This window comes from Falco rusticolus, chromosome 3 (assembly GCF_015220075.1).
Source record: "Falco rusticolus isolate bFalRus1 chromosome 3, bFalRus1.pri, whole genome shotgun sequence".
Taxonomy (NCBI): domain Eukaryota; kingdom Metazoa; phylum Chordata; class Aves; order Falconiformes; family Falconidae; genus Falco; species Falco rusticolus.
In genome coordinates this window covers 63,396,891-63,541,069 of record NC_051189.1, presented here as the reverse complement: position 1 = coordinate 63,541,069, position 144,179 = coordinate 63,396,891, and the positions used below count along the sequence as shown (strand labels likewise).

Genomic DNA, 144,179 nt, shown 5'->3' with positions numbered 1-144,179 from the left:
GCAGAGTAAATCAACATTTTTTTCTGGACAGCAATGAAAGCCTGGATCACTCAGTCAATCCAGAGCAGCTAAAGGCAGCAGACAGATAACAAAGAATGGGAGACATTACAGAACCCCTGGGACACTGCAATATGTGTCGGACACAGCACAGAAAGGCAAAAATACAAGCTCTCATTAAATGCCAATATTTAAACTGAATCACTGCTTGAGAAAACTCACCTCCACTGACAACCTCTAGAATTTGTCCGGGAATCCTGCTGTTGAATAGCTACAGAAGATGAGACTTGAAAGTATTCATTGTTTTACTGGGGACTGCATTAGGTAATATCAGTTCTTTCAAATAATTATTTTCTTCAGGAGGATTGCCCAAACATAAGGTGGTACATACAAGTCAGATGATTAAAAAACCTTCACAGTCCAAACAGAATAAGGAAAGTAAAATAAAGTGTACCTTCAAGAGTCATACTGAATTTAAAAAATTAACCACATTTAAATTCATTCCATAATATTGTTAATGTGAAATATCTTAACTAAACTTTTTGTTACCTATCAAATGTGTCAGTGAAATTATATGTTATATATATGAAATAGTAATAACATGTCAGGGCAAATATTTTGATATATCATTTTTCTTTTGAAGTATAAGAAAAGCGATGGTAAACAAGTTAAATACTTCTGAAATGTTGGAGCAAAGTGAAGAATAAACTGTGGATGCTAAACAAAGGGAAACATGATCTATAGTTTTTGTAAAGAATACATCGGTAGAGGTAGAGATTATGGGAGGCATTGGACTCTAGGTGTCATTGCTTTTGGGATGATATACTAATTGAAATTGTTCTGTAAAAAACTGCAGCACCAAGAGAAGAATCCAGAAGCAGATATACCAAAAATTAAGCCTATCCACAAATACCAAAACCAAAAACAAAACCCACAACAAATTCTGTTGTATATCTACAGATATAGGGACCCTTTACGAAGAAAGACTTTTACACCTCTTGTGTTGATGGCTGTGTTCTATCTCCAGTGTGAAATTATCAAGATTTCTTAGAATTACAAGAAATGTTCTTGGTAGTAGATAGAAAAATCCAAATCAGGAAAGGAGGTGAAACTGTATGGTTTGTCCCTTTTTGGTCTCAAATTATAGTTAGCACTGTGGTTAATGTGCAGGTAGCTCCAGATGGTTTAACTTTTTCCAGTGATTACAAAGTGGTTAAAAAAAAAAGAAAAATTATGTATAAAGGAAGGTCTGTAGAAAAAAATCTGTGAAAACATAAAAAGGTTCTTCCTGACTCATAAAGGTCATTTAGATTCAAGTGCTTTAAATAAATGGATTAGCATAAATGGATTAGTTAGCCAAGTTTTGCACACTACTTTGAAGATATGTAGGCATCATACTTGTTCCTAAATGGCCTGCATAAGTCATGCAGAAAATATTTTTCTCTGGGTCAGTTAACTAGTGAGATATTATTCCATTCTTGGGTACTAAATAATTTTAACTTAGCTGTTATATGAATTGTGTGTCCATATGTGTAAAAATGCATGTTTGCTTGTATGTGATGTTTATATATTTGTACAAATATAACGATTAATTTATTCTTAACATTTTTAGGTTTTGTTATCTTAGTCTGCTAATGCTTTCTAACAGATAATACTGCATAAATATTTAAATTAAGAAGCACATCTTTAGTAATTGTAAGATTCATTTTTATGATGCTTTCAATTAGCATGAATCAACTACTTTGTTGGAAATGTCCAACTGCTTGCACATAGTGGAATCTTTTTATATTAGTCAAAGATAATGTAAGAATGTAATAGTGTAATAAAAAAGGATGAGATGCTTCAACAAAGTTATTGATATGCCCACAGAATTAATTTCTGAGTACCTCAATGCCTTCTGCAGAAAAGGAGCAGAGTTCTTAAGTTCCTAAGACTGTGACCAAATGAGGGGTATTTACTACCTCATGTCTTGTGATTTCTGTTCGGTAAGCACACCAAATGTAAATTCAGTTCTTAAATTTCTTAGAAGATGCTCTTACAAACTTTTTTCAGCATATTTGATCCTTCTCTGTAGCAAAGCTTTCCAATAACAAAAGCATATTGAGTAGACAATCTTTAAGCAACGCATTCTCTGTGTATCCAATTTTCATTTCATGTTTTGTATGCCATTGACTTTGACCTTGTAACTAGTGATAATAAACGCTACAGTCCTCTTTGACTACATCATATTTCAGGACATACTCTCTGAGAGCCTCTCTCAGAAGGACATTACCAGTGCATTATGGGCCATAATCTTATGCCTCTATTAGCCATAGCAGAGAAGGGAGTGAAATTGGACCCTGGAGAATAGTTCAGTCCTTGTCTTAAGGAAGTACAAGGCAGAGAAACTGTATTAGTGAGCAGACACCTTGCATGTCTGTAGGGCTTTAGGGTTCGCGCTAAAGGGACAGGGCATCTAGGAGACAATAATGTGACACTCTTCAAGAATGCAAAAGCTCTTACGTCAGTGACAATGGCTTGAAGGTTTACAAGTTATACATTCTTTCTGGTGCCTGAATTGAATCCACTCCTGCATAATACCCCTGTAGGTTGTTTTTTTAAAATCATAGATTATTAGTCTGCCTCAATCTGATGATATGTTACAGTTATAAATCATCAGTGTGCTGCTACTCTGATGAGCTGTTGCTTCAGCATGCCATTGAATCTGTCATGCAAATGATGTATTAATAAGGCATACTGATGGTGTGTTCTGCAAAAGATGGCATTGCCCAGAAAAGGAAGTGTTTAAGAATATATTCAATACAACTGCAAGATAAAAAGTCAGTGAGCACACAGTATAGTAAAAGCTGGTTTGCCAGATACAGTATAGAATCTTATTTTTCCAAACTATTTCTGGCATTAATTTTTTTGCAGGCCTAATTTTCAGGGAAGAGGCTGTGGAAAATATTTTTGAAAAGTACTATTTCAGTTTAGATAAGATGACTAGTATAAAAACAGCTGCTTCCTTTTTATCAAGCAAGAGGTTTAAATTTTAATTCCTTTACACATAGAACAGCACAGAAGAGAAAGTACACAAGCACATTAATTTTGTTCTGTGATGCAGCTAAATGGAGTACAAAGCTGCTTTGAAAGATACGAAACCTACATACGTATTTTACTTTGTCCATGAGTAATAATCACAAGATCAGATCTTAAAATTATGTCAATTATATAAGTATAATCACACAAAACATTATAAAAAATGATCACATCTCCACTCCACTCCTTTATTTTAATGCATATTGAATAAAAATAAATAAATCTGTTATTTTGTTCAAAAAAATATTGAGTATTTTATAGGCGTTTGGTCTCCCAAAAAGCTACCAATTAGTAACACTGATTTTCTGAAAGCATCCAAATCCTGACATTTAGAAGAAACAGTGTTTTCTTCTAAAGATCTCTGTGCCATTTTACCTTTTCTCATGTTTAATAAAATATAAAATATTTTGCCGACAGTATAGCACAGCAACGGCACAAAGAAACTAGAATATACATGACAATTTCTTCCCAAAGTAAATATTTACTCTTTCCTTCAAATCTAATACAGTAATCCAACACAAATCAGAATTATCAGAGACACTAGAATACCAGGACTGAGAATAGTTTAAAACTTAAAATATATAGAGGATCTGAAACCATTTTTATATAGAAATGGTCTTTTACAACTTTAAATGTAAATTTCCTACTTGAAGAATATAAAAGTAGAATGCTTTGAGAATTTTAAGTTTCCTCTCAATTTTTTTACAGAGTTTGTAATCAAGACATTAGTTTTCTGGGAATATTTTCAGTTTTGACAATTCAGTTATTGTTAGAAACATTTCACTGAAAAATTTCTAATCAATCTCTTCATAAACTCTCTTCTAAATGCTAGCATCTCATTTCCCCATAATATGGAGTGCATAAAATATGTAAAGTGTCTGGTTTCTCTATTTAGCTAAAAAGCAATAATTTTTTGTAACAAAAGTTTGAAATTTAGATGAAGAATCTCTGAAAGAAGATGTTTTGCTCATTTTTCACAGCTTACAGACTCTATCCAAGATCTGGCTTGTTCATAGAAACATAGAATGGTTTGGTTTGGAATGGACCTTAAAGACCATCTAGACCAACCTCCCTGCCATGGGCAGGGACACCTTCCGCTAGACCCACTTTGCTCAAAGCCCCATCCAGCCTGGCCTTGAACACACTTGTTCCTGTCCTCGTGATCCCTATCCAGGAAATTTCTGGATAAAATAGCTGCTGTCCATGCTTTTGCCTCTTTACATAATTTCTGTCTGGATGCCTGCTTGATCTTCTTTCTACTTTCTGCTGGTGTATGTGGTAGTTTGGACACTTTCAGTATGTAGATAGAGTGAAACATCCCACCTGTTACCTTACACAGAGCATGTACATGTCAGGGAACAGTGAGGGCAAGTGGCTCCATGAGAGAGGTGAGCTAGCAGCCATGCGTTACAGTACGGCTGGTAGGGCAGGGATCTTTATGGAGGTGGGATACATTCTCACAGTTCCTAAGCAAGGGAGACAGAACAGGGTTGATGCCAGAAACCAGGGGCAGAAGCAGTTCCAGGATGGCTGAGCAGTCCTGCAGGGACCATGGCAGTGGGCAGGTATCCCTGCAGTACACTTTGGATGAGAGCCAGAGCTGAGGGCCTGAGCTCCAGCACAGTCCCCACGGGAGGAGGAGAGGTCCTACGGAGACTGAGCCCAGACTTTCCTCATGGTAGCCTTGTCCCAGGTCACTGCCACACTGCTGCAGAGATGGCCCTCATCATTTTCAGACAGGTATTTTTTTATTCATACAGTTCCATGGATAATTTTCTTAGTTATTATTGTTATGCCAAAGTCTGTCTTTCAATTATTTTTTTTTTTCTAGAGAAAGCATAAAAGCAGTTCAGCTGAGGATGACTGGCGGTCAGACGGGGTTTTGTAAGTTATAGCATGCTGTCTTCCTAGTCCCTGAGACAGACTTCCCAAAACTCCCTCTTCAGAGAAAACTCATGCCAATCTTCCATCTCTCCTTGCTATACTAAAAAGGAGGAAACATGCAAAACCTGCAAGTTTAAAACATTTTTTGTGCTGTAATTATTTCAGTTACAGCTAAACTTTTTCTACAACTGAATTCAGTGTGAATATTTCTTTTCCTATAAGCTGATGAAATGGGTACTTGATGAATCATAGCTGGTGTATAGCCTTGCTCTAACTGTAACAGGAAGTAAAAAAAGTTTTGGGAGAGTTTTACCTTCTCATCACCAAAAATACTCCACACACTCATGGAGGTATTAAATGCTTCCCCTGCTTTCCTACTCATTCTTGAAGGCATTATAAGTAACTGTTAAGATTTTTTTCAGGAGCATGCACTAAAGAAAAAGCACAACTGTCCAGGAAAGAAAAAAAAAATAGTCATCAATAACATTTTAGGAAGTAATTGAAATATTGGGAAATGATCAGACTGATATATAAAGAAAGCAGAGCAAGAATCACAAAATCACAAATCTGAATTCTTTTCTTATGACATTCCAAACTTTATGGAGAAAAATGCCTATTTTCTAAGAGCCAGTTTGAAAAATACTTCTAAAGACATTGGAAAGTAATGTCTAAAAAAAATGTGGGCACAAAATTCTTTATATAGTTAAATCTCTGAGACTCTTGACATTTATTTTACACACACACACACACACACACACATTGATGTGTTGGGACACACAGGGTATCTGGCCAATATTCTATAGCAAATGGCTTAGAAAATCAAGTCTCTCCAGGTTTTTAGATACCACGCTGCAGAGTCAGAAACATAAATTCTGAAAACCTCACTTCAAGCTATTATCTATCAGGGTCTCAGAGAGTCCACCTGTGTTATGAGTGCCTTACCATTAGACAGTTTAGAAATCAGGGCTGTTTCCCTGTCACTGGCAATGAAAGCCGCAGCTACCTAAATCAAAGCAGAAACTGGTTGGATATTACCAAAGTCGGTTTGTGGCTAATTTCAAAAAGTCAATAAATCAAGCCAACCCATGAAAACTTTCAGTTATGATTACCTGATATTTCCTAGCAGAGGTATAGTAATTTGAAAAATTATGAAGATACTCATATTTTACCATTGACTTTATACCTAAGTTCCATGTTCTATCATACAGTAGAATGTATTTGGAGAAAACAAACAAAAAGTGGGAAGATAATGCCAAAAGACTTTGGTGCAGTGAATCATTAGCAAGCATAAATCGTACATGAAGGTCCTGAACAAAAGTCCCAGAAATTTGTGACAGGACACTTCCAATCTTCTTTTTGCAAAACTCAAGCCAACACTCACAGACAGAAAACATGCCATCTCTTCATTATAAGTACCAGTTAATATCATACTGCATAGAACAGTTTGCTCCTCATGTTACCCTGAAAATGCCAAAAGTATCTGTTTAAGCACAATGAATATAATACATTTCCTATACACTGAGGAAAGATATAATAATGTTTAAGAAACTTCAGCTCTGAGGTTCTTTATTTGAAGGACTTGACCTACTCATCATTTCTTGAGAAGCCACCTTATGTGATATGATTTGTACTGCATACTTAAGAGAGTTTCTCAGAAGGTAATTGTTTCATTTGATAGAAGTTATATACAGCAGATGTTGTAGTTTCAAATGCAATGGAACCCGATGTCCGTATGTGAGGTACAATGACATTTGGCTTATACAAAAGATGCAAACAGTGAGGACACAAGCTGAAAGCTAAATTCAAACATTTGGTTTCTGCAAGTATGTTTAAGGATGTTGTGTGCAGATTGGCTGGTCTTTTATATTAGGCTTGAGTGGTTACCATACAGTACTAATTCTCAGCAGATATATTAGTCAATGATTATGTGGGAAACTGATTTTTAAGTAGACATTTCTTTTAGTGCAGATGAGAGCTAAACATCCGACAAGAAACATTTCTCCTTTTGGGAGGGAAACAAACAGCCTTTCTCTGCCTGTTGTTTTGATGGTATTTCTTACATAAGATAATTTTTTATAGGTTTTGATGAACATAATAGTGCCAAAACTGAAGAAAGTTTTTAGAATGTTGTTTAGTCAGAAAAATCTTCAGAAAGCCAATCCTTGGTCCAGCAGACAAAGCCAGGTACTGAGAAAGATTTATTCTTTACCTGAGATTTTATAAAAGTTGAAAAAAATGTTATATTTATGAAACTAAACAATATTATATGAGTATCCATCATGATACGATTTTCTCAAGAAATCCTCTTATTTTTTTCATGTTTTGCAGACAACAACAAATAAGGAAATAATGTGGATTAATACTGTTTCTCTGTAATTGTCAAAGCAGGGTAAAAACAGACATTTCTTAAGAGCAACAATAACTATTAAAATTATATTTTTGAGGACAATACAAATCAGCCTCCAGTGAGCAATGTTCATATTTGTTGAATAAGAGCCAGTTACAATATTTACTGAAACTAATCCTTTTTGCATCTTTGAAGATGTAGCTTATGCATTCATAAGAATTTTTAGGCGCTGCTTTCTTCCTCCTTCGCTCTGTCTCTCTCCCTCTCCCCACTCTATTTCTCATCATTTGATTGAAAATGTTTGGCAATATAATTCTAACTAGCTGGCAATAAACCACTATGAGAGATCTCCATGATGTGCTCTGTTGTTCACATTTTATAGATAAATTTCATACAAATATTCCCTGCAGTACAAACACGTGCTTTATGTAGTGTACAATAAAATGTTAATTTAAAAAAAAAAAAAACCAAAACAAAACAACTAACCAAACAAAAAAACAAAAAAAAACAGAAACAAAGTTTTCTTTAACATGCTGGTACCTGTCAATGGAAAATGCATTATTTTTTTTTTTGACTGATCACCACTGCAAGGCTGGAATTCAGGTTTCATTCTCTCTGTGCTGATCTCCCTCCTCTAATATTCAGCTGAAGTTAAAATTATTAGCATGGTGCTGACAGAGATGCTGACATGAGGTGTTGGAAACAAAAGTTTTTGAATTATTAATGAAACTACAAGGACAAAATCAGATGATTCAATGAAAGTTGGGATCTTAAAAAGACCAATAATGGGTACTAAATTTTAATGAAGTTTCAAAGTAACAACTGAAATGCACCATTTCATTTGCCGTTAACCTTTTTGATATGCTGCTCTTTGTACTTTTTAACTTCCTTAATACATGATGCCTCTTAATGACAAGGACAGGTGACTATTCCATTTAAGTGAACATGCTTAACTGGAACATAGCAGGGGAGTTAAAATAAGGGGCTAAATTTGAACGGATATAGCAGGTTTAGAAGATATCACCAAAGACAGAAGTGGGGGAGGGGGGGGGGCGGGGCGGGGCGTGGAGGAGGAGAAGCTGTGTAGAAATAGATAACACTGGGTCTGGGGGGATGTGGGGTGGCTCAGAAATCACCCCTAAACAGAACAAATGTATCTTGATAGGTAATAATAAGGTCTAAATGTTTTCCCTGAAGAGGTGCTGAGGAGGCTTAGTTCTTAAAGCTCTTCATGTGCAAATACATTTAGCCCTGATAAGCAAGAGACAACACACTCTAATATCACCTGAAGGCTTAAAACTGGGTACTAATCCCATGCTATGTCTCAGGACCTGACATCTGAATTCAAATTCTTGCCTTTCTGTGTATCTTTAAGCAATTAATAAGAATTACTTGTATGTTTAGAAAGCACTGTATACCTAGTAAGCAATAGAGTTAAAAAAGAGAAGGTGGTGTGGTATAATATTGGTGGAATGCTATCCTACCTAATGAGTCCAACCTGATAAGTTTTTAAAGAAAAATTGTAGGGATTTTTATGAATGTATATAAGTGACATTACAAACCATATTTCAACAATTGGCATAAAAATGAAGACTCCTCAGTGCCTGAAGTTTTCCTGAGCAAAAACCTAAAGCTTTCAGTGCTCTCAAAGCTGTTTCATAGTCCTTTGATTTCTACTGGGAGATTTGTTGAGCCTGTGATTTTGGAACCTTTTGGGCATGATAGTTTAATTCATGGGAAAGGCATGAAAAACTGATGACAGACTAGTAAGAAAAGTCTTACCTGAGACTAACCTCCAGCCTTTAGAAAAATACCCATTACAGGATAGTTGCTGCTGTTCATCAAACTGTAGGCATATATACATAGCTGCAATCAGCAGCTCTAGAAGCAGCTTACTTTCACTTCTTAATCACTGTCATCATGTTAGTATCTCCAGTCCTTCACAGATGAACATTTTGCATTCATTTATTTTATATTTGGGTCACCAGCTCCCAAACCTTTTCATCTGGGGTCTTTGGTGAAAACTTGTAATGCTTTCACCTTATATTTTTTTTTTTAACTCACTCTAACTGTGTTCTGACAAATGTTATTATCATTCCCTTCTTTATTCTCAATTTTTTCTCTTGGTTCCTTTGTGTGTTTTCCCTTTTTCACTTTTGTTCCTTTTTTTTCTGTTGTTGTTGTTTACAAAACGCTTTAATGATATAGGAGAAAATTATATTGGAAAACTCTTTCACTAAACACCTAAATATTTTTTTTTTCTTACTCTCTCTATGTAATTCAATAATTCTAGCTTTTCTGCCTTTGGACAATCATAAACTCTAGACCCATGGTGTTCATAAATGTCATGGTCTTGCTTGATGGTCTTGAAAAACCTAGTTATTCAAAAAAGACAAATAAAATTAATTTTTTAACAGCAGATGTGATTAAGAAGAATCTGAGTTTTCACATGGATATAATTTCTTACTCAATATGAATAAGCAGAAACAGGCCTAACTAAGAAGAGAGTCTGTGCTGGAGCTGCGTAGTGGTTGAAAGATGAATGATTATGAATTGCATTTGGAAATAGAAAGGAGTGATCAAAGTGTCTATCACTTAAGGTCTCCTCTCTATGATTCCTTTTTAATAGTTATAGATCTCATCAGGCACCTGGAGATGAGAAGCTGCCTGTTTTGTATTAGTGTATGTAGAGGAATGAAGGCCGTGGCTTGATTGACAGCTGTGGCCTTTCCTCAGAGGCAGTGGGTTGGTTGACATGGATGATGTGCAGCTGTAGCTCATTCCTGCTAAGTGGTTAAATAGCTCTGAGGAGTGTGGGAGAAGGGTTGGATGGAGGAGGATAGTGTGGTCTGATCTCTGGAGGAGGGTGGTACAGCACAGACAGTAGAATCTGACCAATGTAAAAGCTTTGTTGCAGCCTGCTAGTTTGTTTGTGCTGCATCTATTGGTGTCCTGTGTGAGGCTGAGTCAGACTCCGATTACAACAATTAGTGTCCAATGTGGGGCTTGAACTCAGGATCATCAGATTATGACACTGAGTGTAATGAGCAGCGACAGTGGTGATGGCTGTGCTGGGGGACGTTTGAAGTTTTGAGAAATGATGGCAGTGCCCAATGTAGCGGGGACAGGCAGGGATAGCCTGCAATCCAGATCACATTGAGATAGATGGGAAGAGCCTGGGGATCTGGATCAGGCACCAGTAAAGGTGAGCCATCGGGATCAAAGAGAAGGAAGCCTGACTGCTGTGGAGTTAAGAGACTGAGGGTAACAGGTGATAGCAGCAGAATACATGGCCAGATGTGGCAGCAGCCTGCAGTGGGTCTGGAGTGGGTATGGCCAGACAACGGTGATGGCTGTGCCAGGGGAAGGTGCAGGAGCAGCATGGTGCCACAGGTGGCTCCCACTGTTGCTACTGCTTGGCCTGGTAGTATTCTTGCTGGTGTTTATGTGCTCGTTGAAGGTGTCTCCACTTGTAGAAGAAATGGGCGACCACAAGGATGTTACAAATTTTTTCAGGACACAGAATAATGTATTAGTACTGTATTCTAGATCTACTGCTGTTAAAACCTCATTCAGGTTACTGCCTGGTGTGACCCAGGAGATAAAAGGATAACATACTATAAGCCCATTAGAACTTCCCTCTGAAGAAAACAAAATTCCAAATTTCAAGAAAGCAGATGAGATGAAAGGTGATCAGCCCCCAGAAGCTGAAAAGCCCAAGATAAAATTGAAGAAGGGATGTGTGTATAAGTTCAGGGAAAAATTGTCTGGACTGTATGAGAAGTTTATTTGTGAAAAAGTTGTGATGAATGTTAAACACAATGCATAGAATGTTAAGAAGAAAAAAAAAAAAGAAAAAAGGAGGAATTGTAGAGGACTGTATGAAAAGTTTATTTGTAAAAAGTTTGTGGTGATTGGTAAAAACATGAGGTATGACATGTTAAAAAGGGAAAAAAAGAGTTCAGGGACAAGTTGTCCGGACTGTATGAAAAGTTTATTTGTAAAAAGGTTATGATGAGTGTTAAATATCTAAGGTATGAAATGTTAAAAAGGAAAAGAAAAAAGAGGGGAATTGTAAAGGAAAGAAGGCAGGTTAATTAACATTGATAATATATAGCTGTGGGCTGGCTTCAGGGGTGGTGGGATGGCTGATGTGGATAAAGTGCAGCTGTGGCTGGTTCCTGTGAAGTAGTTAAATAGCTCATAGGGGTATGGAAGAGGAGCAGCCAATGAAGAGACCCCTGGAAGAAGCAAAGGGAGGTGAGAGAGCGCCCTGGATGAAGAGGGACAAGGAGAAGGCAGCAGAGGGACTGGCCAGAAGAGTATGAAGAAATGGCAAGAACAGTAGGTGGACCACTGAGACCTTGTGGGGGATTGGTGGCTCTGCTGGGGCAAGGTGTACTAACTACTTATTGAGGTTGGCTTGGAATGAGATGGTAAAAGACCTTGTTGCAGCTGGGTAGTTTTGAGAGTGCTGTGACAAGTGTATGCATGGATTAGTTTAAACATTCATATCAAGTCGATTAAATATTTAACAATGAAAGGACTTTAAAAGTTTTTTATCTTTCTAGGAACACTGAATCAGAGCACTTACAATTTCTGACAAGAAACTGATGTAAGTGATATAAGAAAAGAACATGCTAAATGAGTAGAGGTTATGAGTCCAGAGGTCAAGTAGAGGAGGGATTCAATCACAAATACAGACTAGTCTTGGCTTATAATTATTACTCATGCAGTTCAAAATCTCTCTTGAAAATAATTTCAAAAAAATAATCTGAACAGTTGTTAAATAGGGTAGATGTGATGCAAATCTGTAGAAATTTCTGCTGCAAACCTACCACTGTTAATACTTATTGTAGGTGGTTTTAATCAATGGATACTTACATAAATATCCCTTGCCAGAGTTTACTACAGCACCTAGACACAGGAAACTTTATTACTGTATTAAAAGCTGCTGCTTCCTAAAAAGAACATTTATCTACCTCACATCACTTTTACAGGACATGAACATAGTGTTCCTTTTATTGCATAGTCATGTGAGCCTTATTCAGAAACCCTTCAGTTCTGGTTCAGTGACTACAAGCATGAGAACTGCAAGGTGCTGTTAAGAAAATGGGTAGCATTCACAGCTTCTATACATTTGGAAGGGAACTGTTTTGTAAGATTAGAAATCTAAGAAAATATAACAAGACCCTCTCTAAATCATGTCTGTAGTCAAATACAAGCCCCTTTATTTTATAAACATATATTTAATGCCTTGTAAACATATGAAATAATGATTTTCTAATGCTGCTAACAGGTCAGAAGTAACAGTAAATAAGGTGGGATTATGCCTGTTAAAAAATCCTAGAGGTGGTACATTCTCTGGTCTCCACAGGTACATGCTGCATCTTGCAACTGGAAAGTGCAAATTATTAAAAACCAGGATTTGTTACACTTACATGCAGCTTTCTCACATTGCCGTCTTTTTATTGCTTGCAGCTAGAACAAACAATAGCCTTTCTTGCGAGCCTTAAGTTATTTTAAATATTTGCTTATTTTTTGCACCTAAAAAAGTGTAATTGCCAACACAATTACTGCATGTGATCGTGTAGGAGGATGGTTATTTGTCAAAAGGACAGACATCTGCAAAACTGTTGAAGAAGGTACTGCACAAATAAAAGGATTTGCAGTCTTGAGTTCCTGCCTATATTTACTGTCCCAAAGAAGTAGCCTGCCTTCCAAAATCTTTGTATCCCAATGATTTTACTAGGAAGTACAAGAAACCTAATCATCTTGATATTCACTGAAGGTTAACATTACTCTTATACGTTTACTTAAAACTTAACATAGGATAGATTTCTACTAATTCCATGTTCAATGAGGGTTTCTTCATACCTAGATATCTATAAGACCTTCAATATTTATCTCTAACAAAGGAAATGTCTCTCTTGCATATCTTTCGGAATGCAATAAAACATTTGATAGTTACCTGCTTTGAGTGACAGGATATGAAAATGCATAAAATGAGATTACTTAATATTCTTGTTTTAGGAAATAAATTAATGAGCTCTTTATAGCTTTATTTCCTCCTAACCTAATTCTGCAGCGTACTTGCTCCAATTTTAAGAACATTTAGATAGTAACCCTAAAATGTGATTCATAGGTGTCCCAAAAGGAGGAAATGTTCCTTTGGTATCTCTAGGGCTTTTAAAACCTTATACATTCAAGGGAGACTTGATTGCTTGGCAAAGACTGTGTAAAAGGAGTTGGAAAACTCTACAGAAACATTAAAAAAAAAGTGAGGAAAGGGGAAATCTGGTGTGAAAAACATGTGCTGCATTGCTTTCCTAGTTACAGTATCCTCAAAAGTATGAAGCTTCTATGTCTGATGTGGAGAGAAAAGCACAAGAAGATCAATAGCTTAAGAAAATTGTTGGAATGTCAGTTAGTTTCCCGAAGGACAATTCCTTATGAAAGATTTTGTGAATGACAGCTGTTCCTGTTACCAGTAACTGATGAAATGGAGGTGACTGCTCACAGAATAGTAACAGCAGTATTAGGGTCAAAGGGAGAAACACTGCAAAATGAATAAGTAATATAATTATGGGAAGTCAGAAGAAAAGTGGTAAATATATTATTGCTGTCTCAACTCTATTCTTCAGCTAATTTTTAAGCAAAAGGAAACAATGTGTTAGATGAAATACTAGATGTAAAATACAGTAGAATTTCAGTGAGTTATTTAAAACTTGAGATAAAATAAATCAAAAATAGCAAAGTCACAGGGTTTTGAGAATAAGTGTTAAATTCACTACTGAACAGAGGCCTGTCCTGATCAAGTTCATTATAATTCATAGAAGCATAAATAAGTTTAGGTTCAAAGGAAATTCTGAAGCTCACCTAGCCCAGCCTTCTGCTGAAAGCAGTGTTAAGTTCAGGCCGAGATAAAGTTGTTCAGAATCTTGTCCAGCTGAGTTCTGAAAAACTGTCAATAATGATAACAGTAATAGCAGACAGACTGGGAAATACTAAAACTATTAACATGAATTTCAACAGCTTGAGCCAAAAAGCCAGTCTTTTAACAAGTCTTATGTACTTATACATATATTCATATTTTTTGTGAATTGAGGAAGGTTGGGTACTTAGCCCACATTCACCATTCCACTATACCTGTAATTCATCTTTAAAAGGGATTAGGTTAGCTCCAGCTTGTACTGTGTAATAAAAAATCCTGTGCCGTACAACTAGGTCTCGTAATGCTGAGAGTTATGCTGACGAGAGCAACTTTAAATATGTTGGTACTTGACGTTATATGCAAAAGAAATAGAAGCCCAGCAGCACACCAGGTGACTGGAGGAAATGCTCTGATTCAGAATGAAATCTGGGAAATAAATTAGAGGAATCAAAGGACAGGAGAAAATAGTTTACATTTTAAAAGTGAGGAAGACCTGATGAGACAGCATTTTCCAGTAGAGAAAATTCATTGGTCAAAAATCTCAAAAAACAAGACTGAGAGGATAAGCTATTGCTAAGAAATACTGCAGATTCTGTTGCCAGCACAGGCATAACACTAACAACAGCAGCTAGGGAATGATATTGGCTATAGTTGAAAACCAAGATATCTAAAAAGCAATAATTAATATCTTGTGAAGTGCTAATCCAGATCCACATTTGGTAATCTTTTTTCACTTTTTTATCCACTTTCAGTGAAACCTTTTTCCCATCAAAACCTTCCCCCCAGACCTCCAAAAACTGATACTTAAAATCAAAAGCTCAGCAGGGCTATTCTTTTTGCACTGTATGCATTTTACTGCATCCTCTCTCCAGTGCAGTTGTTAACGCTTCTCAGGTGATGATTACCTCTCCCTGTTCTGCAAACTGAAACACCTTTCTTACTTCTCACATGCTAAACATTTTTTTTTCTTTTTCAATACAAATCAAGTTTGAAAGTATGTAAAAACAATAAACATAAGTTAAACTCAAGGTGTGATCTGATAGAGTGCTTTCCACATTTGCAAGTTCCCAAAGCTTGCAATTATTCTGGATCATGTCACTCATCTGGTTTATACTGGTGGGCTACAAGAGTTTACTGTCACAGCTGAGACACCCACAAGTTTTATAAGGGACCCCAGGAAGGGAACGCCAGGGGTATGAGAAGCTGGGGAAGGGCATGTGAACGTTAACAGCCACTACCAGCCTGTCCTTAGTCTGAGGTTTGCTCCACTTTTAGCTATAAAGAAGCTGTGCTATTTTTTCTCATTAAGAATACTAGTTGTCACTACAGCCTTGTCTCACTTTCTCCCACTAAGTGTTTTTGCTTAGGAAGTGTTGTATTCTCCCCCATTTTAGTTTCAGAACAAATATTTTGATTTCCAGTTGCTAAAATCCTAGTTGGAAAACAGAAAAATTGAACAGTGTTCAGTTGTGCAAGGACAGTTTTCTTTTATGGTCATGATTATGTCTTGGTTGTGCTTAGATTCTCATAATTAATATTATAAAAACATGTTTGCTATCAAAGCTTCCTGAAATGTCATTTCCCAGAAATCTTCTACTTTTCTGTGTGCAGGTTTTTATGGAGGTGGGGTTCCCTGGGCTGAGGCGATGACCACAGCCTGCACTTTCTTTGTTCTGCTGAGGCCCCTGGGACCCTCACGCAGAGCAGCTACCACATGCTGTCAGAGACCAGCCTTCTCTCAGAAGTCCAGACCCTCTGTTCTGGAAGAGAGGAGAGAAAAGGGAACCCCATGTCACACCTGCCTGAAACAGGGATGGAGGGCAGCCTGTCTGGACCATAAGTAAAAGACCTTTGTACAAGACTTCCTTGAAATGGTCACAGCAGTGTTGCACAGCAGGGCCCAGAACAAAGGACTCTGCTGGAGACTGATGTCAGCTGAGAGCTGGCATAGTCGAGGGCATCCTGTCCCTCTGGAGCCCAGGGGAGAGGCCTCAGTGCCCTGTGGGGACACCCTGGACTGGCCTCAGCCCATCCATGTCCCACAGCCCTGCCTTGGGCTCCACCAAGCTGGGTGCCCATCCTCCAGGCCATGTTCCAGCCCTGCCCTGCCTGTCCCAGTCCCCAGCGCACTGTCCGGGGCTGGGGCTGCCTGGGTGCCCTCATTGCCCTGCTGCTGGCTGGGGTGGGACAGGCCATGGCTGCTGGGCCCTGCCTGACACACTCCTACAAAGAACCTGGAATGAAACTGCAGACCACTTTCAACTTGTTTTCAGCCTGTCCATAAACTTACTATAGTACTAATATCAAAATTAAATAAACACTGAAGAGGAACAAGAGGATGGGATTTACTTAATTATTCTCAATTAATTTTAATTGCTGACACTTTGAGCAGCAGTTTAGTTCCCTGAGCTCTCCCCTTCCCCCTCTCTGGATGACATTGGGACTCCTGCCAGTTTTTTTATTGCTTTTGGTTTCCTCAGTGCTGTTTGAAAAAGAAGAGCTTTAGCAGGTGAAAGTTTAAAAGCCATTTTAGTCAAGTGACTACATGGAGGCAGGACAACATTTGAAAGCTTAGCAGTTTATTTCAGAGAGGGAAGAGCGATAAAAGGAGCAAGCTCAGCAGCAGCAGACTGAAATCCACCTTGCCGGTTTTGTGTACTTGTGTTATACATAGCCACTGCAGCCACACACACATTGTGCATTATACAAAAACAGCCTTTGGAACCATTTGGACCAATAAAAAGAAGGAGGTTTGTCTGGCATAAAAAGAGGGTTTGTTGTTTTTCTTCTCTTCAGCTGCTGCTGCTGTTGTTAAAATAGGACAAATGTTTTAAGGTAAATCTTCTTAGACAAGATGGAAGAAGACCAGCAGCCAGAACTGACAATAAAAGGCATGTGGGATTTTAGATACCATAATCCATTTATAGGTATAGTCATTTTCAGATGAATATTTCTTAAGAAGCCTCTTGCAAACATTTGCAAAACTCCCTGCAGTTGTCAGCTAGATTGGTCCCATGTACTTTCCTACCCTTCACTGCATAAATGCTGATGCCCTGATTTTCTCTTAAATCCACAAGCCATTAATTGCTGACAATTGCCTTCTGCCTCTGAGGTACCTTGGTGACTATAAGATCTATTCCAAGCTCAAAGTTAACCATCTTGTGTTATGTCAGGATTTTGCTGCTGCTGTGGTTGTTTGCAGATAAATAATTGAAATGTTCCCCCTATCTCATCTGAATCAATGTCTCTATTTTATCCTACCTGTACAGCTCCACACCGCCGATAGATTCCTTGGTGCCAGGGTTTCCAGCATTATAGCCAGTACAGTCATTGACTATGCATATTAGCCATCATGATCGAAAATGTTAATCTGCCTGTTTCCTGTCAAGACATATCGCTAAATAAAACCAGCACATATATAACCCTCATGGTCAAAAATCACTACATTATCAGTGGTGTGTACACTGAAAATGGCAATGAGTCATATTGATTTTTCTGAAAGACAGCACTTTTCTGTATCAAAAATAAATAAATAATTTGCTTAATATTTCTATAACTTAATTTTGCATTTTAACTGTTACAAAATGTTTCTACCAAATGTCTATATTTATAAAAAACGGCCCCATATCGTACTTGGAAAAAAAAACACAGCTGGATATTTATGAGGCACAGGTTTTCTATAAATACAGAAATTCAGTAATTTTCACTGTTGTGCTGTAGTAATAAGCACAGCTGGAGAACACTGCTGCTGTTGTTTCGTTGGCTACAAAGCTAAATTTCAGACTTGCAGGTTCTCTCTTGTCTTCATCTGCTTTTTTATTCTACATGGGAAAAAAAACCTTCAGTATATCAGAATTCAGTCTGTGCCTGGTCCATACATCTGGTTGTCAATGACATGTTCCAAGGCAAGTGGAGTCAGTATGGCTACTCTGTGCCTTTGGATCAAGGCAAAGATATCATTCAGTACTGAATCACTGAAATATCTAAGCAAAAAGCTGCAACTGAAACCAACAGTTCTTCTCCCTGCCTCTCCACCCAGTATGGAAGTTTCCTAGCTATTACACTAATAATCTGAAATTTCCTCATAGCTTTTCAGTCTTGCATGCCTGCTTCCTACCTTTATGATTTTCCTTCTTTCCTTTCCTCCTTCCCTCCCTTTCATTGAGAAAATAGCAGTGGTGTTGAAACTAATGGGCAGTATAGTATGGAAGAACACTGTCCTGCTTTCAGCTGGGATAAATTTTCTTCTTACTATCTTGTGCAGTGCTGTGGTTTGGCTTTGGTGTGAGAACAACATTGATGGCACACTGATGTTTTTAGTTGTTGCTGGGTGATGTTTATATTAATTCAAGGACTTTTTAGTTTTTCAGGCCTTGCCACTGAGAAGGCTAGAGGGGCACAAGAAATTGCAAGGGGACACAGCCAGGACAGCTGAAATGAACTAGCCAAAGAGATATTCCATACCATGAGACATCACACTCAGTATATAAATTGGAGAGGGGGGTTGGCCAGGGCCTGCCAGTCACTGATCAGGGACTGGCTGGGCATCTATCAGTGGGTGGTGAGCAGTTGTATTGTCCATCACTTGTTTTCTTTTCTCCCTTCCCTTTGGATTTCATTCCTCTTCTCCCTCCCTCCTTTTCATTATAACTGTTATTGTTGTTATTATTATTCGTCTTTCATTTTATGCTATTTCAAATATTAAATTGCTCTTATCTAGACCCTCGAATGTTATATTCCTTTCTGATTCTCCTCCCCATCCCTCTGGGTGAGTTGGGAGTGAGTGAGTGGCTGCATGGCACTTAATTACGGATGGGGTTTAAACCACAACAAACACTAACTATACAGTGATAAACAGCTAACCTGAACTAATATTCAGGAGGCCCTAATTACTTTGAAATTATCTGGACACATAAGCAGCTGGTGGCTAACATTCCAAATTGTCACCTACTAATTAAGTGTGAGACATTAATGTACAGACTTCATTTATAGCTTGCAAAGCCTAGAAATACCTGACTTGATAGAAATTGCTGTATAGTAAAAAAAAAAAAAAAAAAAAAAAAAAGGCAAAAAAAAAAAAGCATTTAATTAAGGTATTTCTTTCTATTTCTTCTCACTTTGGACTTCCAGAACTAACACAGAGATAGTATATTTTGTCTAGTCTCTCCAGCACTCTGTGATACTTAAAATTGTCAGATAGACATTTTTTGCAGTACAACCTTCATGATCTGATACAATTACCCTTAAGATCAGAATTTACTTTATCTATGCACCTCCCTTTAGAAACAAGATGTCCCTTGAAGTTGATTAGAAGAGTGGCCTTTGCTGGCCCTTTGCAATGGTTTTCCAAGCTGGCTGGCTATGCAAAGGACAGCTGCACTTCACACTGCGAAAGCCATTGTAGATTTATTTCTTTCAACTTCTTTTTTCACTTTAATAAACAAGAAATACATTTTCCTTCTTGAATCTATACCTTTGATACGTTTTAAATTTTCTGTGACCTATGTAGATGGACAAGTCATGTAACCACCAAGTCAGACTAACCACTCAACCTTTACTGGTTTCCACACAATGATTTCCAGGAGTCCTACAAGATTTATGAAGTACCAAAAGCCAGACTGAATTGGATCCTTCTGATGGAACACAACTTGTTTAATGGCTGTTAAGGGAGGCATTTTTGGAACTTCTGTACTTCCATTTTTCTCATTCTTTCTTCTAAACCTCCGTGGCTGGAAAGTGCTATCTGTGAAATAAATGTTTAGGGACCACATCTTGATTGGTTATTTGAGGTGTTTGGTTTTTTGTTTGCTTTGTTTTGTTTTGTTTTCAGCTTCTGCAGAAGGAAGATCTATGATAAAACAGAAAATAAGATTAAAAGACAAATATAATAGGTAGGAAGTGATGTCATAACTTAGTAGCAAAAATATAGCAAAACTTAGCGCAGGCCTTCTAGGAGGGAAACATGATTTTCTTAAAAAACAAACCAAACCAAGCAAAAAAACCCCAACTAATTTAACTCATTAACACTTACGGTCATGCTCACATACTTATAGGCACCGGGAACTTTGTGTTTTAGCAGCCTCTCCAGCATGCAGTGACCAAAGCTGTTGGGATACAGGTTTCAAGGAATACCAGCTACTCATCATCTCCTCAGTTCTTTTTAGGTTGGTGACTATGTGCTGGTTTTGCATGTCTGTTGGACTCTCTAGCGATTAATCTCTCCATCCTGTCCAACATGTACAAGTCTTCAGAATTTGGTCAGTTACTTGTCTATTGGTATGGATGTTTTGAGAATCAACATGTAGGTAAGCATGTAGGTCTTGATGATGACCTGATAATCTATGTGCTATCAGCACATGCTGTTCTTCTAGGCCTCACTTTCTCCTGCTTTTCCTTTCGTTGTTTCTGTAGCAGAAAAATCCTGTTGATTCTCTGTTTACACCATTCTTAATGATTTTAGTGTAGTTCCCTACAAATGAAAGTTGCGAAATAATTTCTTTGGATTTCTGTTTGTTTCTTTTGTGTCAAAAGAGATTTAAACCATTTCTCAAAATGCAATCGTATGGTGTTTATAGCTTTTAAGCAAACCATGCAAATTGGTAAGCATTACCATTTGGTCAGATGTGACAGCTGAGGAATATGAGTGAACTCGTAATGGTCCATGGTTCTCTGACTAGTAAACTGATCATTACTAAAGAATACAAAGTTTTTGAAGTGTGGTATGTTTATACAATGACAGACAGACTGTTTTGAGGAAAACAGTCTGACTGGGATAAAAGGCAAGAAGAGCATGTGAAAGCACTTTCCATTCCCAACTTTCAGTTGGGTAGTACAGACAAGGACATATCAGCTGTATTGAGTTCTAGAACTGCAATTCTCACCTTAAGCCTGGGAAAGTCTTTTGTGAAAGTTTCCGCAAGTCCTCTTCTTGCTAGGTTTCTTCTGTACTAATTTCCCATTTTGATTACAAGGTCTTTAGTCTGAATTATGGCCATTCTTATGTTCTTGTGGTTATTAACTTCATAATTTCATCTGTATCCTGACATATCTCTCCAAATTTTCAAGGTTTCTTTGACATAATCTTATTCTTACCTAAAATGCTGATGTAATATTAAAAAATATTCACATAAATATATTGCCATTTCTCAAAAGTACAACAGAACACAGATATTTTATATTCTCTGCAGTTTCATCTAGGGTATAATTATTGCCACATAAAAGCAAGGGTGTGTGAGGGGGGAGAAGAATATGAATGACAGGTTATTACTCTCCATTATAATGCTGAAAGGCAGCCAGTCATATCTCCCTTGACTGTAGGCCTCTACTTTCAATTTGCGAATGAAAAATCTAAGTATGACTGAGAAAAAAAATATTAATCACATCTTGTAAAAGCTTTTGTGGGATTTCATGCAATAACAACCCCACAAAAGCAGTTCACATTGCAAATCTACAATCCTTTACTGTAAACCACCCTTTTAGTATGTGACAAATTGACTAAGGTGCAGCAAGGTATACTCAGAGATTATAAAAAATTAACAAGTAGATGTTCCATATTCATTCCATGTGTTGCTAGAGGTTTTAGTTCACTAGCACTCTGAGAAAAGTACTAATAGGTACATGATAGTAGCCAAGTGTAATATTAGTAGGAATCTAGTTTTCTAAACATGTGCATACGTTTAAAAAATATCTTCTGCAGAGAAGATTAAATAACAGGTTTTATAGTTATGGTACAAAAATGTAATTTTAAAGAGTTTGACTGCATTAGTAATCCATTGGAAAATTTTATAGAGTTTGAATATTTTAACACCTGCCTGAATTCATAATTAAAATGTGATTAATGTTATTGCAAACACTGAAAAAAAAAGGTGAAGGCTCATGAAAATGCATGTGTTTGTTATTATTCTGTATTTTCTTGCTTAAATATCGATCATATGGAAAGAGTTCTCTTCCCTGTTTTTCTTGGTCTGATTCCATACTGCCTTAGGTAATCATCATTCTGTGTGCAAAGAACTGAGTATGATCAGAATGGTGGTATTTTACATGCACTCTGAAAAGCTATAAGAAATTACACAGGCTTCAGGCAGTAAAGAATTGGATTCCCTGCCTATGGAGCATCATACACTACTGGTTAGTGTCCAGTTTTGTAAAGGTATAATATGCACAAATGTTTTATATACAACTGTTCTGTCAGGCAGTGAAGCCTTAATCAAATACTCTTTTTTTTTTTCTCCTCTGGACTCTCTTATCAACCTATTTTTGTTCTTGTTCATACCAACATACAGAAGCACAGATCACTCTACAGGAAGCAGTGATAGAGACTGCCCGAGAACTGCACTTATTTTCCTGGCAAACTTTTGCTAGTGATTATACAAAAGCCTGTGACAAGGAAAAATTCACCTAAAATAACTAACTGCTGGTGTTAGAAATGTTAGGGTTTGAATGTCTTACCGCACTGACGCATCCCTTGAAATTTACACCTGCTTTGTTTGGGGAATTACTGTTCGGAAAGGCACATTGTGTTACCTCGGAAACAACTGTGATTGCATGTGTATGTTTGGATTGAAGGTATTTCACTTCTTTCATATCTCTGTCTGAAATGCCATTTACTTTTTATTTAAGGTTTTAATGCAGTCAGTCCCTTGCTATCACATCTGCTCTCTTTTACTCTTAAGTTTACCCAGCTGCAAAAGATGGGACTGTCAGGATGCACCTCTGGCAATACTGCCACATTTCTGTTCTATCCAACATTTCTATAGGAGAAAGTGTAGAAGAATATTATTAATGTATTTAGGACCAGCAAGATAAATTCTATGCACCATCCTTAGAGGATTCAATATTTCATCAAGACAGGTCAGCTTATAAAATCACACAAGGTGACTTCATTTCCTTTCATTTCACTTCACCATTGAGAACAAGGGTATTTGTCTGTAAGACAGGTGCTTGGCAGGAATGAGGTCTAGCTAGGAAAAAAGGAGACTTATAGAATCTTTTTTTTTGTTACTGGAATTGAATTGTTGTATGGCCTTGGCTAAGTCACTTAAATTGTCTATGCCCTGATTCTTAGCTTCTTCTGTGTAAATAGACTTCTAATACTTGGCTAAATGCTATTAAGCTTGAAAAATACTTTGAATTCTTCACACACAACACATAATATAAATGTAAAGTTTTATCACTATGATGATTATTCTCATTCTACATTGATCTTTCCCTAATTAGGGGAGACAATTGCATTACAGATTTAAAGGTAGCATGACTCAGCTGTCAGTGAACCTAATAAGGCACTCTGCTTTCTGTAGATGAATGACATTTATTTCAAAAATATGCACTCTGTAAAGCTATTAGTTAAAATTACTAAACACTGCTTTAAAACAGACAGCAAAAGAAATGAGAAAATATAATTTACAATTTTCTACTGTTTTCTTATCATGATAGAGCAGAGAAAGCAGTGGGGAAGACAAAAATTAAGAAATAAAAAAAATATTGTCATACAAGCCTGTTTCCCCACTGGTCTACATTTGTTTATTTTTACTATAAAAATGCTACTTGATTATAAAATACTGCTGATTGAAATGAAAATCTTATGTTTCCTCCTTGGTATTAAAATTATGCATTTCCCTTTGCTTAATTACAATTTATCTTCCCACCTCCCCCTAACAAAAAATCTTTACTTTTCCCTCCATTTCTGTTCTGGAGCACAGTTCAGAATAATACTGGAGACGTCTTCTGAATTTCTTGCTCTTTTCTATACAATAATATCTAAAGCAGCAACAGTTCTGATAACTGAGTGATAAAGACTCCTGCATGCAAATATCATGAGGCTAGAGCCTGTCAGGGTAAGCTGTCTTTTTCTCAATTAACTACAGGGAAATTGGTCTTGAGTGACATATAATAGGGCAATCATAACAGGTATTTTTTAAATGTTCAGCCAGAAATGACAGAAACTGGGAAAGGTGAGATAAATAGCAGTAAAGGGGAAAAAAGATAAGTCAAACTTCCTTAACTAAACCCGGTGATTTTGTAGGTAGATACATATGCAGTGTTTAAGACACTATAACAGCTAGAATTTTGTTCTTTAGAATGTCGATCCTAAATTTTAAAATATTGCATGATTTATATCTAATCCCAGATCAGATTTATGCCCATTCAGTAACATGGACCCAGAATGTTGGCCCAAGTCCCCAAGGAACAAGAACTACACACAATGTGGTATTATTTCTGTTAACAGGTTGGAAAGCAGTCAATGATACAACTGAAACTGATAAATAAATATGGCAATAAAGCTAGGGAGCAAGGGGAGGGGAGGGGGAAGTGGGAAAAGAGCCCAGTGCCCACCATTTATAGATTAAAGAACATTTACTTGGAAAGGCACCAAAAATCCTTAGCCAAACATCTCACAAGTCATAAAGCTTGTTCTTTCAACAAACGAAAAACTTCAGTATTTCAACATCAGGTCAAAGGCTACAGAAATATATGAAAATAGAGCTGAGAATGTCAAGGACACTGACACTGGTCTAGATTCCTGGAAGAATGCGAGCATTTGTTAGATGAAACATTCTAGGTAAGGACACCGCACAGCAAATCAAAACAACTTTCCAATGTTTTCTGCCAGTCAATCTGGGATGACTTCCTGACTACTAATTTAATGTTTATGTGATGATCACTTGAGTATTTAAGCAAGAAATACCATGCAGACACTTGAAAAATTGTCGTGTTGCTAGTTACTTTTCAACCTGTACAGTAGCTTGTGATCATTCTCCAAGTGCTTTTCAGGATGGAGTGTAAAAAACAGAACACCCAAAAAAAAAGCCAATTTATTCATCTAAAAGGCAATCTCAGCAACATGTAACTTCTGTGTAGTACCAAATAGTGTCCATATTTTTGATCAATGAAATATTTAAATTTATTTCAACAGCCTTTGAATGCTGAAATGAGTTGAATACACAGTCCTTCATCGTGATAGTCAATATTGATGTATTTTTTTTCATATGAGATCCCTTCTTTAATCTTTTCAACTTTTGCGTTAAAGACAAAAACACTAGAAAGATTGTCCCAGGAACTTCCTTAGAAAGACCTTACTAATTGTGATTACAGAATTATTCATGACCATTTTATATCCTTATTCTCATACATAACATTGCTTTCTAAAGCAGATCATTCTTGTCCTTCTTATATTTGCATGCTTACAAAGTAGTCCAAAAATTTACAAAAAAACCAAAACCCATTTGTTTTAGTGTTTCTTCTAACATGATCTCATAGGGATTTTTCCATTCTCATAGTCATTCTTATAGTCTTTTTCTGCACCTATTTTGGGTTAATTTCATCATTATCAGATGAGTATATATACTCATTTGGGATATATCTGTATAGGAGATTTTGAGTAAGATCCTACCAAAATGTTACAAATGTTTTCCTACTTGTACGGAGAACACCTTGCTTGATACATCACAAGATATCATTAGCATTTGTCACGCTGTCATCCTATTACTCACCAATCTATTCAGATTTATCCTTTTCTTTGACACATACAATTGATGTAGTTTACACATATGGGCTCAGATTCTCATTAATCCCGAAGTATATATCTTTGTGCTTTGTATTATTAAATTAAATCTAATTTCCATTGGATTAGTCCACAAGTTCATCCAATTCTTCCACTTATTGATGAGGTCTTTCCAACTTGGTAATACTTCCCGCTTTGTATCACCTGCATGTCTCAGAGCACCCATTTATTTCCTGCATGAAGATCTCTAATGAAAATATTAAACACACCTACACCAAGAATAATGACTGAGGAAAATCACTGTCTAATGTTTAAATAAAAAGAAAGAAAGAAAGGCATTTTATTAAGGTATTTAATTTTATTTCTTCTCACTGTGAGAGACCATATCTCAAACTGGTTGTCTCAAAGCTTGTTAGCTGAGGTCCGGCAAGACTGAACTCCACAACTGTGAGGAGATAAGGAGACAACAGCTGCCTGACACCAGCTTTCTGCCAGGGGCAAGGGGAGGCCTTGCCCTTGTGAGGAAGGTGCCTAGACAGGGAAGATCACCGCTTTCCATGCAGTGATCACAGGAGGAATGCAATACATGTCATTGTCTGGGAAAAAAAACCCTTGAACACCCGGTAAAAGACTGTGCCACCAAAAAATTAAGCAATGATCCGGAGACCCTCACCACCAACGTGAATGGAGACTGTGGACCAACGGGATGCTGCTGGATCCATGGTGGTGACTATCTCCTGCAACTCTGTCCCAACTGCTTGCTAGGTTTCCTTCTTTCCTATCTTTCCCTCTCTTTCCTATAGCTATTTTCTTACCACAACACATGAATGTTTTGTTTATATAAATGCACAATACATTTCCTTGGTTAGCAGCATTTTACCTTGCTTGTGTTTTAGTCTCACTCCGGGTATAACAAAGAATCTCCCCGGCTCAGGTCTCCCCGGACTGGAACATTAAATTGGTGTCACAGGGGTGAGGTCTCCCCTTGCCCCTGGCTGAAAGCTGGTGTCAGGCAGATGTTGGCTCCTCATCTCTTCACAATTCTCAAGTTCAGTCTTGCAGAAGCTCAGCTAACAAACTTTGAGACAACCAGTTTGAGGTATGGTCTTTCACACCGACTTTTCCAATTAGAAAATTTCATTGTTTCTTAATCACATTACTTGTTACTTTGAGAATTTTACTGAGATTATAATATAGTAAATATCTGCAATTTCATGCAGGTTAAAGAAAAGAAGATGTAAGAAAGGAAGACATTGGAACTTTGTCAAAACCTGAATTTAAATTCTAACTAAATACATACCTGGTTTAATGATTACTTTTGACCTGAATTGAACATAACTGCTAGAAGTTTTGAAAGTTGAGCATGGCATCTGATTAAATATCAGAAAGGCTTTATGCCTGACCTTAACCGGAATTATCTTTGCTTAGTCAACTAGTTTCTTTTTTTTCTAATGCTATTACAAAAATGCTGAATTAACAGCTGAAGCCTTCTTGATCTTGCTCTGTGATGGCCAGTACAGGTTCTCTTTACCACTGTGATTATTTAAAAAAAAAAAAAAATACCTAAAGGGAACATTTTTAAATCAGATGGAAAGAGAGAGGAAGTTTCAGTGTGTTGGTTAATTCTGTACTTTTTGTCTTTATTGAGACTGCCAACAAAGATGTTAAATTAAAGGTGAGCAGTTATGTGAAGATTTATTCTCTATAACCTAGTTTCAAAACACAATTCATTTGACATAGGCTCCCTTATAGCAAGCTGAGAGTAATATAATGTCTTTCAAATATTATTGGCTAGCATCTCCTTCCCACTCACAACTCAGTTTACACCGGTAGGGGTTCTTCTTAATTTGTTATTAAGTTCCTGAGACCTGAAGTCCCTTTTCCTACTCTGTCCTTTCCTCTACACAGTGCTACGGTTTCTTGAAAAGTTTTTCTTTGAGAATTCATAGCAGACTGTTGTGGTTTAACCCCCGCCAGTAATTAAATGCCACGCAGCCACTCACTCACTCCCCCCAACACCCATGGGAGTGGAAAGGAGAATCAGAAAGCAATGTAAAACTAGAGGGTTGAGATAAGAACAGTTTAACAACTGAGGTAAAATAAAACCAAAAGAACAATAATAATAATAACAGCAGTTATAATGAAAAGAAAAAAAAGGAGAGGAATGAAATTCAAGGAGAAGAGAGAAAATAAAAGTAATAACGAACAATACAACACCTCACCCCCACTGACCCCTGACCAATGTCCAGCCAGTCCCTGAGCAGTGATCGGCAGCCCTGGTCAACCCCCCAGGTTTATACTGAGCATGATGTCCCATGGTATGGAATACCTCTTTGGTTAGTCCATGTCAGCCAGCCTGGCTGTGTTCCCTCCCAGTTTCTTGTGCCCCTCCATCCCTCATACTAGCAAGGCCTGAGAAACCAAAAAGTCCCCAACCAAACTGCCCCCACACCAAATTCAAACCACAGCACTGCACTAGCCACCAAGAATAAAATTAACTCTGTTCCAGCCAAAACCAGGACAAATACACAGGCAGAAGGAGAAGACATCAAGCAGTGTGTTTATTTTATGGGTTTTGCCTATCTTTTATATGAAATAGGCAAAATCCTGACCACATGTAAACACTGGTAGAGAGTTTTGTTTTAGGTGGATCTAGAAGCACTACCAGAAGCATTGATTATGAAACCCATTGCTGCAATCTAATTTTGCAACCCAAACAGTGAGAGTACCCAGTACATCTTAACCTTTTAGAAATTAAGAGGTTGTATAATCAAATAGATTTATCAAAGGAGGAAAGAAGTGAAGGGGAATGAAGAGAGAAATAACAGAAAAAGGTGAAGGAGTATGGGCATAACAGAAGTCTATAAAATCATGTGACAAGTCATTTATTTTTCAGGCTACCAACATGGCTAACCTACATATTACTGATGGACTACCACTGCTAACTGACCTTTAAATTGTATGCTAATATTACACTTTATATCTATTTTAGAGCTAGGAGAGAGTTAAATCTATTTGCTTGAAGACTATATTTTATATTTTTAGTCTCCTGTGTTCAATTACATTTGCTGAAGTGCACTGAGTTTAATAATTCATACTTAACAGCTCTCTGATGAACACACTCCATTATAAAGAAGATGTCCTGTTTCCAAGCTGGTTAAAGTTGCATCTTTTTACTCTAACATCACATAATCTTGCACATAGGCACTCTTCTGCCTGTTGCCAGTAAGTAGCACATGTCTCTAGGTCCTTGGACAATATGTATAAAACCCACCAAATTTGTTCTCTGTCTTGTAATGTAAAGGTCGGTAGGATATTACTTGCAGAAAAATCATAAAAAAAACATGAATAGGATATTTCAGGAGCCATTAGAGTTTTGTCCTAAGCGCAGCTAGATTGTTGTTCTTCTAAACACAAGTTATTCTAATTTTACACTTCAACTCACTTTGAGTGTCAAAAGTTTAGATTCTTTTAAAAAAATACAGTAAAAAGAGAAGCTTTATTACTGATTTACTGTATGGTTCTTCACACAGCAGGTGGAGAAAGAAGGCATAGCAACTGAAAAACTAATTATACGTGCTAAAACACTTCATTGTGAACTACCAAGGATTCCCAAGAAAAATCACGGAGACTTTCTCAAGAACTTAGCTTATGCAGTTTTAATGGGAATTGTGCAGACAAAGTTCCATGCAATGCTTCAGTTATTTGTAGATAAAAGACTGGTACAATCTCTTTCACTATAATAACAAAATATAAAAATATGAAAGTTATATATAACCTTTTTTTTTTCTCTTATAACTAGATTTCCTAAGGTAGAAAGTCTTGTCACATTTCAATGTCTAAAAAGTGTTGTGCTCAGATCTCTGGTCTCCATGGAATTTAGAAGATGAGGGAACAGTTCTGATCCTGGCCCTTGGAGGTGTTTAACAGCCACACTGACATTGATCACATTTCTAAATACCTTTGAAGATCTGAACCTGGCCTCATTCACTGAAAGACACATTGTTCTCTGGGTCAATTCACTGCTGCTCTAGTACAAAATTATTGCCACTCTGTTGCACAAATTCTGAGCTACTGGGTGACAAATAAAATATCTGCTGTAGTTACAAAAAGTCTCCTTTGAGCTGTTTGAACTCTTACGTCTTCTGTTTCCCTGACTTTTTTTTTCATTTAAATATGTTCAAAGCAAACAGTGGAACACATTCTGTGAGATGCCATTTACTTTAGAAACAATATTGGTATCAGAGTATTGGCATCCTTTTTAATTCACTCAGCAAAAATTTGAGCAGTCCAGCTTTGTTGACCTGAATCTTGATAACTTATTCACAGAGAATACTTTTGGACAGTATGCTCACCTTTAAAATTAATAATGTATCAGTTGCTTTATACCATTTCCATCCACCATCGGACTGCAGAGGTAAAACGAAAGAGCAAAATCTGTTTAGTTTTTGAAGTTGATGATAGCTTACCTGAGCTGCCTCCACTTTGGTTTCCTAACAAACAGAGCAGTGATTCCTGATGCACGCGGCAGTAAACTTTAGAGACACTATTCAATGAGGTAGTCTGTTCAAGACCATTAGCTTTTCCAACACATTGTTTTGCCAATACATCTTACTAGTGAGGGGGCCTTTAATTTCTTATTTCCAAAGGGAGGACATTTTTTTAAATTTACAAAACCATTGAGGCTTTTTATGATTGAATGGCAAGAAGGATGAATTAATTTTCCTTCCTCAGATGGAGCTTCTATATCAATAAAGATTATATTTATTAATCTCATATTAGTTAAACCATAAGGTTTACAAAGATATATATTTTACTTTAAGAAGGGATTTTAATAAGCTTCAGCTGTCAAAGTAAATTCACTGAGGAGAATATACATTCTCAAAACCTTTCCTGCTTACTTGCAATATGGCTTGCTCTGTATTAAAACATTAAGTACTTGTCTTTACCTACTTGTATGCTCAACAGAATGATATGAAGCTTTCTTTTACCTCAGAACAAAGTATATTAGCCCTCCAATATGTTTATAGGCCACTGTTTCATTGTAGATTTGAGAGAACACTTACTTCAAAGATAGAATAAATAAGCAAATTAATTCAATCTCTTTCTTTGTCTGAAACTGTATGGAACACAAGATATATGAAATGAAAATATTGGCAACCTTTTCCTTTTTTCTACAATACTGGTTGTAGAAAACCTCTGGTATGATATCATATTGCATTCATATGCCTTCCTGATGCCAAATTATTTTCAGGAGTGCTCATTGTCTCTTGATGCTCCCTTGCCGTCCCATATACAACACTGAAATTGCATTGTTGCTGTCATTGGGTCAGGAATGGTTTACTCCAGACTTATGCCAGGACTGAATTCTACCTACGAGTATACGTCATTTCATTTTAGAAAAGAAAACAAACAAACAAACACTTATTACGTAGATGTTACCATACTTTTTTCATCCTCCAAAACTGAAAACAGTCTGTTCCTCTGCAGGCCTTTATATAAAAAGATGACAAAGACAGATGAATCAGTCACAAAGCAGATCAGTGACAAATATGGGTAGATAACTTGATATTCTGATTCCAAGGCCAACAGTGTCTCTTTTCAGCAGCATCATTAGCAGTAGTAGTAAGAGTAACAGTAGTATTGCTATTTTGTTTAGAAGGCCTAATCATCATCTGTGACCAATTGTATGAAGCACCATAGAGAGCATTCAAAACTACAAAACTTTCCTCTAGGAAATAGCAACTATAGATAAAGATGAGCAGTGGATGTATACAGGAAAGGATGAAGAATGAGACAGCAAGACATTATCATTCAGCATGGTGTCTGCTTATCATGTCTTAACTATACTGTGAGAACAGACTCCAGACTGCCAGTCAGCCACAGCTTTGGTATGCATTTGCTTTACCTCTTCATGAATGCAAATTTACCAGAAGACAACAGAAATCTTTTCAGTTCCTGACTTAGTGTTTTTTGTAGTACACAAAGGCCAAACTAAAGTAAGACAACTCTTAACAGAAATGACAATAATTGTCTAAATGAAACTGAGTAGAATGCATGCTATTGAAAGATGTTCTTGTCTTGCTTTCCATTGTAGTAAGCTTGATTTACATACATATTCACCACAGGGTTTAAATTCTAAAAGCTTCCCCTTCCTGTCTTCTTTGTTATATCTACCTGTTTCCAGAAGGACAAGAAGTCTGGATTGTTGGTTACCTCTGTTTGTTTCCGAGGAATGTGGGTTTTGAATGTTGAAATAACCATGCATTCCACAGTAGCTATTTGAATTAAAATCTCTTCATGAAAGTGCTTTGTGCATAAGCCAAGATGGTCTGCATTAATCTTTGAGTCCAAATGAAATATATTGACCTGTGTTAAGTCTAGTAAAAACCTATGTCATATATAATATATTAATCTATTTCTCATGATAAACTGTTACTAAGTATCAGGTTTTCATATTATTTTGTTATCATATAATAACTTACTCTGAAAGACATATAATTCTACCTCAAAGCTAGTTTGTCAAGGTCATGTAAAAAGAGTAGGAAACTATTAGATCTTTTTCCTAATTCTCAAGCTTTGACTTTGACACTGTCTTGGTCTCCATTCACTTTCTACATATTACTATAAAAGATCCTAAATGTGTACCCCAAAAAGCAAAATTACAGAGGAGGAAAAGCTTTAGTGTCCCATACTATCTTTGAGGGGACAGAGGATGGAGAGAAGAGAAAGGGGGAGACAAAATGTTCATCTTTTCACTAACCTGTTTTAAAGAAATTATTTTTTACAGTGCTTGAATCTTCACGTTGTCCTTGGAAGCAAATATACTGCACTTTTTCATTGCTGTGGTTGTTTTCTATGTGTTACAGTCAAACTTTACTAGAAACTGAAGGGGAAAAGAAATACATCCATCCAGAAACAGTAACTGTATCAACAGGTTGTATGTCTTATGAGAGCTCCATTCATGTGTTCCTCACACATACACTAGGAAAACAATATTTTGAGGAATATCAAATTTCTTATCAAGCTTATCACTTAGATATTTAATGTCTCTCCTTAATGGTTCTTTATTTATATTTGAATAAGGAGATGAGACCAGGGCAAGTACTGTAGGCTGCTGGAAGATATTGTTCCACAGGATTGAAATATTATTAGCTCAGAGAAAATTGTATTCCAGTAGCATCTCTTAAAATGTTATTTTTCACATCATTAGGTCATGTATGTAGCAATAAAAACACCAGGAAAAGCTTGGTACTTTTAATATCTATGTCTTTTTTTTTTTTACTTGAGCCCTTTTCTATGTTAATAAAATATCAAGGAACAGTGAGAGAACTGATTCCAAAACAAGACTATGATTCATTTGGATTGCATCTACAGTCATGGAAGTCAGTAAAGCTACAGACGGTCACTCACTCCGAGGAAAAGTATAATAATTTGATTTTTATAGATCAGAAATTCTGTATGTTTTTAATTTTAGGGAGAAAGGGGTTTGGTTTGGTTTGTTTTTTTCTCCAGCCAGTATTTCACTATCAGTACTTCATGGTGTAAACTTTTTCTAACACTGTCTGTATTTAGCATGTGCACACAAAAGATCTTTGTGAGCAAGGGTACTGTTTGTAGAAGAGGTTGTGTAAAAAGAAAGCATATCCAGCTCAAAGCAACAACTTCTTGTCTTGATGTTCTAAGTGGTCATTTATTGGTTTCCCTAACAATGTAGAAATCTTGACATGTCTTGAAAGCCATAGGGACATCTGCCAAGTACTTCAACATGATCAGGATTTCACCCAGCATTTTTTAAGTGCATCAGTAAATACTTTTTCCTACATGTAATTTCAACAGTGTGATAATAATAAAAGATGTTTTGATCATTAAGGAAATATAAGGACATTAAAATTCAGACTGACCATTCTTATCAGACTTGAATGGTATAATGTGGCTTGAATGTCTGGCTGGATATCACACTTACCCTAACTTATGAGTAGTTAGTCTCAATGAGAGGAAAAGCTATCAATGTATTAGGGAGTACTAAGGCAAAGCAATTTAAATTAAATAAATAAACAAATAAAAAAAATAAAACACTGCGTTAAAAGTTAGTGCACATATGGGCATTCTGTTCTTGTAATGTTTTACTTTTGTAACGTATCCTTCTTTTTCTGTGCATCAAGACCGTGATATAAATTACAAAGATGAAACTGATCTACAGGTAACAAATCTTGACAGTTCTAAAATTTTATTTTGGTAAATGTGTAGCAATTGCTAATTGTAGCACCAAAAAATGACAGTGTATTTTGAAGCCATGAGATTAGACCCATGTAATGATTTGAATGGTTAATGGCAGCCTAACCAAAGTGTTTGTGAGCTTGTGTTTAGAGAAAGTGACAGATTAGTTTCACTGCAGTCTGTTGATGCTATGTTTTGCTTTTTCTCCATAGCTTCTTGATATCAAAGAGAAGGAACATCTCAGGACTTTCTTTTGTGCTATTAACAGAAAAGAAAAAGGTGAGTTTGAAGTCAAAACTGAGGAAAAGTCAGGACATACCTGGCTGATATGATTTTGACCAAAGAAAAAGAAAACTTAAACATCCAAAGAAAAAAGTCAACTCATTCAAATGTAAACTTTTCACCAAGAACACCAGTTTTAACAAAAACAACAACAACAAAACCAACCAAAAAACAAACAAAAAACGAAACACACACACACACACACACAAAAAAAAAAAAAACCAACAAAAAACAAAACCAACAACCAAAAAACCCACCCAACAACTTCACAGGTTCCAGGTAACATGACCTAGGAGTCAAGACATCATCAGACAGGAATGATTGAATCAAATGACCTAGTAAATAGCCTTTTAGCCTTTGTGAGGAGGAGACAAAGATCTAATTCCCTACTGTGTCTAACTTGACTCAACAGGATTTTGCTTTGATGTACAATGAAAAGAAATTCTGACCTTAGCAGAGATGCTGGGAGTAGAAGAAAAAAATACAATCCTTGACTTTTTTCTAGTTCAGCTTGCTGCTATGATGAATAACAGGTTTATGACCTTAGTTAATCAACCAAATGTTAAACTCCATTAAACTTTATGCCATTTCTAGGAATATGAATTCCAATACGGTACTATTTTATTATAAAAAAGCCTAAAGCTTTAAAACATTGTAGAAATAGTAGTTTGTGCAACAGTTTTAACAGCTTCTAAAGCATTTTGGGTCAAATATGAAAATTATTTGATCTTATTGTGGAGGCAGTTTTAAAAGTTTTGTCTAAGTTTAAACTATCTTTTTCCACTTCAGATATTAATAGGGATAGGTAAAGTTTTTGAAAGTAGGGTTAAGTTTTTCTGATACTTTCTGGTTAAATAAAGTGTTTTAAAATAAATGGTGTGTGGGTGGAATGTTTAAATATACATATAATTTTAGGAAATGTTCACATATGAGATAAGAGAATAAGCATGTATATGATATATACCACTGTGACTTCAAATCAGATTTTCTTCTGACTTCCAAGAAATTCCTAGGCTGTTTTCTGCTTTCATTATGTTTGATTATACGTAATGATTCCATGACAATCTTGGGTCATGTAACGCTTAGGTAAATCAAGGGTTTTTTTCAACCAATATATTTCTGTCTGCCATTGTATGGTATGTTTTCACAGATATTACGTATCACATTGAAAGACATTTTTTTCTCTTTTGTGAGAAATAATAAATGATAATCACAAAGCAAGTATAGAATTAATATGTGGAATTTTTTTTTTTTCATTCTCTTTGTCTAGGAAATAAATTATTCCTGTTGTGTGCTGTGATTCTCCTAGTTCAAAGAACCTAAGTATAGGTACATATCCCTAAAAAACTTTTCAGTAAACAATATAACACATTTTTAACTACATTGATACTGAGCAGAGAAAGAATTCTTGGTGTGGGAGAAACAGTGCTGGGGTTTGAATATATGTTAGGATATATCTGGAAAAGTAGATATATATCTAGGAAACATAGTGATGCCATAGTTAAGACTGCAACTTGTAGACCTCTGATTATCTTGTAGACATTCCTTTTTCTGTCAAATAAATAAAAAGAAATTTCTATCTTTTGCAACTCACTCTTAGTGTCACAGACCAATAAAAATATACTTGACCCCATCTAAATATCACTAATGAGTTAAATACAATGTTGTCTCAGATAAGTATTGGTATACATAGATTCTAAAGTAGAGAAAATTTCTACATATAGAAAAATACAAGCAGCCACATGACAGGCTGCAACCAAGAATTTAATAATAGATTTGGTATAAGTAATTGTGTTAGCCTTTCAACTATTTAATGATCTTAAAAGTCAATGTAATTTTAAGCTTTATGGTATATTTATTTCATTTTCAGAAGGACAAACTATTACTTTTCTTTATATCATACAAGAGTACTTGTCCATAAAAATAAGATGCTGCCATTTTATATTTCATAACATGCTTTCATCCAAAATCTCTAAAAAGAAAATAAGACAGGAAATATTTTGCTGTTGATGCATTCCAGCACCTGAAGAGTAAGTAGGGTAAAGGAAAATCCCTATGAATCTGCCTCCCTTTTCAAAACAGCAATGAAAACAACAAATAAAAAGGAAGCACACACACCCTTAATTCTTATGGAACAGGAGAGGTTTTGGTTGGTATCCTCAAATGTAATGAGTTCTGCAGTGATTGAATTAACCCAGCCATCAGAACTAGTAGGCTTAGGCAGGCCTGTGCTACCTCTTAGTGAGTATATCATTTAGTAGAGTAAGTACATTAAGTCTATTCCTTTGAATAAAAAATATAAGTCAGCATGTCCACAGTTTAACTCTGCTGAGTTCAGTAGACTTTGCACTGGTCAAGGCAGAGTAAGGAATCTTGCCATAAATCTTCTTCAAATGGGTAAACTTTATATTTATTTTTTAGCAACATTCTTAAAAACATACATTTTTCAATATATATGTATTTTATACATATATAAATATATATATTCAAAATATATAGATTACTAAAGGGGCTAAAACTCTGAAGCCTCATCTTGTTTGATCCTATATTGCCTTACAGTGCAGGGGGAAGGCGGGGGGATCTCAATTTAAAATAAGCCTGTTCAGTTGCCATATCATGGAAGGAAAGAGGTGTTGATATTTCATTATAAGATGGGAGTAGTTGCAATGTTTGACATACTATTTAAAGAGTAATTGTGATCTTTAGTTAGATACTTGAGCTCTTCAGACAGTTAAATAAAAAAATAAAATGGGAAGTCTTTTTAAAAGGCCTTTCTAATTCATTTGCTCAAATAATTTCACAAACTTTCCAGGACAGAGAGTATATCTCTTATATTTTACACTGTTTTTAGTCAGTAGAATATACTTTATGACATCAGATAATGCAATATAATTAACTAAGATATAAATAACTCAAAGAAAGACTATGAATCAGATTACAAGTTGTGAAAGCCTACAATCATGGTGACTTATGGAAAGCATTATATACTATGTATATTATGCTAGTACATATCTTATGAATACCATATGTATATACTATAGTAACATGTCATCAAACACAAGGGATTTCCACCTTTCATTCTTACTGCAATAATATAATCAGTAGGTAAGCATATATAATGTAACAACAAATTTAATCTATTATTTTAGAACTGGGCAACACAAAACATATATATGCAAGATTTTTTTATGGCATTAGAGTAAAACATATTTATTTCCATAGAAAACACACCAAAAAACCCCCCAAACCCTAACATAGTTTCATAACAGGGGAACTTTTTGGTTTTTTACAGATATAGAAGGTGAAAAAACAAGGGAATTGTGTTGTTTACTCTAAACCACATTTAAATCTCCTTTAAATGTTATGTGCTAAAATCAGTATTTTTGACATCTTAATCCAGATGCATAAATTATCTTCCCGCAAACAAGAGATTAATAAAAAGCTGTTCTCTCAGCACCTTGCTGATTTAATACCTGCTTAACTCCTACAGCATATCTCAATCTCATGAAACTGCATACACATGGTTCATTTTCTTTTTTTTTTTTTTTTTAATTTTTTTATTGAAAATCTTACATGTATGACTAAAAGTCATGGGCAATATCTTCCAGTTCTATTACAAAAATCTGTCAGATAGATATATATATATACCTATATATATATATATTTAATACAACTAGAAGCAAATCTACTGAATGAAACAATGATTGTCTACTAAATTGTAACTCAAATCTGTTGCAGATGAATAATATTATTTTGTTTTCTCTGATGGAGCTGAAGGCCACTTTCACATAATTAATTCATAATGCTGGGCTGCAAAGGTTACAAAGCCTTAAAGATAATTTCCCACCTCCCAGCCTGGTGTCACCCATACATTAGGATTTTAGTACAAGGATCCTTCTTTCAGAAAGAAGCACTTTTAGAGTGAGCATCATCCTTTATGGCGTACCTTCTATTCACAAACACAGTCCTGCAAACAAGTCTGTATGCTGCTCAATAATTGCAGGCAAGTCAAGTCATTTCAAATTAGGTACAAGGAAAAAAAAGCTTGTAGGAGCAGAATCTAACTTAGGAACTCATCTACAGATTATCTGAAACAAAACAAACTGAAATAATACTTAAAACACTATTTAACTTGAATATATGTTGTATTATTTAGTAATAAATCATGAAAGATGAAGTATAAATATTGTCAGAATCATAAAAAAGTTGTCTTATTCTAAGAAATCCTACTTCAAAATCACACAGTATTTTAACCAACAGCAGTTGTCCTTCTGTTTTGGCACTCCTGAACCAGTATAGAAATTATGTGTAGTGAGTTAACACCTTTGGGGAAAAATATTTATGTGCAGCAGTATCTAAAGATGATTTCTGGAGTTAACAGCATTACATTGCTTAACATAAGAAAGAAATTGAAAAAGAGTCTTTTACTGTGATTCACCAGCAGCAAAAGACAAGGGGAAGGAGGAAAAATAAGGTGTTTACAGTCTTTGAAGCATATAGCATGTTTAACCTTGAAAATTAAATCTTGCATTAAAGACACTCCCAGCTACCTCTGTAGTCTTCTTTCCAAAAATTCAATGTACAAATATTTTCTTTAAATGTCTCAGACTCTGTAATGGCTCAGAAGAGCAACTGCATGTCCTTGGAGCTGCTCTCCTTTTTGAGATGAATGGCAGGTGAGATTGCTTTACTGTAATTTCTCCATTTCCATGCTTCATTTCCTACGTTTATCTGAGACTGGAGAAAAATCAGCATGTTCTGACAAGACTAATACCATGAGGCAGTAAAATGGATCTGAATTTAGTGGAGATTGGAGCTCCAAAATAAATATAACACTTTATGTCAAATAATAAAAAAGGATAAATTCTCCTGTACAAATCAGAAGAGATAATAAAAAATAGCAAATAGATAGCAACATCTTTTCTATACCTACATGGGCATCACAAAACTTTTCAACCACAAGAGTACCCCTCCATATTTCTTATTTCATGTGGTTTGCAAACTACTTTGTTAAGTTGATGACAAACATTGTGGAAGTTTTTAGTACAAACAGCAATTTCTTTCATAAACCTACCCAGAAAATTACAGAGGCTTCTAATTAAAAAGCTCTGAGAACAAACAGGGAGAAGCAAAAAAATGATCTGCTGGGCTTCTGTCTGTTTTCATATCTGCCCTGCTTTTGGCTTAGCAAGCTGCATGCAACACAGTAAAGAAAATTTGTTAAAAGGCTCTTTCATCTGTAAATACTATATATTGTAATGTTGTATTGAATGCTATATTTTATTTGTAAATTTGTTTCTTCTTACACTTCTCTCATACCAGAGACTCTGTTCTAGGTATAGCAATACTGCAAAGGCATCTACAGAGTATCATTGGCTCATTGAGGTCACAGTGCATAACATACTCTTGAAAGTTGAGTTGCCTCTGCAGGTATTTGAGAGTTGCTATCTATTTGAATCTGGCTGAGCATTTTCTTTTATCAAAAATGCCACCTAATGCTCATATTCTGTGTGGTCAGTGCAGTCCCTAGGACATGTCTAATGACGATATGCTCCACCAAGGCAAAAAAACCTAAAAGGTTAAAAATGGAGAAATATTTACAACTTTCTTCAGTCTGTAAGGTTGAGTTTTCTGTTTTAGTATTCTTCAGTGCATTTTCGAGAAAGGTTCCAAGGCTATGAGTATAAGCAGTCTGGTCCAGTCCCATACATATCCGCAAGCCTTTTAAAACGAGGACCCCAATCACTGAGGTAATCGTAGTTCTGATCAGAGTTTGAGCTGATCGAATCTAAAGAACTGAGTGACTCTGCCACCGAGCCATTCCCCTCAAATGCATATGTCTGCAGGGAGTCATAGGGTGGTGCGCAGGGGTCCACATCAGCTTCTTTTAGTCTTTCCCAGATAAATTCCCTAAAAATGACATTATCTGGGATGCTTTTAAAAGTTGGTCTGCTCAAGAACTGAATCTCAGGTGTTACATCCCTTCTGGTCTTGGTGTCTCGGATGATGTTGAGGTTTCTCAAGGCAGCCATGTCAAAAGCCTCAGTGTCTTCTTCTCCACCCCCCTCATCATCATACCTGACAATGTTCTCTCTGATATCTCTCTCTTCATCAAAAATGAGGGGCTCTTTTTTCCTTCGCCTCATGGTGACAATCAGCAAGACAAGAACTAGAACACAGAAAGACTGGAGTTTTAGCAATGCTAAAGTTTCCTCATATTTTTCCTAGTGGTGGAAATACTCATTAATTTATATGGCAAAGACCCAAGGAAACAGCAGGCAATTTAAACACTTAGATTTGAAACCTAGCAGGTTCTGAAACAGCTTTTAAATCATATGCTTGTTAGACATTAAAGAATCTATTTCCAAAACCATTCTGGATTAACATCTTCATCTCTAGTTCTATATCCTATGCTGTCCACTAAACATAAATTTTAGGATTGGTTCAGTGTGACTATGACAATCTCATAGCCATGAAATAAAGAAAAAGACCTTTTCCTGAACTCTTAATTGCCCAAGTGATAAAAGCACATTCATAAAGTAACTGAATAGAATTTAACAACCATGGTTTGGGAAGTGACTGAATTAAAGTATATGGCCAATCTCTGCTGAAAAAGAAAAAAAATTTAAAACATCATAGATTGTAGAACACTGAATTGTTAAGCAATGTGTAAAATAAGCCTGTCTTAGTTCATGGATTAAAAGTACCTCTCTATAAGACCTCACTTTCCTATAAAGTGTAAAGTACTGTATTTAAAGTTTATGAATTATATCTAATGAGAACTGCTAGGGCTAGAGTTTATTGGATCACCCAGTGCTAGAAATGTAATTATTTTTAAAATTTTGATCTTTAAAGTTTCTTTCAGCTTGAAAGCTAATACTAAACTGCAGTGACAGGCAAAGGAACTGGGAGAAACTAACTTAAGCCTTCTCTTGTTCAAATACACTTTTGGTAGAGAAACATCATTGCTGACAAACAAAATATGGAACCAGTAATATGAACATTGCATCCATCTGTGGGACATGATGGAGCGTGAATCATCCTCCTAGAAAATGATTAATACTATATTGTAGCATCTGGATAACATTTGCTGAGTTAATGATACTCCTAGAAAATAGCAGGCATTGCTATGACTAAAAATAACAGTAGGTTGAAAAGTGTCATTCCACCTTAATCTCTTCTGATTTTATGTTTATTTTTAATCATAAGAATATGTGATTATGTGAATGAATATGTCTAAGGTTTACAATCTTTACTTACAGTACTTTGATATGCCAACTAAATATAGAAACATCTGGAAAAGCAAAAGCTGATACAGATAAAATTAAGCTTGAGCTTCCTTACATCATCTCAGAAGTGGCCTCCATAAATTGTATGAGGCAGAACTACCATTCTTGAAAACCCTTCTTTTCATGGAGGAATTTTTAAAAGCAGTATCAATCTAGTCATCATGATGCATGATTTAATATTGGGATCTCTTGTTCAGAACAATCCAGTCATTCAGAGACTGTACATGCAGAAAACTGTATCATTCATCTACAGACATTATGGTACTATTTGAAATTGGCTAAAGCAGAAAATTACTTTAAAGGTGGACTTTCTGCCATTTTTTCTTTGGAGCCATGCATGTCTAAAAATAAAACTGGAACAACTTCAAAAATTTTTTAAACATTTTGACAAATATATCAGTCAATATTTTTTCCACTTTTTTTCAGTAGCAACCAGGCACACATCTAATGATCCATCTACTAACAGATGCCTTGTGACTCTATATTACTGCAGCATCAGCATCACTCTCTCACTTTTTTGTCCCTGGTGTCTCCCTGATACATGCTTTATGTATTGAATTCAGAAGCCACTAGTATGGGGCATTTTACTGTGAACAACATTTACACAAGCAGTTTGACAATACAAGATTTTGACCTTTAAAGTGGCTTCTGAGAAATTTCAAAACATTCTGATATTTTTATAATACAAATTGAGCAGTAAATTGTACACCAGAGAACATAAAATTGTCATCATAGAGACAATTGCACTCAATGTTTTCACTTATAAAAGATATTTTCAAGTGAAAGACAAATTATCTTGCTGACAGTACAAATATACATTGAAGCCAAGATTGCTATTGACATAACTTTTCAATTATTTTTTTTTTAAATTTACTGCCACAATTTTTAGTGTACTGTAAGCTAGCCACTAATAATTTCCTTTACTCAAGTGCAAATGCATTTTCATATCACTGTCCCTCTTAACATACGTAATTTTGAAAATTAAGTACCTGGTAATAAGTGAAAAATATGAATCTTAGTAGGCAGGTCCGCCTAAAGGTACAATAAAAACCAAGATAGAATGAATGTTTTATACAGTGTTCCTTGTACATCTCACACTTGCTTGAAGCCAAGAAAAATATGGAGTCTTTCTAAAGGTTAAATATTTTAGCATTTAGCTGGCTTTATGAGATTATTAATTTCTAGCTTTTCCAACAGCCATGAACAAAAAAAAAATAACCTCTAAATAACAAACCTTTAGCTGCATTGCAGGAACTGCAGAGATGAATACAAGCCCCAAAACAATTTCACTCATACCTAAATCAAGATTTTAAAGCTTTTCCACCTCTCATTCACTGATGGCAGGTTTTTTCCCTACATTTATCACAAAATCAAACATTATGTCAGAAATCAGTGACTGGTTGAACATCTAGAAAACCTAATTTTATGCTTTTTAGAGAAGAAGTAATACAATGGAAAAGCTTTAGAGACATATATATTGCACATCGAGGACACTAGTTTGGCTCCATAGTGGTACACTGAATTCATGCTAAAGAGATTAAATGGACTGAATTCATGCTAAAGAGATTAAATGGCAATAATAATTTCATATGTGATTTAACAAATAAATAAACCAATTTATATTGGAAGTAACTAATTATAAAGACTAAATAACCAGAACTAATAAAAATAGATCTAAACTAACCTTTTTGTTGTAATTTACCTGAATTGTTAGAAATGTTGGCTTTGTTTAACAGGTACACTAGCCAAGAGAAGATGTCGTTTGTATTTATATTAGCTGTGGTAATACATAGTTTTATCCTTGTGTCAGTATAGATGTAATGGTAATATCAATAGTTTCAGCTCACCTAAAACAGTCTTTAAAAAAACACCTTTGAATACAAGAGCAGATTTTTGCTTTGCCATTTAGCAGTGTGCTTTATGGAATTATTATGATATTTCTATTTTGGTATGGTCTGGTAAAAAGTCAGGCTCAGTTCACCTGAGCATATTTCTCTCTTGTAGTATTAATCTTTCATTTTGTACTCAAGGCAACTGCAACACAATTGTAAGGAAGCTATAAAAGCCCTGAGACAACCTGAAGGAGCCTACATGCAGAGCTAGACAGTAAGGGACAGAGCTAAATCACAAGCATTATCGTGCCATGTATATGCTACACCCTTAAGCCTGGCATTTACTATAGCAACAAGCCACATCAGCTGCAAGCAAATTCACACATTGGTTTATACCTTAGGTGTGTCATAATTCATAAAGCTGAAGACTGGAGATCCTCAGCCATCTAAGCAGCACACTAATAACCTATTACACCTTGTTACCAAGTTATACCTTGTAGTTGCCAGTACAGTCAGATGAGATTTGGGGATTACCGAGTCCAAGCCTCAGGCAACCTGCATTTAGTTCCCAGTTAAAAAGCCTTATATATAACTGTTGTTTAATCAGTTTGGACTGATATTTGCAAAGTGACTGCAACCTTTAAATGCCCATACTGCGTGACCCTAATAGGCTCTGTAGCTTTCAGAAAACAGCTTCTGCATTGCATACTCAACCACCTTTTAAAAGACTTTATTTAGATACCCCCACATTAAAACAGTTATAAATTTATCACTTGACCAAAACGAACATATGTATACTGCATAATCACATTCTGTATATATTTTACCTATTTAGAGAACAAAATCCTTATGAATAGGACTCTTTCTTCTTGTTTAAAAATCATACAATTATGTGTGCTGTTTTAATTGGGTTCTCATAGGTATTGTGGTATCTGATAACAAATTCCTCATCTTTCAACTGAAAAAATAATAATTTAAATCTGAATTTTGAAGTTTATTCAATGTATAATTAACTTGTAAACTCTAGTACCACACTAATAGGAGGCTTTCTTTAGTGTTTCTAAGAAAGTGAGTGGTATTAATAGTTTATATTCAGAAGTATGGAAGATAAAATAATGAAAAAGCACTTTGTCAACCTAGCTTTCTGTTGTTTCAATACAAAGATCCTTAAACCCTCAAATACAATTGGGTTATCTACAGGTGAACATTCTTTTTGTGTGTGATTTTATGTACACATTTTGTGCTAAAGACTTGTTACAAAAGCAATTATTGTGTCTGGAAGATGCTAACTGGAAAACCAATTACCTTGAACAAAATTACCATGTAATTTTCAGAAGAGTTTAAAAATTTCTATTTCCTTCTCTAAAATTACGTACAGTCTAAAATGAATATAAAGTAGTTTTTCATATGTTTTTTAGGGAATAAATTGCAGCACTATTTTGAGGTCTGTGGGTTTGTTTGGTTTTTTTTATAATTATAAAATTGTTTTGAGTAATTAAGAAAGTACTGGAATTTTCTTGTGGAATAAAATTTAGAATTTAATCTCCATCAGTCAATATGAGAAGGGAAAAAGATTTTGGTAAAATGTTTTAAATTTAAGGATTATTTTAGTGTGAAAGAATAGTCTACCCCATGTTATAGCCAATTATAAAGAATTAGTACCATGTACTAACATTCTCAGTATCAGTGAAAACTTATCTAAAACTGACTGGTTGCTTAAGTAAAAATCACTAAGAAATCCCAGTGATACAATCTGATCTTGGTCAAGACAAATGGCTATTTATTAGATCAAGAGATGTATGGGGCAAGAACAAATATCAAAGTACTAAACTGAAGAATGTAAGAGCTTGTTGACAAGTCAATATACTAGTGCCAGAACACGTGTATCCATGACATTTATTCAAATCGTATGCCTCTTCTGCTTTACAACTGCCACTCACATTGAAATGGCATTGATGAATGTGACCAGATTTACACTATGTGTTAACCTTGAGTCAGAAAAAAAAAAGAAAAATTGATCCAGTAGCCTGTGTCCTCTTTTCATTGATAAACTCTCACACAAACAGGTGCATCCCTTGGTCCCAGCCCTGGAACCACTCACCATCAGCTGAAGCTTATTTTTTATGCTGTACTCATGGATCTTCAGGATTTTTTCTCAGGAACAAATGTGAAAAGAAAAAGGGGGAAAGGAGAAAGTAAATTCCTGGCAGGACTACCATTCAGCTGATCCCAGAAGATGTTTTCTAGGAACAAATAAGAGAAGAAAGCCTTTGGGACCAAATAAGCAACAACACTTGAGTGGTGTTTTACAGGGCAGCAGTGGTGTTTAGGCACCTCTTCCTTGTGAAGACTGGCACCTGACTGGGAACAAAAGAGCAGCAAGATACAGTACCAAAATGCAGGACTCAAAGCCAGGATTAACATATAAACACAGCCTAAACTGTGCCTGCAGCTTTGAACTGTACCCAAAAGGAACAGTTTTGATTTGAAATGATGACAGCACATACAAATGTCTATTTAGAAAAACAATGGTGATGCATTCAGATGGCTTAGTTTGGAAGTCCAATTCTTTGACAAATAAAATCAATTATAAGGTGGTTATACACAAGATTCCTCTTCAGTGCATAGCTCATCATTCAAAAAATATATTCAGAGATTTTATCTTTAATTCTTTGCCAAATACATGCTCTGTACCTTCTAAAAATGATCGGAATAAAGGAGAGTTCTTGAATGAGAGATTACCACCTTTGAATGAAGGGGCAGGCACCTGAGGAGGACTATAAGGATGTTGTTAGGTTATGCAGGGAGAAGATTAGAAAGGTGAATGCCCAGCTATTACTCAGGCTGGCCAGCAGAACAAGGGAAGTGATTGTCCCCCCGTACTTGGCACTGGTGAGGCTGCACCTCAAATACAGTTTGGGCACCTCACTACAAGAAAAACATTGAGGTGCTGGAGCATGTCCAGAGAAGGGCAAAGAAGCTGGTGAATTGTCTGGAGCACAAGTCTTATGAGAAGCAGGTGAGGGAAATGGGGTTGTTTAGTCTGGAGAAGAGGAGACTCAAGGGGGACCTTATTGCTCTCTACAGCTACCTGAAATGAGGTTGTAGGCAGGTGGGGGCAGGTTTCTTTCCCCAAGTAACTAGTGACAGGACAAGAGGAAACAGTCTCCAGTTGTGCCAGGGCAGGTTTAGATTGGATATTAGGAAAAAATTCTTCACTGAAAGGGTGGTCAAACATTAGAACAGGCTGCCCAGGGACATGGTAGAATCACCATCCCTGGAAGCATTCAAAAAATATGTAGATGTGGTGCTTAGGGACACGGTTTAATGGTAGACTTGGCAGTGCTTGGTTAAGGGTTGGACTTGATCTTAAAGGTCTTTTCCAACCTAAATGATTCTATGATTCTACGAATCTATGATTTATTGGTTGTATTTGAACCCTAGTGTAGTGATTAGATTAAGAATGTTATTGCCTTGTAATATGCTGTGTCTCCAACCAATGCTCTCTTTTAAAACATATGCAACCTATTTAAGAAAAGCTCATTCCCAGTCCAGGCTGTGTTCTGTCTATGGTAGCTCCTTATGTAACCTCCAGAAACTTTCTTTTTATATATAACAGTAATCATGACATTTCAATTTGGGATGAAGTGAATTGCTACAGTTACAGAACTTTTCTTGTCTAAGTACATTGGACCAAAGTTTTAAATAGGTGTTTTTCCATTGATGCCAATGCCAGTTCATATGCGAGAATCTTTTGCATATCCTTTTGAGCTCTGTCATTAGGATTATGTCCCACTAAAGTTCATTTGTTTGTATAAATGGCCTAGAAATGCTACTAGATAAATGATATTTAGAAAATGTTAATTAAAACTTTTGGCAATGATTCGCATCTATTTCTCCTTAAACTTTGGCCTAACCATGTGTTGAGTGAGTTTAAACAATATTATGGTGTTAGGGGGTTTTGTCACAAAGATGGAAAACTCTGGAAATGGCACCTCCCATACATAGCTACTGAGTAAATCAGCTAGGTTCATTGCAGAGGTAGTGATTTTTCTTACTCCGTAACAATAATGTAAGGGCATTTCCTTTTTTGAGTCCTTTGGAAATGTTTTTAGCAGAAGGGACATTTCCTTCTAATGGTTTACGGCAAGGTGAATCAAAGTCAATAAGAAGAGATATATATACATTGTTGAAATACAGCCATGAATAGAAGTGTGGACAAAAGTCTCTTGATTAGACCTATTCAAATTACTTAGATATCTAACAGTGACATATAAATTATTACTGGGATTATACCAACCTGAGGAGACTACAGTCTTCTCCTTTCCCTTAGACTGATACATACAGGCAGGGAATCAAAAAATCTCTCCATTGATAACAATACCCAAGAAAATTCTTCTGTGCTGAATCTGTACCCTTGTTAATGTGAGCTTTCTGACAATAAGCAAAACTGCACTTTTGCTCACCTGCATCCTTTATCTTTACTCCTCGATTTAGGCCTTCACTACTCCCATGTAGTCATTTTGTTCAAGGACTAGGCATGAGATGAGAAATGCTAACCAAACTAACATGTTGACACTATTCCACTGTTTTCCACTGTCTTTTATCTAGTTGCAGTTTCACTGCACAACATAAAATCCAGCTGCACTACCAGTTGCAGAAGTAACAAAAGATCATTCTATAGATTTCAATTAAATATGTTTACTATCAATAAGCTAAATCTGTTGCATTTTTTTAATGTCTTTTTTATGCAAATCAATAAATATTCAGAAATAGTTATATCTCTGAAAAAAAATCACACGCTGATACTGGTTATATGGTGAGTATGCTAAACCAAATACTTCCACAAAGCACACTATCACACACACCGCCCCCCTGCCCTTTCTTTTACTAGTATATATTGAATGGAAAATAAAGGTAACAGGAAGAAGACATACCTAGAAGTGTCAAGACACAAGCCAATATTGCTATCAGGGCTCCAGTGCTAAGTCCTGCAGGTAAGATATAAGCTTCTGCATTGCATGTCTGAGCAATACCATCTGCATCACAGTCACAGACTCTGATGGTGAGAGTATTAGTGCTACTAAGTGAAGGTGATCCACTGTCCACAATGAATATTGGCAAGTAGAAAACAGACTGTTCCTGTCTTCGGAACCCATTTCTTCTGGTTAATACTGTTGCAGTGTTATCTAGAAAAAGGAAAAAAAAGATGGAAATATAAAATAATTACCTTTCTCAAACACAAGCCCTATAATACAGTCTTTCACTTAAAAGACTTTATAAACACATTTATGTTATTTCAACAGGTTTATCTTTTGTGGTCATATATTTTTGAAGCTGCAAAGATAGGATCAGCTGAGAAATGATAACCAACTAAACAAAAAGATTCCTATTTTTCATGAAAGGATATTTCAAAATTGGAGGTCTATTTGGTTTTAGTTATGTTCACAGTTTCACACTCTTGATAGATAGTTGAAGATGAGATCACTACAAAAAAAGAAAAGAAATTGCCCTTCAGTGATCAGATTAAGTATCTATATACCTGTTTCAGGTCTAATTTCCAAGTATCTATTTCAGTTATCTAGAGATATAGGTATCATATTAATGGAAGGGATGAACATATTAATAGGAAAATAAGTTTTGAACACGAGTGAAATATTTTTTAATGCAAAAAGAAAAGCCAGACAGGTTGCTGTACAAATACAGTAATTGCACATGTAACAAAGACATGCACTTCTTTTCAGCCTCATCTGAGAGTGAAGATGACTAATATAATCAGTCTAAAATGTGTGGTTTGATGCTGCTCTGAGTTGAGTGAATAGAAAGTCCATGTGTTCCAGAAAATATGTGCAGAAACTCACGGTGTTCAATACAGGTTGACACCTAGAACGTATAGAAAATGTTGGTTGTTCAGTCTATCTATCTACTTATCCATCTATTTATCTATCTATTAATAGACAGATATATTGATAGTCCTGTGAAGTTATCTTATTGTGTCATCTATTATGGCCTATCTGGCAAAATATGCAAACACTTCATATAGCATCATACGGATATGCATAAAATTAAACATTGAAGGAGGCAACTGCGGCTGCCTGTATCTTATAACTCCTTTTATTTTAATGGCATTGCAAAAGTCTATTATTACTTTTCCTAAACTTTAAGTTATCTGGAAGAGGGCCTGTCTTCTCATTAAATAATTTACAGTACTTGTAACAATGTCAGATTTCTGAACAGAGTTTTATTCTAATGCATTTTTATTATTTTGATCATTATTATTATTATCTTTAGATTCAGACTGCAAGCTGCTCATATGAAGAAAATTAAGCACACCAGTAAGTACATGCAGGGTAAGGCAGTGAATAGCTGTGTGAGAGAACTTTATTAGGTCATATGTTATACTTGGTGAATGTTGTTCAAAGTCTGTCGGTACAAACAGTGTCCTTTAGTCCACTATATGTCTGTCTTTCTTGTTTTATTAATAAGGATGACTTTGCAGCGCTGGTTTAGTGCTGATCCATAAAAAAGCAATGCAAGAGTAACATTGTGTCTATTTAGTTCTGTTTGCTTCAGCTAATAACTAAACTGACTGATACATGCCCAGCTGCCTTACTATGCAGTACAACTAATAAGAACACTAATTACAAGCATGTTCTCAGATACTTTGACTAATAGAAATGTGATGCCAATGGGAGTCTTTGCATAAGTCTTTGGGGAAATAGTCATAAGAAGTCTGTGCAAATATTGTAGGCACTTCCCATTAATAAAAGCATTCTTCAATGGACGGTACACTTACTGAAAAGCTGTGTTTTTCTTAATTAAAAAAAAAAAAAAAAAAGTCCTTTCGATTTACTGTGCACTTGTTTTTCATGTCCTGAGTTATATTAATAGAACAGGTATTCTTGGACATTTTTCAGTCACTGAACCAAGGTACAATCTAATTTAGATAAAAAACTATAAATACAAATAAAAATGTGAGACGAGTGACTTCTGGGCAGAGAAAAAAAAAAAGAACAAAAAAACCAAAGAAAGATTGGAAGCTTCTCTGTTTGGCTCAAGGTTTTAAAAGATTTAAACAGTTTGATTCCTTTGACCAATAATCGACAGATAAAATTATTTTGTAGGCTGATTGTAATTTTATTTATGTCCTTACCAGAATAGACATTTATGTAGGTCATAATCAGCATGATATATTCAAAAAGAAAGGTGTTAGTGGTGAATATTAATCCAAACAAAATGTTCTTACCTTTGTTGTCTTGCAGTGTAAAATTGTGGTTATTTGCTGCCTCTGCTGTTAAACTGAAGGAGAACCGATGGCCATTTGGTGGGTCATCTTTATCAACTGCACTGATTTTCTGGATCACCTGTTTTGAGGTATATTGTGATTTCGTTGATTAGAATGGTAAGAAGCACAATTATATGTGCATTGTATAAACCCTCTATTACTTACCAAAGTATCAACACTCGATTGAGTCCTGCCCATACTATGTTTTGGTTTTCTAATCTCCTAAGCACATACAGACATTATTAAAAACAAATGTGACTCAACTCTTTACTTTCCCTGTATCAACTTTATTGGCCAAAAGCAACCATCTGCAAGTCCTGTCATTCACCACAGTTAGGAGCATAAACTCCGTAATAGTGGAAGAAGTGTATCTTCAGTATGGCCCTTTAGATAGTTAACAGTGACTGCAATCAATGTAGTAAACCTTTGCAAGGAAACAATTATGCTTTTGGGCATTTTAATTCTTCTTTTTTAACATAATGAAAAATAAAAAGCCAAGTCATGAGTGTATTAATATTTGCTAGGATTTATTTTTTATTATCATTGTTTTTCCAACTTTATTTTCTAAAATTCTCTGAAAATCTACCTCTAAAACCAGTGTCAGCATTGCTTAAAATCCATGAAGAACAAATACTCAGAGCTAACAGTTCTGATGATCACAAGGAAAACAAACAGCTACTCCAATAAAAGCATGTATATTCTGTGTTTCTCATGAACACAAGCTAATGATAATAGTGTTTTCTGTTAAGGATTTAAATTATGGTATGGTTCTGAAATGTGCAATAAACAACTCTGCCACAGGAAGGATAATATTCTGGGAGAAGGCACAAAAGTGCAATGTCTCCCATGGAACATGTGGTATCTATGTGAATGAAACGTCTAGTAGTTTTCTGGGAGACAGAAGAGAGCATGAGAAAAAATACATATTTTTGAGATATTACAGTGTAGAGAGGATAAGTTCAAATATGAGAGACACCAAGGATAAACAACACCAGATAATCTTAGTTGACTCTAGGACTACTTGGAAGACATTTGGGGAGTTAAAAACACTGGGGAATACGCTAGGAATACATGTCCCTTGTGAAATTGTGGACTTATGGCTAGGGACTTATGGCTTAGCCCACGCTAAGGGAAATAAAAGTGTGTACTCATTTTAGGAACGGTAGGCCTTCAGTCCCAGAATAACCTCCATGTTATGACTTCCCACTTCCCAGCAAAATTAGGAGGGAGTACATATTCTTAATGTTATTCAGAATTAGGTGAGTTTAGCAAAATGTGTCTGTTATATCAGTAAGAAAGCCAGAGATTTTAACAGTACCTTCAACTAGTAATTTTTACACCTCAGTCTTTCTCTTCAGATGTATGGTGAAGATGTTAGGGTTTGATTACTATTTGCTTGTCCTCTACATCAAAGCATCAATTTTACTGCCATAAGCCAATTCTATTTTATCTTAAAGCTGGCAGGCTTTCATAAGAAATAGCTGCCTATCTGATAAAAATAAACATTAAAAAATAAATGAAGCCATACCTGACCAGGTTGAGCATTTTCACAGACAGTTGTCTCATACTCCATGGCAAACTCAGGGGCATTATCGTTGATGTCAAGTATAGTGATAGCTACATAGCCTCTCCCAGTCTGTGCAGGGTTCGCTATAGGAAAAGGAGCCAAAAAAACAGTCAAGAAGAGCTCCTTGCAAGTTATTCTTTGGGCCAGTATGTTTTTAATTTGCATTCTACTTTTGCATATGCATGTCAAATGAACTACAGTCCCTCCTAGAAGGACAAAGAAAGCTCTTGTCTTGATCTTCTGGGCCTAGTGGAAACAATGTTTATGTTTTCCAGCCGCTTCAGTTAAACTAAGATTTTACTCTCAGGGATAAACCAAAAATCTGACTCACTAATCACAGCATTGAACCACATCATATGGAAGGGTAAGAGCAGGATGATATAAAACCATTGCCAAGGGGTATAACTAGCCAGAATAGCACCATTCATGTCAGGAACAGCCCAGTTATTATGGGTTAAATACATTTTTGTTGCAATTCAGATTGATCAGACTATTAAGAAGTTTAAAATATATTTCCATCATCTATGTATAACAGAAAGAAGAGAAAGCTGTATTCCCAAGCAAATCCAAAATTATTTAAAGTGCACACACAACTAAGTATTTCAAGACTGTCATTAACATGTTGAACACCTTAAATATGAATCACATCCTTAAACTGATGTACATCCCTAACTAAAATATGAATCTGTTCAGGGTCCAATTATCTAATCTTAAACAGTAGGTATTTTTGGACTAAGCACAAAGGACATCACTTTGTGCTATGCTTATTTTGCTAGAATACACCTGTTTTGGAGCACAGAAAAGAGATTGTGTAATTTTTTTTTTTTTTTTTTTACCAAAAGTAGTGACATTAGGAATAGGGCAGGGCAGAAGGAAAAACTGTATAAAACTTCATTTAAATATGTATCTCTCTATCAAGAATTGCAGCCACATTTTAGTAAATAATATAAATATTTAAATCAATGCATCCAAATGTAAATCATAAAGTGTTTTGGTTTGCTTTTGGTTTTCTTGCACATCTGAAATACCAGAGGAGTAAACAATTTTGACACCAGCTTTTTCCTCTTCTAACCTAAGCTTATTGAAAAGCAAGCAGGCCATGAACATAAATTAAAGCATTGTAGCATTGTAAGGTATTACTTTTGCTCTTAGACTCTCACTTGTGTCAAGTATGCCCCTTTGCTACCTTGTCAGCTTTGTTACTACCCAGGAAAGTTTCCATGCTGGCCTCCTAGATGAAAATTCTACTCCTGAGAATACAAGATAAATTCACACAGACATTAAATGATAGATGTTAGCTTTAAGGTTAAACATTAAATTAACCTCATTGAAAGCAAGAAATGAGGATTTTTAAAATAGCAGGTCAGAGAATTGATATCTTTTATTATCACAGCCCAGCAGAGCAGTAACAAGCATGAAATTTGAAGAAATAAATTCTTCAAATATAATGGCAAAAATATATATAGCTTTCCACAGAATATATTCAGAGCTGAACAAGTTTACATTTAAACTTGCATTAACAGAATTGTTGTTGTATGTACTTGAAGGGTTTGATTCTTCCAACATTTTTCATCTTATGCCAGAAAGATACCAAATACAAAATATCCTCTACAGTCTTATCTTAGAGTCAGGAAAGTGAAACCAGGCAAGCATTCACATTCCCTTTCCTTCCCGCCTTTTAGGAATGCTGTGGTTTACCAACAGCAATCAACCCTGAGTGTCATCAACAAGATGAGCTAACTGATCTTCTCTACGCTCCGTATCACTTTTCCTCTAATGATACTTGGTCTGAGACTGCTGACTTGGCATAGTTCATCTTCCTTTGCATATCTTTTCAGAATTCAAAAGACAACACAAGGTGTGAGACAAAGTTTATTTTACATTGAGTAAGAAGTTATTTTTGTCAGCCATGGTTTGAAACTCCCATAATTTCTTTCAATGCAGCTGATCACAACAAGCCTGAAGTTTTAGACATAAACAGCCAATAAGATTTTTAAATTGTTACTTACGACTCTCCATAGCCAAAACTGTGATATTATGAACAGCATTAGTTTCCCTGTCCAAAGACTTGGCAGTTGTAATGACTCCACTGTTGGCATCAATATTGAAATACCTCTCCAAGTCTGTGTTTCGATCTATCGAGTACCTAGGTGAAGGATGAAAGAAAACTTTGATTTATGTTCAATTACCACTTGTAAAAAGGTTTCATTGATTTGTTAATAGAGAGAAAGAGTTTCCATTGTTTCCCCATTTTGAGCTTTGTTTTGTCCAGTTTCTCTGGGGTGCTGAGAGATGCAAAGCTCTATGTGAAGGCAAGAGTTACACAGCAGCCTGTGCTGACAGTGGCAGGCTCTGTTCCCACAGTGTCCTCTTCAGTGAGGTTATAGTTATTCCCCTCTCCTTTCTTCCTCTCTGCTGTGAGGCAAGCTTTCCTTTTTTCATGGAACAACATCCCCCTGAACCCCAGCTAAGGAGAAGGTGAGTTGCAAGTTTGCTACATGGCTGTACCAGGCAGGCACTGCTGCGATGGGGGCTGGCAGTCTGAGCACAGGGTTTCCTATCACCAGAAGAACCCCTGTCACTCAGAGCTGAAGGGGCAGGGAAGTAGAAAGAGATGATGCAGAGCAGGGCAAGGGATTGCATGTCATCACTGTCAGGTGCTGGTGCTTTACTGTCATTAGACAAACACAGGCTCATGCCCTTAACTCTTTGGCTTAACATACCTTTTACCTCCAAATTTGTTTTAGGAAGTGGAAATGAGCTCCTTAGCAAACAGAAAATAGCATAAGGGAAAAGGTCAAAATGCCTGTGGGTGTTTTGCTTATAACCTTTGCAGAAGAAAGGGAAGGTTGATTAGGCAGATTTCGATTTACAGCTGGAATGTTCTTGACATTTGATTTAATATTGAGTCAGATTCTTGCACTCTCATTTAGATCAAGTATGTACTCCAGAGCATTTCCTTACACTCAGGATGAATTAAAATGTCCAGATCAGACCAAGTGTGATCATTACAATTATGTCACACTGATAATAGATTATATTGATGTAAGATTAACCAAATCATTTGAACAATGTGGAAGGAAAGGATTATGGAAAATAGTTAAAAAATGGGACTTCCCAGATGTAATGATCTTATGATACTATTTGTTCTGTGTTGCAATATACCAACTTCTACTTTGTGGTTTTATCTGTCCCTCTTAGCTGCAAAATCTTAGAGCAGAGGCTTGTTACGTAATTAGAATTGGTTTACTGTATTATGTCACAGCGAGAGAGAGGACAGGGTAAGGACTTGTAAGAGCAACAGTAACAGCGGTTTTCACAGATTAAGGCTCGCCCTCTTTCACTTCTCCTGTTTAATCTTTCCCCCCGTTTTATGTTAACTGTAGTTCATTTTTTACTTTCTTTCATGCCAGCACTGTTGTTTATTCGGTCAGCAGTGCTCTTCAGCTGTTTTGTGGCTGTCAGATTTCCCCATGAGTCTATGCCTGTCACCTCTGCTATGTAGTGAGTCTTGGAAGGTCCCACATCTGGGATTCAATATCATACCAATTATTCAGACTATCGCTACACATCATGAAGAGCCAAAGGCCTTTCTTAAAAAAAAAAAAAAAAAGTAAGAAAGAAAGAGAAGGAGAAGGAGGAGATGAGAAAGACAGAAAAAGGAAAACAAGAAAGAAATGAAAAGGAAGGAGGGAGGGAGGGGAAAGCAAACAAGTTATATAAACTGGATGACAGGTTCTTATGAAAAAAACAAGAAAAATAATTTTCATGCATAGAAAGCAAGCACTTTCCATTAACTTATTTACGAGCATTGCATCCATATTCAAATTCTAAAAAAACTATTTTAAATACTTTTAATCCTTTAATTCCTTGCAGCCATTAATTCTTGAAAATCTTTGAGCTGCAGGAATTTTAAATCCTTTATTTAAGCTAGTTCAAACATCAATAGTTCATTGGTCCATAAAGGATAGCCTCTTCTTTTCAAAATATTTATTATTTCCCCACCCCCATATTATTAAGGTTTTAATTGTGTCTGATTGTGTATTTTCAATATTTTCTGAATTGTAACAAATTTAAATTTTAATCACTATTAATATAATCCAATGTTTAGAATTTGGAATACTTATTTATAGATTAATAATTTTAACTTCTTAAGTAGATCATGAAAAGTATTATGCATTAATCCTCCATAACACATTCCAATTTTAGGTGAATCTGGCTCTGATGTATATTACAGCAGATGCAGGACAGCTTTACATTATGTGACCTGTCACTGCCTCCAACAATGTACATAGGTTTGCAAGCGTACAGATAAACTCTCACTACTTTTATTTTTCCTCCCTCTCAAATTCCAAACTTTGAAGCAGAAGAGATATTCAAGATTTTAGTTAAGATGGTGATATACGTATTTTTTATGCTGGAATCATAAAAATTAACTAGATTGAGGCCAATAAACTTATCATTATGTTTACACAAGAGTCAAAAGGAATCAAAACCATTCTGAGCATAGACTGCATTTATGGAACTGGATTTAATCCTACTCTACATGATTCTGTTAAACCAGGTATTATATACCAGATGCTAACACCAGTGCCAGAAAACACTGCCACAGAAAAGATAGATTTCAGCAAAGATAAATTTCACAAGTAAATCCATGCCAACCATCCATCTAGGACTTGTTTATACATGATAGGAATCGGCTATTTTGAATATGTTGCCGATATATAATGAAAGAGAGAGAGAACACTTACGTCAGCTGTAGGAGTGAAACATATGCTTTATTTTTACAGCTTAAGATTTCTGCATTAGAATTACAGAGCTACACTAGAGTTCCAAGTTCATCTTCAATGCATGAAAGTAAAAATTTAACACCACGAAAAAAGGTGACATCCAACCAAGTTCTGTACCTGTGAAGTTCTATTTTATGTATGTCCTAAATGAACAATAAAAACAAATGAATATTAGTACTACATTTTAATCGTGTGTGTTCCTCCTCCTGCAGATATTTAAAATCACAAAATTCCTGAGTCAGAAGTACTACCTTTTGCATGTTCCTTTACAAATTAATATGACTACTCTGCTTAAGAAAAGTAACAAGCAACTCATTACTGGTTTAACTTAGGTGGTAAGTCTTTGTCCTTGAGCTCTGACCTTAGATACAGGAAAATAAGATCAATACTTGGTGCTTTCTTATGGTTTCTTTATGATCTGGATGTTAGACTGCAGAAGGCTTACAGGTTCTTCACACACTGAAGACAAAGGAAGAGGTCCTTCATAGTTCTTATGTGTCTCCAGGGTTCATATCTTTTCCCATACAAATGAAAGATATTTGGTTGTGACAGAATTTACAAAAGCCAAAAGATTATTGCCTTCAACCATCCTGACTGAAACAGGATGTGCCGTGCCCTATACATTTCCCTGACATAAAGAGTTTTCCCTGATTTTTTTTTTTTTCTTTTCCTACTGTGCAGGAGTCTATTACATTCTTGCAATATTTAACATGTTGTTACATTCTTGTGACTTCTTGTGCATAGTGCATTGAGAGTATGAATCATTATGGACGTACACACAGAGACATGGATATATTATGTGTGCTTTTCAGTCCTGGTTGATTTAAGAGAAGATAACTTGTTATAGATAACAATAGACTCATCCAAAACTTAGAGATAAGTAAATATTACTCATATGTTGAGGGTATTTTCTTTGGAATCCTGAAATTATATCTTCTTTTCTTTGCTTTACAGAGATTAAATATATTATTTTCTCAAGGGTTCTGTAGTTCAGGAGTATAGAAGTCAAAATATGCCATCTCTTAGAACATCTCAATGTCCCTTGGCAAAGGAAGAAACCTAACTAATTGCTTTCAATGTAAGCAAAGACCACCCCACAACAAAATTAACAACTTCAATACAAAGGCTAAATAAATAAACAATTATGACATCTTATAATTACCTGACAGGACTATTTGAGGCATCTGGATCATGGGCTGCTACAGTTCCAACAATAGTGCCAACCTTTGCTGCTTCAGACACCACCATGGAGTACAAAAGTGAAGTAAACACAGGTGGCTCATCAACATCTTCTACAATTATCTTCACTGTTGTCATGTCACTGAAGGGTCCCAGACTCAGGAAGCGAGGGTCAACATGCATATTGGCTGCTTCTATCCTCAGGGTATAGCTTGTCTTAGCTTCAAAATCCAGTTCCTGTACAGGTAAATTTATTTGGAAATTTTACTACCCAGTGATGTTGACACAAAACTGTTTCGCTTATAACTGTCAGTAAGTACAAAATGAACTTTGCCATTTGTATCCAACCAGCACTTTCAATGGGCGAAGCATAGTTGATGGCTTATTTTTTAGCTTCCTAAAAACTTTATTTGCAACGTCTCACTAGTGAATATTCTCAAATGAGTTTAATGGTAGAGGTAGTTCTACCCTCTGAATGAAACAAGAATTTTCTAAGTTAATGGCAAAACTTCCTGTGACTTCTTTGAGGACCAAATTTCCCCAATTATTTAATCACTGTGAATGAATTATTTTTTTTTGCCTTATTCGTATTATATCTAAGGTAATGTCCAATACAATGTGATGTACTACCCAGACATAAGAACTTGATCTAATATTCACTGGTGAAAACACCTCATTCAGAAAATTGTTTTTGTTTGTTTTGTGGTATTCTTTTGTATAGCATTGGGATTGGCTAATCTATTATTACTCCAAGATCAGTATAAATTTGTGTAGACAATGTGTCAATCTGTTAAACTACATTGTTTATATGACAATACTTTGTATGGAGATGCAGCCTGGAGATTGTTTTGTTTTGCTCATAAAACAGAATGCACATTAATTTTTTCCATCTTCATTCTGCTTTAATTTTCTTTGATGAAAGTATAATTTCTTTAGGAATAAATAGTGCCTTGGAATTAAAAATTATCCCCCACAACTAACAGGGCATCTGTGATCTGGAGGACAGCCCTATAAGGAAAATTATTTTGGAAACAAAAAAGCATCTTACCTCACAGACCATTATTGAAAGGAAACATGTAAATATTAACACTATCTGCCCTATATCAATAGTCCTAGTTTGTCAGCTTGCCCCAAATGTCAGCTAACTATTCCTTTGCAATCCCACATTTAATCATTAAGGAACAGCAGCAAAAGACCCAAGCATTCCTAAAACTGCAGTCTGGTTACTCAGCTATCTTTTCAAACTATAATTCCAAGTGTATAAAACAGATTTTAAAAGTTTTTTTGCAATTCTGGTCCTGGATACATCATAGGGATCTGAAATGTGTTTTCAAAATAGTCTGAGAGCATCTGCAAAACATTCCTGTATTCACTCAGAGGAGCAGCAGAGGTGAAACACACATCTGTTGACCTACAAATGCAAGGGTCTAAGTTCTCCATGGAGTTACAGTAGGATAAATCCCAAATGAGCATGTTAAAGTCAGTAATTATGCCGAAGTTACAATACAGATGTAAACAGTCTAGATTTAAAAATGAAAAATGAACTGCAACATATCACACTCAGAAAGACAATGAACTTTTATAAACACTATGTGGCAGCAAAAGGCTTCTCCAAAAGGGAATATGGGTGATCCTCATGTTATGCAAGTGCTTACTTCTTGCATGGAATCAGGGCTGTAGCATCCATAGCTCTCCAAAGACAGATATGCCATAAAAGAAAGGTTATCTGGATAGTGATCACTATACTGGATACCACTGGTCAGTATTTATTACTAAAGCATGTTTGGATTTTTTTCAATTTTAATTTTGGGTTTATGTTTAAAGTACAATATGTCTGCTATGAAACAAACTTCACAGCCATAATGAAAATATAGTGTGGTATTAGGATGATGAAAAATGTTTCAGAAATTCTGTTGTATGGTGCAAACAATTAAGCATCTGGCATGACCAGATGAACAGTAAGGTTAAGGAGAAGACAACCAAGCACACAAATATCTTTAGACTTCTCATTTTCCAATACAAGCATCATAGGAACTAAAGAAATTATAACCTGAAGAATGTCAAAGACAAAAGGCTGAGATCTATTGAACTAAAAAAAGCCTTTAGCAAACGGTGCATTTTCAGTCAGAATGTATAAAAATATGTAGCAGAGAAGGGAAGGCTAATTCATTCTCATTAATAAGTGATACCTGTTGAAACTAGATGATTGAGATTAAAATGATACTTAAACACATGGAAATATATCATGAGAATGCAGACAAGACAGCTTGTTATGATACACTAGTGTCAACACCACAGTCATCCTAAGAAAAAAAGATTATGAAAATTTGATTTAATAAAATGTATAAAGCACAATATATGTAATTAGACAAACTATATAAATTTTGAGTAGAGTGAGCAAAACAATGAAGAAATATTAATTTTAATTAATGACATTCCCATGTTTCTATATTGATTAAAGGAGACTAAATTAAAAATTGAAATCATAAAAACATGTGTTTTCAATGTGAATGTTTATCATAAGGGTTGACACACACATTTAAATAATCATATTTCATTCATACATATTCATAATGTAGAGACCATTCTTTATCTGACTGGATTACAGGAGTGTTAGACTAGTAGGGAACATACAAACCCCACTTTCATTAGAAAGGCATTTCCTCAAAATTAAGGATGAAACTAGTGATGGTATAGATGTGTATACTAAACAGGCCTACTTACTAAAAGCTTGTTTCACCTTCTCTAACAGCCTTGCAGATCTGAAAAAATCACCATATGGTGCTTACTGTGAGTATAGCAAAGTTCTTCTAGGGAAGAAATCAGCTGGTCTACTTACGAATGCCTGTTTTTACCAGTCACTAGTAAGGCAGTCTCAATAACTGGAAGAAGTAAACATCTGCTTTCAGCAACAGGAATCCTGTCCTAGAATTGCCTCAAATATCTTCTGGTACCCAGTGCTGCTGATTGTTGCCAAAAGCTGTAAGGGTCCTTGCTAATGAACAATAAAGAAATAAAATATCTAATATCTGTGCATATACAGGGGGAACAGTATGGAGAAGTATGGATTGGCAAAGGGGTTTTACAACATCAAATGGCATTGTGTTACACAGGGGCAGTAATATTGTCTTATTTTAGTTCTTTGTAGCAGAGTCTGTCTCCTGTGGAGTGTGACAATGACTACAAAAGCTACAGTCATCCTCAGTCTGTTTCTATAAGGTATATCCTCACATCCTATGGTGAATAAACAGGGACCAGGTTTGAGGCAGAATGTGATCTGGGAAAATAAACAAAACCTTTAAGATATGGTCAGTATGCAAGAGTTCTTGTCCTGGTGGAAATGTTTCAACAATTTGTAGATAATATAATAAAGACATTACATACTACAGACACTAATGAAAGACTGAAAAAGTGAACTGGAAAGATTTCCGTTTTTTTTTTCCTTTTTATCTAATTATCACTGATGTCTGTTATACAGAAAGCATTATTTAACAGGCCTTCAGATCATACCTCCATTATTTCCTGGTATAACAAAAGCACAAGAGTCCAGTAATGGAATACCAAGTCAACAGACTACAAATCACTACATCAGCATTGAAGGTTAAATGGATAATGTATACTTGAGTCCTTCAGTACAGTGAATAGAGCTTGACCGCTTCATTAATATCTGTGCATTAGTGTTATCTTATTAGATCTTGTGCAGGATCCATTAATCTATCTCTCATTTTGGGGGTTGGGGGGTCTTTCTTCTTTTTTCTTTTAAGGAGTAAGAATTTTCTGCTGTCTGAAGGAAATTACAAAAAAAGTCACCTATATTACAGAGGCTGGGTATGAAATTCTTATAACATTTTTGTTATGTTCATTTTTTATTGTATGGCAACTTTGTAATAATATACCTTTCAGAGGTGAAAATCACATTTTTAAGCCCAGTTGAGGTTTTATATTGAAAACTGCAGTACATCAAACAAATGCACATTATCTCTCAAAGGAACTATGGGATCCTCAAGTTCTTACATTGTAAACTCTGATATAGAATTGAAAGAAAAATTTCTAGCTGCAAAAAAAGGTGAAATGTTAACAGTAATAGAAAGATAGCTTTTCACTCAAAAGCTTATGCATAACCCCCCCGTTTTTATAATCACCAGTATTACTCTCAGAACAAAGTCAGGTCTTAGAATAATGTCTTAGCCATCAATTTCTATGAAAAAGTACTTTGCAACACTATTTTCACATTCTTCCCTCTAACATTCAAATTGGTTGGTGATATTGGTGGTAGGTCTGTGTATTGGGGGGAGAAATGAAGGCAAAGTGGGCAAGAACTGTACCATGGGAAATCTTAATGCTTATCACTTGCTACAGTAAGAAATTACAACACCCTCTATAGAGAGAGTCTTTGGGCTTCCCCTGCTCCACCCCCCCCACCCCCACCCCCCCACACCCCACACCCCGCCCTTACATGCACTAAAATCTCTCCACAGACTTCAAAATGGCTTGCATCAGATTTCATAACTTTCAAAAAAGTCGCATAACATGTATAATAAAAACATACCTTGCAGCCTTTTTTATTATTAAATTACCATTACTACTTTAAGCATCATGTATTTGATAAAGGTGTAGCTGGATACAGATCATCTATCAGGTTTTTATCCTAGGAGGTTTTGCTACTAAGCTTTTATTATTACTGAAGACTAACTATAGCCTGCAACTTTGTGAATAAAGTGAAATCTATACTTATACGATGCCTTGTTCAGTACACTATTTTTAGGAACAGTGCTTTAGAAACTACAAACAATATGGTCTCGTGTATGCATTTTGCTTAGAAAGTGAAGCCAAGATCCATTCCTGTGTATTACAATCAGGATTCTGTGAACAGTCAACATGAATTCCCTTTGAAATTGCACACATATAGGTTTGCATGAACACTTCAGAATTTGTGGTATTAAATGACTGACTCATCATTCATTTCCATAAACATTTCTTTAATTCTAAGGTTGCTACTCCAGAGACAAATCCAAAACACATTTTTTAAAACTCTAATATATTCAGAAAAATTATACTTTTCCTCCGAACACCCTCTCTACTGTGAAATGTAGCTATGCAAATGATCTGAGTTCTTACTAACAGAGCATCGATAGCAAAATGTAACTTACAAATTAAACCACAGAAAGGAACTGATCCTACTCTACAGATGGAGAACTGAGTCACAGTGTGAACCAGGATACAATTTTCAAATATTTCTAAGAAATATAAATGCCCAATTCCTCTTCAAAAATGGTAAAAGTAATTTGTATTTCTGAAAAGGTCATCTAAGGTGGATGTTTTCCTAAATCCTGCTTAAAAGTAACTTACATAACCAATTTAGCTTTACTTAGGAATTCACTACAGACAGGGTGCCTATGGGGTGGAGAATAGCCAAACTCTCTGGTTATTTGCAGCGTCGGAACTCTAGCACAAAGTTTGAGTAGATGGTATCTTAAGACTGCTCTGTACCAGATAAAAATAAAGGAAGAGCTTTCTTCTATTTTACTTGATAAGTAAGAACATTTCATTTGTTTTTTATTATTATTTAAAAAAAGAGAAAGTATGAAAAGAAAAAAAAGGGAAGGTTTCCACAGTGACTTGAAACTACTAGGCAACAAATTGTATGAACATAGCAGGTTACAGGAAAAGACCCCCACTAGTTTTCCCACCACTTTCCCACCTTCCTGTAAGCAGACAATACTGCGCTGAACTGTGCTGATGAGTCTTATTCTCTTGTAGTTTATACCAGCTTCTGGATTTTTTACATCCTATTGCAGGTTGGAAATAGAACATAGCATCCCAAAAACAATTGACACACTTTTATATAGCTTCCTAGATACATGCTGGATAAATTTTTTGCATATGAATTCAGTCAATTAATTCAGTTAATGTATTACATAAGAAGTATACATAAGAATGTATTATATTATTTTTTAGTGCCAATAATCAAGTAAAAGATTCAATACTGTTTTTACTCGTTCTTGTCATAAGATTAAATTCTAGCTTCACTGATCTCACAAAAACTCAGTTCTACCCAGACTTAACCACTTATTATTTCAGACATAAATTCATGAACAAAAGTTAGTCCTTGTCCTAAATAATACTTTGAAAAAGGTGTGGGTTTTTTGGTTGGTTGGTTTCTTTTTTTCTAACATATATCTAAGCAATGTGTTGGAATACATGAACTTGACATCTCATTCATCTCATCCAGATTCAAACATCCTAAGCAGAACAAAAGAAAATAAGGTGTCACAGGCATATGAAAAACCATATAGCAGCAAATAATGTACAGTAGCACAGCATGCATGCTCCTTAGTTGTGCTGCGTAAGGTAGTACAATCCTACTCTACTCTTTGGAGGAAGGAAGACAAAGTGGATGAAGACATAGAGAAAGTATTCCTCCCTCGTCTGATCACATATGGTCAAGGGAGTCATTCTAAGAGTACCAGCCTACCGTCAAAACGTTACCTTGAACTGAGATGTAGTCTAGCAGCTAGTATATACTGACATTAGGCACTAGGCAGCAACAGTACTCGCGTGTTCAGGAACATGTAATCCCCAGTCCTGCCATGGCTTCAAAAACTATGAGCAGAACTACTACTATTTGAAAAATAGCACTATTCCTAAACTCTTCAGAGAAAACTCCATCCTGAATAAACTGTGCAAGCCAGAGATACCTGGATTTAGTAGTGCAGAAGAGATATAAAGGAGGGAAGAATACACTCCATATTTCAATGAATATCACTGTTAGAGTAAAACCACAATTATTTTTTTTTCTGCTGAGTTTTCATGTTTTGAAATCTCTGCATCTTAGGGTGCAGAGAAGAAATGTATTCAAATGCATGGGAAAAACAAACCAAACCAAAAAGTAAACACACCCAAATCTCATTCACCAATTTTGCCACCTTTCAAATCGGTATATGTATTAGTCAAGGCCATTATACACAAGTAATCCTGGGAATTACGTAGCCATGTAACATTTTCTAATATCAGAATTCTTGGTATGTCTCTTCTTTTAAAAAGTTCATTTTCCTGAATTTATACACATAAATGATTTGTTTGCAATTTGCCTTAATCCTTGGGTATTTTCTTTCATATTGCATCCACTTAGAGCATACAAAAACCCTGCTTTGCTCACCAAATTCTTAAATTACACTGCTCTTAATTTAGGGTGGGTTTTTTATGAAAACTTTTTTTTTTACTTGCTGCTTTTTATGTGTTAAAAAAAAAGTCTTAGATTTAGTGAGGAAGTAAACTTTTCAAATCGTCTCAAAACAGTTATCCTTCTGAAAACAGAATGTAAAATCCTCAGTTTGTGTGTGGAACTCCGACAACCAGGTGCCAAAATTTCTCCACAACAGTCAGCACACAAAAAAAAGGAGCAGTGCCTTCAACTGCTCAGAAATACTGGCAGTGAATTTCATGGCCAGCCTGCTGATTTGTATGTAGGACTGCAGCAAAAGTATGCAAAGCTAAAGTATGCATTTGCATTTAGAACCAAAGCGTGCCTTTTCAGAAGTCTTTGCCTTGGCATTTTACTGCTTGATGTGTACACAGACATGTCATCTCAGCATACAAATACACACAAGTTTAAAATGATGGGCATGCATTTGGAGGCTGAGCTGTTTCTCAGTGCCTCAGCTGGTTTCAGGGGCATGAAAAGGAGAGAGCTGACTGCCCTCAGAAGCGTACGGAATGTCATGTGCTGGATAGTAAAATATGTAGGCAGATTCCAGGCTGCAGATTTAATTTCTTCCCTGATTCCCCTCTAACAAGCACACATTGTCATCCAGGGATAATCTCTGCCTGACTCCTTGACACCCTTTTAACCTGCGTTTACTGTCATTAACGGTCTTCTATGTACTTGTTCTCCAGCGAAGAACAAGGTGCAGTTGTCTGTTAGCCACTGTGCTTGAGCTCTTCACTTACTTTCTTCCCTCCCAGCCAATGTCCTCTACAGGGTTGGCAGGAAGGATATCTCAGCTTTGGGCAAGGCACTAAGTTCCCTGGACTCCAAATGAAGAACTAAGGGCATCCAGAGGTCTGCCAGGTGCCCCTCAGCATTAGCACTCACCTTTGGGTGTGGCAGAGGATATTCAGCAACAACAGGAAAATTAGAGAAAACTTCTAACACTGCAGAGAAAAAGTGTGAGTCCTTCTGTCAAAATACAGCAGCATCTAGCTTTAAAAATTATGAGCAAATTGGAGCATTTCATCAGGTCAAAATTTTGTAACCTTTTTAACGTGGTCCAATAGCTATTTCATAGAGCACTTTTTAGGAAGTCCAGTTCACCTCCCTAGCTAATGTGATTACAGAAATAATAAATGGCAATTGTTTTTTCCACTGTACAATACCGGAATCAGAATATTCCAGGAACAAACACCATGACTACAAGAGCATACTAAAAATTCAAATGAACACATTAGTTCTCAAATTAGATTGCTGAAGCCCCCAGCTGATTCAGTGTTGCTCGCTGTGACACTGGCAAATTCTCTGCCTCTACGATAGGCATATTTCTTCCAAATCTTTGCTCAAAAACCTTAAATAAGCAAACTGAAGGAGCTTTGATGAAGTTGGCTGTTGAACAAAGAGACTAACTTTTCATCACTTGTATTTCAAACGTGCTAAGCAGAAATTAGCACAGTTTGCAAGAAGCCTAAGATAGATGTTCTTCCTTTGAAAAAAGATGATTCATATTACACATATTAGAGCCTGATATTTCAAGGGTGCTAAACATTCTCCATTTAATGTGACATCTATGGAAGCTTACCAGCTCTCAGCAGGTGTTCAGGGCATCTGAATTAGCCCATTGCTTTGCAACATCCTGCAGTATTGACTTCTTTCAAAGGAGAAATGTTACTGAAGTTTTATATTGCTTTAGAAAGGAACTGATGCACCAGAGGAAGGAAAAAAAAAACAAACCCAAACACCCAAAGCAAACAATTTCCACACCTGGTATGTAAAGTTTACAGAGATTAAAAAGTATATAGAGAAGAAAAATCTTCTATGGAATAATATTAACTACAAACATAGGTCCTTGTTCAGGAACATATTTACATATGTTCTAAAACACCAAGTCAGTTCCACATTTTAGTAAGTATTAAATTGATTAGCAGAGTTAGGGCTATTGATTCAGTACGGTCATTACCAAGAATTCACACATTAAGAGTATGAAATTATATGAGAGGACATTCTTCTGTCTTAAGGTGTTGGAGTTTTTTCCTGTTCTCCAAATTTAAATTTTCTTGCAAAATATTTCAACAGGCTTTTATTTTGTAAAAGGATGGGCCAAAATGTGCTGCAGCAAGGTTAGAATGTTGAGTTTTAACATTTTTATAAACATGTTTTTTTCTGTTTTAAGGTGTTAGCTTTCTAACTGTACATATAGAAAGCTAGTAAGAAAAAAAAATATTTCTTTAATTATTTCCATCTTCTCAATTTTTTTATAACATTACCTTGTAAAACAACTAATCTTGCTGCTGCATAATCTTAACATTAGTAATATGTGCCTTTTGAATAGAACAACTTCAGCCAAAGACAATTAGATATTTAATTTTTTTTACATTTGGGATCCATTTTATATTTGGGGCTTAAATTTTTACTGTAAGATACCTTTTCACATTTTCTTTTTAATACAAGGAAAAATGAGATTAAAGCTTAGATTCCTATCTGAACTTGTATGTGCAGGAGCTTTTAAAAAAACTCATGAAAACAATATAGCTATTGCCAAAATCCCCACACAATAATTGTAAGTCATTAAAAAGCTTAAGATCACACACACACGTACACAATGAAATCAAGATGAAATATGCCATGAAATATGCCAATGGATCTGCTTTTACAGTAGAGAAGACTCTTAGAAACAAAAGTTCATACTCTCCATTACCTGCTCTTATCTTGCATAGATCCAGACAGAATCAGTGAGAAAAATCAGACTTACCTTCTGAATTGTTATGATTCCCTCCTGGGTGTCTTTGTCAACAGAAATTTTGAACACTCCCAAACCATCACCATCCACAATCTTATACTCCATTTCTGCATTAGGTCCTACATCTGCATCTGCAGCTTTTATTCTGGCCACCACAGAAGCCACCGGCAAAGACTCTGGGACATTATATTGATACGATCCTGTGAAATTCAAAAATCTGATTAATTCAGAGTCTTCTGGGACTGTAGGCTAAAAAAAATCTAAACTTCTTAAAATCTACTTTCCTTTAAATCATGCACTTGAATATTTTACTCAGGCTACCAGAATATATTCTTCAGTTTAAAATAGAATTCTTGGGGTTTTTTTTGCTGTTTTCCTTGTGATGGACTCTAAGTACTACAGGCATAATTTCTTCCTATGATGAGAGAACTTCAAAACTTAAGTGCAAATCATGAGATGAATGCCTCCTACAGAATTCCAACACATGTTGGAATTCAACAAGTTTTTACTTTGTTTTCCACAGAAGAGGAAAAAAGGCAAGTCAAATAATATCAATATAAACTCTTATTATTTTATAGCTGTATATCTTGATCAGGCATTTTGCAATCTGAATATGACTAGAAACTGATATATATTAATTTCTTTAACAGTAAGTGCATCATCTGCATTCTTGAAATTTCCAGCTTTTTCATTCAAGAAGAAAATTATATATATGCTGTCAAAAGGGTATCTGAGTGCAGTCGGTAGCCAATAACACCCTCACCTTCAAAAATAACTTCAGTTATTCTATTATTATTTTAAGCAGTCAGTGGCTTGAAATAACACGAAATATATTATGTACAGGTCAATTTTTATATCATTGAAGGTGAGGCTGGAGTAGATGTGATTATATTCTTCAATTACTTTAATTCTACTTAGCAAGGATTGTTTTATTTTATTTTATTTTATTTTATTTTATTTTATTTTATTTTATTTTATTTTATTTTATTTTATTTTATTTTAAGAAAAAAGCACCCCAGACAGAATGCTAGTAATAAACTGAGCTCTTCAGGTTTGAGTATACAACTGTGTACTCCTTTCTTTGGTTAGAATGAGAGCTACCTTGGTCAAAGAAAGTAAATGGAGGGAAGATGACTTTCCAACTCTTCTGTGATTAACTCCTTAGGAAATACTTTATAAGAGAAATTCTGCTAAAATGCCAAAGGAATATGAAGGTTACAGAGTCAAGTTAAAGAACTATGCATCCTGAAGTCAACCTGGCAAAAGCTAAATATCTATTAAGTTATACCATTTTTTGTCTTTTTCTCCACAGAGAGGAAGTAAAATACATTAATAAATGCACCTGATTCACCACTTCAACTGACCTGAAACATTAGGTAAAGAAAAACAATTCTTCCAATGTAAAATAAAGATAAACAACCTTGCTGACAGTGATTCTTAAAGTACTTAACACGGAAGCTGATCGTGTTTTGTTTATAAATAGCATGACATGTAAAGACAATGTTTAGAAAAATATTACAAGTCATATTTTTGTAAAGTAACTTACGTCTTGGAAAGCGGGGTGGGTTGTCATTAACATCAGTCAGGGTGACAGTTACAGATGTAGTCCCTGATAATCCACCATTCTGCCCGACCATGTCCTTTGCTTGAATAACTAGCAGGTACTGGTCCTTGGCTTCTCTATCCATGTTCGGAAGGGCAGTCTTGATAACACCTGCAGTGAGACAAGCTGTGTCAACGGTTGCACAGGCAAATAAGCTACTGTGAAACCTCAGTTTACCTTTAAGAGGTAGTGCTAGATCCATGATTGCAACAAGAGAGGAATTAATTAATTTCAACAACAATATCATAGTTTTTTACTACAAACTGAACTGACTTCCTACAAGCTTCTTTTAAGTAGTCTCCAAACCCCACCCACTAAGTTTTTACTTAGTACTAGATTCTTTGGATAATGCCATGCATGACTGTGTTTTCCAAATCTTCTCCCTGAACTACAGACCTCAAAATAACTTGGGTAGTACTCCCTTCTCTGGACGATGTCATCTTCTGTGTTTAATTTCCCACTATTTTAGAGCTAGGATGGTCAGAATATTCTGTATTAATTTTTAAGATTCCAAGGGCAAGATTCATTTGAATAATTTGAAAATGTCTTGAATAGTCATTCACCACATTAACTCTTACTAATATTGTTATACTAATATTGCCACACTCTGCATCTATATGAAATTATCTTATTTTACAATATATTTGCTTTAACAACACAAACTTCTAAAGCATTAGTGTAATTAAGAGATTTTTGATTTATTGATGGAAATACTATAATATCTGAAGTAGGTTTTGTTATGTCTATTTGATGATCTGCATACAATTTGTAATTAATTGAAATGAAAACTGGAAGAAAGCTCCATCTTTTATTCTTTCAGTTCTGTTGATGTAGTTCAGAAAATAAATATGCCTTCTCAAAACTTGACGACTTTATGAATATTTCATGCTCAGTATGCAGTACAGCTACTAACTCTGATTTCCAGAGAGGCAGCTGTTTACTCCACCAGCACTTAGTGTCAGCAGCAAAGGAAACATAAACAAACTAAATAAAGAAGAGGCACATTGGGACACATATCTCATCATCTGATATTTGTTGAATGTTTAGTTAGAGTTTTATTTCTTTCTTCCCTTATGAATGTGGGACTTGCTATTAATCATCTCTGGGTTGAAACATTTATTTCACAAACAGACTGTCTGGCACTATTTCACCTGTTTTACAAGACATGTTAAAATACAATTAATATACAATTTTCATAACATTATTGTTTCCACATTGCTTTTTCTGGCCTGCTTGTTTTTCTATCATTGTTGAATTGCAGACAATGTTAACTAATCATTTGGAAGCTAATTATCATGCACACAGAAGATATGACTATCATCACATCAAACTGGAAATGTATGCAAACATTTTAGTCGGAGTCCCTCAAGGTTTTGATTTAGCAGAAACTACCACATTATAGTTCAAGGGCTTTCTGCAGTCATTATGACAATATATATTGTACATACAAACACATGGAGAGAGAGACACAGAGGTAAAACCACTATAAATCATGCTCATTGGAGGGTGAAAGAAAGTGCTATATATCCCTGATGAGGATGGACCTGTTGCAATATGAAGATAATTATAGTACTTATTTCGGCAAATTTAGATGTTAAATAGAGTGTGACCTTTTGGTCATAGCATTGGGATACAGGTCTGATTCACATCACAGATTATTTACAATAAATAGAGTAAATAGGTTGTTTCTCTTTTGTCTCAACTTGTCCACCTCTGAAATTAAGATTATTATTACTTTCCGTGTTGGTGTAAAGTGATGGTTCAGGCACTGACTCAAACTGAGCAGAGTGAGAACCTATTTTCTTGCTCTGTGGAATGATACAGTAGAATGGGTAATGTTTATTGAACTGACATAGGATTAAAGGTTGCATCTTGTTGTGGCTTAAAATATTCACAAAATTTCATGAAAACAGTAACAAAAAGCTCCACTAGTAATTTGTTTTGAAAGTGGCAGCAAAATTTTAGCTAAAGATAGGAAGTACAGTGCTTTCTTCTTCAAACTAATAAAGAAAAGATACATTACCCACAACAAAACCAGTTTGAAGAGTAGAATGGAGAGCTGATCATGCCATAAATCTATACTTAAGGAAATCTGGCCATCTGACACTTAGATATTTCTAAAACAAACATCTGCAAAGAAAACTTGTTCACAACATCTTGAAATTTTCATTGATCAGAAAGATGGCAACAGGCAGAAGACCAGGGAGCTGGTAGATTGACAAGAAGATAAAAATTTCCATTGTAGCACTGTCTGCTTATCACATAGCTGAGATATGTGGTTTTCATAATCTACTATGAGGAATAAGAGATCAAAAGATCAACAAAATCCAAATGTATTCAATTAACCAAGACACCACATTAGTAAGTTCCTATCAAGTTTAATGCACATTTTCTGTTTTCTCAGCATTACTGCAAAGAGTTTATGGAAAGTTACCTGTTTTTGGCTCCACAGAAAAGTAAGGTTGTCCTTGCAATATGCTGTAAACCACTCGAGCACTGTTGCCGTAAGTAGGATCATCTGCATCAGTGGCTGTCACTTGAACCACAGAGGTACCTGCAAAATGTTTAAGGGACTATTGTACATAAAAGATCCAAAAATCTGAACTACACTTATTCAATATGCTACGCCAATATGTATCTGGAACAGTGTGAGGTGGCTTTTTCACAACTTTTCATCATTCCATTTTTATTCAACTTTGAGTATAAGGTCCTCTTTGTAAACCAGGAGTATTCGTTATTATGGAGTTCCATCCTCCCAAATAGCTTCAGCCTTTGACTCACAGCAATGAAAACCACCTCCCTCAGTAGCTGCCTTTCTCTAGCTCTGCCTTTTGTTGGTGGAGGGTATGCAAACAACAATTCCTAAATTATGGTGATGTCTGTAGTATGCTTAAGGTTGAAATACAGTAATAGTTTCCCTTTGGAGAGAAGTCTGCATGTTAAAATTGTAATGAGAAGTCAGAGATTCAAATATACATACATATCCAAGTATTATATATTTTGAGAACTGAACACACATACATACAATTAATTTTAATCTATAAAATTATTTACCCTTGTATAAAGTAATGGCTGAAGAGATTCTGTTTCAGCTCAGAAAAAAACTGGTGAGAGATGCCTCTAAATTCCTTTTCAAAAGTATGCATTTCCTTCAATAATCTACAATACTTTAATATCAGTTATGGTAATAATCTGCTGCATAAACATTTCTTGAGCAAGAAATGTCTCTGTGTTGATAGGACTAAGAAATGGAAATGTCAACTGGCCAGCAAGAAGGGCATATTTTGTAAGGATCTCATTCTGCATCAAGCTCCTTTTCATTATGTTCTCTACATCAGTTCCCATTTGTTTTGTTCTGTACAACAGCTTCCATGATGTATGCTGAAAGCAGAATAAAGGAACACTTGAGAGCCAAGGCCTTGGCCATGGTCACCACCCCTTGATAGCTGGAAAGGATTATTTTTTTCTCAGTGGCAGATTGTCTGGAACATTGAGACTTTGCATTCAACACCCTAGGGATGCATTTGGAGGTTAGGCTGTGAATTAATACTGCAGCAATTTGGCAGATGCCCAGTCAAGGTCTTCAACAGAGGATCAGATTCCTTCATAAACTGGATTTAGACACAAAATTAGAGAAAAACATTTGTTAAAGAGAGTTAATTTTCCAAATGAACCTATTTTTGACGTGCAAAAATGAGAGCAGCATGTCTAGAAATTACTTTTTTTTAACAAACTTCAATAACAACTGTCCAGGGTGAACTTAACATAAATTGTATCCTTGTCAGTTTTGTTTGGATTTTTTCAGGAAATGGACAGGAAGAAAGTTCTGAAATTCTTCATGTCTGATATAGTATGCCCCCCATCCATTTTCCTCAGCTTCTCAAGTCTCAGTTAAGTAGAGGATCATAAATGGGTCCTCGGACAAGGCTGAAGGTTTGGAGAGAGAGAGGATTTAGTGCAGCCTCCCATAAAATGGTACAGATGACAAAGGATGGAAGCTGCTTGAATGAATTCTGACAATAAATGATCATTCATAAGATAACTATTCACTTAAGTTATGGCCTAGCTAAACCATGTTCCTGATCTCTCCTCCTAAAGTATCCATGACAAAGTATTATGATTGCAACGCTATTTTAAATGCAATTTTTCTCTCTTGTGGACTGTCTAATATTTTTGGACAGGGAAAAGGTTATTCTCAACCTGAAATTTCACATGCAACTATTAAGTAGATGGAAAGTTTAAAAAGAAAATTGGTAGTTAATCCATCAAGTAATTTATCAGTTATGGGACTTCAAATACATCAATTTTCTGTTCACCAGTAGCTAAGAGCTTTTATTCAGTATGTCAAACTGATTTTACAGATTACTCTGTAATGTAATTTCATACAGGGACCTATTTTAAACTTGCCAGTTTCTCCAGCTTTTGAGTACAAGGGTACCATAATGACTATTTGACATCCTGTGTTCTTTGTGAAAGCCAGGCTTACCACATTTACAAAGTCCCTAAGCCCTCCAATGAAGCTTACACTGTCTGCAAATATTGGCAAAAGTGCTTATACAACTCACACACAGTTACATCTTTGCTCCTTGCTCTTGCCGTTTTCAAGGACTCTGTACCAATACAAGATCAAAGAAACTACAGGCTCTACAACCTCAACACAGACATTTTGGAAATCCTGCAAACTTAGAAGTGCTTGTGTGCTGTAAAAAACTGTTGATGTAGCAAACAAACCGGTGAGATTATCTAAATCGAATTGGTTGTTTCCTAAAACACATAGATCCTCTAGAATTTGTTGGGTTATTTTCCTTAGGTAGAAATTCTAAATTCTAACACCAAATCTTTCTGCACTCATCCCACTTGAGTATAATCAGCAACGATGATACTTTTGTGGTCCCTTTGTGCTAATTAATTTCTCTCAACCCTGATTGGGATAAGATGTTTTAAAACCACTGCTATTGTCATTCTTTACCAGTTGCACAGAAAAAACTTTGAGTTTACAGAAGTCCAATGATGAGAGAGATTTCTGCATAATATATTTTTTTTAAAAAAAAGAATATGCAAGCTAACATAAGGTGTGTTAACTGTGTGAAAAGTCCTATGTGCAGGAAATAGTTCCAAGGAAAAATAATGCATGGAAAGATCAGTATGTGACAATTTCCAGAGATTTTCCTAGAGGAAGCAGGTTTCTCTTGAAGAACAGAAATTCCTTTAGAGGACGTTCATTGCAACGCAAAGCTGTCCTAATTTTTCTTGCAATGGACTGATGTCCAATTTATATGCTTATTTTCCTTTAAAAAAAAAGACAAGTAACCAGTATAGCTCTGTGGATACTCGGGGACAGTCAAGAAACTCATAGGTTGAGGAAGAATGGGTAGTTGTATTGTAGTTCCAAGTACATCATCCTACAAGAGGAGACTGTGTTGCTGCACTGAAATTAAGTCTTCCTTTTACTCCTGAACACTTTGCCCTACCTAATGACACAGGTGGTCACCTGTCACACGTGTCCATATAGGTAACATAAGACAGTCAATAAACGGCACCCCACCTTCAGTCCATCCAACAAAATGAGTGTCCCAGTAAATCTTGTTTATGGCAGTATTGTTCAGAGCCCTAGACTGCAGATGTAAACAGAACATTAACCCTATCCCAAACTTTCATTAGTGACTTGTTATAACTTGTAGCTTCACAACTACAACTTTAAAAATTACGGTTTGTGTGCCTGATACGGGTAAAAAATAAATAGGGGCTATTTGCTAAAAAAAGTGTCTTTCCCTCTCAGATATGGATTCCTCTACAATTATTTTTCTCTAAAATCTTGTCTTTGTAACAAAGCTTGAATATCAGTTCATTAAAAATAATTCAGCATGTAGCAACTTCATAAACTTTTCAGCAATTGCAGCAATTACTGAGGGAAAATGCCCGCTGCTTATGAAAGGGTGTTACACATTTTTCTTTATTGATACTGCCTAACAAGACACTGAATTTTGTATGGCTGACATAGATTTTTGGGTTTTTTTCCAGAATGTTTAAGCTGCCATTTTTAACCTAACCTTTAATATATATTGGTAAATATTACAGAATCACAGTAATCTGAGAACTTGACCTATTTAAGTTCTGATATTAAGGCAAAAGCAAGGGAGGATTTTTTGCAGAGAGGACCTTGAATTTAAAGCATTATTTGTATTTCAATTTAACCAAGTCGAGATTCAGCAATGTTTTTGACATGTTGGAGAGATCAACCTTTTCTGTGACAGGGTCGTATAAAGGTAAACTGGTTGCTGAAGTTTATTTTGAGTTGGAGATCCTTCAAAGGGGTCTTTTTTAAATCTCTGAGTTAATTGTTCTAGAAACTTCTGCACAGACCCTTTTAAAAAGCTTGCCAGTAACGTGTGGTATTTTACTGAAGTTTTTAAACAAACTTGTCTAAGAAATGCTTATGTGACTTCTGTTCCTAAATTGCTGATCATTTAAGGGAAAACCGGTTTCTAAAACTAGATGAACAAATGCTTATTATTGAAACTGGACAAGTCCTTATCAATTGAATTGTAGCCATATTAAAAAATAAAAATAGACCTCTAATGGCAGCCAGTTATTAAAGGCATTGACTGATACCAATTAATGATGTGTAATATGTGTAATACACAAAATTCCATGATGGCATTACTTTTCTATGTGATATTAACTGCTATTAGAAATATTAAACACCTTTACTATTAAGTTATCCCTAACACCTGCTTGATCCTTACATGCAACAACCCAGTCTGGTTCTGCTCCATAACATCTGGTGTTTCTGTGCTTCTGCCACCATCCCTCACCCAGAGCTGATGCAACAATGCTGTCTTTCCGCTCCAGGAGTGTGAAGAGGGAGAGGCAGTTTCTGCCCTCTTCACCTCCTCCCTCTCCTCCTACAGCCTCATCAACTTAGGGACAAAGCCTGACCAGTCTCAGCCCAGCAGCAAGGTCCAATAAAGTGAAGAAGAAGGGGCTTGCGACTGGAGAGAGACACTGTCCCTTCATTCAGGCTTTCAAAATCTCCTATCCAATTGTACCAAAGATTTGAGTTTGATATAAAGCTTTTGGGTTTGTTTTGGTTGGTTTGTTGTTTGTTTGTTGGGTTTTTTTGGTTTTGTTTGGGGTTTTTTTTTTGGGGGGGGTCCCTTTGATATAAAAGTCAAATATTTCTGTCCATATCAATCAGAAATAACAAATGTGGCAAGAAATATATTTGTTGTGCTGGGTAGCAGCAAAGCTGTTGATATGTCTGGAGAGTAAAGATTAAGCAAAACCGAAACTATGTTGGGTATTAGGATTTTTATCCCCAGTTCCCTCAGCTATAAGCCAAACAGATCAGTATCTCACATAAGCTATTTTTTTGCTCAACATTACAGGAACACTCTTCTAATATTCTTTTAATTATAATTTGCAATCTGTTTGTTTGAAATAAAACACTTCTAGATTTTTTAAGTAAAAGATGTACTTTTCTTTTTTTAAAAAAAAAGCCCTATGATTTTCAGAATAGCCATATCTTTGAAGTTCTTGCTATGAATAGATTACAAGCCATCAAGATATTTACCCTATCCAGGATAATCAATATAATTGGGCCTGACCCAAATATAATTTGAACCTGACCCGAAGTCATTTCAAATAACAGAAAATATTGACTTCAATTAGCCTTAGATAATGCCCTAAAATATTTGTCAAATAAAATACAGAATAATTATACTTGAATAACCACCCTTTAGGTTAAAGGTTATAGTTCTCCTAGCTTTGTAGTTAATTTAAGTTTATAATCCTGTGATCTCTTTCATTTTGTTTAATATCCAATTAAAAATCCTTGTCACGGATATAATTTTAAGCAAAATAGGAGAGAGATACTTTGTTTCTCCTTAATATTTCATGAATGCTCTGCGTGATTAGTTAAAAATTGTGCTATATGAATAAACTATGAAAGGATGTGACCATGTAAGACAAGTGCCACACAGGCATTACATGGTAATCCTTAAATCATTAAAAATGCAGTATTCAGTAGTTCTGTGATAGTACCCATGAAGATATTTAAAATGCAGAGTTTCAGGAGGCTCATGAAGATGAAACTGCCCTTAGTAGATCCAAATCCCAGAGAGTGCACAAGTCTCAGTTAATAATTTTACATAACATTCCAGCTAGGTTGAATGTATATTTGGTGCTGTGTGGTCCGTAAGGGAGAGAATATCCTTCAGTCATTTATGTGTTAAAGATTCAACATGCAAAAGAAGCTCATTTAAAAATGAGCCTTATGTTCTCCACTTCAGACTGTGCACTCCCCACAGCTTGATTTCCAATATATTTTTGGAAGAAATGGAGCATGGGTGAGGGGTAGAGCCATGGGTTTGTGTATGTATGTACGTCTACCTAGGTCTGTAGTTGTTGCCCATATGTCAATATGCCAGCAAAGGACAAGACAGAAGTAATTGTCTTTCCCTAAGAAAGGGAAATGTGGAAATACTGCTCTTCAGGGCACAAGACAAAAGTGCAATAATCTAATAATTGCTACATGCTACAGTTCACTTAAATAATTTAATTCTAAACTAAAACAACAATTAAAAATATATATACTTTTTGCAGAACATATCTTTGAAGTGTTGAATATTTAGGTTTCATAGTCTGAGATTATTTGGTTATCTCCGTTTTTCAAAAGCACAGCAGTAAAAAGTTCTCAGCACTGCATAACAACTTCACCTCTTCCCCGATACACCTCAAAAGCTGTGGTGCCCATCTTTCTTTCCAAGGCTACTATTGCCTTTTCAGCCATCCACATAATGTTCAAGTGACAATGAATAAGTGCTAAGTATCAAATGAGGAATAGTGTCTATTCTCACTGCTTAGTAAAATAAATAAATAGAAAACTCATTAGCAATGTTTTACTTATCTACTCTTGGCTTCTTAGCTGAGTTTCAAATATAAAAGCAATGTTGACTAATGATTGCTGCAGGGTATTTAGGTAGGGAAGATTCTTTTTCTCTCTCTAGCTCTAATTTAGAGGTATTGTTTAACATCCAAAACCACAAGAGATGGTATTAAGGAAACTATAACAAATGCTATATAGGCAGTCTTGCTATAAGAGTATCAAATTTTATTATGACTTAAAATCAATCAAGCAAAGAGAATTCTAATTTCATTCACCATATAACTCTCTTAACCTGAAGTGAGACTTCCCATACACAAATTTCCATTGAAGTAGATTAACTTTTCTTTTTTTAGCTTCATGCTTGCATTTATAATTTCAAGTTAAAGCAAAATTTACCAAAAAGTCTCTGGGGCAAAGTCCTATCTGGTTTGGATCAGTCAGCTTTGAAAAGAACAGTGGCGCCTGACCGCAGATGAGCATTTGGTCTGTTTAAAATGAAGAGAGAGTGGATTTGATGTTGAAATTCTTCCCTAACTCAAACTTAGGAAAAATTAGCATTTCTTGTTTTCCAGCAGAGGGTCTGAAGGCTCTAAAAGCCATTCTCTGATTCCACGGGAATTTTGAAACTTTCTCAAGTTGTACCCCAGTCCCTGCTGCTTGTATATATTTCCCAGAGAGCTGGATTTCGGTATTAGAAAAGATACACAGTAAACTGTTACTAATATAAGCAACACTTACCCCAAAAAGTATGCTCTGCACTTGCAGGAATGTGAAGAGTTTTTTAAGAACAGACTTTATCTGAACAAAATGATAAATTACCACCTCTGAGTGCTGTAGCATAGGTATGAAACTTATTATTGTTAATGAGAATTATAAAACAAAAGTCCCTGGGCACTGGAATGAGAAATACACCATAAAATGCTTATCTGAATCCCTGCATAGCTCTTTGAGTTTCACATTTTTTGAAAGGGTAAATACTTAATCTAGCATGCTATTTCCAGTTAAATCTTGAAATATCTGTTGCAGGTGCCTTATAGATAATTAAATAGCTTAGTGTGATACAGTAAAAAATAATGAAATTTTTAAAAAGGCAATAGGAACAAATTTCCCGCAACACCAACAGTGTATTTTGCACTTACCCACAGGAGACATCTCAGGAACTCCAGCAGTGTAAGGACCATCCAGAAATTTTGGCTCATTGTCATTGATGTCCTGAATCTTAATGACGAACTCAGATTCTGGTTCCACAGGTTTATTAGTCAGCCTATCTAACGCTTGTGCTCGGAGTGTGTAGTAGGCCTGCTCTTCTCGATCCAGCCTCTTTGTAGCATGAATATCCCCCGTGTTCTCATCAATAATGAAAATGGAACTTGCCCCTTCGCCTGACAAGATGTATTTGATGGAACCATCTCCTTTATCAACATCAGAGTGAAGCTGGTGAAAAATTGATGAGAAAATGAGAGTCAGTGGCATGGAGATATGTAAAAATAATTCTTATGTCGAGCAGTAGTACATGAAATTTTATTGTTCTTGAAAAGATAAGCTAAATGTTTATCGTGCAAGGCATGTGAGAGACCATTAGAATGCGTCAGCTTGCTCTTTCAAGCAAGGTAATTTCATTCTTTCCTGCAAACAATCTAATTTTCAAATGCATTTGATATTGTCTTCTTATACCAGAGTTTTCCATAGGCACACATACACATATGCACACATATGATTACAGCTGTGACTTTATTCTTAGCTGAATTTAAGTACATTGTTGGTTTCAGTTTATTATCCTACTGAAGGGTGAGACTTCAAATAAATGTCGCTATAAACTCAATGTCAGTGTGTGTTTGCTCCTGTGCATGTATGGGAAATGACACTGATTTCCTCAGTCTTTACTGTGTAGAGCAGTAAAACATAGCAAATTAATTAAAATGGATTGGTTGATAGATCACTCACTAAAATCTGATGGACCAGTAACTTCACTTCCATATCTTGCTTTCCATTATCTAACTTCAGAAAAATGCGGAATCGGAAAGACCAAGAAGTGTCCTGGCACCAGCTGAACTACACCGCACCTGAAGTCTAGTGTAGTTTCCCTGGGACTACTTGTAGCAGACACAGAACAGATGTAACTTAGTAGGTCAAAATGCACGACAGATGTACAGAAAAAAAAACTTTCTTCCTCATCATGCAAGCTATTTTAAGTTACAGAGCAAGATTCCACAGGTTCTGTAGCTCTTTTACGTCAACTGATTCTCACCTTCTTGTAATAGAACACCAACTCAAACAATTCTCCTATACTTTTCAAACTTGCATGAACAATGTAATTGATCTGAATATCATGTTAAGGTAAATCGCACAATATATATTTAATATGGTACAAGTAAAAAGAACATCAGTAAAAGTTGAAGTACTTGCTTGCTTGTTAAAAAGTAGATTAATACTTGATAATAGCTGAGGACATTGTTAAAGATGTTTGGATTCTTTACGTCTCTTATCTATTTTGTACCTGTCCCAACTCCATGTCATGTTGAGTTTGGAGGTAACTCTGTTGTCATCATCATCATAATTTCCTCCAACAATTTTTTTAACTCAGCTGGGAGTATCGCTAAGATAGTAATCACTGCCAGAATACATGCAGAAAATTGCTATCTCAGGCATAACTTAGCACAGCTGCAAAGCCTTTTCCTATTTCAGCAGGGAAGTATTCATGATCAGTTTTGAATTTTTCAGCTGGATAAAAAGCTGCTTATTTCTTACACATTATTTCACTTACACTGTCTGGATAGCTCATACTTATGCAATTACAGTGCACTCCCTCTCTCTTTTAAGACAGAAACGGAGTCTGAGCTTTGGACTGGGTCAAAAAACAGAAGTGTCTAAGTCAGACATTATTTCAAAATGTGGCTTATCCTCATTCTTGTGCTACTTCTGAGATACCTAAACGAGCCCAGGATTTCTTTGGTGGAGTTCCCTGAACATTTAAAGTCCTACTTCTCAGCAGACTCAGGAATAGTCAATGTAGACACTGTAAGCAGATCAAGGTAAAACATGTCTCACATGCAGGGTCTTTCAGGATCTGCAGCACTACGTATTCCTCAGCCCAAATGGCTGTTGGTTTATTCCATAAACTATATCTCTGTTCATCTCACAAATCTGGCAGTTTGGGCTCTTGCTGCTTTTTCAAGAGAAGTAGCCATGTCCCCTAAAAAAAAGCAATGGCCTGTGCAAGTAAGAATTTGTCTGGTTTGTGTTTGGTTTTGGTTTACCTTTCCCCCCCCCCCCCCCCCCCCTTTTCTTTTAATAAGATCTACTTCCGGATGCACAGGTCTCCCATGTGTTACAGAGACATTGTGTGGGTCCCCCTACACAGCCAGAATTCTACAGTCTAGACTGAAAGGCAGAGTATGACATTACCCAAGAACTGAAATTATGGGACCAAGTTTCAATGCCTTTGTCTTTTTGGTGATTCAGCTTTCTGAATCTTTCTAGCAGTGTTTTGAAAGAAAAGAGACCTTCAGAGGAGAGGCCAGAAGTGTAAATCCTCAAAGATGCACTGAGTAAGGGTTTCACATCCCAGAGAAAGAAGAAATGATGTAGCTTCAGCATTTCCCATTTGCTCACTCAGTGGCTCACAGATTAGCATTGTTTTTTAAGGACTCCCCCTCTGAGGTCCATAAATCAACTCATGGATTACACTACAGTGTCTGGTGCCCTGGAGTGAAACGCTGAACAGAAGCCACTTTTTGGAATGATGCCTTAGTACAAAACTGCTACTTCATGGTTTATTAAAGTGATTAGCAATGACCTTTGTTACTCCAAGGATGAGGCTCTGGGACAGCAAACTTCTTTATATCTTTTCTTAAAACTTTGTTCTACTAAGCCTTTAAAATACAATGCTGGCCCATGCTCAAGTTAGTAAAGCACCATTCCCTACCTACTGAAATCCAGGAAGGTAATAGAGCTCAAGATTGGCACTAGAGCACAATCAGTTCTTTGTAAAGCACTGTAAAGAATTTTCTTCACCATTTTTATGTGTAGTTTAGTGTCCATCTGAGATAACTTAAAAGTACAGTACAAGAGAACAAAGCAAAAATAAACTAGGCTGACAGGATCCAGGTGTATGTTTGCTGCAGTTTTAACACCTTTATTCTAGTTCCAGCACCTTTATTCCAGAGGCAGTTGCATGCCTCTACATTAAAGTCATTAATGTAGAGGCATCAGTGATTTGCAACTAAGAACAACATTCTTGAATGCAGCAGTCCCGCACCATATTTAATGCTCTACTACTACCAAATGTGACTTCAAACCACCTGCCTTCCAGCTATTTATTTTAACAACCTAAGAAGTAAGAACTAATATTTTCCTTGTAGCGTTGACTTTAGAAAATACCTTGCATGTTCTTGCTGTTGTTGTTTTTGTTTATTTGGTTTGGGGTGTCCCACCCCCCCACCCCCCCTTTTTTTTTTCTTAGGAAGTAGTACATTTAAGAACGAGACCTGGGATTTTTATTTGTTCTTGTGGTTAATTTAGTAACAATTATATAGAATTATATTAGTCCTCAGAACACTTGTACTTTACAGGAAGGCTCCAGAAAGTATCTATGGCAGTGCCATATACTAGCTTGTCTATCACTTCTCACACATTCTACAGAGGTGACATTCATACCGTTCCTCCCACACTCATGGAGGCGACACAACTGCAGCTCAGTCTGTAGCTGCACATGGGGACTGGGACTTCAGAAGTAGGGAGGATCAAGACAAAGGCAGTTTCAAAATTCTTGTTTCAAGAGACACGGAGGATTCAAGGATTCACTGGGTAAATCTCACCTGATCCCATTCTGGAACATCCCAGAAAAAAATTCTTTTGGAAGTAGTTTGCAATGAATATTGTAAGCAAAATTCTTCCCATAAATTTTCAAAGAGAAGAATGCTATAGATAAAGACGGTTGCATACTTCCAGTTAATTTCACCCATTGCTTTCTCCACACAATATCCATGATGGGCATTCTCCAGTTTGCCTTGGCTTTCATGTAACCTTATATCAAATCTGAGATTCATGATCCAATTACTATATGCTGATCCTATTGCTTCTTTGTTAAGAAATAAATACATTTAACCCTAAGATTTTAAGAGCATTGTGTTGGGTGTCCCCTGTATACATCTGGTACAAGGAAGAGTACATGAGAACAGAAAAGGGAAGCAGCAAGCTTCTTCAGAGAGATGATGTATTTTTAATATGAAAATAGCTTTTGGTGTTCTAGGAAAGTTAGCAAAGAGTGAACAAATCTAATGAGAAAAGCCATACAAGCCTTGTGGAGGCAGAGAAGGTCAGTGTGTAGAACTGCACTTGGTTGTTGTTGTTGTGTTTTGGGTTTTTTTAAGATCATTAACTGAGTAACCTCTACAGTCTGAACTCAACCTAAAAAGGAAGCATTCATATCTTCTTAGGCCCAACTCCTAAAACTGCTCTTAGTTTTAGAAAATGCTTGTTTGGATATCATAGAATCATAGAATGGTTTGGGTTGGAAGGGTCCTTAAAGCTCACCTAGTTCCAAGCCCACTGCCATGGTCAGGGATACCTTCCACTACAGCAGGTTGCTCAAAGCCCCATCCAGCCTGGCCTTGAACACTTCCAGGGATGGGGCATCTACAACTTCTCTGGGCAACCTGGCCCAGTGTCTCACCATCATCACAGTAAAGAAGGAAGCAATCAGCTTAGTAGTAAAGAAACTATTACCCCAACTCCTTTAATTTTGTCCTCACATTTTTTAGCTTTGCAGCAGTGCAGCTTAGTATAGGGTTCCACCTAATGCATTTATGTTTATGCAGACCCTTAGAATCATGAACCTAAATAAAACATTTCCTTCAAGATCCCTACTACTCAATAGCTTCTGGATTTTTTTTCTGTTAGTAGGTATAGATCTGTACGACCAAAGTTGATGTAATTTTGCATCACTTGCCATTAAAGTATGCTAATGAAGTATTTTCAGTATGGAAGGACATTTATTTTTATCAGTAAGCAGAGATACTGCACTGCATTAAAAGCAATTTATGTGGCCACCACTGATCTGTATGAACTTTGAATGAGAGGTGTGCCATTTCTGAGTTTCAATTCAGGCTTCCTTAAAGCAGGTGCAGTGCTTATATGCCTCCCTTCATTTTTCTTTCCCCAGAGATCCATCTTTGCAGTTGTTCCTCCTAGTGGCAGTATGACTAATGTTTCATTGTGGAGTTTACAGATTCTGGGTGAGGATGAAAAACACAGGGAGAACCTGGGGAGCTGCCAGGTTTTCAGCATCAGCTGGATCACAGAGGAAATGGTGAGAAAGAGAAAGACAGACCAAACACGAGATGCTTCAGTACAGCCTAGCCCCATAGCTCCCTGAGACCATAAGAAACGTGCACTCATTTGCAGAACAACTGAAAAGTTTTCTCAAGGAGGAGTTACCTTGCCTGCACCTTTTCCTTTCTCACTGTGAAAGTAACTAGAAAGGGAGGATAGGAATGAAAACTGCCTCCTCGTGACTGTGCAGGCATCCATAGATCTTGGTGATACAGAACTGACACAACTGCAGCTTTATTGCTGCCTTCTCACTAAAAGCAAGGAGGGACTAGGAAGCAGAAAAAGGCAAAAGGAAGAAAGTGCACCAAGCCACAAGCAACCTTTGTGCTTTATAACAATTTACTATCACAAAACACCTGAGAATTGATTGTGGGAGGAAGACACTCTTGTCTTCATATGCAGCATGCCCTCCCTGTTTTCAGGGAAGACATCAAAAGGAAGCTTTCTGGGTGTATACAGATTAAACATGTAATTGCCACAAGATGGAAGAAAGTAGGTGATTTGTAACAAAAACTTAATTTGTCTATTTCTATTAAATCTTATTCATCGCAACAGCCAGGTTCTCAAAACTTCTGTTCTTAGATTCAGTATTTACTGTGGTTTTGAAACCACTTTTCCCTCAGATATCATGTGATTGTTTTGAATAAAATATTAGGATGAAATACTAGACATTTGGGTTGGGTTTTTTCTTCTTTTTTTTTTTAAGTTTAACACTATATTTGTTATCTAGCAGGGTAACTAAGGGTTCAATATTGCTGATTTGGAACAATTTCAATTCAAATAGTAACTAAAATTCAGCATAGACAATGGAGTTAACATTTCAGTAAAATCCAATGTGCGCACATACCACATTTCTCCAGTGTTTAAGGGCCTCACAAACACATTAGTTACTAACACAATTGCTGTTTTCAGAGGGATCTATGAAACTCTCAGTCTTGTAAACTGCAACCATATTTTAATAACAACAGCTTCAGACATCTGCTTTAATTTCCTTTTCAGTCTCATTACAGAAGTCCTGTGGGACAGAGACAGATTCCTCAACATTTTATTGATGTCAGCAAAGGCTTGTGATTTATATGATTGACTTCACACCCAGACACGAGTGAAAGTATTATTCAGCAGGTAATGATTTTCTTGTAAAAGCCTTTTTTCCAAGAAATGTTGAGAAAGTGATAAAGGAGGTCCTGGAGGGGGTTTGTTTGCTTTTGGTTTTATTAATTTATGTAAAACTATAGTACAAGCCAGGGCTCAGAAGGAAAGTTGCTGGTCTATGTTCAGTGCTTTCAGCATAATGGACAATACAGAGAAGAGATCAAGTCAATATAAATAGCTATACCCAAAACCTTAATATTTTTAATTAGAGTTTGAAAAGAAGGAATATGCTTGTAATGCTGCCAGAGTTTTCTTGTCTCAGCAGTAAGTTTAGTAGGGTAGGGGCACAGAGAACTGTGCCACAGTGGCGCAGTTTGCCACTTTGACATACTAGCAATCTCATGCACTGTTTTATTGCCTGCAGACTTTCTCCTTGTCAGGCAAGTGCAGAGGCAGTCATGTGGGAATACAAGAAGGTCCGTGCTGCAGACCACAGTATAACCACATTCTATTTATCTAACACAAGCAGCTGGTGAAAGGCTTGCTCAAAACCCAGTCAGCCTAGGCAAAACTTCCGTTCTGTATTGGTCTAAAACGCCCAAAATTGTTTCTGGAGTGCTCAGAGTTGACCAAAGACCCAAGAGCTGGTGAGACAACCAAGGTCCAAGTCATTTCTGAGATCTCTTCACATCCAGCAATGTCCATATAAGCTGCCTGAACTCAGACTGTCTCCAAATCCTCTTTTGTCTTACCAAGGGTAATACTAGAGTCCTACAAATGACCACAAGCCAATATATCTACCCACGATCACCACAAAGGCAATGAGATAATGAGAGACTACCTATCATATTGGCGTATTTCATACTCAGGGTAAACCCCGGGCATGTCTTTTTGGGAGTACCAGCTGTACCATCCTACAGCTTGTCCTTAATAACCCTCCTGTAGGCAAATCATATGTCATTTTGTGTATTTTGACCTCTGAGATCTTCATAGTCAACAGTTTATATAAAGCCTGTGAGAACAAAGTTTCATCTACAATCAAGGTATTCATGCAGGTGCATGATTAAAAAGCATAAGATAAGAGAAAAAATAATAAGGATAAAAAGGAAAAAGTAAGGATAAAGAAGGAAGAGAGGAAAGTGAGGATTTTTTTAAAAAAAATGTAATCAAAAAAATAAAAACAAAAACAGAGTGGATGAGAACATGGACAGGTTTGAAGGAGCAGGAGAGAACTGGAATAGAGAATAGACTGATGAAAGACCTCAAATGAATGTGACAAAGCAGAGGAGATGGGGCTAGAGGAAGAAAAAAGGAGACAGGCAAAAGGAAGAATGACAAGTGGAAATGGGATAAAACAGTAACGAAAAATAAAAAGTACGAATGAAAGAAAATGCTGAGTTGTAAGTGGAGCTGACCTTCAGTGACTGATCAGTATTAGGCTAGAGTACTATTTGAGAGTAAAGCTGTATAACTTTACCAACATCTTCTTCTCCTGCTCTTTTTAATGCAACAGGGATTAAAAAGGCTAGTAACCTGAATCTGGTTAGGTGTCATTTAACTAAGGGTGTGTACTACTACTCCACACCCAGAAAAAAAAAAAACAAACCAAAAAAAACCCCCCAAAAAAAGCCTACTTACTCTGGAGGGGGAGAGAAAAAAAGAATAAAAGAAAAGAGGGTACAATTTAAATTGTTGTTGATTCTAAAGTCCTGGAACCAGAAACATAAGAAACATAAAGGATGGACAGGAAGAGTAACATAAATGTCAGCTTGTTTTGAATGAACTAGGTATCATTCTTAAAAAAAAAAAAAGATAAAATAAATCCTTATTTTCACTATTAATGTAGCTTCTGAACTTTTTTTGCTGTTACAGAACATATGTTTCTGTGCATAAGAAATAAAATAATAAATTTTATTCATTTACTCAGACTTATTCTCTGCCATGATCAAACTTGGAACAAGCAGTTAGGCTTTACTATTAATTTCTTTCCCCTTACTGTCTCCCCAATAAAAGGTTCATAATGTTGGTGCAAGAGTTTAGTAAAAAATATATAGCCCTTATACTCTTAGGTGACTGATCTATGCTCCAGCAGGATAACCTTATCACCTCAGCCACATGAAGTGAAGAGAATATTTAATTTTTTCAACCATTTGAAAAAGAGGGGTTAAACGTGAAAGAGAACAGTGAAACTTCTTTAGTTCCCTGATGGTTATTATTCAAACAAAATTCAAAATAGAATTACCAAAATTCTAAATCTTACACTTCATAACATTCCAGTTAGTATCTAAGTAAACCCTCAAGGCTTCTAAGTGGAAAACAAAGTTCAGATGAAAGGTTCCTCTAGGATAAAGAGATACTGTCGTCTAAAGGCTAGTGAGTTGAATAATTAATAGGAAATACTGAAAACTGGATGTGATAAGAGCAACCATGTCACATTTTTATGACATTTTTTCTCTTAATAACACCCAGTTCTGTCTATAGTGTTCTTTTCCTCTCTCCGTACACTTACATAATTTAGCTCTTTATATAGACAATGATATAGTGATTTTATATACATATACAATGTATGTACACATGTATGACAAGTATATATATATACACATACACATGCACACATATGCACACATACGCACATTTACTTATACTGTCCTCTTCTTTTCTGATCTCTGCAAATGCTGTATTCACAAATCTGCTCCTCTCCCACCCCCTCGTTTTAATAAGAACACGAAATGCCCTGTGGCGACAGAGAATTGTGCAGCCAGCCCATTAAGATTAGTGCAGCTACAGGAGGAACTCAGAAGCAGCTGCTGCTGTAGATGGAGCTGAGTGGGCATATGTAGCTGGCTGAGTATTCTTGAGGAGTTTTAATGGGCCATCATCATGACATGTCACTCTCCAAAATGACTATTTGTCATTCACACTCTTTAAAAGACAGTTTGGCAGCTTTGGGAAGTAAAAGCCATCTGTATACTGTGCATCATCACGTACTAATTGCATAATATTTATTGGGGGGGGGGCAGCAATACTGTATTGTAGCACCACCAAGAGCCTGCAAGCAACATAACATGTTCAGAATAGGTGCGGAAAAGAGACCTGCTTTCCCCTCGCGCACACACTTCAAGCTTTTCAGAAATTATCCTGCTAGAATCTGGAATGGGGAAACAGACCACAGAATTTGTAAACAATATGCACATTGGTATCCTTACAGACCTGTTCAATATTTAGCTTTGTTGTTTTGGGGTGTTTTATTTACCAAACCACTCTCAGTCCATCAGTATTTATTCCTTGGAGTACTCATTCTGAGTATTTCAGTAACAGAACTGCATCACTGACAAACCAAGTCACACAGTAGTGCATTTGCTATGTGAATTACCATATAAAAAACCACTTCTTTTTACCCAAATAGATTTAGGTTTTGATTCAAGAAACCAATGACTCAAACCTCATCTGTACAAACACCTAACGGAATTAAATCATGTGAAAATACCACTGCAGTGAAATTCTATTTAAAAAATCCTGAATGTTTATTCTTACCAGCTGTACTTGAGTCTCTGTATTTCTTATTCTCCAAGAAAAGTGACTAAGTTGTCTTCTGTACATACCAATATTTTCACATGATTCAAAATGCACCATACTACTTGCTGCTATATGCTAAACCAACGTATTTACTGGTCCAGTGATTTGATTTATTTTGTTGCCAAGAATCACTGAAGCTATAAGACAAAATTCTCTTAAAGTCACTACTCTCTATTTCAGCAGTGTAATACAATTGTGTAAGAATGCTTTCTCCCTGCAATCTCCATATATAGCTTCTATGAAAGTGATCAAGCTTAAAAAATCTAACATGGTGAATAAATACCAGTGACCCTAGTATATCTCATAGAAGAATATCTCTAGGCTAGCAGATGTCCATAGGCTTGAAAAGTTTGTGCATGTGTAGCAGCTAACAGAAACAAAGCCCTCAAGAAATTTCACTCATTCTTCTTCTGAAATTACTTCCCCACTACACATGAAACAATTGCTTGCACAGTTATAATACATACAGTAAAGGACTGTTTCTTGAACATACAGTTCTCTTGAATGAAATACATATATGTATATATGCATAAATACATATATATTTGTAGTGAAATTAATAACTCATGTTCTTATAACACTATACATTGTGAAAACATGTTAATCCTTTCATTGATTATTCATTATTTTTAAGTCTTATTAATGTATGTTTATGACCAAAGAATGCATGAATAAACTTTGCCTTATGGCACAGGAAAGAGGGAAAGAGGGAAGATGAAACAAAAAAAGCAGCAGCAGAATTTATACACCTGCAATAATGCAAAATGAATGATTTTGCTTTTTCCCCGTTCTTGAAAATAAGAAAAAAAAAAAAAAGAACACAAATATGCTGATTGGAAAGTTGTTTCTGCCATATTGCTTTTTCTATGTAGCCATGATATTCAGGCCTAGGATTTCAACCATGGAAAATGAGAGTATATTAGAGGGTGTATTTTTTCATATCTAACTCTGTAATCTAAAGAATTATCTGTAATAGCACTGAGAGGGAAAAGTAACCCCACACACTTCTTGTTTACTACCATATCAATAACACCAAATTTACAAACAAAAATTCATTTGGTATTGAAGTCTTTTCTGACATATGTACTTATACTGAACGTCTTTATTTTAGAGTGGAAATTATACCTCTCATATTGTCTCTTCTTTGTCAAACTACTGATCTACAGTTTAGAGTGATTATCCTGTTTCTGCTCCAGCTATCCAAAATAGCTTGCAGCATTGCTTGGTTGATAATGATTTTTGTTATAGGAACCTGCTTCCAAAGAACATTAGTACCAAGGAATAGAAACCCAGAGGGTGTAGATTTTTTTTTCTGTTGTGTTTGGTTTGGTTTTATATTGTATCAATTCCTCAAATTTCATTTGCTCCTGAAAGTTTAACGACACTAAATATCCACTTATACTATTACCTTGTGTGTTAGTGTGAAGTGCTGAAACCCTGACAGACTAGAACACAGGGGTAAATTATGTAACTGTAAAGCAGTTGAATCACTGTGAATAATTGTGTTTGTAGAATCTTATAGAGTACTACAAAAACAAGCACAATCTGATCATTTTAATGATGAAATATTAACAATAGAAAAACATGTAATTAACTGGGTCCACAGCCACATTTCCCTGAAAGCAGTTAAGGACTTGATAAATAATATTTATGAAACTGTTAAAATAAAGCAGAGTTAACATGTTGGTCTACCTCTTCATTTTTAATGGACAGAAATTATAATACAAATGTCAGGGCACAAGTGTTTGTTATTGTGTTTTGCTTCTTAAAAAATTAAATCCCTATTGTCTTTCTTTATAAAGTTTTATATGTTTGGATAAATGTAGTACTTCGTGCTGACTGTCCTGAAAGATTTATAGCCAACTTGAAATTGACAGTTCTTCGTATGATCATATTGGTTATATATTAAAAAATGTTTTATACAACCCAAATAATCTTTAACGTAAAAAATGACTATAAAATTTTTAAATGAGTAATTTATTTTATATGAAAAGGGTGGCAATGAAAATCCATAGGAAAGTCTTAGAGGTTCATTGCTAGTGTGACAATATAACATGAAAAACGAATACATGACCAAATAAAAGTGCAGTATTACATATCTTCCTACAGACACTTGCTTTGTGTCTTAAAATGAGTTCACTTAAAAAGAGCAGAAGAATCCCTTGGTTAACTTATTATCTTAAAACACAAGTTATTGTTGTCAGTGTGTTTATATTTAATTTAGAAACTCTATTTCAGTCTGGCCTGATTAAACCCCTTAACATTTCTGTAGTTCTTTCTATTCACTACTGTGACTGATTACTAACACCACAGTTCAGCAAAGGTAAAACACTGAATGATAAATAAGTTAGGGTTTTTTTCATTAGGCTATAAGACAACTCTTTCTTTTTTCCCCCTACTTTTATGTATTTCACTGAAGATGGTTTCTCACATTGATTTTTAACCAAAAGTGTTTCTAAAATACATATCCATCCACCTGTACACACTGGTTAGTTAATTAACAGCCCATTACTCAAAATTTACTTCAAAGAGTAAGGCAAAGTAACACTGTGCTACTTCAAATTACATCTCTGATTTAGAATTCTCTAAGTTAAGAAATCATTCTTATCCATGTACAGCACGTCAGGACTTACTTAACGCTCATGAGAGTTGGTACTAAGCATATGCCTAAGCGCCTTTCTGAAATAGAGCCTTAATCCCCGTGCAAAGGAAGGGTGCTTTAATGAAGGGCAATGTCCATCACATAGACTAATTGTAAGAAGCAGAAGCAGAAGCTTAAGTGATTCCATTACATAAATTCTCACTGTAGCTTTTCAGTATTCAGAACAAGCTGAAGTATGCACAGAAAATAAGTACATTTGAAAGACTGTCTTAAACTGTTCAGAACACATAAAATGATTAAATGATTTTTTGTGAATAAATACTTTAAAAGGTTTGATTTTTTTTTTTTTTTTTTTTTTTTGGTAACCATTCCAATGTACATGTCTGCCAGGGCTTTCAGATATAACCAGACTGGCCTCCAGATAGTAATTCATATTTTGATAGGCATTTTTACCATAGGATTAAGGACTGGGAAAGAAATGTTTTTAATGCCTATGTTTTGTGCTGGTTTTCAGAAAACATTTGAGGGGGAGGAAAATATATTAGTATTTCAAAACCATAACAAATTGCCTTAACATGAACAATACTAGTTTAATTGTAAAGCCTTCCAGCTTAGAAGGATTTTAACAGCTGTATGTAAAGGACAGTGCTCTCCTGATGTTTTTTTCTACATTGGTGAGCATGATGAGTGTTTAGTAAAGACAATGTCATCAAATTCCAATGCAGTCATTACACCTTGTTTCCTTAAATCATATTCTGACAGAGAAGATATTTATGGATTAAAACTGAAATTCACTTATATTTTTTCAAAAAAATCCATAGATATGAGTTTTGCTATGTACAATACTGATACCAACCCAGAATTTTTTTGGTCTGTTTTTTTCATCTTTTCACCAGAACACATTCTTGCTGTGTTTCTTACTCACTGTCATTAAATGCTGACAATGCAATCAATTTATGCACCCTTGATAAACAAATGATGAGAAAATATTGAAATAGCAGGTGTTACTTTACATTGGTCATGTATACTTGCTGAATCTACATTAAAATTCAAATTGTGCAGACCTGTTTCTAATTCTGACAGCCATCTGGATTCTACTGAAAATGTTAAAAGTCTTCCTTCAGAAACTCTTTTCTTAAGGTTCCCATACCTCATATATATTGAGACCTTTCAATTTACATAAAGACCCCTCTGATTATCTGGAACTATGTGTCCTTTTGCCACCCTAAAGATGTTGCACAGGGTGCACAGTTCAAATTCTTAAGATGGCCCCTGATGAAATTAGAGTATTCTTACTTAATGATCGTTTTCACATTGTTCTCCTTCAGAGTGAGCTCTGATTCAATAAAAAATAGAAGAGACGTTGACTTCCTTATGAGAACACTCCCTGCTTCTGAAGCGTTGTGGTCAACAGGAAGGTACAGGAGTTATTAGTATTATGTATTCCATTAACTGCAAACACAATCAGCCATTCAGAATTTACTCTCATCTACCTCAAATGTTTCAACTCAGATGACTGTTACTAATTTGTCTGTCATGCTTCTTGTGTATCCCATCAAACGTCTCCTAAAGGGAACTTTTGTTATAGTATCTGATTATTTTATTATGGTATCTGATCGGTTTTATAACTGCATCCAAAACCAATGAATTACTCTTGGAGATTAGAGTTTAAATCACTGTAATACTTGCCCCCAGCACTCAAGACTGATCTTTGCTAAGTTTCACTTGACACAGCATGTAAACTTCTCTACCAGATTGTCTGAGCACTCTCAAAGCTTAATTGATCCAATTTGCATGTCTCTTCCTGGCAGAATTGTGCATCATTTCTATCCTCTTGGACTAAGTGATCACAATCTAATCACTTTGTATACAAAGCAGATGGAAAGTTTCCAGCTCCTTTGCTATCCAGTTGCATGCATCCATATTAAAGCAATTCTAATTCAACAAGCAATCTGATCTTTCTGTATTTTTATAGGATTACTGTCTCATTGATAGGCCTTCTGTCACCAGTTGTAATGTTCAGAACTTTATACTCAAGGCATTTTCACTTTTGTCTCACACCTTCTGTGTGGTCCATTAAAATGATCACTTAATTTAACAAACTGTGCTAAATATCCCCCCCTTAGGGAAGTTCTATATGACTTGGTGTAAATCAGCACAGCTCTGTGCACTGAAAGGAGAGAGCAATTTCCATTCACTGAGGATCTGCTCCTATACTTTTAAAGAAAAACAAATAATGAATTATATTCCCATTCATAAAGTTCTGACCCTTGTACGTAATAGGTACTGGCAAAAAATGTTATCTCTTTTAAAAGGAAAATGTTAAATTCATTAAATATTTTTCCAAAGAGTAACTGTTTCTGCACACAAAGTAGAAATCTCTTATTTATGTTACTTTTCTGTACTTTTCCCCTTCAAAAATGTGCAAAATTTCATTTAAATACAATGACAGTTCAGGAAAAAGTTACATTACTTATGAACAGGTGAAATCTAGCTTGTGAAAATAACACAAATAAAAGTCACAAGCAGATTAGTCAAACTAATGAAGATCAAGGATATATGAATTTCAAATACTAAGGTCAAACTTTCTGAAGTGACAGAAAATTCTACTTAATAATCTCATTTGTAGTTCATAGCTGGAATTTTTATCCCCCACCTGTCTCTAGTTTATATACATCTTCAAAGGCTATTGTGTTTCTTCAACCACATTCTATTCCTCACATTCTTAACTAGTGAAACTTTTGTCATCCTAATGATCCCACAGATCCCCTGTTCTTCTGGGAGTTTGTGGTTGTCTAGTATTGGCTTATTCTTTTCCTACTTACATCCTTTTTATTGCTTCTTCCTCTTCTGTTTTCCCCATTAATCTCTATTTGTATTTGCTCAATAAAATTTACAGGAAAGCAAAAAGATTGTCTGGGGTGGTGGTTAATATGTCTGTTTTCAGTGACAAATACATGAGTAATTCTAAAGTATGCTGTTCACAGTAGTCAAACACTGGTGGTCAGTGTTCATGACAGCACAAGGTAAGGAATACCCTTCAGTCTGCTCTGCAGCTAGTTTTAAAACAGGTGAAAGACTGGAAGGCAAAAACAATGGCTATATAAGAGAGTAAAGGAATCAGAATACCCTATTAAATCCTGCAATTTTTATCAAAGAGAAAGCATGCCCGTTCAGTAATAGAGCCATGTTGTTGAGTCCATACATACACAAAAAACAGCGCTACAAGTGGAAGGATAGTGGTTGTTCAATGGCAAATCTAATGAATTCAATATTAACTGGCAAACAACAAACTGAATTAACCAAGTAAAACAATCTGATCGTAAAAAAAGACATTAAGACAGTAAACAGGCTTTCTCTTAATGTGCTGCATGCTGAAAAGTGGTAGTATAAAAACCAGCAATGGTGTTCTGTGACTTGCATTTCAAAGAGCCTCAGTGGACAAGTCATAACGTAAACTGCTCATATTGCAATCTTGACTAAGTCTTGTAAAGACAAGCTTTTTCTTTCCAGGAGACGATTTATGTCTCCAGTTACATAAGTAAGTAAAACCCCTGCTATTTTCAGATTCTGTTCTCTTTGTAAAAATGTATGGTCCCATAGCTCACAACTGGGTTGTGCAGGTGTAAGTCAGCGGAACATAGCAAACACGTCTGTGGATGACACTCAAGAAATAATAGAATGCAGTTTGCTGTCTCAGCTGTGTTGGCCCAGCAGGACTAATAGCAGTAATAAGTAGAAAAAAAAAAAAAAAAATCACCAGAACATGCAGGTGTGACTCACATGTAGAATTCATCTACTGAGTAATGAAGTAAAATTTTCTACAGTCACTTTTAAGAACAAATTTTCTGCTACTCTGTAAACAATCTGACATGTATTAGACCATCATATGGTATTTGGTGAAGACACCCAGTGTTTCTAAATCATTGTGAAGACTTGTGGCCCTGAGCTGCCTTTTCCACGTGGCAAACTGTTGCTTCTTCTGACAGTCCCACACTTTACCCTGAGGGCATTTAAATATTCAGGTGAGGTAAAAAACCTAAAAATATTGAATGTTTTCCTTGAGCCCAACCTTACAGTAAAACATCAGGAAAGGTCTATTGACCAATGAGATACACAACTTCAGGAGTATGAAGAATAGAAAAATTCTTACTTTGCCTTCCAAAACATCATTCATAAAATAATGTTATCCTCTACCAAACATTATTAAATAGTATCTTAATGCTTCAGGGTTTAAGAAAATCGATCTTATTTTATTGCATCATTTCTGTTGGCACCAACAAAACCAAAAGTGTACTTTGATTTTGAAAATACATTAGGAAAGTACTAAATGTAATATTCATCTTTGGTTGTATTTTGTTTTCAATAGGTCCAAGTAATTATGGGGAAAAAAGATCTGGTTTCACCTGTTACTTTCTACAATGGCACTCCTATCTGTTCTGTTAGAGTTCTGATATCAGTAAAGGCTATTTACAGGTGCAGGAGTGTCTGGCTCCAGGAAAATTTGCGATATCGTGGACCACTTTGTTCACTGTAATAAACTTAACTCTTCTGACCTTGATGGTTAAGCTGCAGCAGGTTCTCCCTGTATCTTGCTAATTACCTAACAAAGTAATTTTCCGGAGAATTGAATCTGATCCACAACCAGTTAGCTCATCCTGTTACAGTCCAAAACTGTGTCCCAAATTGATATTTGCAGTTTAAGCATAGTACAAAGCACACCTGAAATGGTCAGAAATGGAAGGCAGGCCACTGTATTTAATACACAGAAGACAAAATTATTTCAGAAGCAAAGGTAAATATCTTGAATTTTTAGTATAGTCTGCAGATACAGACCCTTACATCTCTAAAGGTATCAGAAGGACCTGTCATCAAGGTGATCTTAATCTGTCTTCTTCGTAGCCTCATTGCCTGCTTAGTGGATATTTGGGAAGCAAAACAAAGCACCTGGGTCCTCAGTCTGTATCATCGCACATGAAAAGCAGTCATTGATTGCAATTTGTGATGCTAGAAATAAAATTGGCAAAAAAAAAAGTTCTGGAAAGATGGTTCTGCCATCAGACTAGCAGAACGGACCATTATCTTCTACCTAGCTCTACTTACTAAACTAACAGATGAAGGGAAATTGTTGAATGTGATACTGTGGCTTACATATTATGGAACAAAATCTAATTTTGACAGGACATTGAAATTAGTCTGCAGGAAAAAAATCTCATGTAGCCTGCAAATAGATTGAAGGAAACAAAGTTACATGGAATTGTGAATGTCAAAATACCAGTCTAGAAGGAAAGGTGTCTACTGAGGTTCAGAAAGACCTAGAAAACCCATGAGTGTTATTGTTTCATCCTGTTAACTCCCAAACAAATTTACTTTATAAGGTGCAGGCTGCCTTCCTTAGTGGTAGACCAGAGCATTAATCCTTTTGATTTTCAACTCTTAATTTGGAAACAGTCTAGACATGGCCCAATTGCTGCCCTGACAGCTGCACATATTCACAGCCTTCCATCCATCTGCTGAGAGCTCAGACTTGCTTGGTCTCCTCCAGACTTGCACGTTGCTTTTTTGCTCATCCACGCTCTATCTTGACCCAGTAATTCTTGGAACTTCTATGGATGGAAGGTTTTTCTTTCTTGTCCTGTGCTGTTTGGCACTATGTCGCTCATGTATTAGGTTGTTATGTGGTTGTTTGTTTGTTTGTTTGTTTATTTCCAAATTCTCTAGCCCTCTCCAGTACTGTTTTATAAGAAATATTTAAATCTTTTTTTTTTTCTATCATTTGCTTCAGAGTTCCCAGAAAAGAAACACAAAATCACTTTTCTATGAGTTTTTGTCCTGATGATATTTGGTTTTGCTGTTCTCTTGTATCACAAATTACCTTGCTATACATGGCAACTTCCTCTTTCAATTACAAATAAGCTTCACTTACCTTTTTGACCCTTTCAACTGCATCTGCTAGCTAACAGACCTAGCCTCCTGCAAGTTTCTCAAACCCAGGTGTTACTGCATCTCTGGCTAGCTGCCCTCCTTTCCCATCTGTGTTAACATAACTAAGTCAGCTAGCATTGGTACCTACAAGGCCTTCTTTCTAGAACCCCTGTGTGGTGGATTGATGTGATTTAAACCATTGCATGACCTGTATACACACATATATCACACATATAACATCCTTAGCAAAGAGAAAAGGGAATCAAGACCTATACATATGATTGTTACACCTTAATCTAAATTAACGTATTAATTGATTGCTTTGATATGTTCTTTTCAGCTTTACATCAGGCTCTGTATTGAGGAGAAACATAACATATTGTTCATCATGGTTCTCGCTTTCTTACACTTACTCATTGGGATGCTTTTTCTTCTCTTAAACCTTCCCAATCTCTTTTTTCCTATACTAAAATCATTAAGACTAGAATCTTTATATTTTCTTTCCTTCTTAAGGTAAATCTGAATTGAATAAATGTGTCAGTATAAGTGGGAGTTATACTTCAGCGTAAGCTACCTCTGTTGTTTCCTGCACATACACACATATATACACATTTATGTATGCATTCTATCACTGCTATCACCCCAGTTCCTGCTGGTTTCCTCCACAAACTCTCCTTTGACATGGCTTAATTCAGTTTATCAGTCAAACAGAAAAATTGAAACAACCTTTTAAGCAATATATCCTTTGCTCTCCAAATTTTTCAGGAGGGATTGGTACGCACTCAGAGGTACACTTGATTCAGCAGAAAGAATAGAACAGTAAAGCAACAAGGCTTTGAGATCCTCAGAGTAGTAGTGGACATGATCTTGCAAAGAAAGAAACAAATATGAATTGTGTGATTTGAGTCATACAATGAGACAGGAAATATCAGTTTCACTTGGCTTATTTCCTTTTTAGCTGGAGGTGTAATAGAGTGCCTTTGCTCACAGCTTTTTCCTCTCAGGAAGATATTAAAAAAAAAAAACAACAGAGGGAATAAATAAAAGAGCCTTTTATGTGAACACAGGACTGCAATGCTGACTAATGAGGAAACCTTTTAAAGTGTGAAATATGTATTGCTTGGTTAAGCAACAGTTAAGTGGTAAAAGGTAAAAGATGGGTTGGGAGACAATAGTCTAGATAAGCATGAAGGTTAGGAACATGCAGGAGCAAAAGGAATTATTTAACAGCTTTTACTATAAACACTATGCAGCATTACAGCCCTTCAAGTTAGAAAAGAAACATAATAATATGCCAAGTGCTTTCCCAAAATGCCTACTCTGCCCATAAAACGTGTGTAAATCATATAAGACAGGCAAGTAAGGTATTTTGCTAAGTTATGGAAGTGCATTTATACCATGATTATGGAGACTTAAGAACTGACCATCTGCTTTTCCCCACCATGTCTGAAAATTTTCCATTGTCTTAGAATAACAAGCTAAACTTTGCTTAACACAGTGACTGGCTACCTTGTAAAGAAAATTAATTGCTTGATTGCCTAGTCAGCAGGGTTACAATTTGGTACCTCAGTATGAAATGTTTAAGCAGCTTATCCTTACACATGTATCCAAGAACCAGATTTTCCATATTTTGGAAGCATTTCAAATGGAGAATAACTTTGTGGTCTTGAATCTTCTTACACACAGTCCACAGCAACAAAATTGCATGTCCCTATAGTCCTCAAGGCAATTGCTCATGATTTACAGAAATGGGAAAACTAAATGGGATGGGATGACTACGGCAACATTTTGTGGAATTCATGCAGTTAAATCTCCTTATATCACCTGAAAAAATACAGGAAATTTACTTCTTTCTACTCAGAGAGGGCCAAAGAATCTTCTATGATGTAGGTAGGACATTATGTCAGACCGCCTTTAGCAGTTCTCAACATACACCCTACTCATCTATATTAAACACCACAAGGCAGGACTTCAGTGCTCTAATACTATATCACTATATAAAGGAAGGCACATTTTTTCAATGTCAAAATGTAGAATATGTTACTACTTGTTATCAATCTGTCCTCAGTATTTCCCTTTTACTAACCTACAGAATAAAGTCAGTTAAAAAATCAATTTTAAAATAGCCAAATAGTTATACTCCAAAATTAATGTTCTGAAATGGCCTTCTAGGGTTGGCAAAACCGATGTCAAGATGCTGGATTAAATCTCCAGTTACTTTATGAACAGCACAACCTAATAAACAACAGATTAAAAAACTTTTGCTTGTTCTTGAACGTTTAGAACTACCTATTTCTCCTGCAGGAGCATTCTGAAAAAGTCAGCCTGAGACTGAGCCAGTAAGGCATATTTTGTATCTTCTGGCATATGAATCATTGCACATCAAGTACTATACCAAAAGAGCTATATTTGCCTTGGTATTCCTATTTATCTGAAAGATAATATCATGTTTATTCTTCACTATATGGTTTATGGCTTACAGAGTACTACTACCATACTATGTGGTTTACACCCACGTAAATAACAATATTACTATTGCAACAGCACAGGCCTGTAGCACCAGCAAATACTTGAATAAGACTTACTGGTTCAGCTGAGTCAAAAACATCTACAAGAATTGATCCTAAATATATTGTATAATTTTATAAGCATATTTATTGATTTTAGTGATCAGCATCTTTTCACGGTATGCTCTTCTATTCTCAATGGAGCTTCTTCATTAGTTAAGTTTACAACTTAGCCTGGGAAGGTTGAGGTGGCTCCCATTTACAGATTGAGGTCAATTGATCTATAGTTAGGTATTGACAACATATTTTTAATGTCACGTAAACACACACACACACACCATTTTTAACTGGCTGATCCTCCTTCTTACAGCCTTGAAGCAATGACGGACTAAGCATTACGATCTCCTCAAACTTTTTGTTGTGATGACCTGCCCCAGCAGACAACTACCACAAAGCCATTCCCTCCTTCCTTCCCTCCCTACCCTGATGGGATGGGGAAGAGATTCTGGAAAAAATTAAAACTCATGGACGCAGATAAGAACAGATTATTAATTCTAATAATAATAATAGAAATAAATAATAATAGAAATAATAATACTATTAATAGGAATAATAATAGGGATAATAATAACAGGAATAATAATAATAATAGTAATAATAGATAAGAATAGAGGAATAACATTCAAGAAAAACAAGTGATGCACAGTAGAGTTGCTCAGCACCCACTGACTGATGCCCAGCCAGTCCCTGAGCAGCAATTAGCCTCTCCTAGCCAACTCACCCAGTTTATATACTAAGCACAACATTCTATGGTATGGAATATCCCTTTGGCTAGTTCAGGCCAGCTGTCCTGGCTCTGCTCCCTCCTGGCTTCTTGTGCACCTGCTCACTGGCAGAGCACAGGAAACTGAAAAGTCCTTGACTTAGGGTAAGAACTACTTAGAAACATCTAAAACATGGGTGTGTTATCAACATTATTCTCATACTAAATCTGAAACACAGTATTGTATGAGCTACTAGGAGGAAAAATTAACTCTATCCCGGCTGAGACCAGGACACTTATGCTTGTGGTGTAGGCTGGTATTCATATCATGAACATGATTTGGACAGCTGGGACAGAATTAGAAAATGTCCTAACAGTATAAACTCCACAACTTTTTCTAAGAACTACTGGTCTCTAATATATGTGACAGTAAGTGTCTCTTCCAGTGCAAAAGTGACAGAGAAGATGCTGGTAGTATAAGTAGCCAATAGTTATTCTAAGACAAGTGAACAACCTAGTGCAGGGGTCCTCAAACTACAGCCCGGTGGCCAGATACGGCCCCCCAGGGTCCTCAATCCAGCCCCCCGTATTTACAGAAACCCCACCCCCCCCTGCCAGGGGTTTGGGGGGGAAACCAAGCAGCTGCAGATGACTGCCTGCCACTTCATCTGTGAGCTGGCCCCCTGTTTAAAAAGTTTGAGGACCCCGACCTAGTGTATTGACTTCTTTCTTCTCCCAGCAGTTCCACCACTAGCACTTAGCTCAGCCACCTCTTACAAGGAAAAACATAATGCTGAGAGAAAAAGCTTACACTGCAGAGATTTTCCAGGACTTATCACCAGTATATTTTTGTAAAAGTCAATGTATTGGTCATGAAGGAATCATTCCTTGTTTTTTTAAGGATCTCTAAATATGTTGTCCCAGGCACCCCTTTTAACTAGTAAAAGTTAGCACTGGAAAACCGACGTGTACACAGGTACTATTCTATTAAATGATTAATAAAGAAAGAAAAAGAAAAACTACAAGGAACTTGAGAAGTGCAGTGTAATATTAAAAACAAACAAAACAAACAAACAAACCAAAACAAACCCCCCCACACAAAAAAACCAACACCAAAACCAAAAACCAAACCACAAAAGACCCCAAAAACCAATACTGCAGAGCAAAGAAGAAATTCAGCAGATTTGTGATAGGGCAGCAATAGTCCTGGCAGCACTTTTAGACTGTGACACATGGAAAACACTAAATGCATGGAATGAATGCCCAGTGAGTCTGTAGACAGACATTTATGTCTAACAGTACAGGTATAAGAGAAAAGGCAACATGGAAAAGGAAGTGTGATAGCAGGCTACAAGATGTAAAACCTTAAAGCATATGCAGTTTGATCTTTTGAAAGCAATGGAAAAGTATCTTTTATCTTCACTGGTCTGAAAAAAGAAGTAGCCTTGTACTAACACAGATATCAAATAGATCTGTGGTTACGAATTTTAACTAACTTGTCATTCTTAAAGGATGGAAAATAAAGGCAGGAAAGAACTCCCTGATATCTCTTCATAATGTTAAAAAATGTTGCATGATTCTTGTCTTCAGAACAAATAATATTCTATCTTCATAGCAAAGAACAGTAGTGAGCTCTTGTTCTCAAGCTATTTTCGGGATGTTGACTGACATTTCTGTATTTCTCTGGATTCTGATGTTTCTTCTTAATCTGCTATTGCCTATTATGAGACCACTGCCTCAGGGCAGGGGTTGTGTTTGCTTGCACTGTGCCTAGCACAGTGGGAATTTGGTTCATGACTGGACTTTCTTAGCCTTAGAATAATGCAAATACTCACAGTTCTTGGTAGCCCTAGTTTTACAGCACTGCGTTTCCAACATCATTAATACACAACTGTGAGACTAGAGGACAGAGGTAAAACTAGATGTTGATGACAGCCAACAGCATGAACTAGAGGACTGAAAACAAATTCAGCAGATGAAAAGGAGAAGGAATGTTAGAACATGGCTAAAAAAAAGTCAGCTGAAGCAGCATGAGCCTGACTGACATCGGAACAGTAAATCTCATGCTCTCATGAAAAGAAGGCATTTTCTGATAACCAGCCAAGCACACGGGAGACTTTCATCTACATATAGTTGCAAAATTAGCTTTTACTCTTGCTTTTCTATTTTGTCAGAGACCCATAAAACATAGTTTTAAATAATGCCCAAAAGAAATTCAGAGCAGAGCACTGCAGGTAGAGCCTATTAGTCTACTGAAATACAGAACTGGTATTACAGGATTATGTAAATAACATGGCTGTGCCATTGAATAAAAAGCTGCGATGAAGGCTACTTAATTTACAGATGTTGTCATCACCTTCACTAACCTTCATCTTCTATAATGGCACATGTTAAGGATCAATGTTTTATATTATACTAAAAGATCAAAAAGCTGCATGTTCTGGTTTGGTATCCAACCATAAGTCTCTCAACTCTGTTATCACTTCTAATAATGAAATTACACACAAATTGTCTTTCAGTGCTTGAGCATGTGAAATTGTCATCACTTTAAATCCTTGGCATAAACCCCATTTCTGTATCTGTTCAGCTATGTGAGAAGATGACTTCCTATAAAGAGGGAAAGAGGAAATTACACTATAGCTGTGCAGGCTAATGAAATCAACCAGGAAAATGCAGTAGATTTTAGATTATCCCTTTGGATAATTCTTCCTGTGGGCCTTAATCTCACCATTCTCCCTGGAGACACTTTAGCCCTGCCTGCTAAGTAGGAAGCATTCAGATTGTCAGTCAGTTCTCAGTTATTCAGGGTAATCCAAATAAAGAAAAGCATGGAATAACACAAAGCCCACAGTGACTATCCAGTGAAGAAAAATGTGTGCTACTAGTGACTGCATGATACAAGCTGAGACGGTAAATTCATGCCACTGCTGTACAGCTGAAGCATCCTTTCACCAAGACTTATTCAATCCACAAAGCATTAAGCAGGACTTGACTATATTTTGTGTTAATTTGTTTCATTTGCAGCACTTGTGGTAGAAAAAGCATTGACAGGAATGGCATGTCCCATTTTACTTCAAAGGTCAACCATTATCAATTTTTCACAGCACAGAACCACAGAGTTCCTGAGATGGATAAATATCAGAAATACACCAGATCTGCTTTTGCACTTTCATAAATTTTCTTTTGGGAGTATATAGAACAATGGTGCCTCAAAAAATATGCTACAAGTAAAGATAACATAAATAGAAAAGGAACAAAAAATATATCAAAGGGGAAGTTTCTTTCTGAGTTATTATGCCATCTTTATTTTCTGCATAGTGTCCACAATGACAGATGAAAAATAGTTGGTTTGTATAGATATATATTTTTTTTGTCCCTAAAAGTACTTGGAGAGAAACACAATAGATGTATCAAGACACCAGGCTGAGGCTGGGCAGGGAGTGCAGATCCCCATGAGCTGCCTCCAGATGTAGTGGGAGGGACAGACACTTCCAGGGAATTTCATCCGACCCATCTCCTGCTCTGTTATCTGCACGTGAGGCAGCCAAGCCTTCTACCTACATTTAGCCTTTCTGATTTCACCCCATCTCCACCCCGTTTCCCAAAGTGTCATAAAACTGCTGTAGTGTAGTTACTAGAGAGATGAAAAGCTATTTAGATTAATTTCTATTCAGAGATCCTCAGGTCTTTCATCACAGGTGAAGTTCCCTCAGTTTCTCAGCAGCTGATATTCCCACATATCAGTCTGAGTTTGAATGAGTGGCTTGCACTTCCACAGTACTTACTCCCTTAAAGTATTTTAGCAAAGACACTTATTACCCAAGTCAGTCAAAAAGTCTTCAGCTGCATCTGAAAAAGTCAGGCTATGATCCAGAAAAATATCCCTACCTCTGACTACATGTGTATGGCTTGATATAAGGTCACACCACAGATAAATATCATATGTGAATAATTCTGTCACCCTGTTGACACATTCATCAACACCTTTGAAAAAAACAAAAAACAGACACAAAAAACCTCTTTTCTTCCAAAATAATGAGGCTGGAAAAAATAACCCACTGTCTATGCTGACAATGACATACACTTCTTCGTATTTTGCTGCTTGGAAAACCCTTCCCCACTCTGCCTTGGCGTGAACCTGTAAATTCTCTTAAATGCATCAGTTTTCTAGGAAATTTTTAGGTTCACTGCATTATTTTCTAAGCTTCATTTATTCTGTGCTAACCCAGAAAATAATAATGTAAATATTCGCTTTTATACACTTTGGTCCATCTTTGAAAACTGAATCCAACAAGCCTTTTTAACTTAAAATAGAAGACAAACAAAGAGGCAGGTAAAATGGCATTGGAAGGCATTGACTGTGAGCTCTAACAAACTATGTGCTTTTAGTCCACTCATTCTTTTTTTTTGTGATTTTACCATCTAGACAATGGAGGTTAGGATTTATGCTTTCCTTCCCCATACATTATGAATAACAACTACATGCAGGGCACCTTTACCAAATCCACGTGTTATTTTTGAGATGTACCAGTGAGTTTCTCAAAGCTACATATTAACTTCTTGGGTTTGTGCTGAAAGCTTGAAACTGTCCCTGTCTTTAACTATAATTAAATTTAGAGCCATTGGAAAAGGAGTTTTGGTTTAGATCCAAAAGAAAACAGTGAAGCCAGCCATTAATCAGCATCTCACATGGAGTTCACAGCTTTATTTCACTTCTTCAGGTTTATTTGTGGCTTCTTAATTTTTTATTTTTATTTTTTAAATAAGAAAAATAAAAGTTTTACTGGCTGAGACTTTTTGTCATTGTAGTGCTTTTGAGGAGATGACGCTCTTGCAGCAGAACATATAAAAATAATTTAAAAATAAAACAAAAACAAGAAAAACCCTGACAGTTTTCAGACACAGGGTGTCTGACAGTTATATAACAAAACCTGAAAAGATATCATCAACATTTTAAATTGCACCTTTTTTTGCCAATGTGTACCTATATAGACTTTAATTACAAGATTGTATTCAGCTTTTCAAATATTCAATATACTAGCATCCACTTTTTCCTAATTTTAGGCGTTTGTGCAATGAATCATTTAAAACTGTTCTGTACTATTATTTTTATGCCCAAATAGATTCCATTAAAGTCATTTATATGGAAAATACAGAGTAAGGAATTTCACAAAACAGATTACCAAGCAATAGTAAACATTTTCTGGAAAACAGAAGCCACCTATGCTTCTAGCTAAATTAGCATCATAGTTAACTGTCTCATCTCCAGCACGGCATATCTGGAAGATAACAGTGCCTACCTGAACAGGTAAAAGGGCTAAACAGTTAAATGATTCAGCCCTTTAAGTGAATATAACATATGCTATGCTGACGGACAGAAAGAAATTGTATATGGTTCAGTCCACAATCTGATTACTTGTTAAGCACCTCCCAAGAGGCATTCAGAATTACTCAGGATTGAATCTGAGATGATTAAAATTCATACCATGGAGAGGAAAGACCTATATTAAAAAAAAAAAAAAAAAAAAAAAAAAAAAAGGCAGAAAACCTCAGTCACCTTTGACTCCTGTTAGTGTAAAACTAATGGAAGTCCTCCAGAGGTTTCTCCTGAGTGACATGAGAAACAGGACCCTGCCGCCTTAAGAAAATGAATATTTTAAAAAGCAAAACAAAACAAAACTCATTCTGCCAATAAGTAGATGTCAAGCATGCAAGAAGGAAGGATGTAATATATCTCAGGTAGGGATATGAAGTCTTGTTAAACAAACATGAGAACAATGAAAAATTATTTTAAGTGAAAGACTCAGCTTACTGAGGTGAATAGGAATCCTGTTACATTATTTAAAAGGAATAGGATTTTACCCTGCTTGATCATGTAATTATGGTGTCAGAATGCACACCCAGGAGGACAGAGTTAATACTTGGGCTGGTTTTGGCTGGGAGAGAGTTAATTTTATTTGCAATAGCTAGTATGCTGCTATGTTTTGGATTTGTGCTGGAAACAATATTTATAATCTAGGGTTGTTTTAGTTATTGCTGAGCAGTGCTTACCCAGAGCCAGGGGCTTTTCTGCTCCTCACCCCACCCCACCAGTGAGCAGGCTGGGGGGGCACAAGAGGCTGGGAGGGGACACAGCCAGGACAGCTGGCCCCAACTGACCAAAGGGATGTCCCATACCATATGATGGCATGGTCAGCTATAAAGCTGGGGGAAGAAGTAAGGGGGTGGGGGGGTGGGGGTTGGGGGGATGTTTGGAGTTACAGTGTTTGTCTTCCCAAGCAACTGTTAAGCGTGATGGAGCCCTGCTTTCCTGAGGATGGCTGAACACCTGCCTGCCCATGGGAACCACTGAACTAATTCTTTGTTTTCCTTTGTTTCCATGCGTGGCTTTTGCTTTATCTATTAAACTGTCTTTATCTCAACCCATGAATTTTCTCACTTTTACCCTTCCAATTCTCTCCCCCATCCCACCTTGGAGGGGAGCGAGCGAGTGGCTGTGTGGGGCTTAGCTACCAGCTGGGGTTAAACCACAACAATGCTGAACATGGAATTGTTATTTGATCTATCATTGATATATCATCATTGATATCATCATCATTGGTATCATGATATATCATGACTCTTGAATGATTTGCTGTGGAACCCTAACCTTCCCTGAATGCTGCCTTTCAACCAGAACTGCCTAGGCTTTGTAGAACTGGTGAGGACAAAATATTCCTTATTGCATCTCCATTTGCCTGAGTGTTTCTGAGACATTTTTATCTCACAGCACTTAAAATCTGGAGGAAGGTTCCTCACTCCTGGATGTGCAGTTAGATTGGCACCCTGCAAAGCATCCTGAATGTAAGGCAGTGCAGGACTGAACTCCCCAGGAGCAAAGCACTCTGCAGAACATGAGGCAGAGTCTGGTTGCTGCTTCCACTTCACTTGATGAGAGAAGTGAGTTAAGCAAGCTCTTTCCTTGCTGTAGCTTCAGCACCAAGGGGAAAGGAAAAAGAAAAAAACAAAAACAAAAACAAAAACAAAAAAAAAAAATCCACAAAAAAACCCCAAAAACCCCCCGAAAGAACCCCCCCAAAAACACCACCACCACCACCACCAGCAAAAAGCACAACAAAAAAACCAACCTTCCTATCCAAATCTCAGTATTCTTAGTACCTACCTGCCTGAAAAAGAGGGAGGAAGGCAACTGGTGTTCACTCCAGGGTGGTGCTACACATAATATGTTAACATACAGAAAGAAAACTGTTTCTTCACCTTTTTGCTCCCCTGCATGTGAATACAGCTTCAGTCATGATTGCACCTCAGGAACCACAGAGTAAAAAGCCTCTCCAGTGAGAAGGTTAGGAACTGGGCATGTCTTATCTAACACCTAACAGCAAGGACTCTGTTTCCAGGAAGATGGGCTTCCTTTTGCAAGTACCAATTTTTATCTGCTTTTCCTACAAAATGAATTGCTTGTACAAGTTTGAGCTCCTGAGCCAACAATTCATACTGCTGATACAAAAGCAGGCTGGACACAGACTGTTTCAATAAAAAAGGTTTGTTTTTCAGAAGATGTCTGCTTATGAATGCTGGGACTCCTGTAAAGGACAGGAAAGAGCAGACTGTGAAGCTAAAAATAACCACATATATGCAAATAACATGTGCTCTAGCACTTCTGCAGCACCTTTGGCCATAATACAGCAATTGAATGTATATGAGAATTGGTACAGGTCAAAACCAGTCTTCAGTTGAGTATTTAAAGATGCTTATTTGCCAGGAAAGAAATTCTAATTTGTAAGCCATTTTTTATCAGTGGGCAAGAATGCCAAATATGCCATTTTCCAGAGGCACAAAAGAAGCTCCAACCTGAGAACAAATTTGCCTAAAACACAAACCCCAAAGCCAAACAGGAGCTGCATGGCATCAGAATGGAAACTACTACATAACCTAAAACTTAACAAAAGCTTTCAGGACCACTGAAATATGAGATGATATTTCTGATTCTAGCACATCTTTCTTAAGGGCTCAATTGTGCAAAGTACCAGACCCAGTTCAGAAAAGCACCTAAACACACCATAGCTGTAATCGTGAGAGCAGTTCCCCATTTAACTTGATTATTCAGTTGGCATGATTAAATTCTAAACGCTTAAGTGTGTTAACACAAACATCAAGGCTTTTGTCTCAGTAGGATGTATTAAGTAAGATTAAATTCATCGCACTCATCTATTTGAAGCAGAGGATTTCAAAGTACTTCCTTTTCTGTAAGCATGCCATTTTGTCAAAAGCGGTCACTCCCTGGTTTTCTACGCATTTGCTATATTTGAATGAGAAACTCCATTTATTGATTCTGATATTATATAGAAAAATGGGGTTTTCTTTCAACAAGATGTTTACACATAAAATTAACAGAAGCACAAGAAGTTTTTTTTGTTTGGGTGGGTTATTTTCCACGTCATAATTACTTAAGGAAGCATATTACCCCCCAGTGCAAGGCAGTAAATGAGCTAAGGCCCGGATTCACAGCTGTGCTCAGTGTGCTCCACGTGCAGCGGCAGGCGCTCAGAACAAGCCATTTGGGATGCCCTGATGTAAGGGCTTGCTCTGTACTGGCCTGGTGCCCATCAGAGGGAAGGTAAAGCCACAAGGCTGTGCTATGCACGGGAGACAGTGAGGTCCCCAAGGTGCCGATCTGCTAGCCAGGCCATGTCAAACCAAAGCAGTAATACAGACATTCCCCCGTTTTCACTTGTCACACCCCCAGACACCTGATTCTTTCTGTCTTGCCTTCAGTAGTGCTGTTCTTTAGGGAGCAAAAACATAACACAGAACTTTTATTTTTGGGGATTAGCTGTTAGCTCTTAAAAAAGAATATTCATCATCAAATTCCTCTATTCTTATGTAGAAAATACATCTGATATTCATAATAAAATATATTCTTTCAATCAATGGTGGTAGAACAATTTCATTATCATACTCCTTTAGAGAAGCATAGCTAGTAGACTTCTTAATGAAAATTGCAAGAGGAATCAGGAATGTAATGTGTTGCTCTTCTGAAGTGCTAAACTTTGGGGTTTTTTTCAAACTGAAAGCTTGTCCCAACCTAGCTTAAGTCAACCATGCTGAGAGAATTACTGTTCTCAGGTTGCACTATATAAACACATCAAAAAGCAAGCATCTCCACCCTACAAAGTTTGTTTAAATCCCCTACCTTTCCTACATAGAGTGGGTCTGTACCCATGTATTCTTCCAGCACAAAGAATTGATTCCACACCCAGCTGCGTTTGGTTCTTGTCCTCCCTGATTGAATGTAAGGCTTTGACCTGGACCTTGAGAGCTCTGCTTGATTCATCCCAGAAAGACACAGGAAAAGAGCTAGTATCTGCAGAAAATGGCAGAACTCCACTTTGCCCAACTTCATCTTTTTTTTTTTTTTCTTTTTCCCCTGTGAAAGAAAAAACCTTGACAAGGGTGGGCACAATTCCTGTTGTCTTGGTAGCTCTAGCCTCCAGAAGGGTGTCAGCTGGGAATCCAGAGATAATAATTTGTGGAGTGGTCGATTGGAAGAAGTCACCACTGCTGAATAGCCTTCACCAAAGAGATGGTGTAACAGGTACCTATCCAGGAAAAAAACAAGAACAGTTGTCAGAACTTTTTTTTCAGAATGCAAATTTTTTGCAGCTTTCACATAATGCATCAAAAATGTTTATTTATGATTTTTCTTGTCAGCAACACATTTGAGTTTACATAAGTCTCAGACTTTAGAGCACACTGTTTGGATGGCATTACTACTGCTGATACATCTGCATAGCTATAAAGTTTACTTGTGACTCTTCTCTTAACACACCAGTTTCCCCAGTACAAATGCTTATTTTTTTTTTTCTTTAAAATAATCAAAACAACTGTAGCTATTTACAATTACTTGGTTTGATTTTTCCTCCTCTGTCTGCTAGTCTGCTTTACTTGCCATTACAATGGTATAATCCCAAACCAGCTACAGGCAGGAAGTTATATTAATGGCAAGGACATATGTTAGCTTAACTCTCCTCTATATAACTGAAAAGTAAAATAAAGGAGTATAAGATGAATCGGAACAATGTGATTGATTCTTAGTCACGGTACACCAGATGTTATGGTTTGTTCTTATCTGAACCTGACCTGTTAAAAGCACTCAGAGTCTCCCAATTAATTTTTACTACATTTCTAAAGCAAATATCAGGCACAGTAAGAAGCATGTTAGACTAGTTCATATATCAATACACAATTATGTTCAGAAAGATCAGAGTATAATGTAATTTTGTGTTTTCAATGAAACCTTGATTTAATGATTTTTCAGCACTAACACATAGAATTTTTATCTTTTTGTGCATCTGGTATGTTTTGATTTTGAAATTTTGATCATTTAATAACCGGTAGAACTCAACTCACTTAAAAAATGCCAATCAATAAAAAAAAAACAAAAACCCAAACATTCAATGTTTTTTCTGTGTTTTACAATTTCGAGCCTTCTCTGGCCAAATGACAATGTAGGCTTAGTGCAATGTTTTTTAAAAGTATAAGTTCTGTCAGGCAGAACCAAACATAGCTTTATCTTTCAGGGGAATCACCTGCATTAACCCCAGGTAAGCAATGCTTGCTCTGAAATAAGCAAGAGTGAGCAACAAGGGAGATGAGAAGTATTTCAGAAGTGCCAAACACAAGGTGAAAATGAGGATGAAATTAAAACAGACAACAAGGCATTCACTTGGAGTGAACCACTGCTACTTAGAAAGCTGTGGAAGAAAGATTTCATCCTTTCTATGTTTAATGAAACTAAAAAGGCTAGACATTAAGTCACATACACATTAAATGCTCTAGATAGATTATCATTATATCCCTACCCACTACAATTAAAATGGAGTGAAATGTGATCTCTGCTGTTTTCAGTATGTCAGGCCCTTTTAGCTGCAGAATGCCTATGCATCGCACCGCCAAAGGTACCTAGAGGGCAGAAACATGAAACAAATAAAAAGCTCTTCTGATTACAGACTGTATTTAAAGCCTTTTTATCATAATCCCTTCTGTGGTACTGCCCTGCACCAGAAAGGCTTTGCTTAGAGACTGGTGGGATAAACCACAAACCCACTGAGCGTGTTTGCTAAGCAGCAGCAATTTGAAAGCTTCCATATGTGAAAATCCACTGTCTCCCTACAGGCAAAACAAAGACAACAAGCAATAGCTTACCTAAAGACCCTAATTTCCAAAATGTGATATTACAGTTATAAAAGACATCTCTCCTACATATACCAAGATTATTTTTGCAGTGGGATTAACACACAGGTGTCATGCTCGCTAGCAGAGCATAGTTTAAAATGACTAATCCCAACTAGTCATAGCTCAGTTTTGATCTGGCCCTTTGGGTAAATCATGACCATATGACATAGTAATTACTGAGAGGTCTGCCATGAGTGTTAAGGAGAGTAGCTGTGCTGCCTTGATTCTGTGTTCGCTTCCTACCTCTCAGTTCACATAAGCATTGTTTGTAGTAGAGGCTGTTTATGCACCCTTTACTTTCCCTCTCTGTGTCTAAGTTACACCATGTTAAAGACATCTGATATTGATAAACTGTCAGTTTATTTCAAAGACGCAGCAGATTGTTATTTAACAGATAAAAATACGAAATGGATTTGCTTAAGAAATGTCAGTAAAACATTTACAATATGTTAGAGTCTCCACTAAGCAGTTTGAAATGTCTTCTTCTTGCTCTGAACAGACATTTCAAACCTAGAGTTGCTCTAACCTTTAGCTTGAACAGTGTTCTCTTATATCCTTTCTTTTACACCTGCAGGAAAATATGAAAGCCACCATATGGAGTGTCATGGTCCCCAGCCACACACCACAGCACAGAAGAGAAAAACGCACCCAAAATACCAACTGAAAAACAGTCCATATGCTAGACAGCACAATCTGATGAAAAGCAGAGTACTCACACCCCCTGGAAAAAAAAATTGTTGTCATTTACTCATTCTCAAACACTTTCACCACACAGTCTCCAGAATTCCAATTCTTTTTATTCAGCTTTGTGGAAGCACTTTCTGCTCTGAAACACTCTTCCTTCCCTTCCTCCCCTTCTTCAGGGTAAGTCTTCCTATTCCTCTTAGAGCTGGTTTTTTTTTAGGTTTTTATTTATAGTTCTTTCAGCACATTGCCTTTTGAGTGTGATACTTCCTAAAGCAGAAGTAAAAGTGTCTGGTGTTTTAAAATCTTCTCTGTTCTGGGAATATTTATTTATTAAATTGCATTTAATTACCTTTCTTACTGATATAGATATGCATATACATATTTTATGGATTTTTTATTAAAAAAATGAAATATTGTATTTCTGTCCAAGCATAACTAACACTTCACTGTCACCTGTTCTACAAAGTCCCTAAGTATGAAGTCCACAAGACCACATAATCAACATCACGGCATTCATAAAACTGAAAACCAAAAGGTGATGGGGTCTTCTTTTTTCCTCATCAAGGTATAACTTCAGTGTTCAGGGCTGCACTTGCAGCGGTGAATATGACTAGCACTGACAGCGATTGAGGGCATGCAGTGTTCTGATTCCAGTGCCTTCTCTGTCATCTCCGTTTACAGGCTTGAGTGTGAAGAGAAGGCAAAATTGACCTGCAACCATTTTGTATTTTGTTTTTAAAGATATTCTTTTATAAAATGGTATCACTTTGTGCACAAACAGGACTTGGAGTACAGAGAAGTGAGAAATATTTTCAATTGTAATTGATGTAATTAATTACCTTAGGACATAAGTGCACCTTTACATCTTGTTTCTGGATCTTCAAAATGCTACTCCCCTCCTCAAATTGGGGCAAAATGCAGTTATGTCTCCTTATTCATGCTTTGCCTACATAAAAGGTAATTTAGGCTTTAAAAATGAAATTAATTTGTCTACTGGTATATTAAAAGTACTAGGCTCTACCATTCACATCTAAACTTGTACTCCCTATTTACCTTGCATATAGTCCTGACAATCACTAATATGAAATGCATAAAATACAAAAATTGGTGTGTAATTAAGAGTACGTTATGTGATCTGAACTGTGCATATAGTATGTCTTACCAGAGCAGCAACATGCTATGTGAACAATTATGAGTAAAAAAAAATTAAAAAAAAAGCAAACCCGTGAAAAATGTCCACTAAATATCTAATTTAATCTTTCATGTTTGTGTTCTTAAATAGATAGTTGATATATAAAACATCAGAGAGAAGATTATACATTTGAAAAAATAATAAAAAATAAAAAATAATTCAATATATATGCTAAAACTTATATTTTCTCCCATCTGTTGTATAGAAATTGAACTATATTTAAGCCACAGTCTAGTAGCAGAAGTGTTCTGGTGAACATTACTAACCTGAAAAATGTTACTACTCCACCAAAACAATCTGCTGGTGTCAAAAAGGCACTATTATGCACTGTCTCTGAAGGGCAATCTTGATTTGTTGAAACCATTCAGATCATGAATAAGATCCTCAGCTTTAAGGAATAGTTCCCCTCACTGCAAGCAATTAAGGGTAATTTACACCCACTGAAAATCTCTGAATATTTTGCTTCATAATGTCTAAAACAACACATCGAGACTAATCCTTACTGTTTGCATGTAGCAGTGAGCACCACCAGTAGATAGGGACAAAACATGTCTTCAGTTTCCTAGATACCCTCATGGAAGCCCTCTTTCCCCACCCCTGAGATTTCCCCAGCCTTTTAGGGCAGTCTGCTGAAGGCTTTTGGGATCATCTTCATACAACCTCACCTTTGCAGCCAAAGTGCAAATTCCTGCAGACTTCCACTCACGCGTTGCTACCAGTGTCACAGTGCCAGCTTAATCTATGAACCATGTCATTTCCCTGTCAAACTCTTCAACACACACAGGAAATTTTGTCCTTCACCATATATTACCCCAATGTCTTTCCAATGTGCAAAATTCTTCAGGAAGAAGTAGAAATCCAAAACCTTTTCCATTACTAAACTCCACCAGTCTGGATTACATTTCTCTATTTTGAAATCTTGCTGACAGTGCAAAGCATTCATTGAAGGTATAACTGAAGAGTTTTCCACTCCTATTGCTTCCCTCTTACCACCCGCATCATTGTCTCATCAGATTGCTTCAATTTTTTTATATTATTGCAAAATTTACTGTGTAAACCTGGACCTCAGTGTCTCCGAAAGTGCAGCCCAGACATTTGCTGGTAAATCTTATTTTAGCTTGGTCAATAGTGCACAGTTATCCTGTGTTTGGGGCCTGGGTTTTTTCTCTGCTTTAGTCATTCAATAAAATAAGACCTTGCATGTTGAGATAATTCTGAGGGTGACTGTTGCCACTTGATCTTGAACCATGATCCCTTAAACACAGTGGAATCAGCAGGTGAGCCCCTTGACAGCCCCAGCTGAACTAACCTCAATGAAATATTTCTGCTTTGAAACTCAATTTTACCTATTGGAAAGGGTGTCACTTTCTGTGGCAGAGAAAATTCCTTTTTATGGAATTTTGTTCCTTTGTTATGACCCTGCAGCTCCTCTATGTCACACACACCCTAGATATCACAGGATATCTAGGATATGAAGGATATCCTTCACTGGCATGGGAACGATGTGATCCTTAAAAGAAAGGGTTTAGAGAAGATTATATGACTAATTATGGTGTAGATTGCAATGTCTGGTTATCACTTTGTTCAGGGAAAGAAAGGAAAAAAAAAAGTAAAAAGGATGGTGCCATGGTACAAGTGAGGTGGGGACCCTTCCATGAAATGACGCTCTGTAAGTGAAGGCAGTATGATGAAACCTATTAACTCCCTGTGCTGATGACATTACAACTACAGACCACAGCCTCTTGCCACTAACTGGCCTAAATATTCACATGGGAGATCTGTAAATGTAGTGCACATCCGGCAGTCTGCATCTGGTTATCAAGTAAAAAACTATCACTGCTCCAAACATATGGCTAATGTTACACTAAACTGTCTTAAATACCCTCTGACTCAGGTGAAAGGACCTGATGAAACAACAGGAAAATGCTAGGCACACTTCAGTAAATGATATGGCTTCAAAAAATGCATAAAGAAAACCAGGCAACAGCTTTTGGTCTTTCATACTGTTCTGCGGTTGATCATAAGATTGTATGTGGCTGGAGTGCTAAGTTGTTTGGGTTGTTGGTAGGTTTCTTTTTTCCCCCCAAGAAAAATTAACAGAAGAAACAATTGCGGTTTTTTAAAATATAATTTTCTCCACGCGAAGGTACTTCGTTGGTTTTTCACCTTGTTACGGTACACTTTATAGATCTAAATTGCTGAAAAGGATTATGTTAATTTGATCGGTTATTGAAAAGAAAGGCTAGCAGTATTTGTATATCTGTGACCAATCAAGTCAAATATTTAAATTGCAACAAGCTCAATTTCTGCAGCCTCATTTAAGCTGAGGAACTTCACATAATACCTAAGGATGACTTTCTTGCAGAACTGCTGAATTCCCAGAGGAGGCACTCCTGTATTGCTGCTTAGAGTTGAGCTTGGTTTGACAGGCAGAACAGAAGTAACCATCATCTATTTTATGCACCCTTCCTCAGCTAGGATTTAATGATTTTTATTGCCACAACAAAACAATATCCAGTAGTAGCATGAAAACATACATGAAAAAATAATGTACATGATAAACTAAAGGAAACTGAATGTCTCAGGATAGGCCTTCAATGAAGAACCACTGAACACATCAGATACTGAAGCCAATACCCAAAAACATACACAGAAACTTACTAGCCAATTTGTCACTAAGATGGACTCCCCAAACAGCATATTCATCTGAAAACCATTTGAAATTTAATGTATTTTCTATTTTCGTTGCACATTGTAGTCAATTTGTGAGCTGAATACCTTTGACAAAAAGCTCAGCCAGGTTTATACCAAAGTGAAACTTTAACTTAGAACAGAACAACCTAAGGCTTTGCATTAATAATGGTTTTCATCAGTCAAGTCTGCTGGAGACACATAGAAAAAAATGGACACAACATGCACACACACACAATTATACATATAAAGGATAGGCGAAAACCTGCATGGATGCTATATCCATTCTTCTCATCAGATAATTCATGGATAATCTGCAGTTATACAATTGTACAAATTACCCTTTTATATGGAAGTACAAGAATGCTTTGCTATTAAATCAATAGCAAATAATCAAGACTGCTTTGTTATTAAATCAATAAAAGTAGACTTAAGAGAGTTGTGAGGATGTCATCTGACTCAACGCAATTCTAATGACCTGCATCAGCCTTTAATTACAGTAAAGTCTCCCATTATAAGGGTGAAATGCTCTCTGATTAAAACTGCAATATTTAATGGCTTTTTGCAAGAAAATGGTCTACATTGCTGAACTTTGTATTTGTATTCACATTAAATGACACACACTTCTAACATGAGACGGTAGCTCACATTATTACCTTTGATATTTCCCTAATATTCCAAGTAGTTCTTAATCTATATTGAGTACTCAAATCCAAGATGTTTCACATACTTAACACTAAAAGTTGTCGGAGTTAGCTTTAGCTCCTTTACTTTTCTCCCCTTGCTGTGGATTTCATTGCAGTTGGTTTTTTAAATCTTACTTAGCCTTCATGACCCTAAAAAAGAAGTGTGTCTAGATTAGATCCCCTGGTAGTTGCGGGCTGGAAAGCTGGAAAAGTGTGTACAAGGACTTTAAACAGGATGTCACATTTGGTCCCTAGGTAGTTCTGCTGAATTTGTTTAGTGGGTTTTTGTTCTTTTTTTCTCCACCCGCTGCAATGAAGTAGCTCTAATGAGGCACAGTTGTATTATTTCTAAATGCCCTCACTTTACTTTTGCATCTTCAAAGCTGTTACAGTATTGCTAAGAGCAATCAGCATAATTTCCCTGCTGATCCTTATCTGTTGACCTGTTGTACCTTCAGAAAATATATTTTAAGCAAACTTAATTTATTTAACGCAACTTTCATGCTATTGCCCAGCCGTATAACTCTTCATCTGAGATTATGCAGACCTATCTTTTTTCAAAAACAAAGTATCTACCTTTTCACCAGTAACAATTCCCTGCAAACTTCAAATAATATAACAGAGGGACAATTAGTAAATATGATAAGGGTAGAAAAGTAAAGTCTCACATCACTGTCAAGAAGAGACTGTTTCAGAAACTGGCATCCTTAAGAGTTTACTTATTTGTCCTGGAAAAGAGATTTATTTTCTGCAAAGCTGTACAATCATCTATATTTTAGCTGAAAAATGGCAAGGCACTATGTCTTGTTAGAGAGACTATAAAGTATACACTGCCCTTTCAAGTCTCTGCTTTGACTTGAGAAGTTATCTATCAGAACACAAGATTTTATCCTTGCAATGAGAAAAGATTAAAGTATCAACATTTCAGTTCCCAGAATCAGAATGGTTCACTAGTCTCTGTCTCCCATCCCTCCCCAAATCCCTTGATTTGCCGGGGTGTTTGCAGAACCCTGGCTCACCTGAACTACCTCACCTTTTGAAAGCATGAGTGCAATAAAGGCTAAATCTTCTCTCAAAAGGGCGTATCTTTTCCTCCATTTAGCAACTAGAAGTCTGAGGATCCAGATCACAGTGCACACAACCTATTATACAGGAAGCCAGGACATGCCCGTGCGTGGATATGTAGACAGATGGGGGGACGGGGCGGAGGAAGAAGGGTCAGTATCAGACAGCCAAGCACTGCAGAGCTAGCCTTACCAGCTGAATACTAATCAAAGAAATAAGCTCCCGTCATTTCAACATTTACTAACTCTAGAATATCCGTGACATAACAGCAGGAAAGCTCTGGGAAATAACTCTGGGAAATTTCCTGGCCTCCGTAATGTTTTGCTCTGTAGCATCAGCGCCGGACTCTGAGATCAAGCAAGACAGCCGCTTTGGTTTGGCAGAAAGGACCGAGATAAGAACCGAGGTAGTCAGGACTTAGTGCTGCCGATATTTTGCAGAAGTCTGTGGTCCTCCCTTCCCCCACCCCACCTCCCCGCTTGTCTGTGAGACTTCTCCAAAGAGTCAGGGGGATGCTATTGTTCTCCCGTTTTTCAGAAGGTGCACACACGCGTACAGCATCAGCGCTCGCTCTTCCCACGGTTTCCCTGCCACGTCTGGTGCCGGCGCCCCGGCAGCCGTTCCCAGCCGCGCTGCCCGGGCGGCACCGGCTCCCCCGGCCCCGGCCCCGGCCCCGGGGAAAACGAAACTTACCGCTGCGCCCGCGGCCGCGCCGCCCCGCTGCCGCCGCAGAGCCGCGGCCCCGCAGCCGCGCGGGAGCACCTCGGGGGCCGGGGCGGGGAGACGGACCGCGCACAGCCCTTCCCGCAACAACTCCGCTCTCCTGCTGCCTGCGCGGGAGGGGCAGAGGGAGAGGGATGCGAGGAAAGGCACAGGTGCAGCCGGCACTTACCTGCTGCCCCTCTCCCTCGGCTGCCCAGCTCAATGAGTATTTTAATCCCAAGGGCCGGCGGTGGCTCTGTGAAGCGCTGGCGGGATGCTCCCAGGCGGGGGCCGGGCGGCGGGCGGCGGGGCGCCTTCCTGGCATGGGGGCTGCGTGCCCGCCCGCGCACTCTCCCGCACCCGCGGAGACAGGATCGCCGCCGCCGCTCCGCTCCTCCTCCACCGCACGGTACGGCGCGGCCAGCCGCTGGGCACACGGCGGGAGAAGTGGGTGCCGGTGCCAAGCCCAGCTCCGACTGGATGCGGATCGTGGCTGCGGGAGGAGGAGGAAGAGGAGGGAGGGAAGGAGCGGGGAGGGAGGGAAGAAGGCAGAGGAGGTGGGGATGCTGCTCTGGGCAGGGGATATCGCCGCTCGGCGACCGGAGCCGGCTGCCAGCTCCGTCCGAGGGCGCTCGGAGGGGGCACCGGGTCTCTTTGTACCTCCCGAAGACCCAGCGGTGGCTATTGAAAAGGGATCCAGGGAGCAAGCAGCCTGCCCGGCCCCACTGCCCTCCCCGCCTCTCCACCTCCTCCTCCTCCTCCTCCTCCTCCTCCTCCTCCTTCTCCTCCTCCTCCTCCTTGACAGGATACACAGATGGAGTCCTTTGGATAAGAATTGGGAGCCGGGCTAGGGAGTGGGGCGGGAAGCAATCTATCTCTCCATTTGCATTTGAAACGCGGAGCTGAAGGAGAGAGTTTAAGAATGTATTGTTTTTATTCCCACCCACCCCCCACCCCACCCAAGCCGCGATCAATTGAGCTCCCGAGGCGTGAAGACAAAGTCGCCAAACTAATCCGAACTTTCGGGGTCCCTGCTTTCCAGTTTTGCCTTGTTTCCCCAGCCTGCTCTGCTTCCACTTGCAAAACCCACCCCTCCTGCCCCGGCCCCCTCCCCGGGGCGGCGGGGGCCAGCCGGGGGCCGCGGGGCAGCGAGCGGGCCGGGCGGGGGTCCCCTCTCCGGGTCCCGGGGCCGCGGCGCGGCTCTGCCGGGGCAAGGCACGGACCTCCCGCCCACCTGGACGGGAGACCTGAACCCCCGAGCCCCCGGCTGCCTCCTGCCCTCCCTAGCGCTGCCGTCCCTCCTACCCGCCCCCTGTTTAAACCGGAGGGCGGGGGTGGGGGTGTGTGCGTGAGGTGGGCGGAAAGGATGAAAAAATGATACATTGAAAAAATAAACCAAGTGCTTTCATAGAAGGAATGGTGGGGAGAGGGACCGTGCCCCCGGAGGGACTGTGCGCGCCGCCGGCGGAGCAGGCGCGGTGTCCGGCGGGGCTGGTGCCGGGCAGCGCCCGCAGAGCCCCGCAGAGCCCCGCAGAGCTCGCAGAGCCCCGCAGAGCCCCGCAGAGCCCCGCAGCCCGGCCGCCCGCGCCAGCCGCTGGGGGAGGTCAGTACTTGCGGTGCTGGGGCGCCGCGCGGTTGGGACAGCGGCAGCGCAAACTTTCTGCCTCATTTCAGCACTGCTGAAGCCTTCCGGGTCTGCGGAATGAAACAGACCTGCGGCTGAAACGTGATCGGCCAGGAGTCAGGACGCCTCCTGCAAAAAAAGCAGGCAGAGGTTCCAAGTGTTGGCGGAGCTGCTGAACTGACATTTTCCACAGGCAAAAATATTTTTAACACTTACTGTTTTTAGAACAATGGATCGTACCAAGGGCAAGGGTAAGAAATGAGCCTTGGCCAATGTCTTTTGATTTATAACTTTACTGGAAAAGCATTCCCAACACAATATGAACAAACTAATCATGTGCATTTATAATTAATTTTCATTCCTATTATACATTATACTGTGAAGTGTGATGTCAACCATAATAATGTAAAGATAAAGCCACTTAAAAAAACCCTACAAAATAATTGCTTTAGATCATGAAGGATTTTTTTTAAAATAATTTTAATTTCTTGTGTTTGTTTGTAGCCTTTGAATACACAAATGCAAACATGCATGGGTATTTTAATAAATGTAATAGGTAACTGCTATGTGTTCCTTGTCTTTAAGCTTCATTTTCGGACACGTGACTTCCAATGTCACCCTTCTAATCAGGGAGAGACAATTCAGCATCATGGCATTTGTGAACTGGAGAAGTGGTTTAAAGAGAACAACTAGAAGCTATCTTCATTCTCCAAGTTATGGAGTGCCTGAGTGCATGGTTACAACTTAATAAGATTTATTCAGGCAAGAAAATCCTGAAACATGATTGCACACAGTTGCTTAACATTGTAATTAAGGATTCTTCTTTCCTTTGTACTCCTTCCCCCAATCCCTAATTCATCTTTCACAAGTTCATTAAAAAAAAAAAAAAAATAGACAAAAAAAGACAAAAAAGTCTCTTTGCACTGATCCTTAGAGGACAAGGTTCAAGGACAGATTATCTTTTTTCATCACTAAATATCACAAACACCTCTTCTTTATCTTTTTTCATTCTGAGATGTACCCAGTACTTGGAAACCTTATCTTTTCCTACTTAATTCAGTAGCTATGACTTCAATGGTGAAAATAGAACAGTTTAAAAAGAGAGAGAAAAAAATCATTGTTTGGGAATAAGTTGATACAAAAAAAAAGAATCTACAAGGGGTTGCTAGCTTCATAAACCTTACTTAACATCTTGAATTTTTTTCTTTGCTCTTCAGGTTCAAAATAGAGACTAAATAGTTTTACAATCACTGAAAATCTTTATAAAGGAAGGGTTCTTTCTCATTAATTTTGATTCTGATCCAGATATTACTAATGGAGAATTGGAATAGCCAATTATCACCCAATTAAAAAGCTTTCATGCGTAGTCCTTCGCAGAGTATTTCATGATGTTCTTACTACCTTAGCAGACTTCTCTCAAGGATGTTCCAAAGTTCTATATTCTCTCAAGCAAGACCTTTCATTAAACTATATGTTTGTGAAAACATTTGAACTTATTTTTACTATGTTGAAAACAGGATAGATATTTTTGTCAGATTATTTTTCTAAATGCTTATGCTGCCATATCAAAATAAAATTTATTAAACCTTTTGATTTTCATGGGAGCAAAACAGCCAAGTGACTCCAAGCAAGAAGTGTGACTAAGCAGACCAATTTAATTTCATTACACACGCAGAATAAAATATAAAGAAGCAATTATTCTTAGTCACTTTTGGCAAGCTACCATTTTTAGTAACATAAGCAAATGTATATATTTTTAATAAAATTTATTCTTGACTGTCTTGATTGTGAGTTTTTGCCAGTGAGTCAGTCCATTCCAATACACTGACTGGATCATTTTGGCTCTAATCCATACTTACAGTGTTGTTGTATTTCTTTCTTATATGTTTTGTAGTACATTTAGTCATCTTGAAATGTACGGGTGTACAGCTTCTGGAGGAATTCTACGGTTTGTAAAAACGAACAATGCTAGACTGTCTCTTAGGTAGGCCCCGTAAAGACTGACTGCAGGCATCAAAAGATATATTGGTACTGGCACCTTTCCCATCTTTTCACTTCTGAAAGTGTCAAAGGTGCCTTTTCACAGTATGAGTTGTGTTGCTGTTCTGTATAGTGGATCCATAGGCAGATTTAGGACCACCAAACCTACTCTGAAACATGCTCTCAAATGGTCCTTAGACAATGACAGCTTTGGTGGCCACTGCTTAGGGAGGATTTTGACCTGAGACAGAAAATGGAGAAGTTTTATAGTTGTCATTAGTCCTCTGAGCTACTGACAGTCTCTCAACTTTAGCATTTCTACCTGTACATTCATAATATACATTCTGAACAAAAGCAATGTCTATTAACTGCTACCTGGATGCTGGTAACTCACTGACTGTGTGGGCAGAAATAACTTCCATTATGCACTCAGCAACAGCTTGCAGAGTTCCTTCAGTATGAGAATGTATTGCTCTCATAGGCAGAATGCTAACTTTTCCTTACTTTTCCTAAAAATGTATATGTGATATTAGGCTTTCATGAGACAAGTAGGAGACCTTGCAGTTTAAGATCTTTTTTTAAAGAAAAACACTTCTTAATACCATTAGCACATGGTTGCCCTGTACAAGTACTTACACCTCTATAAATGACTCTTAGGTAAGGACTTCTGCTGTCCAGGACATTATTTACAGGTGGCTATAATTCTGATGTGAATTTTTCACCTTTTGTATCACATGGGAAATCATTATCTATTGTTGTGGTTACACTAGCTCTGATTCAAATCTAGAACTGAGCATTGCTTGTCTTCAGTATTCTTTTGTTCTCATTTCTACAAATAGCAGAAGGAAAAACAAAAGGCTTATTGAAATTGAAGACACTCACCGCCTTTAACAAGATACTCAACACAGGAATGTCTTTGCTTTTCTGTGTCCTCTTAGTTATGACTTAATTCCCTATTTAAACTTATTTTTGGAGACAATTACATTGTTGTCTATATTCCAGTCTTTTTTCCCAGCCCCTGTGGGGCCACAGTAATTATGGGGACCTACCTAATAACCCCCAAAATTCAGCAACCTGTTCTTTAGCAGATAATTTGTAGAATAACCTCTAAACATACGACAACTAAAAAGATAAACATGAACTAAATTGTAGCAAGTAGCAATAGTGGTGATTCAGTTGGGGAATTTATGAGGTCTCTTTATGTAACCACAACCACCCACTCCATTTAGGAAGTGTTACCTTATCAATTCAATATTACCATCATGGCTCAACCTGTTCCTCTCTGGTTCCTCTTTATCTTCTTTTGAGTTTCCATGATCGTTTGATAACATATTTGGCCCACGTATACTGGCAAATTTGGGACACTGATATATTTGCAAGAATGGTATTCTTCTTCAGAAGTAAATCTCATTAATCTAAGGAAATGTGACTGTAAAAGTAAGAAGAAGTTACCATTGCCTAAGGTAATAGACAGAAAACAGGCTTCTTTAATCATAAGGAGGCTCCAAAATGAAAAGAAAAAGATTCTGCTATTGTTGGTGATTTATTAGTCACACAGCAGTAAGAACAGCACCAGGAAATATCAATTGAAAAAGAACTGCATGGAAAGAATTTTGAAAATCTCACAAGAAGATGGTGGCAAATGGCAAGTAGGCTGTCAGAAGACTGAAAAGTGAAATGGAGAATTTCATTATGGCCACACAGGAATGGGCTATTTGTACAAGCAGGGATAGATGGCTTAAAAAAGCCCTAAGACCAGAATGTAGGCTGTGTGGCCAGGCTCCAGATGCTATTCATCATATTATAAGTGGATGTACCAAGCTGGCCAGCAGTGAGATGGAATACGGCAGGACAAAGCTGGCAGTGTAGTGCACTGAGCGCTCTGCAGAAGTATGGATTACCAACAGGGGAAGGCGGAAAAAAAAAAAAAAAAAAAAAAAAAAAAAGCAGCAGCAGCCCAAGAAAGATGCTGGGAGTAAAAGCATTAAAAGATTATTTTTAAAACATGAGGAGAAAAAAAAAAAAGCTAAGAACAAGAGCTAGGAAATGAGATAAGGCATATTATAAGGCAATTAAAAGGCAGGAAGAAGGCTTTAAAATGCCTTTTTTTTTTTTTTTCTCATTCAAGGAAATTGTTCAAGCAAAAGTGCTAGGAAAGGCAGTGTCAGAGCAGGAGCAGAAGTTCAGTTTCTGAGAAGTGCAAGCAAACAAAGTGCAAACTACCTGTGTATCCTTGGACCTGCATTAATGTTGCAATGGTGTCAAGTTATAGTAGAAAGTCTGTAGAAACAGACCTCACACAGCAACATCTATGAGCATCTTTTGATGAACACAACTGTAAATAAAGAAATTCACAAACACTTGGGTCTCAGATTAATGCTTCATACCAGCATGATTCTGCTGGTGGAGAAACATCACCATTTTTATGATAAGCATTCCTCTCTTTTCTGTATGCCAAAAAAAAAAAAAAGATAAGGTTAGGTAAGTTGTTACTAAATATTAAGCTCAGTCCTGCGGGGCATTCACACTGTGGCACAACTAAGGTCAATTTTTCAGAGGAATAGCAATCTAGACTCAAAACATTTGTCTGATTCTATGAAAAGTTATACATAGGAAGTCAAATTGACTGTGGGGAGTTTTACAGACTTCAGGGGGCTGCTACTGTTAGCAGTCATCAAAAAATCTGCAGCTAAGTTACTTGTGAAAAATGCCAATATATACACAAACCAGTAACTGACCATACATGGCAGGATGTATCACTTCAAGTCAGTGTCTATACTCTGGATCAACTTTACAAAATTAATGTGAATAACTTCTCCACTGACCTCTAAACCCAAACCAGATTTCAGTGTTTCTATGTAGTTTGTCAGTACAAGCTTGAACACTTGCATGAATAAAAGCAGAGATTACAGCTGCAATTTTAGAAGACTTTTCTGAATAATAGACCCAAATTATGTATACTCCTGCATTATGACTAGTATTCAAGATGCTCGTAACCTTCCCTGTGTGAACACACTAGCTAAGGAAGCAAATTTTATTTATTTATATTTTTCCCCTGACCACAGCAATTATTGGACAAGCTCACTCTCAGTTTAAAAAAAAAAAAAAAGAAAAAGAAAAAAAAAAACCCCAAACAACAAAAACTTGCCCCAAACCAAAGTAAAAACCAAGCAAAAAAAAAATAATCCCCAAACCCTAAACATTTACAAAATGTACAATCTAAGCATTATAAGTACAAGAAACACCACAAACGAGGAACATGCTGGTGAAGCTTCTTTTTCACCTTCAGGCAATCAAACTTTTCATGTCTGAATGTTAACCTAAATGCTAAACTCCTATACCTGAATATTTATGGATAAAGAGTTCTCAAATGACATGTAAACAATTGTATAGGAAGCATATGGCTATACCTTCCAAGTGAACTAGAGAAAAAGTTCAACTAGCTTCATCAACTTGAACTGCCCACTCTCACAATGACTTGGTGAGAAGGCCAAAGGAGACGTAATTTGATGTGTCAATTTTCCACCCAGCTAATGTATCCATCAATTTTTTTGTTCCTTAGGAATGACAACTCAGGCATTACTTTTATATTAAAATGTCAAAAACTTTATAAATCCCTTAATCCTATCCAGCTGCTACCTGTTCTTGGGACAGAGTTTGCATTCATTAAAATCAGTGGGAAAACATCTTTTGATTCAATGAGGGAAGAATAAGTTTTTTGAAAGATCTAAGTAATTGTTGGTTAGAAAATTAACTCAGAGTATGGAACACAACACTTTGTCCCACTCCTACAGAAGGTGGTGGAAATGTTTGTTCATTGCTATGAAGATGCAGGTCCCAAGGCATTACACCAATGGTTGTGTTGCAAGAATGAAAACAGAGCTTGATTAATTCCTATTTCCTCCTACCCATGCCTGTATGTATAAAGGAAAAAACAAAAGAGCTGAGGGCAGGTGAAAAAAAGATAGCAGTTCTCTGGAACCTTCTTCCTCCCATACTTGGCAGGTTAACAGTATAGTGCCCTAGCACAAGAAGAAAAAGCCATTCAATCCCCTTCACTCTTAGTGTATTTCCTCCAGCCTGGCCTTTGGAGACATCAGGCACTGGTCACTAGGCTGCTGTGTCTAATCATTCAGAAACATTGACCTTAGTGTCACCTGTCTTACATGCCCTGGTGGTTTTTTTTGGGAAAAAAAGCACTGCTTTTGGTTTGCTTTGAGTCACAGAGGTTTGTCATTTATGTCATGCTGTTGTGAATTTTCTGAGGCAAGGCTTTTTCAGGTCAATCATGGGACATACACAGAGCACAGACACATTGATCTCAGTGTAAATTATCACCATACAGATAAATATTAACAATTTAATTTGCACATGCAGACAATACACACATAAGTCGGATACTTTAAGTCATCTCATGTCATGGAGCTGTTTTCATCTATACATATCCATGTTGCTCTGAACTTAATGACCATGGCCTGGTCAACCAAAAGTCAGTAAAACTGGAGGCATTGCAAAATTTCTTCTTGAGGATTCTAATACTATCTCCTATTTCTAAAAATTCGTACTTATATAAATCTTTATTGCTAATCTATATAATTGAATAACTCTAGTAGACTTCTTTTAAGTAGCTTTTATTTAATTTATCATGATTATCTTCAAAATATCTGAAATTGATAAGAATGGCTTTACTTATGGGATGCAATATACATCCTCAGTCTCAAGGCCAACAAAAGAATAGGTGCCTTTTGAGCAGCAGATGCCTGCAGGAGGGTAATATACCCACCAGTTACTCAGCTGCTTCATCTGTCATTTTTATGAAGGCATGTCATGGTTGGACAGAGCAAAATTGCCTGTGAAAAGCTATGTGAGGAAAAAAGGGAGAGAGAAACAGGTAACTGCCTCTTCCTAAGTGCTGGACGAAATTAATGTTTATGGTGGATGGGGGGAGAGCACACAGGAAAACAAACATAACAAATAACTTTACACAATATATCTTCATACAATATCAGTCATCGCAGCAGTGCTAAAATGCTGCAGTTGCTCCACTGCTATTACTGGTTGTTTTAAAAGATAAATTAATGTGGAAATTAGAAAGTAACAGGTGTGAAACAATCTTAAGCATAAATTCCTTCACACTTCTTAAGTGTGTTTAAGATTTCAGTTGTCAACCACCCCTTGGTTCAGAGAATAAAAGCAATCAAGGGAAAATGTAACTGTTCTTCAGTGCTATAAGCCCGCTGAGCTCTGTAATTTGCTGAAGATTTGTTTTCTGAAACTTTCACTAGAAAAGGGGAGGTGGGGGTTTGTGGGGAAGAAGTGTTTCTCCAAAAGCATTCTGACCCACAAAAAGACCCAACTGTGCATGTTGGGAAACATGTCCAAACGCTTCGCTATTTAAGGCTTTTTTCTCTTTCAGTAAAATGTCAGTACCTCTTTGAATAGATATTGGCCTTGGCTGAGACCCTAGTGAAAGGCAACAGATGTTGCTAAGATTGTACCCAGGCTATCCTCTATCCTGTTTCATTTCTGAAAGAGAAAAAGAGAGAAAGAGAGAAGAAAACTTGCTTTAAATCACTGGACCATTTTGTACTTCGGCAAATCTGTTTGCACATGCTTGACTGGCCTTGCAGAAAAGGCTGAGCTTTTTGCATTCAGCCTGAGGTCACTCCTAATGCTCTGTTCAGTGGTCCACACTCCTTTCACATGGAGCAGCTGCCTCTGATTGCTAGAACAAATTGAGGTGATTCAGGCCACCAGCAGGGCCACAGTACAAGTGCTTTTCACCAGAAAGGGAGGGAAAGCCTTAGAATAGGACCAACTGGGGCTGCCCACAATAAACCGTAGGATCAGATTTGATACACTCAATATTAAGACATGCTCTTGCTGAAAAGTAGGCCATAGTGACATAAACTACGAGACAGTTGGACTGAAAGAAGAGTGGAGAAAATGGTGTTCAAACATTTATTAAGTTACACCTAATTATTTAATTGGTGAACATTTAAAATAGTAACACTGACAGTTCAGGCTTGGGAACATCTCGCTGTTTAACCCTTGGAAGAATATTCCTGATGTAAATGTGATTCAGGATCAGCTGTGTTGCTCCCCTCTTCCTCTGTACACCACCACCACCACCCAGCCCCCAGTATTGTTTGAAACACCATCTGCAAGTTCTCTAAACTATTTCTGAGATTCATTTACAGAGAAGAATAAAAACCATTGCCGTTTCCTCCAATATTATCAGCCTGTTTAAGTGACTGGAAACGGCTACATAGCTGCTATCCAAGGGGGTTGGGGGGCGGGGGGGCGGGGTGTTCTGGAGAAAAAGTAAAAAAAATAATGAAGATTTGGTATTTACTTCTTTTAAAATTCTTTCCAATCTACCAAATGAGATAAGACCACACAGCAGGCATTAGCAGGGGAAGATGAAGGCATAACCCTCCCCCTTTCCCTGGTGCAGTCAAGCTCCTGCAATTACTTGATTCAGTCCCAGATATCAGATCACAGTATTTTCTGCTGTGTGAAGTATCAGACCAACAGCTCTCTGAGGCTGGGGCCTAACAAAACAAAACAGTACTGCATTAAGCCATGATACCAAGCACTTACCACTTCAAAAGGAAGCACTCTTTGATGCCTCTGAAAGGAAAGCAAAATCTCTATGGATATATAGGTAATTTTACCAGACCGGTCAAAAAATGGATGTTTATGTTAATTCATAAACCCATGAATTTAAGATCAGGGAAATTTGGAATTACAGCATTTATTCTGGCTCTGCATTTAGATGTAATGACTGGGTATAACATGTGACCTTTGAAGTACAGTTATCCATGAGGTAGCTTAGCAAGGTGCAGATGAAAGGAAAAAGTCTTACTATTTACTCGATTAGCAGGTATAGAAACAGAAGCTAAGGGAAAACATAGGTAAAAATCTGCCCATTGACTCAAAAACATTGAGATGTAGAAAAGAAAGTGTGCAAATGGTATGCTAGAGCCTCTGATACATGGCTTCACAAAAAAACCCCAAACCAAAACCAAAACCAAAACCAAAACCAAAACCAAAACCAAAACCCAATAATCTTTTAACTCCTTGAATTACTTACACAACACTGAAGTACATCTCAATATTCCTTTGTTAGTATTTCATCCTACTGCTTACTACTGTTTTAATACAGAAAAGAAATAAACAAAATACTCTATGCTCAAAGAAGAGTTTTAAAACAAAAGGCCAGGAAAAGCTTGTATCTTCAATAGAAAATTCACCTCTTTTTCTCCTTTAAAAAATAAGTTAATAAATATGTGTATCATGTAATCCCCTTCACAGTGCTTCTTAAAGCTTTCTTTTCTCTAAGGCACTGGATATACTAAGTGTACAAGTTTTGAAGAGCTGCATCTGTAAACTCACTCCCATTTGTAAGATGTGGTTTTCAGCTAGGCAAGGGGTTGATTTGTGTGTTTCAATGTCACTGGCAACAAACCCAGCTGAGACATTCTCCTTCTCATTTCTTCCTACTCCCAGGGCTGCCTCTCAGGTCCCTGTCAGTTGGGGCAACATCACGTGTGCGAGGCTATGTTTTGAAACAGATCAGTTCAGTGCTTCAAATTAAATCAAGCAGTAAATACTTTTTTAAGAGAAGTTTCCAATTTGTTTTATTTCACATAGATGGCTTCCCTGATCAACTTTACAGCACAAGTCCATATGTAATTTTGCAGAACAAAAAAATAGGACAGGAGGGCACAAGCAAGCAAATTAAACTTACACTTTAAGTTTCCTTCAAAGCTTTATACGTACTTCTTTGGGAAGCTCAATATAAAAGGTGTTTGGGCACATCTGCTGGTATATTACCTGGTTTTTATCTCATTCTGCTAGTGGGGTATATTTTCTTCTTGCTGGTCTTTGCCCAAGCCTTTGCCAAGTCATAGTTTCCCAAAGTATAGATATTGGATGAGGAAGGGGGAGGAATTGAGCCTTTCCAAGTTCTTCAATGGCAATTTCTGGAAAGGAAATGGAGCCTTCTGGGATTAATCTGACAAGAAAGATCAGAGTCACTTCAGCATGCTTCTGCCTACACTTGCCAGATTTGTACAGCATGTAAGCAGGAATGTATGACAGACAGTGTCAAACACTGCTGAGGAAAACAGTAGAAAGGGTATGGGCATTTGCCAGTTGTCAGTCTGAGGTGATAGGCTTTTTAATAAGCCAGGCACCAGGGAACAGAAATGGACTGAATTCATGCTTTGAAGGAAGCAAGTCCTCAGTTGGTCTTCTACACTGTTTCTTCTTATGTATGAAAAAAAAAATAAAAATTGAGTGTGTAAAAGGTTGAGCCTGCCCTTTCTGGGTAGCAAATCCTATTTAAAAAATTAATATCAGTTCCCATATATTCATTTTGAGGGTACAAGTCTAAATATTCAGGTGGTATATAGGCCGCAGCAGAATATAGCCTAAAATCCAAATACTCAAGCCCTTAAAATTTAAGCAGATAAGTTACTAAAGAAAAAAAATTAAAACCCCTCATTGTTAGAGAGAATTTGTGGGTGGTTATTGCTATGCCATGTTTTACTAAAGGTTCTATCCATATTACATTTATTGTAGTCCAGGCACTTTCAGTACTGATAGAAACAAGCAAGAACTGTACAGAGCTAAGTCTGATCTTCTCTATATGTACAGCTCCTAATTGGTATCACTGACCAAAGGTCCATAAGAATCTCTGAAAGGAGATGAGAAGGAAAAAAAATACTGCAAAGATTATTGTTACAGAGATTTTTACATTATGAAAGGGTTAGTTAACAAAATATATAACAGAAGCAAGCAATATAGCTGATTTAGAATTTCAAGAGTCTTTTAAAGATTTCTTCTTTTGAGGATATTAAGCAATAAGAGGGGATGATGCACAGTCATGTTATGGATTAAAAACTAATTAGAAGACAGAAAACAGAGTAGGAATGTATTCCAGCTCACAACCCAGAAATGAGTGTCTTCACACAGCAGTGCCAGAGCAAGACTTATTTGCACAAAACTGCATTCATTGCTCTCCAGTATCCTTACAAATTAAAGGAACAACAAATCAAAACACTATTTCAAATCTTTCTTCTATACTTTTTCACTGAGACTGGGTGTACAGTGATGTTCTGGTCCAAAGGATACAGTGTGTTATAGTTTTGTCCTTGACAATTTACCTGGAAGAAAGAAGTTATAAGGAAATTACAACATTAGCATAGTCTTTCTTTTTCTACCTGAAGCAAGCTGATGGAAACCAAAGGGAAGCATTTAGCTCTGAAGTGTCTTCTTTCTCTGCAGAGACCACAGTTTTCACTGGCAGCAGCTGGCATGCAAGATGATCACCTTCCTAATTTAGTGTTTACATGAGGTCTTTACGTGGGTAGGTTGGCAATCTCAGGTAAACCAAGGACCTTCAAGACAACTGGACAGCAAATCAGAGATTTAGCCCTCTATGGATCCATGAGAACCCTTCAGGCCAAACTGCACTCACTCCATCCATTTCTAGCCCTTCATGGGGCTCCTTTCAATAACGATTATTTGCTAACTGGAACCTCTGGCACCCATTTGCATATGGCCATGCTGAAGGCATGGGTGATACTTGTAATGCTGTGCAGCTACAGAGCACAACCATGATAACTCATTATCTCAGTTTACTTCACAGGTCTCACTCTGATGGCCTTTGAGGCCACTGACTGCCGTTAGTCTCCTAATGAAGTTAGAAGCCTAAGGTAATTAACTTCTCTACAAAAGGTAATTAACTTCTCTACAAAGTAAAAAGCCTTCTACTGTACAGGAATCTACTGTCCTCCATCTTTTTTAAACTGAATAGAGCCTGTCAAAAGATACAGTGAATATAGACTGAAATGCCAACAAATTAGGAACATAAGACTTCAGCATCAACTTCAGTCATATTTTCACAGAAAAGGGGTTCACACATTCCCACTTGTGCAGTATCCTTTTAGCCTTTGGATAGTATCTGTAAGATCTATCAAAAAATGATCCAAATGAAACATAAACCAAAAGATTATGAATGTTTTTGATGTTGGTTTAGTTTTAAGCCCAAAATAAAGAAATTATTTATGAGTGAAAGGGTTAGCATAGATACATAAGGTTATGCTGTACTATGATCCTCATATAATGAAACACAACATCAGAGAAGTAAAAATTGGAACATGGATGTAAGTTAGTTTGCTGAAAAGAAGGTGATGGATAATGAAGGTGGTGATGGTTTTAGGGAATGAAAAGCAGCTAAGTGTTGGAGTTAGCTTGCACACACCATTTATTCCTTGAACATCCCTTACATGATCATGAGAGTTAGGGCAGCCAACTGGTTCACTCAGTTACCTCTGTATACAACTGCCAAAAACTTTTCTAAACCCACCTCTACTGGGAGAACTTTTCTTTTTTGCACACAAGATATCAATATTAGGGTTTTGTATATTGAGACATACTGAAGCACTTCATGCTTGAAGGCTCAGTCTCTGCTTGTAAACACAAAAAATGTTAAAAGTGGGGGCAGGCTATATGATATGGAGTGCCTATGGAGGGTGCTCCAGAACTTTAAAGCATCCGAGACTAGCCATTTTCTAGAGAGACACTGCTCAGGGTAGGCTTTGGATCTAAATCTGTATTGCAATTCCTGTGCAATAATAGAACAAGGCACAGAACTAGTTGTAAATTTGCAGGAACATTTCTAAGTGTATATCATGTGAACATAGTGTAATTTCTTTACCTGTCTAGAACAAGTTGATGATGAGCTCTCTCATGCAATTTTTTCCCAGGGAGGAGGGCTGTATTAATTACTGAATAGTTTAAAATAATATACTGTGAAAGTGGGAAATAGATAGACGAGTTGCATGGTGTTATGGTAAAGACATGTCTTCTATGAAACAACGTGCTTCCTCAAAGCAGTTTATAAGAATGAACTAATTAATACTTCCTCAATTAACACTATTTTTGATTTGTGAATTACCTTAACTCTTTTACTTGAGCAGTCAAGACAAACCAATGCTAAAAATTCCTTATAAAAAAACATTTAATGTCTTCAGCTTCCTGTTCAATGGAATAATATCACTAACATCTTGAAATAAAAGGATTTCACTGTTGTTGAATTTAGCTGCAGTTTTTACCTGGCAGCTGAAATGGTACTCACCATTTCTAAACTCTGACACTCAAATTACTTTTATTTTTTTCTTTATCCTTCTCTCTAGTTTTCATTTATCATATTTTGATATATGCCTATTCCATATTTATATATGTATGCTTAATGCATTAGTGTGTGTGCATGTGTGTGTATATATATATATGTATACATGTGGATATTACTTCACTACATATTCAGACAAAATTCTCACCGAAGACAAGAGGAATTGTAATAGCCATACAGTGAAGATTTAAGATACAGATGTCTTTCCAAGATAAAGTGTTCCATGAAGTTATATCCCGCAACTCCTGCAGGCTACTTAAGCTTGAAGATATGCCACTGGGATGAATATCACAAAAACCCAAGAACAAGCTCCCTTCCAGTCCAGAAGTTTTCATTAAAATATTGATTTACATTCAGTATATTTTGACTTCCCTCCATACCTTATCTGGTTTAAGTGTTATTTAGGTTAAAAACAAATAAGGAGAGAGGGGAAAAAAAAACCCAAACCAACCAACAAACCAAACCCGAACTGTAGGATAACTCGAGACTAAGTCATCCTGAGAGCACATACTTCTTAAAATGCTTGAAATGCAATTTTGGTCTGCTTTTGCTATTTTCAGTTCAGAGTATAACACTGTTCTCAGTTTGACTGGACTTCAACTATAATTGTGATGCTTTTTTATTAGGAGACATTTACAAAGGTGATATAACTACATACCTGACTTAGAAGCCTCCAACTCATTTTATGCTCTTACTTAGGTCATTAAAAGTTGTTTGAATGTGGTTTCAAATCACTGATTTATAGATAAATTCCACTTTCAAGGCAACTCCCACAAAAAATTACAATACAAAGTATATGAAATATGGTGTTAATTAATGTATTAGCTGATCTGATGTAACAAAATAATTTTTTTCCTCTTTGTAGAATAGCTGAGGGATACTCAACAGACAGTAAAAACACTCTACATAATTGCTGCAGAACTCTGCTATAGATTCACATCCAAAAGCTTTTGGTACTTAGCAGTCCAGTTATTTGGTCCAACAGCAGTCTTATCTTTTGAAGGAAAGAGTACAGAAGAAAGTAGGCGAAGAGTACATCACAATGTATCAGCAGAAACCTATTAAAAGGTAACAGGAATAAGCCATGGTTTAAATGTACTACAATCACTTAAAAGTCTTCAAATGTAAAACACAAGCCGTGAAAACTTGCATATCAATTTAAATGCATTTAAAGTAAGTTTCAGGTTCCTTTTCCTGGAATTGAATTCTGAATTTGGGTTTGGTCACCGAAGAAATACTTATGAGCATCCTGAAGTCTTTTATATAGAGATTAAGAAGATTTCTTTGTATGAACTAGAGGAAGAGATAAAATGTTTCTAGAGTTTTTTAACCTCAGTTTTTATTTTACACTGATAAAAAAAATCAGCTTTAAAAAACCTAAACAGTATTTTTGTTATGTTTTATGTTCAGTAAATATAGCAGTCTTAACACATAATGGTCCCAAAGAGCACACAAACTAAATTTATTCTTCAGAAATATCATGAATACCCAGGGTTGCTTTGTCCGAAGCATGATCTCTAATTAAAGAAATAATGGCAAAGGTTATTCCACTACTGCTTGCTACAACTCCCTTCAAAAGAAAGTACATTTTAAAAGAGCATTTATTCTCAAATGAAAAGAAGATAGACCCAAAAAAAGTGATGTCTGGTGAGGTTACCACTTTCCTAGAGACATGAAGGAATTGAACAGGATATCAAATGTCCTCTATACTTTGAAAATCGTAGTCATCTATCAGACACTGAAATCTATAAAAAGCAATTCAATGCACTCATCTATTTTGCTGTAATGTGGAATGAAGAAACCATGAGGAAAAACGCATAGTAATACATTTGAGAGATAAAAGAATATTTTAATACTGTATACAAATAGCCAACAGAAATCTGTTTGCAAGAAGAAAAGCACTGATCAAACAAACAAACAAAAGCAAGGAAGAAAAGAGAATCTGAGGGAATGCTTCTTTATTTATTTTGTAGAAATAAACCCCCTCAGTATCTACTGGGAATTTTTAATTCACTGGGTATAAAGTAATAATATGTGTAAACTGGGAAGACACTACACCTCTGAGTCTCACGGCTGGCTGGAAAGAGCATTACAGCACTCACCTGAAATTATGTGCAGTGATCAGAATTACTAAAACTATGTGGAACACTGGGCTGCTTTGTCAAACCTGAACATATACACTGCTGCTAACACAGCTGTCCATACTTAGATGAGCTAGTTCACAGTAAGAATGCCAATACTCTAAGATTTGCAGATGTGTGAAGATGGAGATGGTGCTTCATTTATTAAAATAAAATACCTCAATAATTCTACTTTTAGTGCTTAAAGTAGGTTTTATGTATCTGAGAGGTATATAATGGACACTACTATCAAAACCTAGGGTGTAAATATGCACTGAAAATAAGGAGTACAAGAATATGACAAATTCATCTAGTTGCTTGATTAATCTACTATTGACCAGAAGTTTTGAGATGTAATCATAAACCAAAATGTAAATACACTTTTCAAGTCAATTCATTTTCTTTGGAGGAAGAAATGCACCAAACTGATCCGCTGGGACATTACAAGTTAAATCACTAAACACACACTATTTAGAATTACTGCAGATGACAAATCAACACAAGCCCTATGAAGATAAGTGTTAAAGGGTTAAATTAGAATACATTATATAAGTCAAAATGCATTCATTAGTCTAAATATATAGTTTCTGAAATGAATGAGTGATATACAATTTGTATGTGGAAACAACTCTACAAATAAAGCAAGTACTCTGAAATCATAATATTTTTAATTGAAAAGCACCTAAACTTAGACATTGAATGTTTTAGATGTTGTTATATTTTGGTATATTAGCCTCTCTTTCCTTTCTGGAGAGATCCTCTACTTCACTCTGAATAGTTCTTATAACTGATGAGCAATCTCTCAAAACATAAAATGTTCTGCTGGGCAGAGATCCTAGGTAAGGAAACAAGGCAATTGAAGGATCCAATGACTGATAGAACTGTGTTTCAAGTCATCCACAGGGTCAGTTGTCTGTGGCACAACAGTGAAGATTGATACAAAGAAAATGTATTTTCCACTCAGCTCGCGTTTGCTTGAGCCTGAGAATCAGGACTGCAGCTCCATAAATTTATTGAATCTCCTCTTTAAAAAGGATTGCATAAGCTGCATTTAACCTGGCCTTGGTTTTCTTTAGAGATTGCTCAATAACTGATTTGCCCTCCACGTTTGTTTTGACCTCAGGTTTTGTGTTGATTTGGGGGCATTCTGCTGACAAATTCACAGTGACACTTTTTTGCAGCAGCATGTGCTGCATCTGAACTTAGTGGAGACACTGCACAATGTATAGGTGCAGGGCTAATATACTTGCTCTGTTTAAGTGCATGTACTCTCTTTTGAAATAGTTTTAAGGCCCTTGTCACAATTTCTTGGATGCCTTAACCAGGACTACCCTTGACTATGGGAAACATCAATGGTCAGTCAACAAAAATTACTATAGAGATATCCCAGGCCCAATGTTATTTACTTTAGTTTTCCCCATACCCTCAAAAGAGATTCCACAGGAACAAGTGACATTACATCATTGGCTACAAAGCAGGGAAAGCCACCTGTGTTTTAATAGTTATTTTTGCAATTCATGATGTTCCTCTATCTTATGATGCCTTTAAACCAGTTTGGGTACCCACTAATCCTCATTCTTTTGGAAAGTTTTACCAAAATTGTAGCAAATATTATCTAAAGAAGCCTGAGAACCTTCCTCCACATCTTCAAAATCAAATCAATTTTACCAGGTGGGTCTAGCAGTGAGATATTGATACAGAGTTGTTGATCCCAGACAAAGCATTTCAAATGATAAACGTTCATCAAAAGCTTGTATCTTAGTAACTTTGTTTAAAGTAAAGCATGTACCTGAAGGGTTGTCTTCTCCTAGCTGTCAAACATTTTGTTATGGTTCTCCAGTAATATTTTTTTTCCCCATTGATTATGTAATTAGCCTAAGAAAACTTCATGCAGTGACTCTCTAAGTCAAATCATAGTTAAAGGATGACTGGCATTGCTTTTAAGATACAGTACTGATGGCTATGAGCTTGTCAGAGGGGACCCTCTGTAACAGCGATCTCCAGTCGTTTTAACAACATATTTGAAATCAGTACTGCTTAAAAAAAACCCAAGTTGTGCTTAAAATTGATTATGAATATTAGCATGATTTAATTCAGTAATTCCTCCCACATCTCAAATTCAATTAGTTGTACTTGAAGCACATAACTTCCACAACAGAAATTACCTGCTTGTCTTAAGTAGGACTATGTGAACTATTTTGCCTCAGAGGATTGCTTTTCATAAACTTGCTCTGAGCTTCAGATTCATTTAGACTTCAGAAAATAAAACCCACACTTTCCACTTCAGTAAAAGTTTCCACCTGAGGCTCAGAAAGCACTTTCTGACATTTTTATTTCAAAATCTTTGTGATACAGAATAGTACCATTATGATCTTACAGATAGGGAAAATCAGGAAAAGAAACTCAGATAACTTATATGATAGCAGAAGTCCTCGGCAGAAATATAGACTGAAGAATGGAGTAGACTGTTAATGTACGTGTAAGCTAGGTGACCACAGAAGCAGATTTCCATGTAGTTATTAACAAAACTTAGACATTTTTTACATGTGTCAGGAAAATTCGGATATATCTTTGAGCACACAAAAAGTACACATGATACATCCTGGACCCAGTGTTACAATAATGCTACATGACATTTCTCTCTCCATCTTCCCAAACAGGGACACAGCAGCCAGGGAAGTGTCCCAGGGGGGCCAGTGGACATATACTGGGAGTTCAGCCTGCTCGCTTTAGAACCAAGAAGTGGCCAGCTAGTGTATTGATTGCTTAGTTGCTATACCTTGTAAAGCAACAGCAACCTTGTTGCTTAGAGCATGTTGTGGTCAAGTTTTTCTTAACTTCAGAAAGAAATTGGAAGGAGAAAAGACATCTCAAGCAGTGTTTTCACTCATTGCATTCACAGTGTTCAGAGAATCGCATGATGAGTCATAATGGATCAGTCAGAGCAGGCTAACACAGGTGGTATGATCCAGATAATTTATCCAGTTGCATGGTGTTAAGTGTAAGTTTAGATGTGATTTTGAAATACATTTGTCCTAGATCAATGGTTTAACAGATTGGGGAATGTTTTCTTTATTTCATCTTAAGAAAGAAAAATATTGCAGTGAAGTCACTCCAAAAGGAGAGAACTTTGGGATAGTATTAGAATTCAAACATGTTGGCATCTGTTCAGGAAAGTTCAGTGAAGTTAATAATCTTATTCTGCTTTCATACAGTCTAATTGAATCCCACGTTATTCTTGAATTTCTCTGATATCACCCAAACAACAGAAAGTTAAAAATATTTGACAGTGTTCTGTAAGAGAAAAATATTGCAATGTATTTTTCCTACTAAAGAAAAGAGTAATTCACTTGCAATGCACCAGCACACTATATTTTACATTCCCACTCAGAAATATACACATGTACTCACTCTCACAAGAGTATACAGTAGCTACAGTCAGATTTATGTCTCTGTGGAGCAATTTGAAAGAGTGTGATCCAGAAACTAAGCTGAACATTAAGCCTGGAGGAGCTGTTAAGCAACAAGGCTTTGCTGATTAAAACATGAACTTTATTTTAGTTTATTTAATTCATTTTGCGTTTGACTGTTTTATGTTAATTAACTCTTATGCAATTTTTATTAAATTTACTTTAGGCCCTAAATGAGCATTTCAAGTTGCTGTTGACAATTGTTTATTGACAATCAAGCCCACATTGAATGTATTGCCACATTTAATTCCCAACATAATTATGAAAAAGCTGAGTTTCTTAGTGGATAAAGACAAGGATGGGAAGTCAGGAGGTCTAAATCTAAATGGAAATCTGCAGTGTACTCGCTTTGTAGACTGGAAAGCTACAACTGCTTTAGATGGGGATAATGACTGATTTTTGGAAGAGAAGCAACTCACAGACTTCCAGTGCTTAGATGAAGACACCTTGGAAGACCTAGTTAGAGTGTGCTCAAACCAGTACTAGGCCCCAGAACAGAATTAATTTGAAAGATGCCACTTTGTGCTGTAGTGGTGGATAGAGAGAGTTACTGGGAGGAAAATGCAAAACTTGTATTTCAGTCTCCTCATTTGTATACAGCTATGGTTACCTACATCTTTGGAGTGCTTAAAATTTTGTAATGCCTTATGAAACAAATTCAGCTCTGTTATAAGCAGATACAGTTTGACTGGTAGTTGTACTGTAACACTGGGTAATTGTCAATAAAGGAAGTACTATCAGTAATGACATTATTAAAAAGCTTTATTATCCTAGCTTTGCAGTGCAAGACAGAGTGGAAAGATGATCTTGTTCTTACAGGACAGAGGTTACAGGTTTGATATCCAGTATCCAGCTTTATTACATGCTTCCTTGGAGAGCCAGGGTTAGTGTCTCCATATTTTAGTCATTCCCCTTTCTGTAAAACTACATACACTGTTGAGATTAAATTTTCTGTTTCTATGTTTAGCACCACCACAACAGGACAATTAAAAGGTAGTCTAAGACACTAGCAGAGGGGTTTTTGTTTAATGTGCTGGTATCCTCTGAAAAGTTGCACAGTCCAAGCACTGTTATCTGTGACTGTGCTTGCTTTACCTCACATTAATTCTTAATATTTTGAAAAATGCAAATTTGGCAACAATGGAGAATAAAGTTCATTTATCCACAGGCTAGGAGCATTAAGGAAGTGATGTGCAGTATGTATATCACATCTGGAAATTTCTGCTCTCCAGTGTCTTCTCTTTTAAAGCCACTAACAGATAGCAACATCTGTTCTAATGATTTTTGTTGACTGGTATGCCTGATGAACATGAAATGGGCTGAAATCAACAGTTTCTTTTATAGGCCAGCCACTGCAAGTAGAAATATGTCCAGGGAGTCAGTTCCTCTAAAAAAAGTAAGGTGAAATAGTCCTCTCTAGGTGCAGAGGGACTCACAGCACTGAGATGGCTGTTTTGGTCACAAGAAGAAGCACTAATTAGGATGTTTGTAGAAAGAGAGCTAGTTGTGAGGTCAGTGAAAAATGGTGCCAGCAATGGAGCTAAATGACTGAGGAAATATAATGGCTTTTATCATCTTACTTTAGTTTCTTTGCTGAAAATAAGATATGGTGTTCTTTTCTCCCTCCAGAAATTCGTAGTGTACTACAAGCTGTCCTGTCCCCTGACCCTATGACACAATTCCTAATAGTTCCTGAGTTCATAAGTGTGAGAGATCTACTAGTTATACATGGATACAGTCACAAAGAAGTAGGAAGATGAAAAGGAAAAAAACAAACATATTCTTAAGGACTTCTTTAAAGGGGAAAGGTAATATTCTATCTTGGATTTCATCCTTGGACAACCACATGCAGATCAGTTCCTTTGGCTTATTTGGAAAACAGCGGTTGTGTTATAAAGGCAGTGAGGATTATTTTGTTTGTTTGTTTTCTGATCACACTTCAGGAATAGGTCTGAGGAAAATTGTTAGACATATCTGTAATACTTCTGCCCTTCCTTCCTCGTCTTCCTTTTTAAGGAATTGCTGAAATCAGGCCAACAGTTTTCCTTCCCACATAAAAATACAAAAAGCAGTTCTATGGGAAGAAATGTCTTTAAGGACCTCAAGCAGAGCAACCTCATATGGCAGAAAACAGACTGCAGCTCTGAGTATGGGTAGAAGGATATACAAGAAGTTACAGTCATGTACAGGGTGATTTTCTTCGCTCAGTTACTGGCTTCTTTCCTGTGTTTCTGGCACTGGCTGAACATGGATGAGGGATAATCTGAGGTCCATACTCTCATTAGTGGTGCTAACTACAAGAGGAAAAAGTGCTGTTTTGCACTAAAAGCATGTAAATCATCAAAACCACGTAAGTTTTCTGTTAGGATCTCAAGCTCTTAAACTAAGAAACTGGACAAGTGAAATTTGTTAAAACATTACACAATAAAAATAGTGATAAAGTTAAATTCCTACTTAATATAATTACTTGGTAAGGCTTTCCTCATCCAACTATGCTGCACAAAGGCAAAAGTTAAACAGCATGTAGTTTAGATGCTTGCAGTCTCTGGAAGAAAGGTCCTTTGCCATTCTACAGTGGGGGTTTAAGCATTTATTCTATGTGTGAGTGTAAATTCCCCCTGAAAAAAACACTGGGGATGATGGAAGATAATAGGGTGTTATTTATTCACATTCATATCCTGAGAGACAAGATGCCTTAAAGTGATCCTCTGTGTAATTTAATGTAGATTATTGTGGAAGTAATAAAAGTAATGAAGAATGTCTGCTGTTTCCTACGTAGAAACTGTTATTTCACATATTTGAGAATCTCCTGGCCACCCTAAAGAGTTGTACTTTTGATTCCCCTGTTGTTTGTCACAAATCATCCACGGTTTTGGTTTCTGTTTTTTTTTGGTTTTTTTTTGTTTTGTTTTGTTTTGTTTTATTTGTTTGTTGGTGGGTTTTTTTATTTGTTTGGTTTTTTGTGGGTTGTTTTTGGGTTTTTTTTTTTCTTTTTTCTTTTTTTTTGGTTTGGTGTGTTTTTGGGGTTTTGGGTGGGTTGTTTTTTTTTTTTTTTTTATGATGTGCACTTTTGCCCCACCCAGTGGCCGTTATCAAAATTGCCAGTTCTGCTTATTTTTTCAGTTTTCCCCTCTCCGCCCCGGTCTGCAGGGTGTATCTGCCACTGAAAACTGAACAAAAGCAGCATCTGTCCCCTGTTGCTACCATGAGTATATTAGGCTATCATTATCTGCAATGACACTACCATCTGTAATGTGCTCTGGGGCAAACACAGGCACTGCCAGTAGCTTCGGCACCATAGGCAGATGCTTCATCATGCAAGAAGATGCATGAAGCCAAAAAATGCTATACATTAATCCAAGTACTTGAGAAGAGAGAGAGAAGGAGAGAAGGACAGGGCAGCCAGGAAATAAAGGCTGTTCATGTGCCTCATCAACAAAGATGGAAACAAGGAAGCATAGGCTAGGTCAGGTGCATTACTCAATCTAAAGGAATAACTGGTATAAAAAAGAGACTAATTTTATTGCACTAGGAAATCTGAGAGTCTATAATTTTTTATGGACTTTTATATTTTCTCTTTTTTCACAAATGAAAGTAATAAATAGAAGTTGGTTTTCTCTAAGTTCCTGCCTTCACTCATTTGTAACAGAAAACAAACCACAGATATACACACACACAAAAATGGGAAATAAAGACAGAGAAAATATTTTTTTTTCTTTTAATGATTTTCTTCTCTCTAAATCACAGAACTTTCATGTAGAACTCTATTTTCCTCTCCCTGAACCAATTTCTCTGTCATTATGTTCTCAAGGAAACAGAACTCTCTTCCTGGACCACATTGTCACATGTGAAGGCACAAGTTTAAAATAGAGAAAAATAAATCTTTTTTCAGAAACTGCAAGGATTCTAAACAATACTTTTTTTTTGATTGGGTTTTGCACTGTTTATAGAGGTAGGAAGGCAAACCCACATATTTCAACCAATCTCCTGATTTCTCTGCCTGCAAGACATACATGCAAAGAACATAGTTCTGTTCTTGTTATAAATCAGATGCTTGCTGAGTATATATATTATATTACAAGTCTGTTACAACATTGGCTAA

General features: G+C 36.7%; 1 protein-coding gene across 3 annotated transcripts; it reads right to left on the bottom strand.

Annotated features, from left to right (window-relative positions):
* Nucleotides 1-36,763: 36,763 nt before the first annotated feature.
* Nucleotides 36,764-121,691, bottom strand: LOC119145232 (cadherin-7). 3 transcript variants are annotated; one of them, XM_037381513.1, is made up of 13 exons: nucleotides 119,871-120,384; nucleotides 110,616-111,021; nucleotides 79,764-80,058; nucleotides 72,172-72,291; nucleotides 69,681-69,848; nucleotides 68,147-68,334; nucleotides 58,168-58,421; nucleotides 54,225-54,361; nucleotides 52,177-52,298; nucleotides 50,610-50,727; nucleotides 48,301-48,552; nucleotides 45,465-45,606; nucleotides 40,331-40,411 (listed from the first exon to the last, which is right to left on the bottom strand). In XM_037381513.1, the coding sequence occupies exons 2-12, from the start codon at nucleotides 110,823-110,825 to the stop codon at nucleotides 45,506-45,508; spliced, it is 1,965 nt and encodes a 654-aa protein (XP_037237410.1). In that variant the 5' UTR covers nucleotides 110,826-111,021; nucleotides 119,871-120,384; the 3' UTR covers nucleotides 40,331-40,411; nucleotides 45,465-45,505. The 3 variants fall into 3 exon arrangements, with proteins under 3 accessions (XP_037237409.1, XP_037237408.1, XP_037237410.1); XM_037381512.1 differs by lacking the exons at nucleotides 45,465-45,606; nucleotides 119,871-120,384 and adding an exon at nucleotides 121,292-121,691 and having other exon boundaries at nucleotides 36,764-40,411; XM_037381511.1 differs by lacking the exon at nucleotides 45,465-45,606 and having other exon boundaries at nucleotides 36,764-40,411; nucleotides 119,871-120,381.
* Between the last annotated feature and the right edge of the window lie 22,488 nt (nucleotides 121,692-144,179).

Bases quoted from the DNA above. Each gene is read 5' to 3' on its own strand.
- LOC119145232 (XM_037381512.1), bottom strand. From the start codon at position 110,825: ATGAAGTTGGGCAAAGTGGAGTTCTGCCATTTTCTGCAGATACTAGCT. The intron at 72,292-79,763 runs GTAAGTGCAAAA...AACATTTTGCAG, and splicing joins TCCTGAGATGTCTCCTGTGG to GTACCTCTGTGGTTCAAGTG. The intron at 40,412-48,300 runs GTATGTCTTCTT...TCTGTGTTCTAG, and splicing joins TTGTGTCTTGACACTTCTAG to TTCTTGTCTTGCTGATTGTC.